Source organism: Heterodontus francisci, chromosome 6 (genome assembly GCF_036365525.1).
Source record: "Heterodontus francisci isolate sHetFra1 chromosome 6, sHetFra1.hap1, whole genome shotgun sequence".
NCBI classification, from domain to species: domain Eukaryota; kingdom Metazoa; phylum Chordata; class Chondrichthyes; order Heterodontiformes; family Heterodontidae; genus Heterodontus; species Heterodontus francisci.
This window is the reverse complement of record NC_090376.1, coordinates 18,074,749-18,218,927: the sequence shown is the minus strand read 5'-3', so window position 1 is coordinate 18,218,927 and position 144,179 is coordinate 18,074,749. Positions and strand designations below refer to the sequence as shown.

Here is a 144,179-nt window from a genome sequence, read left to right as displayed (position 1 = left end):
TTAATGACCTTGATTAGATCACCCTTGAACTAGAAATTGCAAGCCAAGTTTATGCAATCTGACTTCATAACTGAAACCTTTCAGCCCTGGTCCTATTCTGGTGAATCTGTGCTGTATCCACTCCAAGGCTAATATATCTTTACTGAGTTTTGGTACACAAAGCTGAACATAGTACTCCAAATGGGATCTAACTACAGGCCTGTACACCTGAAGCACTACTTACTCCTTTTTGAATTCCAACTCTTTGAGATAAAGAACAGAAACACTTGCCTCAACACACCTGTGTTAGGGCTTTTTTTTAAAGCGCAAGCCATCTTTTCTCACCAGTTCTTTATCATCCTGTCCTAAGGGGGTTAATTTCATATTGATATCTGTTTCCACAGGTGCCTGGCCTTCTCTGCCACCTTATCTAAATGGTCATTATTTACAGGGAGTTGTTCAACCAGGAGGGGAAAGGAAATTACAACTGAGTTTGATTATGCCCCCATTCAAGATTCACACATGCATGTCTCACAGAGGCCCTGGATACCACTCAGGAGCTGATCCCAGCCGAAGAGCAAGTAAGTGCATGGGAACACCATCACCACCAAGTTTCCTCCCACCAGCGTTCCACCCCACCCCCCACCCCACACCACAAGCCACACACCATCCTGATTTGTCCCATCCTAACTAAAGGGCACTGTTGGCAAGTGTAGCTGATAGCTCATCACATATCAGGCACCAAACGTGATTGAGATTTTAATTTGGCTTTGGAGCAGTAGGGAAAACGAATGGTTGATATTGAAAGTAAGCTTGATAGACATGGTTAATCACACCATAACATGCAAATTGTCTACCTAATTTCAAGACTAATGTTGCTTAAAATGATTTAAATTTGTTTTTCAATATGAAAGCTTCGCTTGTCACTTCCTTGTACCTAACTGTTCATTTCGGAAACACATCGAAGAAAACCTCAAAGTGATGAGTCCCAGAAAGGGCAGAGAACCCAAGAATGGGTATCAATCAGTTAATACTGGCACTCCATCGATCAGTTAATACTGGAACTCTAAATCCTCAGTCTTAGTCAGTTAATACTGGCACTCTAAATCCACTATCTTAGTCAGTTAATACTGGCACTCTAAATTCACAATCTTAGTCAGTTAATCTTCTTCTTTGGCCTCCTTGTCTCGGGAGACAATGGATACGCGCCTGGAGGTGGTCAGTGGTTTGTGGAGCAGCGCCTGGAGTGGCTATAAAGGCCAATACTAGAGTGACAGACTCTTCCACAGGTGCTGCAGAAAAAATGGGTTGTTGGGCTTGTTACACAGTTGGCTCTCCCCTTGCGCTTCTGTCTTTTTTCCTGCCAACTGCTAAATCTCTTCGACTCGCCACACTTTAGCCCTGCCTTTATGGCTGCCCGCCAGCTCTGGCAATCGCTGGCAACTGACTCCCACGACTTGTGATCAATGTTGCAGGACTTCATGTCGCGTTTGCAGACGTCTTTAAAGCGGAGACATGGACGGCCGGTAGGTCTGATACCAGTGGCGAGCTCGCTGTACAATGTGTCTTTGGGGATCCTGCCATCTTCCATGTGGCTCACGTGGCCAAGCCATCTCAAGCGCCGCTGACTCAGTAGTGTGTATAAGCTGGGGATGTTGGCCGCCTCGAGGACTACTGTGTTGGAGTTACGGTCCTGCCACCTGATGCCAAGGATTCTCCGGAGGCAGCGAAGATGGAATGAATTGAGACGTTGCTCTTGGCTGACATACGTTGTCCAGGCCTCGCTGCCGTAGAGCAAGGTACTGAGGACACAGGCTTGATACACTCGGACTTTTGTGTTCCGTGTCAGTGCGCCATTTTCCCACACTCTCTTGGCCAGTCTGGACATAGCAGTGGACGCCTTTCCCATGCGCTTGTTGATTTCTGCATCTAGAGACAGGTTACTGGTGATAGTTGAGCCTAGGTAGGTGAACTCTTGAACCACTTCCAGAGCGTGGTCGCCGATATTGATGGATGGAGCATTTCTGATGTCCTGTCCTATGATGTTCGTTTTCTTGAGGCTGATTGTTACGCCAAATTCGTTGCAGGCAGCCGCAAACCTGTCGATGAGACTCTGTGGACACTTTTCAGTGTGAGATGTTAATGCAGCATCGTCAGCAAAGAGGTGTTCCCTGATGAGGACTTTCCGTACTTTGGTCTTCGCTCTTTCCCGGACAAGGTTAAACAACCTGCCACCTGATCTTGTGTGGAGGAAAATTCCTTCTTCTGAAGACTTGAACGCGTGTGAGAGCAGCAGGGAGAAGAAAATCCCAAACAGTGCAGGTGCATATTGACATCTGTTTCCACAGGTGCCTGGCCTTCTCTGCCACCTTATCTAAATGGTCATTATTTACAGGGAGTTGTTCAACCAGGAGGGGAAAGGAAATTACAACTGAGTTTGATTATGCCCCCATTCAAGATTCACACATGCATGTCTCACAGAGGCCCTGGATACCACTCAGGAGCTGATCCCAGCCGAAGAGCAAGTAAGTGCATGGGAACACCATCACCACCAAGTTTCCTCCCACCAGCGTTCCACCCCACCCCCCACCCCTCACCACAAGCCACACACCATCCTGATTTGTCCCATCCTAACTAAAGGGCACTGTTGGCAAGTGTAGCTGATAGCTCATCACATATCAGGCACCAAACGTGATTGAGATTTTAATTTGGCTTTGGAGCAGTAGGGAAAACGAATGGTTGATATTGAAAGTAAGCTTGATAGACATGGTTAATCACACCATAACATGCAAATTGTCTACCTAATTTCAAGACTAATGTTGCGTAAAATGATTTAAATTTGTTTGTCAATATGAAAGCTTCGCTTGTCACTTCCTTGTACCTAACTGTTCATTTCGGAAACACATCGAAGAAAACCTCAAAGTGATGAGTCCCAGAAAGGGCAGAGAACCCAAGAATGGGTATCAATCAGTTAATACTGGCACTCCATCGATCAGTTAATACTGGAACTCTAAATCCTCAGTCTTAGTCAGTTAATACTGGCACTCTATCGATTAGTTAATACTGGAACTCTAAATCCTCAGTCTTAGTCAGTTAATACTGGCACTCTATCGATTAGTTAATACTGGAACTCTAAATCCACAATCTTAGTCAGTTAATACTGGCACTCTAAATCCACAATCTTAGTCAGTTAATCTTCTTCTTCTTCTTTGGCCTCCTTGTCTCGGGAGACAATGTGTAAGCGCCTGGAGGTGGTCAGTGGTTTGTGGAGCAGCGCCTGGAGTGGCTATAAAGGCCAATACTAGAGTGACAGACTCTTCCACAGATGCTGCAGAAAAAATGGGTTGTTGGGCTTGTTACACAGTTGGCTCTCCCCTTGCGCTTCTGTCTTTTTTCCTGCCAACTGATAAATCTCTTCGACTCGCCACACTTTAGCCCTGCCTTTATGGCTGCCCGCCAGCTCTGGCGATCGCTGGCAACTGACTCCCATGACTTGTGATCAATGTTACAGGACTTCATGTCGCGTTTGCAGACGTCTTTAAAGCGGAGACATGGACGGCCGGTAGGTCTGATACCAGTGGCGAGCTCGCTGTACAATGTGTCCTTGGGGATCCTGCCATCTTCCATGTGGCTCACATGGCCAAGACATCTCAAGCGCCGCTGACTCAGTAGTGTGTATAAGCTGGGGATGTTGGCCGCCTCGAGGACTACTGTGTTGGAGATACGGTCCTGCCACCTGATGCCAAGGATTCTCCGGAGGCAGCGAAGATGGAATGAATTGAGACGTTGCTCTTGGCTGACATACGTTGTCCAGGCCTCGCTGCCGTAGAGCAAGGTACTGAGGACACAGGCTTGATACACTCGGACTTTTGTGTTCCGTGTCAGTGCGCCATTTTCCCACACTCTCTTGGCCAGTCTGGACATAGCAGTGGAAGCCTTTCCCATGTGCTTGTTGATTTCTGCATCTAGAGACAGGTTACTGGTGATAGTTGAGCCTAGGTAGGTGAACTCTTGAACCACTTCCAGAGCGTGGTCGCCGATATTGATGGATGGAGCATTTCTGACGTCCTGTCCTATGATGTTCGTTTTCTTGAGGCTGATGGTTAGGCCAAATTCGTTGCAGGCAGCCGCAAACCTGTCGATGAGACTCTGTAGACACTTTTCAGTGTGAGATGTTAATGCAGCATCGTCAGCAAAGAGGTGCTCCCTGATGAGGACTTTCCGTACTTTGGTCTTCGCTCTTACCCGGGCAAGGTTAAACAACCTGCCACCTGATCTTGTGTGGAGGAAAATTCCTTCTTCTGAAGACTTGAACGCGTGTGAGAGCAGCAGGGAGAAGAAAATCCCAAACAGTGCAGGTGCGAGAACACAGCCCTGTTTCACACCACTCAGGATAGGAAAGGGGTCTGATGAGGCGCCGCTATGCTGAATTGTGCCTTTCATATTGTCATGGAATGAGGTGATGATACTTAGTAGCTTTGGTGGACATCCGATCCTTTCTAGTAGTCTGAAGAGACCACGTCTGCTGACGAGGTCAAAGGCTTTGGTGAGATCAATGAAAGCAACGTAGAGGGGCATGTGTTGTTCGCGGCATTTCTCCTGGTAGCTGATGAAGGGAGAACAGCATGTCAATGGTGGATCTCTCTGCTCGAAAGCCACACTGTGCCTCAGGGTAGACACGCTCGGCCAGCTTCTGGAGCCTGTTTAAAGTGACTCGAGCGAAGACTTTCCCCACTATGCTGAGCAGGGAGATTCCACGGTACTTGTTGCAGTCACTGTGGTCACCTTTGTTTTTAGAGAGGGTGATGATATTGGCATCGCGCATGTCCTGTGGTACTGCTCCCTTGTCCCAGCACAGGCAAAGCAGCTCGTAGAGTGCTGAGTGTATGGCAGGCTTAGCACTCTTAATTATTTCAGGGGTAATGCTGTCCTTCCCAGGGGCTTTTCCGCTGGCTAGAGAATCAATGGCATCACTGAGTTCCGAATTTGTTGGCTGTACGTCCAGCTCATCCATGACTGGCAGAGACTGGGCTGCATTGAGGGCGGTCTCCCTGGAGTACAGTTCTAGGTAGTGCTCAATCCAGTGGTCCATTTGCTTGTGTTGGTCAGTGATTGTGTCCCCTGATTTAGATTTGAGGGGGGTGATCTTCTTGATGGTTGGCCCAAGAGCTCTCTTCATGCCATCATACATTCCTCTGATGTTTCCAGTGTTTGAGGCCAGCTGAATATGACGGTATAGGTGTTGCCAGTAGTCATTTGTGCAGCGCCTTGCTGTTCTTTGTGCAGCGCTTCTGGCTGTTTTGAGTGCTACGGATGTTAACTCGCTGGGGGCTATTTTGTAGTTCAACAGTGCAATGCACTTAGCAGCTATGACAGGTTCCAGCTCTTCAAAATGAGACTGAAACCAGTCTGCATTCCGCTTCACACGTTTGCCATAGGTGGTCATGGTTGACTCATAGATGGCTTCTCTGATGTGGGCCCACTCGATCTCTGCATCCCCTGTGGGAGTGTTTTGAAGGGCTTTTTCAAGTGAATTTAGAAATTTATGTAACAGCTGTGGATAAGAAATTCTGCTCGTGTTGATGCACGGGTGGCCCTTCTGCTTGGAGTGATGCAGCTTCTTTGGTTTGAGGCTAAGCTTGCTGCACACCAGAGAGTGGTTGGTGTCGCAGTCCGCACTGTGGAAGCTGCGTGTGATTTGAACACTGTTTAAGGAGGCTCGCCTTGTGACGATGAGGTCCAGCTGGTGCCAACGACGTGATCTTGGGTGCCTCCAAGAAACTTGGTGACAGGGTTTAGTGTGAAAGAACGAGTTGGTGATGCAGAGGTTATGATAAGTACACACCTCAAGCAGTCTCTGTCCATTTTCATTCATCCTTCCAATGCCATAGCGCCCAAGGCAGGAGGGCCATGAGTCATGGTCGGCTCCAACCCTGGTATTAAAGTCCCCTAGCAGGAACAGATGTTCCGTATTGGGGATGCTACAAATGATATTATGGAGTTCTTCGTAAAACTGGACTTTATCTTCAGGTGAGGAGCAGAGTGTTGGAGCATAGATGCTGAGTAGGTGTACTGGACCAGAGGTGGTGAGCAGTCAGATGGAAAGTATGCATTCTGAGTCATTTGAAGGTGGCTCTATCATGCTGAGCAAAGAGTTTCTGATGGCGAAGCCCACTCCACGCTGTCTTGGTTCTTCAGGATCCCTACCCTGCCAGAAGAAGGTGTAGTCTTGCTCTGTTAGAGATCCGCCCGCAGGGAGGCGTGTCTCCTGATGTGCTGCAATGTCCACCTTGAGTCTACTGAGCTCGTTGTTAATGATGGCGGTCTTTGGAGAATCGTTGATTTGTGTAAGGTCTTCCGACAGGCCAGGACACATAGTTCTGACGTTCCAGCTTGCAAAATGAAGGGCTGGTACCTTCTTCCCTTTTTTTGTGTTGTCTGGTGCGGTGTTACAGTCCACTTTTCGGGCAATGACCCTGAGCTCCAAGCACCCATTGAAGCAGGTGGACTGTGGCGGGACAGAACCTTATTGATCGGGGGCGGCCCGGTTTGAGGCGGGCGGTAGCTGTCCAGTGAGGTGCGATGACCTCCCCCACCGACAAAGGCAACCCATGGCGCCCAATCTCTACGCCAATTGAGCTGGACTTATAACCTGCAACTGCTGCCTTCCGTGTTGTTTCGGTCGCTGTGAGGCGACTATGGAGTGACCTCTCCATGGCGCATGCCTGGGCGAATGTATGGAGGTTGTGGGTTGCCCAAGCATCAAAACCCCCCTCTTGGCCTTTCTGGTGGGGTCCAAAGGAGTGCAGAGCACGACGTTTGGCACCGGTATGGCTGCAGGAACTGCCGGAAACATGCCAAAGGTGACACATGACCGCCTACAGGGTTCCGCTCCGGATTTTCTGTTAGGGTTTACTCCCCTTAGCCTTGGACTCTCCTGAGACGCCCACCAGGCAGTGGGGTTGTTAGGGCCCCTGCTCAGGGATAGTTGGATGCCGGTGGGAGGAGGGGGTGCGAGGGGGAGGGGTGGAGGGAAGGGGTGCGAGGGGGAGCTGGGAAGGGGGCTGTAGAGGGGTGGGGTGGTGCAGGGGAAGAGGGTGCAGGGGGAAGATGGTGCGAGGGGGGAGCTGGGAAGGGGTTGCGCGGGGGAAGGGGTGGGGGAAGAGGGTGCGGGGGGATGAGCTGGGAGAGGGGAGCTGGGAAGGGGAAGTGGGGGGTGGAAAGGGGAAGCGGGGGGAGGGAAGGGGAAGCGGGTGGGGAAGGGGAAGCGCGGGGGAGGGAAGGGGGTTCAGGTAATAAAACATTTCATCAGTTCCCACCATCGACGCCAGGAAAGCTCATCCGCGTCCTCCAGGAGTTGGGCAACAGCCTCGGGAGCCAGTACCAGCAGGAATTCAACGACATTGCGCTGCAGATGCGCTACGAGCCGCACATCTCCCGCGGGCGCTTTGAAGTTGTGGCCGAGGAGCCGTTCCGCGATGGAGTCAACTGGGGCCGGTTTGTGGCTTTTTTCGTGTTCGGGATTTTTCTCAATGCTTCCCCTCTGTACTAGGTCTTATTACCCTAGAGTTCCGCTGCTCCTTCCTCTCTGCACTGGACTTACCGCACGCCATGGCCGTGGACACTCTGGACGATGTAGACAACAGGATAGAAGATCAGAGTGTCACCAGCTGTACTTTGCAATTTTGTCCGGTGGAGAAGTGTAGCCTTGGCGTCCAGAAAACTGGATGTCAATTTGAGCACAATTCAGTGCACAATGAAGAAAGCAAAGAGCAAGTATGGCTGGGAGAGGGCAGTGGGCCCAGGTAACATTAACCTTGCTGTAAACTTGTAGTTAGGGCTAAAATGTAGTGATTAAAGAGCCAGAGGAATTTAAACTGTTTAAGAGGGTAGATTGGGGGAGAAAGCACTAAGAATGGGAGCAGATGGCCATGGATAGAGTTGCACAGCAAGGGAGCTTCCTAGGAAGCCATCTTCCAGGAGCCATCACTCTAAATCCACAATCTTAGTCAGATAATACTGGCACTCTTAATTCCCAGTCTCAATCAGTTAATCCTTCTTTGGCCTCCTTGTCTCGAGAGACAATGGGTAAGCGACTGGAGGTGGTCAGTGGTGTGTGGAGCAGTGCCTGGAGTGGCTATAAAGGCCAATTCTAGAGTGACAGGCTCTTCCACAGGTGCTGCAGAAAAATTTGTTTGTCGGGGCTGTTACACAGTTGGCTCTCCCCTTGCGCCTCTGTCTTTTTTCCTGCCAACTGCTAAGTCTCTTCGACTCGCCACACTTTAGCCCGTCTTTATGGCTGCCCGCCAGCTCTGGCGAACGCTGGCAACTGACTCCCACGACTTGTGATCAATGTCACAAGACGTCATATCGCGTTTGCAGACATCTTTAAAGCGGAGACATGGACGGCCGGTGGGTCTGATACCAGTGGCGAGCTCGCTGTACAATGTGTCTTTGGGGATCCTGCCATCTTCCATGCGGCTCACATGGCCAAGCTATCTCAAGCGCCGCTGACTCAGTAGTGTGTATAAGCTGGGGATGTTGGCCGCCTCGAGGACTTCTGTGTTGGAGATACGGTCCTGCCACCTGATGCCAAGTATTCTCCGGAGGCAGCGAAGAGGGAATGAATTGAGACGTTGCTCTTGGCTGACATACGTTGTCCAGGCCTCGCTGCCATATAGCAAGGTACTGAGGACACAGGCTTGATACACTCGGACTTTTGTGTTCCGTGTCAGTGCGCCATTTTCCCACACTCTCTTGGCCAGTCTGGACATAGCAGTGGAAGCCTTACCCATGCGCTTGTTGATTTCTGCATCTAGAGACAGGTTACTGGTGATAGTTGAGCCTAGGTAGGTGAACTCTTGAACCACTTCCAGAGCGTGGTCGCCAATATTGATGGATGGAGCATTTCTGACGTCCTGCCCCATGATGTTCGTTTTCTTGAGGCTGATGGTTCGGCCAAATTCGTTGCAGGCAGCCGCAAACCTGTCGATGAGACTCTGCAGGCATTCTTCAGTGTGAGATGTTAAAGCAGCGTCGTCAGCAAAGAGGAGTTCCCTGATGAGGACTTTCCGTACTTTGGTCTTCGCTCTTAGACGGGCAAGGTTGAACAACCTGCCCCCTGATCTTGTGTGGAGGAAAATTCCTTCTTCAGAGGACTTGAACGCATGTGAAAGCAGCAGGGAGAAGAAAATCCCAAAATATGTGGGTGTGAGAACACAGCCCTGTTTCACGCCACTCAGGATAGGAAAGGGGTCTGATGAGGAGCCACCATGTTGAATTGTGCCTTTCATATTGTCATGGAATGAGGTGATGATACCTAGTAGCTTCGATGGACATCCAATCTTTTCTAGTAGTCTGAAGAGACCACGTCTGCTGACGAGGTCAAAGGCTTTGGTGAGATCAATGAAAGCAATGTAGAGGGGCATCTGTTGTTCACGGCATTTCTCCTGTATCTGACGAAGGGAGAACAGCATGTCGACGGTCGATCTCTCTGCACGAAAGCCACACTGTGCCTCAGGGTAGACGCGCTCGGCCAGCTTCTGGATCCTGTTTAGAGCGGCTCGAGCAAAGACTTTCCCCACTATGCTGAGCAGGGAGATTCCATGGTAGTTGTTGCAGTCACCGCGGTCACCTTTGTTTTTATAGAGGGTGATGATATTGGCATCGCGCATGTCCTGAGGTACTGCTCCCTCGTCCCAGCACAGGCGAAGCAGTTCATGTAATGCTGAGAGTATAGCAGGCTTGGCACTCTTGATTATTTCAGGGGTAATGCTGTCCTTCCCAGGGGCTTTTCCGCTGGCTAGAGAATCAATGGCATCACTGACTTCCAATTTTGTTGGCTGTACGTCCAGCTCATCCATGACTGGTAGAGGCTGGGCTGCGTTGAGGGCAGTCTCAGTGACAACATTCTCTCTGGAGTACAGTTCGAGGTAGTGCTCAACCCAGTGGTCCATTTGTTTGCATTGGTCAGTGATTATGTCCCCTGATTTAGATTTGTGGGGGGTGATCTTCTTGATGGTTGGCCCAAGGGCTCTCTTAATGCCATCATACATTCCTCTGATGTTTCCAGTGTCTGAGGCCAGCTGAATATGACTGCATAGATGTTGCCAGTAGTCGTTTGCGCAGCGCCTGGCTGTTCTTTGTGCAGAGCTTCTGGCTGCTTTAAGAGCTACGGATGTTAACTCGCTGGGGGCTTTCTTGTAGTTCAACAGTGCAATGCGCTTAGCGGCTCTGACAGGTTCCAGCTCTTCATTGTGAGATTGAAACCAGTCTGCATTTCTCTTCGCACTTTTGCCGTAGGTGGTTAAAGCTGACTCATAGATGGCGTCTCTGATGTGGGCCCACTTGGTCTCAGCATCTCCTGTGGGAGTGTTTTGAAGGGCTGTTACAAGTGAATTTAGAAATTTTTGTAACAGCTGTGGGTGAGAAGTTTTGCTTGTGTTGATGCGCGGGCGGCCCTTCTGCTTGGAATGATGAAACTTCTTTGGTCTGAGTCTAACCTTGCTGCACACCAGGGAGTGGTCGGTGTCGCAGTCCACACTGTGTGTGATTTGAACACTGTTTAAGGCGGCTCGCCTTGTGACAATGAGGTCCAGCTGGTGCCAACGACGCGATCATGGGTTTAGTGTGAAAGAACGAGTTGGTGATGCAGAGGTTATGATAGGTACACAACTCAAGCAGTCTCTGCCCGTTCTCATTCATCCTTCCAACACCACAGCGCCCAAGGCAGGAGGGCCATGAGTCATGGTCGGCCCCAATCCTGGCATTAAAGTCCCCCAGCAGGAATAGGTGTTCGGTGGTGGGGATGCTGCTAATGATGTGAGGGAGATCCTCGTAGAACTGATCTTTAGCTTCAGGTGGGGAGCAGAGTGTTGGAGCATAGATGCTGAGTAGGTGTACTGGACCAGAGGTGGTGAGCAGTCGGATGGACAGTATGCGTTCCGAGCCATTTGAGGGAGGCTCTATCATGCTGAGCAAGGAGTTTCTAATGGCGAAGCCCACTCCATGCTGTCTTGGTTCTTCAGGATCCCTACCCTGCCAGAAGAAGGTGTAGTCTTGCTCTGCTAGAGATCCACTCGCGGGGAGGCGTGTCTCCTGAAGTGCTGCAATGTCTACATTGAGTCTACTGAGCTCGTTGTTGATGATGGCGGTCTTCCGAGAATCGTTGATTTGTGTAAGGTCTTCCGACAGGCCAGGACACGTAGTTCTGACGTTCCAGCTTGCAAAGCGAAGGGCTGGTACCTTCTTTCCTTTTTTCGTGCTGTTTGGTGCGGTGTTTCAGTCCACCTTCTGGGCAATGACCCTGAGCTCCAAGCACCCATTGAAGCAGGTAGACTGTGGCGGGACAGAACCTTATTGACCGGGGGCTGCCCGGTTTGAGGCGGGCGGTAGCTGATCAGTGAGATGCGATGATCTCTCCCACCGACAAAGGCAACCCGTGGCGCCCAGTTTCTACGCCAATTTATCTGGACTTATAACCCGTAACTGCTGCCTTCCGTGTTGTTTCAGTCACTGCGAGGCAACTATGGAGTGACCTCTCCATGGCGCATGCCTGGGCGAATTTATGGAGGTTGAGAGTTGCCCAGTCGTCAAAACCCCCCTCTCGGCCTTTCTGGTGGGGTCCAAAGGAGTGCAGAGCACGACGTTTGGCACCAGTATGGCTGCAGGAACTGCCGGAAACATGCCAAAGGTGACACATGACCGCCTATGGGGTTCCGCTCCGGATTTTCTGTTAGGGTTTACTCCCTTAGCCTTGGTCTCTCCCGAGACGCCCACAAGGCAGTGGGGTTGTTAGGGCCCCTACACAGGGGTAGGATGATGCCGGTGGGAGGAGGGGATGCGAGGGGGAGGGGTGGAGGGAGGGGGGTGCGAGGGGGAGCTGGGAAGGGGGCTGTAAAGGGGTGGGGGGGATGCAGGGGAAGGGGGTGGAGGGAGGGGGGTGCGAGAGGGAGCTGGGAAGGGGGCTGTAAGGGGTGGGGAGGGGTGCAGGGGAAGGGGGTGCTGGGGGAAGATGGTGCGGGGGGGTGCTGGGACGGGGTTGTGAGAGGGTGCGCTGAGAGGGTGGAGCAGGGAAGGGGGGGTGGAAATGGGGGAAGGGGAATGGGAAGGGGGGGCGGAAAGAGGGGAAGGGGAAGGTGGGGGGGGGAAGCAGGTGCAGGTAATAAGCCATTTCCTCAGCCTCTGGAAAGACTCTGAGGCAAAAATGTTCGAGGAGTGGCCACCTTAACGGCCACATTTCCTACTGCAGCCAGTCACATCATTCACAGACTAAATCCATGGTGAATTTAGTACAGCTCTGGTGCAAAATCCAGAAAGTTGTGTTTTATATTCCTTTAAATGTTCTTGATGTGGTTTAAATAAAGGCATACCGCATTGCCGACAATGCGCTGCAGATGCTCTCCGAGCCATCTCCCGCGGGCGCTTTGAAGTTGCGGCCGAGGAGCCATTCATGGATTTTTTGGGTGTTCGGAGCACCTTTTCTCAAGGCTTGCCTAGAGTCCCGCTGCTCCTTCTTCACCTCAATGGACTTACCGCACGCCGTGGCTGCAGACACTCTGGGCGGTGAAGACAGCAGGATCGGAGATTGAAGTATCGACAGCTGAGCTCTTCAGTTTTGTCCAGATCAATTTCGTTGAGAAAACAAAGAGCAGGTGTGGCTGGGGGAGGGCAGTGGGCCCAGGTAACATACACTAAACTAACTGTTAGCTTTTAGTTAGGGCTAAAATGAACTGATTTAAAGAGCCAGGGGAGTTTAAACAGTTTAAGAGGGTAGATTGGGGGGAGAAAGCACTAAGAATGGGAGCAGACGGCCATGGATAGAGTTGAACAGCAAGGGAGCTTCCTCGGGAGCTTACAGCCCAGGAGCCATCTCAGTTAATACTGGCACTCTAAATCCCCACTCCGAATCAGTTAATAGTAGTACTCTAGATACCCATAATGGTCAGCTAATACTGGCACTCTATATATCCACAATGGTCAGTTATTACTTATAGTAGAATGTGGGAGAATGAGTTCGAATAGTCCAGGCTACAGGTAATGAAAGCATGACTGAGAGCTTCAGCAGCGGATGAGTTAAGACAGGGGTGAAATCAGGCGATGTTATTGAAGTGGAAATAGGTGGTGATAGTGATGGCACGAATATAACGGTGGAAGCTCATTTTGTGGTCAACTGTCACAGAATCACAGAATTGTTACAGGCGGCCATTCAGTTGATCGTGTCTGCACTGGCACCATCCAGAGCTTAGGACCTGGACAGCTGAAGCCACGGCCACCGGTGCTGGATTGATTAATATCAAGGATGCACAATAGGCCAGAGGGTTATAATAAAAGCAAAATACTGAGGATGCTGGAAATCTGAAATAAAAACAAGAAATGCTGGAAATACTCAGCAGGTCTGGCAGCAACTGTGGAGAGAGAAGCAGAGTTAACGTTTCGGGTCAGTGACTCTTCTTCGGAAATGCCAGGGGGTTGTAGAGCTGAAGGAGATTACAGAGATAGGGAGGGGCCAGACAATGGAGGGACCTGAAAACAAGGATGTGAATTTTAAAATCGAAGCTTTGCCAGGCCAGAAGCCAATGTAGATCAGCAGGCACAGGGGTGATGGGTAAACAGGACTTGGAGGATTTAAGAGGCAAAATAATGTGCTGGAAGATTCATGAGTTCATATTAAAGAATCCAGAGAAGCAGTAAGTTAACTTCACCTTTCTAATGAGGCAGTAGTCATGCTAAGACTCACAAGCAATTGATAAGCTACAACGACCAATATCTGCACAGAAAAACAAACGGAAAATAGAAGAGAACTGAAAGTGTTAAAAATGGATATGAAATCAGCATTTAATATGTAAATAGACTACTTTCTCAGAATTACTGAATTACAAGTGGTAATCTGGAAGAGATAATCTGACAAGAGGCAAAGGCTTTCAGTGCCAAATGCCACAGGAAATCAGAAGCACTAAATTTAACAAAGAAAATGCAGAACATATAAATGGGAGCATGTCCTCCTCTAGACACAAAAATCATAGAAAAATGCACGCAATTTTCCAGAAACACTCACAATTAACCAGCACACAAATTATTATCTGAACAAAACTCCTAACAGCTAGAAGACAATTTGAAGGTTATCAGGCCTGGAGATCAGGGGCAAACCCCCCCACTACCTGAAGTCATTGCTATTAATGTTGATGATAAGTTAAATAATTCCTGCAATAGTTCCTACATTACAACAACTTGAATTTACATAGCACCTTTAACATTACAAAATGTCCCAAGACGCCTCACAAGAGTATTATTAATCAAATTTTCGGACTGAGCCAAAGAACATATTAGGACAGATGACCAAAAGCTATGTCAATGGAGTAGATTTTAAGGAATGTGGTAACAGAGGAGTGAGAAGTAGAGAGCCGGAGAGGTTTAGGGAAGGAATTCCAGAGTGACCACACTATGATAGGAAAAAGGAAACAGTGGAAATTGGATTACGAGGCAATAGACCATTGAATGTGTCAGAGCTTTACAACCCTTCCGCCTTATGCACAATGTGGTTGGAGTCACTTGTTGGTTTAGCTTTTTGGTTAGCCACAAATCCTGTTGTATTCTTCTATATTTAAGCCAAGCATGTGGCTTTTCACCTCATGGATGCTTTCAATTCTGGTGTTTACAGCACTCGTATTGGACCCAAAAGGTGAAGATAACAGGTTTGTGGTCATTTTCCTAGAACCACAGAAATATTACGGCATAGGAGGAGGCCGTTCAGCCCATCATGTCTGCGCCGGCTGAAAAAACTAGACGCCCAATCTAATCCCACCTTCCAGCACCTGGTCGGTATCCTTGCAGGTTACAGCACTTCAGGTACAGGTCCAGGTACCTTTTAAGTGAGTTCCTCTGCGCTTTTTCATCCAAGTTCCTCTTCTTTTCTCCTTTCTTCTCCTGCACTGACTCTTGTAGCCTCTATTTACATGGGAAGTAAGTTGTCCCGCTGCCGGGACAGAAAGCGGGTCTGGACCCTGTGCGCGCAGGCAGCAGGACCGTGGTCAGCATTTTACCAGCTGTGGTCAATTCAGAGGCCAGGTCCAATTCAGCATGGCAGCCTGCCTCCCAGAGCTGCTATCCCAATTAGAGGGCCAGCAGCTTGGCAGCCTCGGTAGCCCCACCAATAGGGGTGGCTGCTGCTGAGGCTGCAGGAGGAAGAAGAGGTGCCCTTGAAGCCCAGGTGAGTTTCTTTTTAACTGTGCTGGGGCTAAGCAGGCAGATCTCAGCGATTGTGGGTGGGATAGACCTTCCAGCTGGGGTGCCACAGCTATGAGGGCAGTCACTGCCCCTGGAGGGCCCCTAAATGGGGCATGGAGCGGCCATAAAGGAGGGCTCCCCCTGGAACCTCCCAGGATTTACCTGTCAATCTCCCCGCACAGCATTGGGCAGGAGGTGGACTGATAGGCAGACTGGTTGCCTGCTCCACAGAGGCAGGAGACAGGAGGCGGTTCCCCACCACGTGAGGAGGCCGTCACCTTCAAGGAGGCAGCCTCCCTGTGGCAGCCTGTGAATGCCACCGGAACAGGAGACTCCATAACCCAAAGAAGAGGTCGTGTGCACAAAAGGCAGCCCCTGCGGCTCCAACTATCACCCCAGCACCCCCGGAGGAGTTTCACCTCTGTTTCGCAGGGCCTACTGCCCTCAGACTCCTAAATTTTAATTTTCAAATAGCTGTCCGAGGTTGACCCATTTTACGAACATACGAATTAGGATTAAGAGTAGGCCACTCGGCCCTTCGAGCCTGCTTCGCCATTCAATAAGTTCATGGCTGAACTGATTACTCCACATTTCCACCTACCCTCGATAACCTTCCATCCCCTTGCTTATCAAAAATCTATCTAACTCTGCCTTAAAAATATTCAAAGACTCTGCTTCCACTGCCTTTTGAGGAAGAGAATTCCAAAGATTCACGACCCTCTGAGAGAAAAAATGTCTCCTCATCTCAGTCTTAAATGAGCGGCCCCTTATTTTTAAGCAGTGACCCCTAATTCGGATTCTCCCACAAGGGGAAACATCCTTACCACATCTACCCTGTTAAGACCCCTCAGGATCTTTTATGTTTCAATCAAGTCGCCTTTTATTCTTCTAAGTTCCAGTGGATACAAGCCTAACCTGTCCAATCTTTCCTCGTAAGACATCCAGGTATTAGTCTAGTAAACCTTCTCTGTACTGCCTCCAATGCATTTGCATCCAGCGCCTGTTGAAGCAGCCACACACCGCGTATTCGGCAACATCTAGAATGCTTAGCAATGGACCTGGTTTAGAACCGCCCCTGAACTGCAGCACAGATGTGTGCTGCTGTGTTCCTTCATTACAGGAAATATCTTGCGTGCATCTTTTATGTCATGGTTGGTTACCTCTTGCATGTTGTTTATTACAGCATGCCTTTGAGGGTTTCCCCCGTAACTAAAATAGTTCCATTCACATTCTTAGGCAACTTTAACAAGAGGGCAGGGCAACATGTGTGCTATAAGGCCCGTATCAACAATAACAAGCAATTTTTTCTCTTTTATTCATTCAATATATGTGAGCGTGGTAGGCTAGGCCAGCATTTATTGTCCATCCCTAATTGCCTTTGAGAAGGTGCTGGTGAGCCGCGCTCTTGAACCGCTGCAGTCTACGTGGTGTCGGTAAACCAACAGTGCTATTAGGGAGGGAGTCCAGGATTTTGACCCAGTGACAGTGAGTTATGGTGATATATTTTCCAAGTCAGGATGGTGTGTGGCTTAGAGGGGAACTTGCAGGTGGTGATTTTCCCAAATGCCTGCTCCCCTTGCTCTTCTAGGTGGTAGAGGTTACAGGTTTGGAAGTTACTATCGAAGGATCTTTGGTGAGTTGCTGCAGTGCATCTTGTAGATGGTACACACTACTGTCACTGTGCATTTGTAGTGGAGTGAGTGAATGTTTAAGGTGGTGGTTGGGGTGCCGATCAAGTGGGCTGCTTTGTCCTGCATGTTATTGAGCAGCTTCTTGAGTGTTGTTGGAGCTGCACCCATCCAGACAAGTGGAGAGTATTCCATCACACTCCTGACTTGTGCCTTGTAGATGGTGGACAGTCTTTAGGGAGTCAGGAGGTGCAGAATTCCCAGCCTCTGAGCTGGCTCTTGTAGCCACATTATTTATGTGTCTTGTCCAGTTACGCTTCTGGTCAATGGTAACCCCCCCAAGGTGGTTAGACATGATGGTGGGGGTTGCTCAAAATGAGGTTTTGTTGCCTTGACCGAACTGGGGCCACCCTTCGATGCAGCTGGGCAAGAGTATCCTAGATAGTAATGGTGTGCTGCACCCTGCACAACTTGGCACTACAGAGAAAACTGGATCTGGTGCCAGAGGAAGGTGGAGAGCATCCAGCATCCTCAGGGGAGTGGGGGGATGAAGAAGAGATCTGCATGCCTGAGAACACTTTAACTGAGTACTGCACTTGCACCATTGCACTTATGCTATGATGACGCCCTAGTCTCCTCCCCCCAACTTAACCCCAGGCAACAACAAACCTTCTCACTACAGACAGGCATCTACCCATGAAATTCAGAGCCTTACATCCACATCAATGTATCTCCGGCCATTCACTGGCATTTACCTGGCCACACTCAATGTGATGTGGAGCAAAAAGGATGCCATGACAATTAGTAGGTTGCATAAACTCATGTCTTCGGTAAAAAAAAATACCAATGAGATGTCAAGAGGGATATTTTACCAGGCTGTTGGGGCCAGGTTTGGAGGAGGACTGGGGGAAGAACAAAATGAGAGAAAAATATGTCTGGCCAGTTTGCGGACATGTTCCTGCCTCCAGCCGCTTTTCCTATGGACGGACTGAGTCCAATGTCAGCAACCTGGCTGGCAGCGGGGTGGGTAGGGGACGGGCGTAACAGGGGGAAGCCAACCAGGGATAGGCACCAACATGTTGCACCACGAACATTTGACAAAATTATTGACTCAGCCACGGACATGGGGGCAGTTAAGTTGTATATAAAGTATATAACCAATCTAATGCCATCAAAACACAATCCGATTTAAAACACATTTCCCCCTATAAATGAAGTAGCTAAGCATACAACCATCATTGGAGAGCAACATAACTGTATTTGCTAGCTAGCAAGCAAAATAGTATGCAATGCCAATGCAAATTACTTTTGCTGACAGAATAGAGCTAGCTACATCATGTCACGGGGTGGTAGATGGACCTTATCGGATGATGTCTGTGGATTCACACTGTGTCAGCAGTGCAAATTCATCCAATAAACCATGAAACTCAAGGAGAGGATTGTTACTGCGGTCATTAAGGTGAGGCAGTAGCAAAATCAGCAATAGGAAGAAAGACCATTTCTCACACTGCTGCAGTCACTGTTGTTTGTGCAACTTCTCCACCTGCTTGTAATATGTGTCGGAAGACAGAGCAGCCAACAAAAGGGCAGTGATCTCCAAATCAAGAGAATTTTATAGGGTACCTCAAAAGAGTCATGCAAAACAGAAAAGCAGAGTGGGACAGGAAGGGACAGAGAGATTAACGGTAGGTAGCCAAAACTAGTTTGTTCATTTTGACAGACTGTTAAACCAGGTCCTGGATTCTAAAATACAGAAACAACAGAATCTCTCATGGACAAAATGTTATTTGCTTAGCAAAGCTAGTGGCAAAATTAGATAAACACAATTAGAAATAAAGAGTGCCCATCAGTTCCTCCGATAAAGCGATTCTCTTAAATTCACTTATGTCTATATCTCAGTCTATCACTGTCAATTCTGATTCAGCTCTGGCAAGATAATTATTAACAAAAAGCTTTTTTGCAAAAATGTGAGCAGTTGTTATTGCATTTATTATTCACTGACAAAATGTTTAGTCACTATCTCTAAGATTGTACTCCAGACTAACTAATTGATGTCCAAGCCAAATCTATTACCTATTAGCAAAGGTGCACTTTTAACATAATGTAATTATATGATACAGAAACTTTCAAATGACATTGGTCACTCAGGTTATCTGCCTTTAAACTGGATAGTAAATATGTACATTGCAATTACTGATCTTTGACATACTTGTAAAACTTGTCCCTTAATCTAATTCGCATTAAAAATAAATCAGTTAATGACAGTTTCTAACATGGTCATTGAGACATAATAAATTTTTACTATTTCTTCCCTGACAGTTGTTTTTGCTCACTCAGCCCCATTAAACCATATTGTTGTATTCATGAGGTGTATTCATGAGGAATTTACAGTGCTGACTTTTGGAGATTCCCCTCAATACAAGTTCTGGAACAATGCAGCAGAATTGTGACATTTATATAGAAGCAAAAGTCCAGCCACTTTCAACATGTCACTGAGCTTGTGTTCCAGATGAAAGTAATGTGTGCCAGAGCGCAGAAATCGAGACCTTCCCTCAGATACTTCTGCCATTTTAAAATGAGTTTACATAACACAACCCTTTAAACTTGTACTTTAAAATAACTTAGCTGCTAGGTTATTTTAAAACATAAGGTTAAAGTCTTGAAGCAGGGATGTTCAACCTTTTCACATGATGGGGGGGAGGGGGGCACATTACAATTTCTGTCTTCGAGGGCCAGTGAGACAATTATGGAAAGATAAAGACATTAAAAAATTATCTTTCCATTGATCAACACAGCAACAGATGTGCATTTTGTCAAGACGTTTTAAATGAGAAGACTAATTTATTGACTTACTTTCTCGTTACTATGTTGGACATGGATTTAGGGAGATACCTGGCAATTTTCTGCTTGCATAAGTAGTCAGTGTTTCCCTGCACACTTCTTGTAGCGATGTGAAGTATTCCATCTGTCAGCAGTGATCTTGATCGCTCTCTCTCCCTCCTCGTTTCTCTCTGTCTGTCTTGCTGTCTCTGTGTCTCCCTTTCTCTCCCCCTCCCTCTCTATGCCACCCTCTCTGTGTCCCCCCCACTCTGTGGGTCCCCCTCTCTCTGCCTCTTCTCTCTCTCCCTGACCCCCACTCTCTTTGTCACCCCTCTCTGTCTTTCTGTCCGCTCTCTCTCTGTCTCTTTGTTTCTCCCAACCACCACCCACCACCCCCCCACCACCCCTCCCCCCCCCCCCGCCGACATATACAATCTCTGACAGTTGCAGACAACAGGAACTCTCAGCACAGCAGCATCATGTTTGGTCCATTCTTTTTTAAAACACAGCCATCAGTTTCACAGCTGGCAGGTGATCTGAACGGGAACAGCGGTGAAAAGATTCGCGGTTTTCCGACGGGTTCTGATTTTTTTTTAAAAGTCCACCGTTAACCACGAGCCTATCCCAAGTTCAGAAGTGCTGTTTCCGCTGTAAGCACCTGTCAGCTGTGAAAGTGACGGCTGCGATTTTTTTTAAAGCCGGCCTGGGGAAAGAAGTCAATGGGAACTTTCTCATCCCTGAAATTAGCAGTCACGGACCTCAAAATCTTTTACAATGGACACTGATGTCCGTTTACGGATATGTTGCTGACCACTGAAGCCAATTAAGGTGGATAATTAGGCAGTTAACGGCAATCTTCCACCGACGTTGTAATTTTTCCAACGTCGCACAGCCTCACGCTGTGTCAGCACCTCAGCAACTCAGAGGACTCTGTACAGCGGGAGGTCAGAGAGGAGCGAGAGTTCAATCCTTTCTGACCTTTAAGGGCAAAAAATTTGCAAGGCTGATGTTTGCTGCTGGCAGAAGCTTGCCATTGCGTAAGGAGATCCTGGAGTCTGCTATCTCCAATAGTGATTCAGTGGCAGCCACTCCCATCATATTGAGTGCACCTCCATTGGCTCCTGCCCGCTCCTGCTGCATTCCCCTCAGCAACACTACGGTGAGGGCTGCCAGCTGGTCTTACTACAGGGCGTGCTGAATCGAACTCCCATCTCCTCAGGCTGCCCGCCTAATTGATCCGTGATCCCAGAAGCAGATTCTTAATTGATTGCCTTCCAGAAGATTGAACTGGAAGGCTGCCGCTTTTGTGAACGGGATCAGGGCCAAAAAATGGTCCCAACGGTCGAAAATCTTCTAACTCTGGAAAACTCTGCCCCAATAGTGTAATACGTGCCCAAGTGATTCCCTTCGTGTAAGTAAGACCTTGTCTGCGTCTCTTTTCTCCTTTCTTGTGGTGCTACCCCTGTGGATCCAGCAGAGCTGGAGGCAGGCTGCTCGTTCCCTTGCTCTGACACATGAGGTGCCCGTGGCTGAAGTCCTCTAGGTTTAGGAGCCCGTCCGGCCCTACCAAAGACAGCCCCACCTGCACCTGTGCAGGGGCAGTCTCGATCATGGGGGCAGGATGCAACATGTGCAGCTCTGTCAGAGGGGCCAACAGCAAGGGTCGTGAACTGTGGGAACCTTAGAAGAGCCTTGAATGCCATCATCCCTTTCTCCCTCTTCCCTCTCGGGGCCCACCTGCACTTCCCTGCTAATCAAGAGTGAGAGAACACTTGGCTGCAGTTGAGTGTGGCATTCAGATGTCTAGGTGACTCCTTGACCAATGTTTTGCAAAGTGGCAGCCATAGTGTGCAGCCCATTAGTTGTGGGCCAGCATCCACTCATTGGCCTACCATGTATGACTCTTCCTTGCTTACAATATTTATCCCATCCAATATTTCACACCCTTCCTCCTTGTCTGCAACATCATCCTCAGCCCCCTATTTTGGCATGGGTTCTACTATTAGCTTCAGCAGGAGACTGGGAGATTCCCAGCAGCATTTCATGGCTCAGATGTTTGATGAGGTGACACTATTTTATATGATGAAATGCAATTAGCCCCAATTAAGCAAATCAGGTTGGCATTTTTATTGCGCTTACCAATGCATCAAACATGAAACCAACAGACCAGCTCATGATGTTGACATTTAAAGCTGCTTCAAGTCTTCTGAAGGGTAATCCATGGAGGTGTGAGACCAACAGGAGCTGCTTTAATGTTATTCTTTTGACATCAGTTCCTCTTAGCGTGGATGTTCCACAGCAACTTTTTTTTCTTCATTCTTGGGATGCAGGCGACATTAGCAAGACTAGAATTTATTGCCCATCCCTAGTGTCCTCCAGAAAGTGGTAAGCCATCTTCTTGAACTCCTACAGTCCATGTGGTATAGGTGTCCCACAATGCTGCTAGGTGGGCAGCTCCAGGACCTTGATGCAGCGATGAAGAAACAATGATATGTGTCCGGGTCAGGATGGTGTGTAACTTGAAAAAGAACATGGAGGTGATAGTAACTCCCATGCATCTGCTGCCCTCATCCTTCCAGGCCATGGAGATTGTGGATTTAGAAGATGCTCTTGAAGAAACCTTGGTGAGTTGCTACAGAGCATCTTGTAGATAGTTCACACTGTAGCCAGGGATGACAGGGGTCGATATTTAGTGCAGTGGAGAAAGTGCTGATCAAGTTTGTCTTAGATGGGGTCGAGCTTCTTGAGTGTTACTGTAGCTCACCCATCCAGGCAAGCATAGAGTATTCCATTAGACTCCTAGATTGTATCTTGTTGGGGTGGAGAGCGTTTGGGAAATTAGGTAGTGAACCATGCCCCACAGAATACACAGCCTTTGACCACCTCTCTCGTGGCATTTACGTGGCTGTTCTAGTTCAACTTCTGGTCAGTTCTGGGGCCCCAAGGTTTTGGGACCATAGTTAATCACCATTTACACAACTGATTCAGACTCAGGAATTGGAAGTACCATGTCAACATTGGAAGATGACACCAAATTGGGTACAGTTAATAGTGTGAAAGAAAGCAACAAAATACAAGAAACTTGCAGAATGGACGTCTAAATGGCAAATTAATTTCAATGCAGAAAATTGTGAGGTAGTGCATTTAAGTTGGATGAATAAGGAGGCCACATATCCTTGGATAATAAGAGTCTGGGTAGAGGCACAAAGGGATCAGTACAGATTCACAAATCATGAAAAGTAGCAACACAGGTTAACAAAACCAAACAAAGTGCAGACAAAGCACTGGTGTTCATTTCTAGAGGAATCGAATTCAGAAACAGAGAAGTTCTGTTAAACTGCTATAGAAATTCAGTGATGCTAATGTCATTTAATATAAAATGGGGACATTTAAGCTGTCTTTTGTTTCAAGTGGTCATTGCCTGGCACTTTGTATGATGCAAATGTTACTTGCCATTTTTCAGCCCAAGCCTGAATGTGGGACAGGTCTAGTGTAAGCAGACTGTTTCATTAACTGTGGAATTGTGAATGGAGCTGAGCGTTGCACAGTCATCAAATAGTCCCACTTCTGACTTTGTTGTGGTAGGAAGGTCATTGATGAAGATAGTTAGGCTGAGAACGTTGCCCCGAGAACGTTGCTCCGTGTTCCAGCGCTGAGGTATTTAGATCCCAATAACCACAACCTTTTTCCTTTGTGCTAAGTATGACTCCAGTGTTTTCCCTCTGATCCTCATTGAATTCAGTTTACAAGGGTTTCTTGGTCAAAGGCTGACTTTGGTAAGCTCCGACTATTGTCTCCTGGTGCATATCTTTTGTCTAATTGTTGCTGCCATTTCTCTCCGTCTTCAGTTTCAGGACAGCTTTAAGAGATAAGTGCAGTCCTTCAAGATCTGCTGCTTTCAGTATTCTGCCTCCAGCTCTTCAGTGCTCCCGTTGAGTTATGTGCTGGTAGTGCTGCACTAATATTTAAAAGAGCTGTGTCTGCTACAATCTAGGCAGCTCAAGTAGAGCCATGGTCCAGTCACCAAGGTCCTGGAATTGCATTCTTATTTGAATGTATAAAACTGATATAAATCGTTATTGACTAAATCGTTAACCCATGGGTAGATAACACCAGTAATATCCTGCAGCCAATTCCAGCAGAGGCTGAGGTAACAAATCACATGCCTCAGCTAAACTAATATAACAAGATTCATAACATAGGACTCTTGCTTTCCACCTACCATATAGCCAGTGAGCTGCCTGTTACTGTGTATAATACAATGAAGGTTGTAGGAAAACAAAAATATCATGAGACATTAACATTAGTAGCATGATGCAATTGCATTTTTGTTCAGTAGCCGAAACAGTGAGATACAGAGACAATGTGATGAAAGATGGCTTATGTGACAATAGTGAAGTTGTGCAATATCTCATTGCCAATGAAGCTGAGAAAATTTCTTGGTGAAACTGTCGCAATAACCAACAAGATCTGTGGTCACTTTTTTCCCAAAATATAGCCATGCAACAGAAAACTCAGAAAATATACTTAGAGAAGTTATACTTCTCGCATTGAAACAAATGCACTTCAGACCACCAGTACCGCTGTGCTCCACAACATCTCCCTGCTGCTCTTCCTCGTAGTCTTACTGGCCTTATTTACTAGTTCCCCGTCATTTATTTCACTTGCTGTCCTACTGCTCTGGTTCCCACCCCCCTGCCACACTAGTTTAAACCCTCCCGAGTGACGCTAGCAAACCTCGCAGCCAGAATATTTGTGCCCCTCCAGTTTAGGTGCAACCCGTCCTTCTTGTACAGGTCCCATCTGTCCCTGAAGAGATCCCAATGGTCCAGATATCTGAAACCCTGCCTTCTACACCAGCTGTTCAGCCACGTGTTTATCTGCACTATCTTCCTATTTCTAGCCTCACTGGCACGTGGCACAGGGAGTAATCCCGAGATTACAACCCTGGAGGTCCTGTCTTTTAACTTTCTACCTAACTCCCTAAACTCCCCCTGCAGGTCCTCATCACTCTTCCTGCCTATGCCATTAGTACCGATGTGTACCACATCGTCTGGCTGTTCACCCTCCCCGTTCAGAATGCCCCCTGTCCGTTCAGAGGCATCCTTGACCCTGGCACCAGGGAGGCAACATACCATCCTGGAGTCTCTTTCACGTCCACAGAAGCACCTATCTGTGCCCCTGACTATAGAGTCCCCTATAACTATTGCTCTTCTGCGCTTTGTCCCTCCCTGCTGAACAACAGTGCCAGCCATGGTGCCACTGCTCTGGCTGCTGCTGTTTTCCCCTGATAGGCCATCCTCCCCAACAGTATCCAAAACGGTATACTTGTTAGAGAGGGGGATAGCCACAGGAGATTCCTGCACTGACTGCCTGCCCCTTCTAGCGGTCACCCATCTATCTGCCTGCACCTTGGGTGCAACCACTTCTCTAAAACTCCTGTCTATGACGCTCTCTGCCACCTGCATGCTCCTAAGTGCATTCAGTTGCCGCTCCAACCGATCCATGCGGTCTGTGAGGAGCTGCAACTGGGTACACTTCCTGCAGATGTAGTCGCCCGGAACGCTGGAGCATCACGTACCTCCCACATCTCACAGGTGAAGCACTTCACCCCTCTAACTGATATTTGGGCGGCACAGTGGCGCAGTGGTTAGCACCGCAGCCTCACAGCTCCAGTGACCTGGGTTCAATTCTGGGTACTGCCTGTGCGGAGTTTGCAAGTTCTCCCTGTGATTGCATAGGTTTTCGCCGGGTGCTCCGGTTTCCTCGCACACCCAAAGACTTGCAGGTTGATAGGTAAATTGGCCATGATAAATTGTCCCTAGTATAGGTTGGGGAATATATGGAAGGTGGGGGTGTGGTAGGAATATGGGATTAGTGTAGGATTAGTATAAATGGGTGGTTGATGGTCGGCACAGACTCAGTGGGCCGAAGGGCCTGTTTCAGTGCTGTATCTCTAAATAAATAGATAAAAGATGGAATGGATTTAAATTATGTTATTCATTTTAATATGATAGGATCCCAAAATTTACAAGTTGCATTTTTAGATGTACCAGCTGCTCACATACTCCTACCAGTATACTTTTAATATTTTATATTTTAACCCCTTTAATGCCCAAGTATTGTGCAAAATATACAAATTATAACCAACATATACAAATTAAACAATGGCTTAATCACATTACTTGCCATTAATGTGACGGATGAGGGTGTTTGTCCAAGCATAGGCGCCTAATGTTTGGAGTGATAGGTGATAGATTTTGAGTTGTAGGTTGCTCAGTAAATTGGACACTGAAACATAATGGCAAATATTTGTGCACTTCACAGTTGAATAAACAAAGCTTTTGTTAACCTTTGCATCTCTCCATAGCCCAACCCAGCCACCCCCGTCCAATCATTTTCAGTTACAGTTTTTCGAATTGTTGCCAATGGTCTGCCTATGTGAATACTGTCTCACATTCTGCTATCACTGCATGCCATGATGTGGGGATGATGGGGGGGAGGGGGAGATAAAGATGAAAGTGGCAGCCATAAACTCTGCTCCCTTAAAATGATAGAATTTACAGCACAGAAGCAGGCCATATGAAAAATCCAGATAATTTATCTTCTTCTTCTTTGGCCTCCTTATCTCGAGAGACAATGGGTAAGCGCCTGGAGGTGGTCAGTGGTGTGTGGAGCAGCGCCTGGAGTGGCTATGAAGGCCAATTCTAGAGTGACAGGCTCTTCCACAGGTGCTGCAGAAAAATTTGTTTGTCGGGGCTGTTACACAGTTGGCCTTGCGCCTCTGTCTTTTTTCCTGCCAACTACTAAGTCTCTTCGATTCGCCACACTTTAGCCCCGCCTTTATGGCTGCCCGCCAGTTCTGGCGAACGCTGGCAACTGACTCCCACGACTTGTGATCAATGTCACAGGACTTCATGTCGCGTTTGCAGACATCTTTAAAGCGGAGACATGGACGGCCGGTGGGTCTGATAACAAGAAAAGCAATGATCAAAATACTGAGCCCTGAGGGACCCCACGGTGTCCTTCTCTCCAGAAAGAAAAACATCCATTCACCACCACTTTCTGGCCTCCAATCCTTAGCCAACTTGATACCCGAGTTACCAGCGTCCACTTTATCCCAAGTGCTTCTATTTTCCGAGTAAGTCTGTTATGTGGTACATTATTAAATGCATTTTGAAAGTCCATATATGCATTACCTTTATCGATCCTCTGTGTTACTTCATCAAAGAACTTAATCAGGATAGTGACCATAATTACCTTTGTAAAATCCATGTTGACTGTCCCTCATTAACTCATGCTTCTCCATGCATTGATTTCAGTCCACTTCCCAGCCACTCACCCAGACTGAAACAAAATGTCTAAGTTCTTGGCTTTCTATTTGATACTGAGCTGAGTTTTAAACCCTATATCCTAACCATCACCAACACCACATATTTTCAACTGTGCAACATTGTCGTCCCTCTGCCACTGAAACCCTTTGTCATGTCTATACTCAATTGTTCCAATGTCTTCCCATCTTCCACAAACTCCCAATTGTTCCAGAAACAGCAACCTTTATCCTATTTTACACTAAGTCCCATGTATCCATTACTACGACCAAGGCAGGAGGAGTACACTGTTTATTCTAGCTCCACTTCTCCACAGGTTACAACATATATTTTAAATGTTCCCACTTACCGATACGGTCAATCATATACTCTATTTTTCCCAGAATAAAACACTATAACCAGGTTTCGGTAATGAACAACAAAATTGTCAGTTTATGATAAAACAAGTCTTAACCAGTAATGAAGTCACGCATAAACACACAAATTTAAAGTTTCCTTTATACCTTAGCACCTCACACACACATAAACCGGTTAACCGGAAAAATAAAAGGGATTTTTGTTTAGAGCTCTGTTACAGACAAAAAAAAGCACTTGGGCTGAATACTTGCTCATTTTTGAAGAAAACAGCAGATGAGATATGTTCTGTTCCAAAACTGGCATACAGTCTGGCCTCCGAGTACACATAGACAGGTCACTGGGATATTTTAGAACAGTTCTTTTTGGGCAGTGTTGAGAATTAATTTAGTAGGCCTTTCCTCAAAAACAGGAGACAAGATGATTTGACACAGTGGACTTCTCAGGGTCTTTCAGAGAGATGCTGGAAAGCTGAGCTTGGGCATTTTCCTCTCTCCTTGTAAGTTCTCTTCCTTTTTAGAGTCATAAATTCATAGAGTTAGATAGAACAGAAACAGGCCCTTCGGCCCATCGTGTCCATGCCGACCATCAAGCACCAATCTATTCTAATCCCATTTTCTAGCACTTGGTCCATAGCTTTGTATGGTATGGCATTTCAAGTGCTCATCTAAATACTTCTTAAATGTTGTGAGGGTTCCTGCCTCTACCACGCCTTCAGGCGGTGTGTTCCAGCTTCCAACCACCCTCTGGGTGAAAATATTTTTCCTCAAATCCCCTCTAAACCTCCTGCCCCTTACCTTAAATCTATGCCCCCTGGTTATTGACACCTCTGCTAAGGGAAAAAGTTTCTTCCTATCTACCCTATCTATGCCCTCATAATTTTGTATACCTCAATCAGGTCCCCCCTCAGCCTTCTCTACTCTCAGGAAAACACCCTAGCCTATCCAGTCTCTCTTCATAGCTGAAATGCTCCAGCCTCAGCAACATCCTGGTGTATCTCCTCTACACCCACTCCAGTGCAGTCACATCCTTCCTATAGTGTGGCGACCAGAACTGTACACAGTACTCCAGCTGTGGCCTAACGAGCGTTTTATACAGCTCCATCATAACCTCCTTGTTCTTATATTCTATGCCTCAGCTAATAAAGGCAAGTATCCCACATGCCTTCCTAACCACCTTATCTACCTGTGCTGCCTTCAGTGATCTATGGACAAGTATACCAAGGTCCCTCTAACTCCCTGTACTTCTTAAGGCCCTACCACCCATTGTATATTCCCTTGCCTTGTTAGTCCTCCCAAAATGCATCACCTCACACTTCTCAGGATTAAATTCCATTTGCCACTGCTCCGCCCATCTTACCAGCCCATCTATATCATCCTGTAATCTAAGGCTTTCCTCCACACTATTTACAACACCACCAATTTTCGTGTCATCCATGAACTTACTGATCATACCTCCTATATTCACGTCAAAATCATTAATGTGCACTACAAACAGCATGGGGTCCCAGTACCGATCCCTCTGGTACACCACTGGTCACAGGCTTCCATTTGCAAAAACAGCCCTTGACCATCACTCTCTGCCTCCTGCCACTAAGCCAATTTTGGATCCAATTTGCCAAATTTCCCTGGATCCCATGGGCTCTTACCTTCTTGACCAATCTCCCATGCGGGACCTTATCAAAAGCCTTACTGAAGTCCATGTATACTACATCAACTGCTTTACCCTCATCTACACATCTAGTCACCGCCTCGAAAAATTCAATTAAGTTTGTCAGACATGATCTCCTCCTGACAAAGCCAGGCTGACTATACTTGATTAATGCCTGCCTCTCCAAGTTGAGATTAATCCTGTCCCTCAGAATTTTTCCAATAGTTTCCCTACGTTTGATGTTAGAGTCACCGGCCCGTAATTATCTGGTTTATCCCTACTACCCTTCTTGAATAATGGTACCACATTCGCTGTCCTCCAGTCCCCTGGCACCTCTCCTTTCTTAAATCACTGCACACAATACTCCAGATGTGGTCTCACCAAAACCCTGTACAATTGTAGCAAGACTTTTTTATTCCTATACTCCAATCCCTTTGCAATAAAGGCCAGCATGCCATTTGCCTTCCTAATTGCATGCTAACTTTCTGCATTCCTTGTACAAGCACCCCCAAGTTTCTTTGGAGCATCAAGACTTACAAGTTTCACATCTTTTAATGGATTTGAAAATTTGTGTCAGAGCCCCTGCTATCTCCTCCCTTGCCTCACATAACAGCCTTGGATGCATTTTATCTGAGCCTAGGGATTCATCCACTTTTAAGCCTGCTAAAACCGCTAATACCCCTCCCTTTCAATGCTAATTTGTTCGAGTATAGCACAATCCCCCTCCCTGATCTCCACACCGACATCGTTCTTCTCCATAGTGAACACAGATGAATAGTAATCATTTAAAACCTCACCTACGTCCTCCGGCTCCACACACAGATTGCCACTTTGGTCCTTGATGGGCCCTACTCTTTCCCTGGTTATCCTCTTGCCCTTAATATACTTATAAAACGCCTTAGGATTTTCCTTTATCTTGTCTGCCAGTGTTTTTGCATGTCCCCTTATCGCTCTCCTAATTACTTTTTTAGGTACTCCCCTACACTTTCTATACTCCTCCAGGACCTCCACTGTTTTCAGCCCTCTGAATCTTTAAGCCTTTTGCATTAAATCTATCCCAATTAATATTGAGGAAGGTGAAATCCACTACAGGCTCTGCAGTCTTTTAAAGAGATGGAACAGTCTGGGCTGTCCTTCAGTTTTATTTCTTTAAAACTCCAATCCCTTTTAAACAGTTCATTCCTAATGCCAAACAATTCAAAACTGAAGCCAAAAACAGAAAGTCTACCTGTCACTCCTCTGCACACATCTTCCCCAATTACCAGGATTTCTGTTCTATTTTTAACTTGAATCATGTGACAACCAGTACATGTTGTTGTCGAACAAGTCCTTTCGGTTTTTTCTTGATGAGCCTCTTGAAAAAAAATCTGGTTCAACATTTCTTCAGTTTGACTAGGAATTCTCAGAAAAATATTTTTAACAAAAACAGAAGCACTTTCGTAACACCACCATTGACCTCCACTAGCCTCCTGCCCCACAGCATTCAAACATAAAACATAGGAACAGGATCTCTTCAATTCCCTGAATTCACATCCCCTTCCCTTTACAGCTTAGAAGCAGGTCATTCCTAAGCCCAGATCATTTATATATATCAAGAAGAGTAATGATCCAAATACTGAGCCCTGATGGCAACAAGATGGCAGATGGAATGCAATGTAGGAAAGTGTGAAGTTATTCACTTTGGTCATAAGAATAGAAAAGCAGAATACCCGTTAAAAGATGTGAAATTTGTAAGTCTTGATGCTCCAAAGAGACTTGGGTGTGCTTGTACAAGGAATGCAGCAAGTTAGCATGCAGGTACAGCAAGCAATTAGGAAGGCAAATGTCATGTTGCCCTTTATTGCAAAGGGATTAGAGTATAGGAATAAAAAAGTTGTGCGACAATTGTACAGGATTTTGGTGAGACCACATCTGGAGTACTGTGTGCAGTGATTTAAGAAAGGATATACTTTGCATTGGAGGTGGAACACAAATGTTCACTAGATTGGGCCCTGGGATAAGGGGGTTGTTCTGTGGTGAGAGGCTGAGTGAATTTGGCTTACATTCTCTGGAGTTTAGAAGAATGAGAAGCGATCTTCTTGAAACACATAAGATTCTGAAGGGGCTGGCTGGATAGTTGCTGAGAGATTGTTTCTGCTGGTCAGGGAATCTAAAACATGGGGGCAGGGTTGTGAATCTTTGGAATTCTCTACTGCAGAAAGTTGTAGATGCTTCATTGTTGAATATATTTAAGGCTGGGATAGAGAGATTTTTGGGCTCTCAGGGAATCAACGGACATAGAAAGTGGGAGGGAAAGTGAATTGAAGCCTAACATCAGCCATGATTGTATTGAATGGTGGAGCAGGCTCGATGGACCATATGGTCCACTCCTGCTCCTATTTCTTGTGTTCTTGTGTTCTTTGTCTCACCATTGGTGACTGTGTCTTCAGTTGGTTAGGCCTATGCTTGGAAATTCTCTTCATAAAACCTTCTTGCTTTTCTCCCCTTCTGCTCCTTCATTAAAACCCTTATTAAAACCTATCTCTGGCATAGCCTTTGGTCGACTTTCCTAATATCGCTTCATTGACTTGAAGCCCATCTTTTTTCTTTATCCCTCTGTGAAGTCCCTTGAGATGGTTTTCTTTGATAAAGATGTGATATATTCGTCATCACTCCTAACATTTAGTATTTGTCCTTTTATAAGATGACCAGAATTGCATGCAATACTCCAGGTGAGATTTGCCCAATGCCTTATATAGCCACAATGAGATCCATTACCTTATTTGCCTTTTAATCAATCAGTTCAGCAAATCGCTGGGTTGATGGTTTATCTGCTATAAATCTTTCGATCTCTTCCCTGATTATCACACAATACCACTGTTTAATACTTACATCTCTTTTGTTTCTTTGCTCCCATACTAAACATCTAACAAGCTGAGAAAGAAAAATGATTCTGCCTGTCCAATTTTTCCTGTGATTTAGCCCTTCAACTGTTCATTTTTCATTCCTTTGTCAGCAATTATAAGAACCTGCAATCAGAAACTGCTTCAAAAGACGCCCACCAAACCACCATTATATGGTCAGAGGAAGAAGCATACCTTAGCACCATTCAAGAGACCTGATCAAAAAGGGAATTCAAAGCCATAAAATGATACCACACTCTCAGTCACCTGCATTTGGTTACTGCAAAAATGGAAGCAATTTAGCGGTTCATTCAAGGTTAAGATGTACCCACTGTGAACCTTTTTTTAGCATTCACAGTGTTCAGAAGTTGGTCTAAGATTCCCAGATACCCTAAGGCAACAGAAGGAGTGGCCGGAAAATGCTGGCACTGAAATAATAAGGTTATTAATCAAACCAGGCATCAGTGGATTTACTTTCAACATATTAATATGTTTGAACTGGTTTTAGTTGCAGATGAACAGCAACATTGGGCAAACAGCTGCAGTTTGGTGGCGGGGGGTGGGGGGGGGGGTTGCTGGTGGGGGGCAGGCGTGCTTGCAGGGCAGAGGTTCCCTTCTTTGTGGTGGAATTCCAGTGGGTGGGACTTCTACCCAGTTCTCCATATCTACCAGAATGCTGAACCATTTCCCAAGGTCAAGGATGTGTACGATGCAGTGGGATTCTCACTGTTGTAAGATTGCCTTTAAGAGTGATGCCTCTTTGAGATCTTAGTATGCTAATGAGCTAAGTACCAGGATATAGTCATGTGACTACAAGCCTTAGTCACTCTGTAACTGTAGCACCCAGAGTAATGTCAGTAAATAGTTTGCTCTGTACTGTACATAATAGTTTAGCTGTGATAAACCTGTTAGAGATCTTCAACCAACTGGACTCCACGTACTTCATTTATGTTGCATCAGACAACATAAAGATATGGTGGCAACTGTGGTGAAAAGACAAAGTCTAAGTTGAAGACCACGGGTCAAACAGCTTTGAAAATGACCTTTTCTACAGTCAAAAGACAGAAAGTTCCACAGAAATACTGGCCCAAACAGTAGAAATTAAAAAAAGGAACTTACCTCCAGCTGTAGAAGACAGAGCATAGAATGACAGGCTGCAAGTAAATTGGGTGAATTATTGTATTGATGGTTGTGGGATCTCTGTTTAAAAAAAACAAGCCTTGAAGTCCTTAAAAAGTTGATTTGTTTTCAAAGGCTCTATAAAAAATTGGGGAAGACCTAACTCCTCTCCGAGGCTGATCGAGGAGGCATCCAATTGCGAAAAGTGAGGGAAAACCCCAATCGTTACAGAGTCTCTATTCACCAAAGATTTTTTAAAAACTTATTAAACCACTTAAGTGTGAAGAAGCGTTTCCATTCATGTAGCCACAGCTATAAAAGTACCATTAAACCACTCGAGTGTGAAGGACATTGTTACAACCAGGTGACAAAGGTGTCTAGGGTTCCCTCTCAGCCTTCACCTGGTCTTACTGTAACAGTGCTTGATTTTAAACGTACCATGATTTGAGCTCCCCCTTGTTCACCGTTTCCCAATTATCAGGCAAAGAAATGAGCACAAACAGGCTTTCTTAGGTTTAAAGAAGAAAGGTGAAATTTTATTAAACTTTAACTACAAACTCTAATTCGGTTAACGCCTATAGATACATGCTGTGCCCCACGCTAGCATGCATATGCGATATGCGTATCCAAATAGAGACAGAAAAGAGCAGAAGAAAAGATAAAGTGGAACTGTTTGAGGCAATCTCTGAAGAGGGTTTTTTTGTTACTATGCTACGAGCTCACTGTCGAGTCCTTTTGTAGGATGGGGCCCTGTATTCTTCTTAAACCTTGTTCACTGTCGGAGACTCTTCTCTCTTGGGGTTCATGTATCTTCAGTGGGTTTCAGTTCCGTGAGAAAGAGATGGAAGCAGTCAGGAGAGACTGCGGCGAGCCAGCCAGGAGAGGTCTTTGCAGTCCAGAGGCAGACAGCTTTCTGAGTCCAAATTCTCTGTGGCGAGTTCAAAAAAACCTGCAACAGCCAGTTAGTCATGTGACCAGCTGGCCTAACCAGTCCTGGTACTTCTAGATTGTCTTGTCCTAGCAGACCATGAAATGTCTCCTCTACACACAATAACTGGTGATCAAAGGTCCATTGTGGGTTAAATTGGAGCAGGGAGTAGCCCCTTTGTCCTTTCAAGTACTGTCTGTCAATATGCAAAAATGTCTTTCCAGCCAGCCTGGCAGCCCTTGTTATAGGCCTTCACTTTTTCCCAGCAACAATTTGAAATTTAATGTTTATGTGGCAAAATTAATGTGCCTCATTATTGGCAGGTGGGGGGCCTGCATGACAACATAAACAAACTCGATTAAAAAATCAATTGAACGACCTAATGAACAGCCGTATAAATAGTTCAGATTAAGTGCTGCAAAAGAAACCCTAGCCAAAAGAAAATTGAACTGTCTGTTGAACAGCTGTGTAAACAGACAGGCTTAAGTGCCACAAGCAAGATAAACACAGAGCACTATCAAACATCTGATCCTATCAATCCAAGCAGCTAGTCTAAATAACAGAGAGCTTCTTAAAGGGGAAACAGTGCAGAGTCATAGCACAATTCTTAAAGCAAGTTTTAAGTAAAAGAAGAGCAGAAAGATTAATACCAAATTTCCCAGCATGAACTGGAAGGCTATGGATATCCTATCTGAGTTTTCAAATAAGGAATACAGTTATGCTTCACAGAAAAACAAGCTGTAAAAATACTGATAGAAGTTGGAAATGAGTGATTACACAGAATCAATATCACAGGCTTATCTGACAAGGACCAGAAAGATCCCACAAAGATATGGAAAGTGCTGGAAGATCAGCTGTGATTAAGAGTGAATTTTAGAATTCACCATCTGGAATTGATTTCCTACAGGCAACAGCCACAGGAATCAATTGACCAGTTCATCAGTACATGCCATAGTAAGGGCAACAAATGCAATTTTTCAGAAACTAAGCTGTCAGAGTGACTAATGTAGCTGGTGATTGCCTCGACACCCATTGAAGCGTTTTAGAAAGACCTCTTAGGAAAAAGGTCACAGCATTGCCGCACTGTTGGAAGATGGCAGGAAATATGAATCCATTTTAGCTGGACAACAGCACCTGCAAGCACAAAGTGCAGCAACAGTACTGGCATGATAGCATGATCGAAAAGAACAAGCAAGCTGTGTAGTAAGTGTGGTTGGTCCCACTCATCCACGACATTGACCTTCACTTCAAGATCTGTGCAAGTTATGTGGTGCAAAAGGACACTAGGCCTGCCTATGCAAGAAATGTGGCTCCAAAGACCCTGCCAGAAGTCACAGTCGGACACAGACAGATGATAGATGCAGAAACAGGGCAGCAGCAGCAGCAAGGAAGGCACCAAAGACCCGCATACATGCAAGCCGATATAAAATCCACAGTGAAACGGACCTGAGGCAAGATTCAGAGAGAAGCAATTCTCAGTCAGAAGATGAGAAGGCATTCCACATTGTGAACCTGACACATCATGTTGATGAAGTCAAACAACTGGAAGCTTTTGCAACTATTAACATCATGTGCCCAAAGAAAGCTGGCAAACATACACTCAGGGTTAAGATTGACACCAGAGCTAGTGCAAATATCCTATCCGAATCCTGAAGGATATGTACCGGAGTCGTTGGAAATGAATGATACAACTGATAACTGCAAAGTTAACTGCATACAATGGGTCACTGATCCCTTGCACATTAACAATGCAATGCAGCTATGTTAGGTTAGCATGGAAACCACAAATACTTTACCTGGTAGACACGAGCAGACCAGCAGTGGCAGGACTACCAGTGGCAGGACTACCGTAACATCATCACTATCCACGAGGTCCACCAAGGTACCCATTACAGCAGAAGGGACCAAAGGCCACAGTCCTTCCAGAACCTCAGTAGTTTTGGTTTGGAAAGTATCAGCCTCATCTCAGAGACGCCACACCAAGAGAATGAAGATCCAAATTCAGATAATGAAAGTTATTTATCAACAGGTAGTGTTTCCTCACACTCTAGCAACTCAGAAGAAGAGATTAATATTGTTACTACTGAGAAGCAAAGGCTGGCAATGGGGAGCATTGCCAAGTGGATATCTCCAAGGACCGGAACTCGCTCACAGACTCTGGCCAGCATCGAACGGTGCAGTCTGGAAATCTAGCAATGCCACAACCATGCCGTGCCTTCACTTCTGCTCTCTGGAGAACCAGCAGCACCACAATGAGCCAAAATGGACAGATACCTCCATGATGCCAAGTCCTCCTCCCCTAATAAGTGCTCGACCTTGAGGATGAGGAGAGGCGAAGGACACACAAAGTCCTGACGAGGCAGAGGAAGGATGAGTTGAAGCATTGTCTGTTTGCTCTTCCAGATGAGGTGCTGGAACTTTCTAAGAATGACAAGGCCTCAAAATTTGTCATCTTGAGAAAGGCAACCGAGAATATTAGCAACTGAATGCAGAGAAGGAGAAACTCCAGAAAAAAACAGCAACAGATGAGATGCAAATTCTCTGAGCAAGAGTTGCCAAACCACCGAAACAATATATGGACTTTTAAGCATCTATACTTGTAAATTTCACAATCCTTGTCCCCAAAATTGTAAATTTTGAGTATTGCTGAAAACAGAGACATTTGTCAAAGCTTTTCGCCATGCACTCATCAGGACCATTCACAAGAATGCCAATGTAAGGGAAAACAACAAATTTATCATGTATGAGAAGAGAGTGGTGATTGGTTGGCATGTGGACTCTGATTGGTAGAAGCATTGCCATGTTATCTAATTTGATATGTTTTACTTGTAGCATACGAGACTTATCTTTGGAAAGAAAGGTGCTGTTGTATGATTGCCTTTAATAGTGATGTCACTTTAAGATCTTAGTATGCTAATGAGATAAATACCAGGATGTAGTCATGTGACTACAAGCCTTAGTCATTCTGCAACTGTAACACCCAGAGTAAGATTCTGTAAATAGTTTGCTCTGTACTATACATAATAGTTTGGCTGTAATAAACCTGTTAGAGGTCTTCAACCAACTGGACTCCATGCATCTCATTTATGTTACATCAGATAACATAAAGAACTCATTACACTCACTGTCAAGAGGGACCCCACCAGTGCAACTGAAGAAACTCTGACTCTATTGCGGCATCAGAAGAAATAATGAGGTACTCTAAAGGATCAGAGATCAGAAGTAAGTCTTCAGTGTATAAGTGCTTGGCTCCACTTGAAGAGAGATGAGGTGGCTACAAGATCCCATCTCTTCACTGGGGAAGCTCGAGCCCTTTACTTCCCTGGGCCTTCTGCCATCTTCTACATGGTGGACCAAGGAAGCAACAGTAGATGGAATGAAAATCAAAGAAGTCTGTCAGAGACCCGACCCCATGACCATCATCTTCAATAGACAGGTAAGAAAAGAGTTGCTGGCAGCGGTCCTGGCAGTAGGGAAATCCTGCCTGGTATGTGAGATGTCAATAGGCATCAGCACCTGATTTGCCCATCACTCTCTACTGCAGCTCCAGTCAATTTTGGGCATGGTTGCTGAGGAGAACTCCCCCTAACCTCTCAAAGGAAGCACCTATTGCATTGCATTTACAGCAGACTACATAACAACATTTACTCACAAAACACTGACCATTCTTCAAGACTAACCCATTGGCTGTAAATTATTTCCCATGAGGACATGAAAGGCACCATAAAATGCAAGTATTTGTCTTTCTTCGTGCTGTTTCATCACTTCGATGTTTTACAACATTTTCTAAAAGGATTTTGAGGGGCAATAACTTGCGTTTATGTAGGGGCTTTCAGGACCTCAGGGGGGTCCCAAAGCTTTTTTTTAAATTTCCAAAATATACTTTATTCATAAAAATCTGTAAAAATTACATTACCAGTTTCAAACAACACCAAGTCAAAAAATACAAACAGTGCAAAGGAGGTCCGTTTGCTTCATTACAATCATGAGTTGCCTCACAACCCTTCCATTTCACATTTGTCATGCCAATTACATTTTTACATTTTACAGCAAATGAAAATTTTCCCGATACAGTTCGAGGGGTTTCTCATGGATCCAGCCCCTCCGTTCAGCTTGGTGGGGGGACCTTACGCTGTGGTTTTTCCCCATTGAGCCTTTGCTGCAGCTGCCCCAAGCTTCAGTGCGTCCCTCAGTACGTAGTCCTGGACCTTGGAATGTGCCAGTCTGCAACATTCGGTCGTGCACAACTCTTTGCGCTGGAAGACCAGCAGGTTTCGGGCAGACCAAAGGGCGTCTTTCACCAAATTGATAGTCCTCCAGCAGCAGTTAATGTTTGTCTCGGTGTGTGTCCCTGGGAACAGCCCGTAGAGCACAGACTCCTGTGTTACAGAGTTGCTTGGGATGAACCTTGACAAAAACCACTGCATCTCTTTCCACACCTGCTTTGCAAAGACACATTCCAGGAGGAGGTGGGCAACCGTCTCTTCCCCACCACAGCCACCGCGGGGGCATTGCGCGGAGGGGGCGAGACTTTGGGTGTGCAGGAAGGATCTGACGGGGAGGGCTCTTCTCACCACCAGCCAAGCTACATCTTGGTGCTTGTTTGAAAGTTCTGGTGATGAGGCATTCCGCCAAATGACTTTGGCGGTCTGCTCGGGGAACCATCTGACAGGATCCACCGTCTCCTTTTCCCGTAGGGCCTTGAGGACATTCCGTGCAGACCACTGCCTGATGGATTGGTGGTCAAAGGAGTTTTCCTGCAGAAACTGCTCCACGAAGGATAGGTGGTACGGCACGGTCCAACTGCACGGAGCGTTCCGCGGCAATGTGACCAGGCCCATCCTTCGCAACACCGGGGACAGATAGAACCTCAGCACGTAGTGACACTTGGAGTTTGCGTACTGGAGGTCTACACACAGCTTGATGCAGCCGCACACGAAGGTGGTCATCAGGGTTAGGGCCACGTTGGGTACATTTTTCCCGCCCTTATCCAGAGGTTTGAACACCATGTCCCTCCGGACCCGGTCCATTTTAGATCCCCAGATGAAGCGGAAAATGGCTCGGGTGACCGCCACAGCGCAGGAGTGAGGTATGGACCAGACCTGCGCCACATACAGCAACAACGTGAGCGCTTCGCACCTGATGACCAGGTGCTTACCCACAATGGAGAGAGAACGGTGCTCCCACATGCTCAGTTTATGATGAACCCTGGCTACTCGCTCCTTCAAGGTTTTGGCGCATGGCCCAGCCCTTCCGAACCATATCCCCAGCAACTGAAGGTAGTCTGACCTGACGGTGAAGGGGACAATGGATCAGTCAGCCCAGTTCCCAAAGCCCATGGCCTCACTCTTGCCGCAGTTAACTTTGGCTCCCGACGCCAGTTTGAACCGGTCGCAGATGCTCATCAGTTTGCAAACGGACAGCTGATCCGAGCAGAAGACGGCAACGTCATCCATGTACAAGGAGGCTTTTACCTGAGTGATTCCACTGCCTGGGATTGTCACCCCTCTTATGCCCGCATTCTTCCTAATGGACTCAGCAAAAGGTTCGATACAGCAAACAAACAAGACAGGGGAGAGAGGACAGCCCTGTCTGACTCCAGATTGGATCGGGAAACTTTCTGATTCCCACCCATTGATTGAGACTGTGCTATTGATGTTTGTGTAGAGCAGTTTGATCCAATTGCAGATTCCATTATCAAACCCCATTTTGGAAAGCACATCCATCATGTAGGTGTGCGATATCCTGTCAAAAGCCTTCTCCCGGTCCAAGCTGATGAGGCAGGTGTCCACTCTCCTGTCCCGTACATAGGAGATCGTATCCCTGAGTAGCGCGAGACTATCAGAGATCTTCCTGCCGGGTACAGTACAGGTCTGGTCAGGGTGAATCACCAACTCCAGAGCAGACTTGACCTTGGCGATGACTTTGGACAGAATCTTGTAGTCAACATTAAGCAGTGAGATGGGCCGCCAATTTCTGATTTCCGCCCTCTTCCCCTTCCGCTTGTATATGAGGGTGATGATGCCTTTCCTCATGGATTCTGACATGCTGTCAGTCCCACAGAGCTGAATACAACTCAACCGGTAAGCTGTCGCTTCCGGGAGTTTTACTCGTCTCGAATGACTCGACGGCCTTTGTCAGCTCGTCCAGAGTTAGCGGCTTGTCTAGTCTCTCCCTCGTGCTGTCATCTAAGACCTCTGTGATAGATGACAGGAAGGACTGGGAGGCTCTGCTGTCTGTGGGCTTCGCGTCATACAGCCCAGCATAAAAGGATTTGCTGATCCTTAGTATGTCGAACTGCGAAGACGTCACTGAGCCATCCTCTTCCTTCAGGCTGCTGATAACAGAGCTCTCTCTCTGTACCTTTTGGAAGAAGTAATGCGAGCACGTCTCATCCTGCTCGATGGAGCGGACTCTGGACTGGAATATGATCTTGGAGGCCTCCGTGGCAAAGAGCGAGGCCTGCTGGCTCTTCACCTCTTAGAGGTCCTCCTTGATCTCGACCCCCATGGACTGCAACCGGAGCAGATTTTGCATACATTTCTGGAGTAGGAACATTTCCCTCTTCTCTCTCGCCCTCTGAACACCTTTGTGGATGAAGAACCTCTTGATGTTATCCTTGATCGCTTCTCACCAGTGAACTGGAGACTCAAAGAGGGGTTTCACAGTCCTCCAACCTTTGTCATCCCTTTTGAGTTCCTCAACGCTCTCTGGGGTCAGCAGTGTAGCATTGAGCTTCCACGTCCCTCTGCCAACCTGCTGGTCGTCCTGTAAGTGACAGTCGGCCAGTAAGAGGCAGTGGTCAGAGAAGAACACCGGCTTGACGTCGATGGATCCGACCGTGACAGCACGGGACACAAACAGCAAGTCAATCCTGGAACGGGCAGACCCGTCCGATCTTGACCATGTGTATCTGCGCTGCGCTCCATCTGCAGGTTTGCTGAAGACGTCGTGCAGTTTGGCATCTTTAACTGTTTCTATCACTTGTAACAGCCCTTCAAAACACTCCCACAGGGGATGCTGAGACCAAGTGGGCCCACATCAGAGACGCCATCTATGAGTCAGCTTTGACCACCTACGGCAAAAGTGCGAAGAGAAATGCAGACTGGTTTCAATCTCATAATGAAGAGCTGGAACCTGTCATAGCCGCTAAGCGCATTGCACTTTTGAACTACAAGAAAGCCCCCAGCGATTTAACATCCGCAGCACTTAAAGCAGCCAGAAGTACTGCACAAAGAACAGCTAGGCGTTGCGCAAACGACTACTGGCAACACCTATGCAGTCATATTCAGCTGGCCTCAGACACCGGAAACATCAGAGGAATGTATGATGGCATGAAGAGAGCTCTTAGGCCAACCATCAAGAAGATCACCCCCCTCAAATCTAAATCGGGGGACATAATCACTGACCAACGCAAACAGATGGACCGCTGGGTTGAGCACTACCTAGAACTGTACTCCAGGGAGAATGCTGTCACTGAGACTGCCCTCAATGCAGACCAGCCTCTACCAGTCATGGATGAGCTGGACATACAGCCAACCAAATCGGAACTCAGTGATGCCATTGATTCCCTAGCCAGCGGAAAAGCCCCTGGGAAGGACAGCATTACCCCTGAAATAATCAAGAGTGCCAAGCCTGCTATACTCTCAGCACTACATGAACTGCTATGCCTGTGCTGGGACGAGGGAGCAGTACCCCAGGACATGCGCGATGCCAACATCATCACCCTCTATAAAAACAAAGGTGACCGCGGTGACTGCAACAACTACCGTGGAATCTCCCTGTTCAGCATAGTGGGGAAAGTCTTTGCTCGAGTCGCTCTGAACAGGCTCCAGAAGCTGGCTGAGCGCGTCTACCCTGAGGCACAGTGTGGCTTTCGTGCAGAGAGATCGACTATTGACATGCTGTTCTCCCTTCGTCAGATACAGGAGAAATGCCGTGAACAACAGATGCCCCTCTACATTGCTTTCATTGATCTCACCAAAGCCTTTGACCTCGTCAGCAGACGTGGTCTCTTCAGACTACTAGAAAAGATCGGATGTCCACCAAAGCTACTAAGTATCATCACCTCATTCCATGACAATATGAAAGGCACAATTCAACATGGTGGCTCCTCATCAGAGCCCTTTCCTATCCTGAGTGGTGTGAAACAGGGCTGTGTTCTCGCACCCACACTTTTTGGGATTTTCTTCTCCCTGCTGCTTTCACATGCGTTCAAATCCTCTGAAGAAGGAATTTTCCTCCACACAAGATCAGGGGGCAAGTTGTTCAACCTTGCCCGTCTAAGAGCGAAGTCCAAAGTACGGAAAGTCCTCATCAGAGAACTCCTCTTTGCTGACGATGCTGCTTTAACATCTCACACTGAAGAATGCCTGCAGAGTCTCATCGACAGGTTTGCGTCTGCCTGCAATGAATTTGGCCTAACCATCAGCCTCAAGAAAACGAACATCATGGGGCAGGATGTCAGAAATGCTCCATCCATCAATATTGGCGACCACGCTCTGGAAGTGGTTCAAGAGTTCACCTACCTAGGCTCAACTATCACCAGTAACCTGTCTCTAGATGCAGAAATCAACAAGCGCATGGGTAAGGCTTCCACTGCTATGTCCAGACTGGCCAAGAGAGTGTGGGAAAATGGCGCACTGACACGGAACACAAAAGTCCGAGTGTATCAGGCCTGTGTCCTCAGTACCTTGCTCTACGGCAGCGAGGCCTGGACAACGTATGCCAGCCAAGAGCGACGTCTCAATTCATTCCATCTTCGCTGCCTTCGGAGAATACTTGGCATCAGGTGGCAGGACTATATCTCCAACACAGAAGTCCTTGAAGCGGCCAACACCCCCAGCTTATACACACTACTGAGTCAGCGGCGCTTGAGATGGCTTGGCCATGTGAGCCGCATGGAAGATGGCAGGATCCCCAAAGACACATTGTACAGCGAGCTCGCCACTGGTATCAGACCCACCGGCCGTCCATGTCTCCGTTATAAAGACGTCTGCAAACGCGACATGAAATCGTGTGACATTGATCACAAGTCGTGGGAGTCAGTTGCCAGCATTCGCCAGAGCTGGCGGGCAGCCATAAAGACAGGGCTAAATTGTGGCGAGTCGAAGAGACTTAGTAGTTGGCAGGAAAAAAGACAGAGGCGCAAGGGGAGAGCCAACTGTGCAACAGCCCCAACAAACAAATTTCTCTGCAGCACCTGTGGAAGAGCCTGTCACTCCAGAATTGGCCTTTATAGCCACTCCAGGCGCTGCTTCACAAACCACTGACCACCTCCAGGCGCGTATCCATTGTCTCTCGAGATAAGGAGGCCCAAAAGAAAGATTAGGAATCTGGACGTAGCGTCCGATTTGCTGTCATCTCTGCCGGATCGTCCAGCCGCATCGATGATGCAGTTGAAGTCACCGCCTAGGATATGGGAGCTGCTGGAAGACGCTCAGCCGCTCGCTGCGTTGTACCGGGGCGTACACGTTGATCAACCGGAGCGGAGCGTTGTTGTACATCACGTCTGCTACGAGGAAGCGACCGCCCACCACCTCCTTAACTTCGGAGATGGTGAAGTTACCTCCCCGCAGCAGAATACCCAGGCCGGAGGAACGGCAATCATTACCCCCTGACTAGATCGATGGCCCGTGGGACCACCATTGCGACCACTGCCTGTAGGTGCTGAGGTGTGGTATTCTACACTCCTGCAGAAACAGTAGGTCAGCTTTGACCTTGGCAAGGTAATCCAAGGTTGAAACACATCGCGTAGTGGATTTATTGCTATGCACATTAATGGAAGCAATTCTTATACCCATTTTTTAAAAGTTAGTTGTTGCTTCCCATACCATTTGTCCTTGCTTGTCCCAGTCCTTCGGGATGTTCCTGCATACCCATCGTGTACGCAAGCTGTTTCATGTTGGTTGATCTCAGAACCCCTCCTGGTTTTTCATGCAGGGTTTGTTCCGCTGGGGTGACATGGGGAGAGGGGGGGGGTCTTGGAGGCAACAAGGATTGGGTTTTCCTCTGCTGTTCCCCTCTGTTCCTCCTCGAAAACATCACTGCTCCAGGCTTCCCGGAGCTGAGGTGCAACAGACGTGTCTTTGCTCTCGGTGTCCCGGAGCTGGGATGCGTTGGCCACGTCATTACGTGTGGCGCTTTGGGGTTGGGGCACGCCGGGCCCATCACAGCTTTCCGTGCCCGGGGGCTGGGGGGCTTTATCTTCCATCTCCTTGGAGTTCTGCCGCCTCTTTTGAAGGGGCCGTCGTTCCAGCATTTCCCCGTCCAGTGAAGAGGAGCTGTTGTAGTCAGTCTCAGAAGGTAGCTTCCTCTGCAGACTCGGAGGGCGGAGTTCCAGAGCAGTAAGTATAAAAAACTTACCTCGGGGATTCGCAGCCGACATTCTCGGAGAAGACTCAGAGGGCGGAGTTCCAGAGCGGTAAGTATAAAAAACTTACCTCGGGGATTCGCGGCCTACATTCTCGGAGAAGACTTGGAGGGCGGAGTTCCAGAGCGGTAAGTATAAAAATATTACCTCGGGGATTCTCGGAGCAAACATGGAGAGCGGAGTTCCAGACCGTTAAGTATAAAAAACTTACCTCGGGGATTCGCGGCCTACATTCTCGGAGAAGACTCAGAGGGCGGAGTTCCAGAGCGGTCAGTTACCCCGGGTAGGGAAAAAAACTGAAAAAGTGACGTCACAGGAAAGCTGTGACCTGATTGTCTGGTCGGGAATCTGTACTGAATTTGAAAATAAAACATTGATAAAAATTGATTAAAACCCTTAATTAACTAATTAATAAGTAGAGTAACTAAACCAGAGGGAGGAGATTACTGTATTTAGTTAGCATTTAATATTTATAGTAGGAATATAGCGCGAGGGACCATATAGTTAATTATAACAATTTAGTAAGGATTTAATAAGTATTTATTTATTTTAGATTAATTAACTAATTAGTGCTGGAAATGACAGTTAGAGAGGTGAAGTACTTCACCTGTGAGATGTGGGAAGTCCGTGCCGCTTCCAGCATTCCGGACGACTACATCTGCAGGAAGTGTACCCAGTTGCAGCTCCTCACAGACCGCATGGATCGGTTGGAGCGGCAACTGGATGCACTTAGGAGCATGCAGGTGGCAGAAAGTGTCATAGACAGGAGTTTTAGAGAAGTGGTTACACCCAAGGTGCAGGCAGATAGATGGGTGACCACTAGTAGGGGCAGGCAGTCAGTGCAGCAATCCCCTGTGGCTAGGAAGTTAGGTAGTAAGTTAAAAAACAGGACCTCCAGGGGTGTAATCTCTGGATTACTCCCTGTGCCACGTGCCAGTGAGGCTGGAAATAGGAAGATAGTGCAGCTAAACACGTGGCTGAACAGCTGGTGTAGAAGGGAGGGTTTCAGATATCTGAACCATTGGGATCTCTTCAGGGACAGATGGGACCTGTACAAGAAGGACGGGTTGCATCTAAACAGGAGGGGCACAAATATCCTGGCTGCGAGGTTTGCTAGCGTCACTCGGGAGGGTTTAAACTAGTGTGGTAGGGGGGTGGGAACCAGAGCAGTAGGACAGCAAGTGAAATAAATGAAGAGGAACTAGTAAATAAGGCCAGGAAGACTAAGAGGAAGAGCAGGCAGGGAGATGTTGCTGAGCACAGCGGGACTGGTGGTCTGAAGTGCATTTGTTTCAATGCGAGAAGTATAACAGGTAAGGCAGATGAACTTAGAGCTTGGATTAGTACTTGGAACTGTGATGTTGTTGCTATTACAGAGACTTGGTTGAGGGAAGGACAGGATTGGCAGCTAAATGTTCCAGGCTTCAGAAGCTTCAGGCGGGATAGAGGGGGATGTAAAAGGGGTGGGGGTGTTGCATTACTGGTTAAGGAGAATATCACAGCTGTACTGCGGGAGGACACCTCGGAGGGGTCATGCAGAGAGGCAATATGGGTGGAGCTCAGGAATAGGAAGGGTGCAGTCACAATGTTGGGGGTTTTCTATAGGCCTCCCAACAGCCAGCGGGAGGTAGAGGAGCAGATATGTAGACAGATTTTGGAAAGATGTAAAGGTAACAGGGTTGTAGTGGTGGGTGATTTTAACTTCCCCTATATTGACTGGTACTCACTTAGTGTTAGGGGCTTGGATGGGGCAGAATTTGTAAGGAGCATCCAGGAGGGCTTCTTGAAACAATACGTAGATAGTCCAACTAGGGATGGGGCCATTCTGGACATGGTATTGGGGAATGAGCCCGGCCAGGTCCAGAATGTATCTCCCACCCGCCCTCCTCCTCTAACCAAAAAAAAGGACTCGGTGGTGTGTAGATAAGGTAAGGCTTTTTTTTTAATCGTGTGATTGGTAAAAAACTTTTCGTTCCTTTTTCATTTAACTAAGTTTAAGCTTAAGATTAAAAATGGCAGGAGATCTCAGACCCGTGTTATGCTCCTCTTGCTCAATGTGGGAGCTCAGGGACACGGCTGATGTCCCTGACTCCTTCACGTGCAGGAAGTGTGTCCAGCTGCAGCTCTTGTTCGACCGCATGACGGCTCTGGAGCTGCGGATGGACTCACTTTGGAGCGATGCTGAGGAGGTCGTGGATAGCACGTTTAGTGAATTGGTCACACTGCAGATTAGGATTGCTGAGGGAGAAAGGGAATGGGTGACCAAAAGGCAGAGAAAGAGCAGGAAGGCAGCGCAGGTGTCCCCTGCGGTCATGTCCCTCCACAACAGGTATACCGTTTTAGGTACTGTTGAGGGAGATGGCTCACCAGGGGAAGGCAGCAGTAGCCAGGTTCATGGCACCGTGGCTGGCTCTGTTGTTCAGAAGGGCGGGAAAAAGAGTGGAAGGGCTATAGTCATAGGGGATTCGATTGTAAGGGGAGTAGATAGGCAGTTCTGTGGTCGAAAACGAGACTCCTGAATGGTATACAAAAACAAGAAATGCTGGATTCACTCAGCAGGTCTGGCAGCATCTGCAGAAAGAGAAGCAGAGTTAACGTTTCGGGTCAGTGACCCTTCTTCGGAACTGACAAATATTAGAAAAGTCACAGATTATAAACAAGTGAGGTGGGGGTTGGGCAAGAGATAACAAAGGAGAAGGTGCAGATTGGACCAGGCCACATAGCTGACCAAAAGGTCACAGAGCAAAGACAAACAATATGTTAATGGTGTTTTGAAAGACAAAGCATTAGTACAGATTAGGTGTGAATATACTGAATATAGAACATCAGCAAGTGCAAACCTGAAGAAAAACAACCTGAAAAAAACAGTGGGTAAGCAAACTGAACAAACTAAGATGAAATGAAATAAATGCAAAAAATGTAAAAAGGAATGCAAAAAAAAGGAAGAAAAAATAACTAAAAATTTTTTCTTCCTTTTTTTTGCATTCCTTTTTACATTTTTTGCATTTATTTCATTTCATCTTAGTTTGTTCAGTTTGCTTACCCACTGTTTTTTTCAGGTTGTTTTTCTTCAGGTTTGCACTTGCTGATGTTCTATATTCAGTATATTCACACCTAATCTGTACTAATGCTTTGTCTTTCAAAACACCATTAACATATTGTTTGTCTTTGCTCTGTGACCTTTTGGTCAGCTATGTGGCCTGGTCCAATCTGCACCTTCTCCTTTGTTATCTCTTGCCCAACCCCCACCTCACTTGTTTATAATCTGTGACTTTTCTAATATTTGTCAGTTCCGAAGAAGGGTCACTGACCCGAAACGTTAACTCTGCTTCTCTTTCTGCAGATGCTGCCAGACCTGCTGAGTGAATCCAGCATTTCTTGTTTTTGTTTCATATTTCCAGCATCCGCAGTATTTTGCTCCTGAATGGTATGTTGCCTCCCAGGTGCACGGGTCAGGGATGTCTCAGATCGGCTGCAGAACATTCTGAAGGGGGAGGGTGAACAGCCAGTTGTCGTTGTGCACATAGGCACCAATGATATAGGTAAAAAACGGGATGACGTCCTACAAGCAGAATTTAGGGAGTTAGGAGCCAAGTTAAAAAGTAGGACCTCAGAGGTAGTAATCTCAGGATTGCTACCAGTGCCACGTGATAGTCAGAGTAGAAATGAAAGAATAGTCAGGATGAATGCGTGGCTTGAGAGATGGTGCAGGAGGGAGGGGTTCAGATTTTTGGGACATTGGGACCGGTTCTGGGGGAGGTGGGACTATTACAAATTGGACGGTCTACACCTGGGCCGGACTGGAACCAATGTCCTTGGGGGTGCTTTTGCTAACGCTGTTGGGGAGGGTTTAAACTAATGTGGCAGGGGGATGGGAACCAAATGAGGTCAGTGGAGAGTAAGGAGGTAGTAACTAAAGCCTGTAAGGAACTAGATAATGAAGTCAGCGTGACTAAGGGAAAGAGTAGGCAGGGAGCAGATGATGAAAGCAAAGGGACTGGTGGTCTGAGGTGTATTTGTTTTAATGCAAGAAGTGTAGTAGGTAAGGCAGATGAACTTTGGGCTTGGATTAGTACCTGGGAGTATGATGTTATTGCTATTACTGAGACTTGGTTAAGGGAAGGGCATGATTGGCAACTAAATACCCCAGGATACCGATGCTTCAGGCGGGATAGAGAGGGAGGTAAAAGGGGTGGAGGAGTTGCATTACTGGTCAAAGAGGATATCACAGCTGTGCTGAAGGAAGGCACTATGGAGGACTCGAGCTGTGAGGCAATATGGGCAGAACTCAGAAATAGGAAGGGTGCGGTAACAATGTTGGGGCTGTACTACAGGCCTCCCAACAGCGAGCGTGAGATAGAGGTACAAATATGTAAACAGATTATGGAAAGCTGTAGGAGCAACAGGGTGGTGGTGATAGGAGATTTTAATTTTCCCAACATTGACTGGGATTCACTAAATGTTAGAGGTCTAGATGGAGCAGAATTTGTAAGGAGCATCCAGGAGGGTTTTCTAGAGCAGTATGTAAATAGTCCAACTCGGGAAGGGGCCATACTGGACCTGGTGTTGGGAAATGAGCCGGGCCAGGTGGTTGACGTTTCAGTAGGGGACTACTTTGGGAATAGTGATCACAATTCCGTAAGTTTTAGAATACTCATGGACAAAGACGAGAGTGGTCCAAAAGGAAGAGTGCTAAATTGGGGGAAGGCCAACTATACCAAAATTCGGCAGGAGCTGGGGAATGTAGATTGGGAGCAGCTGTTTGAAGGGAAATCCACTTTTGATATGTGGGAGGCTTTTAAAGAGAGGTTGATTGGCGTGCAGGAGAGACATGTTCCTGTGAAAATGAGGGGTAGAAATGGCAAGATTAGGGAACCATGGATGACAGGTGAAATTGTGAGACTAGCTAAGAGGAAAAAGGAAGCACACATAAGGTCTAGGCGGCTGAAGAAAGACGAAGCTTTGAAAGAATATCGGGATTGTAGGCGCAATCTGAAACGAGGAATTAAGAGGGCTAAAAGGGGTCATGAAATATCTTTAGCAAACAGGGTTAAGGAAAATCCCAAAGCCTTTTATTCATATATAAGGAGCAAGAGGGTAACTAGAGAAAGGATTGGCCTACTCAAGGACAAAGGAGGAAAGTTATGCGTGGAGTCAGAGAAAATGGGTGAGATTCTAAACGAGTACTTTGCATCGGTATTCACCGAGGAGAGGGACATGACAGATGTTGAGGTTAGGGACAGATGTTTGATTACTCTAGGTCAAGTCGGCAGAAGGAGGGAGGAACTGTTGGGTATTCTAAAAGGCATTAAGGTGGAAAAGTCCCCAGGTCCGGATGGGATCTATCCCAGGTTACTGTGGGAAGCGAGAGAGGAAATAGTTGGGGCCTTAACAGATATCTTTGCAACATCCTTAAACACGGATGAGGTCCCGGAGGACTGGAGAATTGCTAATGTTGTCCCCTTGCTTAAGAAGGGTAGCAGGGAAAATCCAGGTAATTATAGACCGGTGAGCCTGACGTCAGTGGTAGGGAAGCTGCTGGAGACGATACTGAGGGATAGGATCTATTCCCATCTGGGAGAAAATGGGCTTATCAGTGATAGGCAACATGGTTTTGTGCAGGGAAGGTCATGTCTCACCAACTTAATAGAATTCTTTGAGTAAGTGACAAAGTTGATTGATGAGGGAAGGGCTGTAGATGTCATATACATGGACTTCAGTAAGGCATTTGATAAGGTTCCCCATGGTCGGCTGATGGAGAAAGTGAAGTCGCATGGGGTCCAAGGTGTACTAGCTAGATGGATAAAGAACTGGATGGGCAACAGGAGACAGAGAGTAGCAGTGGAAGGGAGTTTCTCAAAATGGAGACGTGTGACCAGTGGTGTTCCACAGGGATCCGTGCTGGGACCACTGTTGCTTGTGATATACATAAATGATTTGGAGGAAAGTATAGGTGGTCTGATTAGCAAGTTTGCAGACGACACTAAGATTGGTGGAGTAGCAGATAGTGAAGGGGACTGTCAGAGAATACAGCAGAATATAGATAGACTGGAGAGTTGGGCAGAGAAATGGCAGATGGAGTTCAATCAGGGCAAATGCGAGGTGATGCATTTTGGAAGATCCAATTCAAGAGTGAACTATACAGTAAATGGAAAAGTCCTGGGGAAAATTGATGCACAGAGAGATTTGGGTGTTCAGGTCCATTGTTCCCTGAAGGTGGCAACGCAGGTCAATAGAGTGGTCAAGAAGGCATACGGCATGCTTTCCTTCATCGGACGGGGTATTGAGTACAAGAGTAGGCAGGTCATGTTACAGTTGTATAGGACTTTGGTTCGGCCACATTTGGAATACTGCGTGCAGTTCTGGTCGCCACATTATCAAAAGGATGTGGATGCTTTGGAGAGGGTGCAGAGGAGGTTCACCAGGATGTTGCCTGGTATGGAGGGCGCTAGCTATGAAGAGAGGTTGAGTAGATTAGGATTATTTTCATTAGAAAGACGGAGGTTGAGGGGGGACCTGATTGAGGTGTACAAAATCATGAGAGGTATAGACAGGGTGGATAGCAAGAAGCTTTTTCCCAGAGTGGGGGATTCATTTACAAGGGGACACGAGTTCAAAGTGAAAGGGGAAAAGTTTAGGGGGGATATGCGTGGAAAGTTGTTTACGCAGAGGGTGGTGGGTGCATGGAACGCATTACCAGCGGAGGTGGTAGACGCAGGCACAATAGCCTCTTTTAAGATGTATCTAGACAGATACATGAATGGGCAGGAAGTAAAGAGATACAGACCCTTAGAAAATAGGCGACAGGTTTAGATAGAGGATTTGGAGCGGCGTAGGCTTGGAGGGCCGAAGGGCCTGTCCTGTGCTGTAATTTTCTTTGTTCTTTGTTCTTTGTTCAGGTGGTCGAAGTTTCAGTAGGGGAGCATTTTGGGAACAGTGACCATAATTCCATAAGTTTTAAGTTACTTGTGGATAAGGATAAGAGTAGTCCTCGGGTGAAGGTGCTAAATTAGGGTAAGGCTAATTATAACAATATTAAGCAGGCACTGAAGAATTTAGATTGGGGGCGGCTGTTTGAGGGTAAATCAACATCTGACAAGTGGGAGTCTTTCAAACGTCAGTTGATTAGCATCCAGGACCAGCATGTTCCTGTGAGGATGAAGGATAGGTTTGGCAAATTTCGGGAACCTTGGATAACGAGGGATATTGTGAGCCTCGTCAAAAAGAATAAGGAAGCACTCGTGAGGGCTGGAAGGCTAGGAACAGACGAATCCCTTGAGGAATATAAAGACAGCAGGAAAAAAAAACAAAGAAAGGAAGGAACTTAAGCAAGGAGTCAGGAGAGCTGAAAGGAGTTCTGAGAAGTCATTGGCAAACAGGATTAAGGAAAATCCCAAGGCTTTTTATACATATATAAAGAGCAAGAGGGTAACCAGGGAAAGGGTTGGCCCACTCAAGAACAGAGAAGGGAATCTACATGTGGAGCCAGGGGAAATGGGCGAGGTACTAAATGAGTACTTTGCATCAGTATTCACCAAAGAGAAGGACTTGGTGGATGATGAGCCTAGGGAAGGGAGTGTAGATAGTCTCAGTCATCTCATTATCGAAAAGGAGGAGGTGTTGGGTGTCTTGCAAAGCATTAAGGTAGATAAGTCCCCAGGGCCTGATGGGATCTACCCCAGAATACTGAGGGAGGCAAGGGAAGAAATTGCTGGGGCCTTGACAGAAATCTTTGCATCCTCATTGGCTACAGGTGAGGTCCCAGAGGGCTGGAGAATAGCCAATGTTGTTCCTTTATTTAAGAAGGGTAGCAAGGATAATCCAGGAAATTATAGGCTGGTGAGCCTTACTTCAGTGGTAGGGAAATTATTAGAGAGGATTCTTCGGGACAGGATTTACTCCCATTTGGAAACAAATAAACTTATTCGTGAGAGGCAGCATGGTTTTGTGAAGGGGAGGTCCTGTCTCACTAATTTGATTGAGTTTTTTGAGGAAGTGACAAAGATGATTGATGAAGGAAGAGCAATGGATGTTATCTATATGGACTTCAGTAAAGCCTTTGACAAGGTCCCTCATGGCAGACTGATACAAAAGATGAAGTCACATGGGATCAGAGGGGAGCTGGCAAGATGGATACAGAACTGGCTTGGTCATAGAAGACAGAGGGTAGCAGTGGAAGGGTGCTTTTCTGAATGGAGGGATGTGACTAGTGGTGTTCCGCAGGGATCAGTGCTGGAACCTTTGCTGTTTGTTGTATATATAAATGATTTGGAGTAAAATGTAGCTGGTCTGATTAGTAAGTTTGCGGACGACACAAAGGTTGGTGGAGTTGCGGACAGTGATGAGGATTGTCAGAGGATACAGCAGGATATAGATCGGTTGGAGACTTGGGCGGAGAAATGGCAGATGGAGTTTAATTCGGACAAATGTGAGGTAATGCATTTTGGAAGGTCTAATGCAGGTGGGAAGTATACAGTAAATGGCAGAACCCTTAGGAGTATTGACAGACAGAGAGATCTGGGCGTACAGGTCCACAGGTCACTGAAAGTGGCAACGCAGGTGGATAAGGTCGGCAAGAATGGCATGCTTGCCTTCATCGGTCGGGGCATAGAGTATAAAAATAGTCAAGTCATGCTGCAGCTGTACAGAACTTTAGTTAGGCCACACTTAGAATATTGCGTGCAATTCTGGTCGCCACACTATCAGAAGGACGTGGAGGCTTTGGAGAGGGTACAGAAGAGGTTTACCAGGATGTTGCCTGGTCTGGAGGGCATTAGCTATGAGGAGAGGTTGGAAAAACTCGGATTGTTTTCACTGGAACGACGGAGGTGGAGGGGCGACATGATAGAGGTTTACAAAGTTATAAGCGGCATGGACAGAGTGGATAGTCAGAAGCTTTTTCCCAGGGTGTAAGAGTCAGTTACTCGGGGACATAGGTTTAAGGTGAGAGGGGCAAAGTTTAGAGGGGATGTGCGAGGCAAGTTCTTTACACAGAGGGTGGTGACTGCATGGAACTTGTTGCCAGGGGAGGTGGTGGAAGCAGGTACCATAGAGACGTTTAAGAGGCATCTTGACAAATACATGAATAGGATAGGAATAGAGGAATACGGACCCCGGATGTGCAGAAGGTTTTAGTTTAGGCAGGCATCAAGATTGGCGCAGGCTTGGAGGGCTGAATGGCCTGTTCCTGCGCTGTACTGTTCTTTGTTCTTTGTTGTTCTTTGTTCTTGCCATTGATTTGGGTGATGGCCTGTTCCGCTTTTGGAGGTTTTTTCTTTGTGGTTTTCCTTTGTACCACTTGCCACTGACCTGTTTGTCCATCTGCTGCCTCCTCCTCCATTGATTCTGTCTGTGGAGGAGGGGTTTCCGGGTGCAGGGTCGGTGCTGGGTCGCTGGTTTCAGCTGCCTCCCCTTTCTTCTCCTTCTCAGGTTGAAGTTCCTCACTGCGAATGTTGCTTATCTCCTTTCGAACACCGGACGCCTTCGTCGAACCTTCTCCTGGCCTTTCCTTGGACCTTGCCGCCTGAGCATAACTGAGGCAGCGTTTGGGGCAGGTTTTGTAGAGGTGGCCTGCTGCACCGCACAAGTTGCAACACTTAGTCTGCTTACAGTCCTTGGTCTGATGGCCTTCCTCCTTGCAGTTCTTGCAAACAACCGTGCTGCAGTTTGATGCCACGTGACCAGATTTGCCACAGGTGCGGCAAACTCTGGGCTGCCCAGCGTAGACCAAGAACCCTTGACTACCCCTGATAGCGAAGCTGGAGGGAGGGTGGATGATGGCTCCACTGGCATTGACCTTCAAGGTCACCTTGACCTGCCGCTTTCTGGTCCAAATCCCAAAGGGGTCCTTGACATCAGTGCTGCTGCCGGCCACCTCGACGTACCTGGCGAGAAAGATGAGTACATCCACCACCGGAACATGGGGGTTGTAGAGGTGAATTGTCATCACTCGGTCATGTTATGATGGAAGCGTGAAGAGCGTCTCCGCTGTGAGCATCGACAGTGGCGCCCGGTCCCCTTTCTCCTTGAACGCCTTCAGGAACTTGATGCATCCCGCCACGTTCCGGAACGTCACGTCGTAGTATCCACTGCTGGGGAAATCCTGCAGGCAGAAGACGTCCGTAGCTTGAAATCCACAGCAATCAAAGAGGATTTTCTTGATGAAGAAGGTGCGATCGACTGGTGCATCTCCTTCCTTGTCCTTCACAACCACCCGAACGGTGTTCCGCACTCCCTAGCCTGAAGCTCGAAGATTGGTTATAGCCATTTTACTCAAAGCCTACCCAGGATCAAAAAGCAATGATCATGGTCTCTTCTCTGCCAAGTAAGCACTGATAAGAACAGATACCACACTTGATCTTAGCCAAAAGGCCGAGAAGCGGGGTCCCAAAGCACTTCAGTGATGTGATGTCATGTATAAACAAAACAAACAACAAAGCCAGATAGACCATCTGATACTATCAGCAACATGCACATCACTGCCAAACCGACCTCAATGTCGTCATCAGCAGGAAAAAGTCTGCTTCATGTGGAAAGCTGCAAAACTGCTACATGCCAGATAAAACAGCAGATTTATCAATGCTGCATCAGGTCATAAATGCGAGCATGTTTGTCATCTTTCAGCAGTAAACAGATACTTGTTATTCACAGACAGTGAAGAAAGTAGACATTGGCGGGGATACTTAATGGTTTGTATCGCATTCATCACCCAATATACGCCCTGTTTAATATTCAATACCATCGGCTTCAATAGAATGAATATCCGAGATGTTATATAGCGGGCAGCAAATGCAATTCTGACTGTTCTGCATCTCTGCCCATGTTCAGTTTCATTCTCAGTATGCTTTAACGAGTAAGGAACTTAAGTGTAAAAGGCAAGTTGTTTTTAAGAAGATCTCAGACTACTTTTGGGAACAGGAAAAGACAATTAGGCCAACATTTACAGCCAGACTACATAACAACATTTACCCACAAAACACTTGTAGATCAGCCGTACCGCCTTTACACCATGTTGCTCAATACCTCCTCTCTCTGGAAACATGTCTAATTTTCTTTAGAACCTCTTAAAGGCATTTCCGCACAAATTCCACCCCTTTCTTCCTCCTAACTTTCTCATTTTTAACTTACATCTTTCGACATTACAGTTCTGATATGTCATCACTGTATTGAAGATAACCAAATTTGTCTGCACATTGCCCGATTCTATGCAATATTTTTACATCTGTATCGAGGGAATGCCAACTTGAAGTGTGAGAAATATGATGCAAAAACAACATTGCCTTTGTGACATGCCCAGTGGATCTACCACTCCAGCAGTCTGCATTGAGGGTCTTTTTTCATGTGAAACTGCTCACTAGCAACTTCTTTGTGTAAATCTACTTTGTGAGCTGTCACTTCCTTGCAGCATAGGAACTATGTTTCTAGGGAGTTACCATTCTGGAGGTTACCATTGACCAGAAAATTAACTGCACATAAATACTGTGGCTACAGGTCAGAGGCTGGGAAGTCTGCGGCGAGTAACTCACCCCCTGACTCGCCAAAGCCTGTCCACCATCTACAAGGCACAAGTCAGGAGTGTGATGGAATACTCTCCACTTGCTTGGATGAGTGCAGTTCCAAAAATACTCAAGAAGCTAGACACCATCCAGGTCAAAGCAGCACTTTTGATTGACACCCGATCCACCACCTTAAACATTCACTCCCTCCACCACCAATGCATAGTGGCAGCAGTGTGTAACATCTACAAAATACACTGCAGCAACTCATCAAGGCTCCTTCAATAGCACCTTCCAAACCCGTGATCTCTACCACCCAGAAGGACAAGGGCAGCAGATGCATGGGAACACCACCGCCTGCAAGTTCCCCTCCAAGCCACACACCATCCTGACTTGGAACTATATCGCCGTTCCTTCACTGTCTCTGGGTTAAAATCCTGGAATTCCCTTCCTAACAGTACTGTGGGTGTACCTACCCCACATGGACTGCAGTGGTTCAAGAAGGTAGCTCACCACCACCTTCTCAAGGGTAATTAGGGATGGGCAATAAATGCTGGCCTTGCCAGCGAGACCCACATCTCCTGAACGAATAAAGAAAATCAAAAACAGTTCTTCAAAATTACATTGGATGACTGATATGAGGAAATGAGTTTTATACCCGAGGCACAGACTTTGGCCAGAACATCAACATGGAAGACAATAGTAAGTTGCAATTGACACTAAGGGCTAAATTTTATCAGCCCCTCGCAGGTTCTGGAGGTGGCACCAGATGCAGGTCCCGTCACTACACGTCACAACGTGTGCGGCTGACTGACTGCAATCACATGGCGGCTGGCCCACTTGAATGCAAGAGGTGCAGGGCCGTCCCATTGGAGGATGGGGGCAGGTGATGAGGTACCAATGGCGTGGTAGACTGAGAGAAACGCAGGTGCAGGCGCCATATTTAAAGCCCTGCCAGCGCCGCTTGGACTATTAATTCATGTGGTGACTTTGCTGCTGCTTTGCCTTTGTGTTGCTATGCTGCTGCCTGGAGACCCTGTGCTGTTGACACCCCCTGCCTGGAGACTCTGTGCTGCTGACCGCCCCCCCCTCCACTGCCTGGAGATTTTGTGCTGTTGAACCCCTCTGCCTGGAGATCCTGTGCTGCTGACCCCCCCTGGCTGGAGACCCTGTGCTGCTGACACCTCCCCCCCCACCCAACCGCTAGCTGGAGACACTGTGCTGCTGACCCCCACTGGCTGGAGACCCTGTGCTGCTGACTGTAGTCCCTATGCTGCTGTACTGCTGACTCCCTGGCTAAATACCCTGTGTTGCTGTGATCTGACCAAGGCCTCATAACTCCAGGAGCTGACTGGGAGCCAAGAGGTACCATTTCAGGTGGAAGGCACCAGGTGGCCTACAGCTTATCGATGCCGCCCTGTGGATTCTCCTCCAGACTGTGTGGGAATGGTGGGAGCTCCTCTTCCAAAGAGATAGCAGGAGGAGATCCTCCCGCTTGACCAAGCAAGCCTGGTCAGAGATCACAGATGAGGTCAGCAGCTGTGGAGTCCCCCTCTGAAACTGGGTCTAGAGCCACAAAAGTCAATGACCTCCTTCCCTCCGCCCAGGTGAGTCCTCCATACACATCCCATCTTTGGGTGTTGCATGTGGCCACACAGGAGGGAGCGCGACATGGTCAGGGAGTGACTTCAAAGGGTGTGGCAAGGGGCTAAGGCAACAGCAGATCAAATCATATGCATGACTGCATTTCCAAGACAGCTGGCTTCTGTCCTAGCTTGACCTCCTTGAGAGCAGTCATGAGGAGGAAGCAATTGGGAGCTGCCATCAGGAGTAAAAATGCTGCCACCATAACAAGTGTCCCTCTGCTATCTGTGAGACGACTAACAGTCATAGAGTCATAGAGTTATACAGCACAGAAACAGACCCTTCGGCCCATTGTGTCTGTGCCGGCCTTCAAGCACCTAACTACTCTAATCCCATTTTCCAGCACTTGGCCCGTAGCCTTGTATGCAAGGCATTTCAAGTGCTCATCTAAATACTTCTTAAATGTTGTGAGGGTTCCTGCCTCTACTACCTCTTCAGGCTTGTGCCTACCATTGCAGAAGAAAGCCTCCCAGAGAGCCAGTGCAGTTTCAGAGCAAACAAAGGCACAACAGACATGGTATTTGCACTTAGACAATAAGAAAAGTGTCATGAAGGTCCCTCTTTCTGCTCACAGGAGTTTTCTTCAGGTCCTCATCCTTCTTGGTCAGCAAGGAGGTTCAAGTGAGTCTTGAAAGGGAGGAGCAGAGGCTGACCTCCGCATCTGAGGGGCTCCCCTCAGGGCACTCTGAGTGGGGACACCTGCTCCTCACTCCTCTGCCAGTGAGCCCAGCTCTAGTAGCTGTGATGACTGAGGAGGGTCCTGCATCAATATCTTCTTCTCTTCCTCTCTCATTGCTTCCCTTTCCAGGTCCATTGGCTGTGGAATGTGTTTGAGCTTGCTGAAGGGTGAGAGTTCGCTGACAGCTATGGAGACAGAGCCATCCCAGATTCCACTGCAGTGGTGAAATTCCTCTATTAAAAATGCAGGATCTGTATATGTAGTGTCAGCTATGGTTCAGTGGGAAGCACTTCACTGCTATGTCAGAAAGTTTTGGATTCAACTCCCATTGCAGAGAATAAGCACAAAATCTAAGCTGATGTTCCAGTGCAGTATTGAGGGAGTGCTGCAGTGTTGGAGGTGTCGTCCTTTGGGTAAACCATATCCTTGGTTAAAGCAAGCGCCTGTCTACCTTCTGGAGTAAACATAAAAGAAAATTGAAAAAAACACCAGGTGGGGTGAGGTTCTCCCCAGTGTCCTGGCCAATATTTATCCCTCAACCAACATAATTAAGAACAGATTATCTGGTCACTATCTCATTACTGTTTGCGGGATCTTGCTGTAGACAAATTGGCTGCTGAATTTCCAGAATTACAACAGTGGGTTCACTTCATTGTAAGCACTTTGGGATATTCTGAGGTTGTGAATGATGCTATATAAATGGAAAACGACTTTCACAGCTTTCACAGGGGGCTTTTTCTATGGATGCTGGGATAGCATTGCTTCTACGGAAAAGCTCATGGGGTAGACTTTCAACATGTTGCCCAATAGTAAACCTGGCATTGCAGATATTGACAGAAATGAAAGTCGGTTGGGTGTGGGGGGAGAGGAGTAGAGGGTTTAGGTAATGGTGGCCAGTCACAATGCCATTTTATAGCCCTTGATGCTCAGTTGAAAATCTAGCCCCTTGTTTTCTCTTGCTCACCAGCAAAATGTTTCAAGAAAACTGCTGGCAATTACTAAGCCATTCCACACGCATTAGATCATATCCCTGAGGTGAGACTGCAGGCCAATTGTGGGCAACTTTGGTTTATGGGTTTGCTGTTACGTGTATGGAGCTGTCTGACTTACGTAAGGGAGACATAAAGTGATACACAGATGTGTACCATTGATGCAACTGCTGGATTGAGAATAATTTATCCTGCCATCATCAACACAGGTTCTCCAATTGTTTAATTGTCATCATAAACATGCAACTTGCTCAATTTATAAATTGCAGAGCCTATCCAGTCTCTCTTCATAGCTGAAATGCTCCAGCCCAGGCAACATCCTGATGAATCTCCCCTGCACCCTCTCCAGTGCAATCACATCCTTCCTATAGTGTGGCGACCAGAACGGTACACAGTACTCCAGCTGTGGCCTAACTAGTGTTTTATACAGCTCCATCATAACCTCCCTGCTCTTATATTCTGTGCCTCGGCTAATAAAGGCAAGTATCCCATATGCCTTCCTGGCCACCTTATCTACCTGTGCTGCTGCCTTCAGTGATCTAAGGACAAGCACACCAAGGTCCCTCTGACCCTCTGTACATCCTATGGTCTAACCGTCCATTGTATATTCCCTTGCCTTTTTCGTGCTCTCAAAATGCATCACCTCACACTTCTAAACTCTCTGCCCTATTCCCCTCCATTTCTTACCCAAACAAGCTCCAAATAATAAGTGTCACTATATTTGGAGTGTGCCGAGCTCCTGCAGGGAATCCTCCAGGCGGATAGCACACTGAGGTGACCATTTTGTGTGCTGAGACTGAAGGTGGGTATTTCTTTGGTCAGAGCATTTGCTGCTATTTTTAACTCACCTCTGCTCGACATACTGCTTTACACATTAAACATGGATTTCTCAATCTGTTCCTGAGCATGGGAAGAGTGGGCGCCTAAGGCACCTACTGACCCCTCAGAATGGCTCAGAGCCATTGTGTTGCTGAGGACCTGCTAGTACTGATACATGCAGTTTTTAATAAATAGGAGCAGCTGGCATTGACCATAGAGGCCACCAGTGCCTTATCTCTCTCTCTTTTGTCCTTCCAGGAGAAACGAGCACGTAACGACCAAGTCAGGGCCCAGACTGGAGGACAGGTTCCCTACCTTCATCTGATCACAGCCATAGAAGAGGGAACTTTAGACATCATCAAGGTCGTGGACTACATGGAAGTTGGGCAAGCTGAAAGGAGAATCCATGGTGGATATGCCCTTGCTGTAGAGGGTGTTGCTCCTCGTCGCCACTAGACTCAAAATCTGAGAATCGTGCCAGCTGCTGCCTTCTTTTTGCTCAGGTGGTCCCTCAATTGTTTTTGACAGCCTTGTCCCCTCCTCTCATGCGCCCAAGATGCCAGGAGGGTGACGACCCCCCGCACTGCCCGAGTGCTTGCTGTGCTAACCTGATAGCAGCTGTGTGCCATTGGCTGAGTCCCCCACTGCGCCATTCCCTCTTTCGTGGGGCCCAGCTAATTCCCTGGGGCGGCCATTACTGACTTCCTATTGTGTGCCCGCCTCCATTTAGCCGGTCTGCTCCAGACAGCAGGTGCAGCCCGTGCACCCCGGTGAAAATCAGAAAATGCCCCTTAATGAGCTCTCATTCAGCTCTTTAAAATATTAATTGGCTTTTTTAATGGCATGCCAGCTAGCCAGTACTTTTGTCACCCACCTGCCTCTGTTCCTGCTCTATGAAAGAGTCAAGCCATTAACGGTTTCTTGCTCTCCACAGGTGTTGGATGGCCTGCTGAGTATTTGCAGCATTGTCTGTTTCTTTTTCAGTGTTGCAGCATCCACAGTATTTTGCTTTTGTATTTTCATTTGCTTTGTTTGAATTGTGAGATTAATTGAGGTAATGGTGTTTCTATTTGAACATAATTGTGAAATTACTATTTGAAAAATATCATTTGAAATAGTTTCATTTGGTCTGAAAATCTCACTGCCAAACAAGCACCCTCCCTGCCCCCCTCCACCAACTGTTGTCTTTCCATAGGGCTCATTTTATGTCTTTTATCCTTTTGAGGGAGGAAAGAAAATGGCCACCAATGTCCTCCAGGCTGCTCCTACTCCACCAGGTTCACTTCTTTCCCGTGTGTAAATGAGGTTTCTGCCGCATTTCCAATTAAGTTACGGCAGCAGCTCCAAGGAAAATTCCTGGCAAATGTTGCAGGCCTGCAAGTGCCATGAGTGACTTGACCCAGATGCGGTCAAGCATTTCATGACTCTTTAAAAGAAGACGAGCAGAAACCCTTGTGATAGAGCAGGTGTGTGGTTTTGAGTAAAGAAAGTGCATGGGTATTTGAAGAGGTAGCACTCAGCAGAAACAAGTTTTTCTGACAGACACTGAGAAAGAGTGTGATAGGCAAGGAGTTGAGTGAAGCTGTATGACTAGTAGAGGATGTATACTATTACCAGAACCTCGACTTACCTTAGCCACTCTAGTGAGGTTATTAAACCCTTTTCTGAGTCATGTGGCAGCTCTTGGTTTATTGGAGCCTGTTCTAAATAGTCTGCCAACTCCCTCCAGACAAGACTGTACCAGTCTCCTATGGAACTTGCTGTCATGAGAGCCCTCAGACTCCCCAGGCTCTCAGTTCCGCCAGAAATGTCTCCAAGCACTCATTGGTAAATGTAGAGGCCCTACCAGTTGTTGATTGCTCCATGGCTGCTGCTTCTTCTGCCTTGTGGCTGAGAAGTGAAATTTCCCTTTGATTGGCTTCAGCCTTTTAAAGACTGCACCAGCACCGTGGGTTGAATTTGATGCAGGCGGCAGGGGTGGGTTCCCGATGCTGGGCCAGAAAGTCAAGGGCATTTACCCCCCGGCTGCTTTTTACACGGGTCAGGCAACTAATTAGTTGCCGTCGGGACTGCTGTCCTTTTAAAGGATGACCACCCACGCACCACACCCCACCCCTCAGACATTGCCAGCCAATCAGAGGACTGGCAGTTAGTAGCACCACCAGAGCAGTGGCCACATCTGGGACTGCACCTGGAAGAAGATGAGGCCATGGAAGGACGCTGCCCTCCCAACCAGGTAAGTGGGGTCTGGGAGCACTGATGAGAGGTTGCGGTGGTGAGGGCAGGAGGGAGTTGCCACAGGGGTGGTTCCCATTACTGCTAGGAGGACCCTGCTTGGGCCAAAGAGTAGGCCTGAATTGGAGGCCCCACCCCAAGCCTGGAGGGAGGTGGCCAGGGTTCACTCCATGCAGTGGAGGGCCCTCCCACCACTGGTAAAATAGAAGTGAAAATAGGCCTTAATGGGCCACTTCCTGGCCCTTTGGCCTCTGGACTCAAGGATCATCCGCCACCTTCCCCACAGCTGACAACATAGCATGGTGGCGGGAAGGCAACAGGCACTCCACCCCCCACTTTCCCTCAGCATTTTACATGCCCCCATGCCTCCCAGCACGTCCTCAGAGGGCTGTTAAAATACAGCCATGTATTTCCTTCTCACCCAGCTGTGATAAGTCGAAAAAAGCCGACTTTCCCATGACCAAAATGCGTTGAATAGCTAGTGCAGGTTCTGGGGAAAACTTGTGGCAAGCTAGTGGGGGTTTCATGATGGTCAGTGTTAGGACCGGCCTAGCATAAACGGGAAGAGAATTTAGGCCTTCATATTTTCAGCTGAAGAGGAAGAAGAGAAGTTCAGACTAACACCAATAACTGTGGGATAATTCCCCCACTGTATAAACCCATACATATCTTCTTATCAGCTTGTGTACATGTACACAGTTGGAGCTGAAAGCAGGATGAGCAGCGTTAGTGATGAAGGAAATAGCTTCCATTTATTTATCTACCATTTCATATGGATTCAGCAATTTGCAGAATACCCAGTGGTGACACCCTCAAGCATGATGAATTGTCCTCCATCCACACATGGGAAGCTCTGGTTTCCTTCAAAACACAGAACACCACTGTATGGAAGAAGTACTGCGAAATATGAAAACTATCTCCTATGGGCAAACTGTAATTTAAAAAAAAAAATCAGGGCACACGAGTACCTATACAGCCTTTCCATGCAAATCAAAACTTGGGATCACTTATCATGCTATTCATCATGCAATTAAAATAAACCACATCTTGACAATAATTTTATCACATGACTACATGCTCAAAGTGTGAAACTAAAGACACACATGGATCGCTTTAGGTTTTGGAAAAAAACGATTCTTCAATGCGCTGTGACATTCTCACTAATGAAAAGAAATCTTTAAAACAATGTACAGTCTCAGTTCTTTGTACTTTTCTCCACCTGCAAGCTGTGAGGCTGGGTTCAAAAAACACTTCAAATAAAAATGGCAATAGATGCCTGAGATAGGCTGGAACGGATAACTGTTTAGTTTAAAAATGACCGTTGCTGGTCTGCTTCACACATGCTAACGCATTTCCACATCTGCTATTAAACCTATAAACAGAAGCAGCCATGTTCGCTCATAATGTGAAAAAGCTACAAAAGGAATTTCAAGAATTGCTTCTGTAGTACAAGTGTAAAAATCACTGATTGCGTTATTAGTAGGCAAACACTTAAAAGTTTCTGTTTGACATTACTTTATCCTCTATTTCAGCAGCTGCATTAGCCAATTAAAATTAATATCTCCATTAAAATAGCAGACAAGCATGTTTAGCAGTCCACTGTTAATATCAACAACAGCTTATTCTTAAACAGAACAGCCTGATGGCAACTAACAGTTCCGGCATATCTCAGACATCCACTGTCATTTTTGACAAGTAAACATTTCTCCATAAAAAAAATTAGTTATCATTTATTAATAAGATACAAACTGAAGAGTATAGCTGAAACAAAAATCTCAATATCACAGTCCTAATGTGCAATGCCATGAAATGATCTCACACTCACAAATGCATGAGAAATTTTCTCTGTATACTCTTTCTGTATATTTCTTTTTGCTTTGTATACTCAAAATCATTTTACTCAGGGCCTTTACAACAGGAAGGGAAAGGAGATTTTTTTTTTTAATCCACTGCAGCTGGATTTGATCAGAATCCCCAAACATTAAAGAATGTTTTGTTAACCCATTGTATTTCTCAGTGCCAGTTGTGACTGTTAAAGAATATCCAGCATCGGCATGAGGGGCCGAATGGCCTCCTTCTGTGCTGCATCATTCTATGACTGTTGACCGAATTGGAAATGTAGCGAATGTGCGACTGAGCACTGACACTGGTTGTACCTTATAGGAACATAGCAACAGGAGGAGGCCATTCAGCCTTTCGAATCTGATCCACCATTCAATAAGATCATGACTGATCTGTGACCTAACTCCACATACCTGTCTTTGCTCAATATCCCCTAATATATTTGGGAAACAAAAATCTATCAATCTCAGATTTAAAATTGTGAATTGGTCGGGCATCAACTGCCATTTGTGGAAGAGAGTTCCAAACTTCTACCACCCTTTGCATGTAGAAGCATTTCCTAATTTCACTCTTGAAAGACCTGCTCTAATTTTTAAGTACTCATATTTTTCATTATTCCTTGACACGGTTTAAAAGCAATACAAGTTCTGTATATTGAACTGAGGTATATATAGTTATTTAGCTATATGCATGGAATCATAGAATTTTACTGCAGGGAAGGAGGCCATTTGGCCCATCGTGCCTGTGCCGGTGGACAAGCAGCCATCCAGCCTAATCCCACTTTCCGTCTCTTGGTCTGTAGCCTTGCAGGTTACGACACTTCAAGTGTATATTCAAGTACTTTTTAAATGCTATGAGGGTTTCTGCCTCTACCACCCTTTCAGGCAGTGAGTTCCAGATCCCCACCACCCTCTGGGCGAAAAGATTTTCCTTCAAATCTCTTCTAAACCTCCTACCTCTTACCCTAAATCTGGGTCCCCTAGTTATGGACCCCTCAACCAAGGGGAATAGGGCCTCCCTATCGACTCTATATAGACTCTTCAGAATCTTATACACCTCAATTAGGTCTCCCGTCAGCCTCCTCTATTCCAAAGAAAACAACCCCAGCCAATCCAATCTTTCCTCATAAATAAAATTCTCTAGTCCAGGCAACATCCTCATAAATCTCCTTAGTATCCTCTCCAGTGCAGTCACATTTCCGATTGTGTGGTGACCAGACCTGCATGCAGTACTCCGCTGTGGCCTAACTAGTGTTTTATACAGTTCTAGCATAACCTTCCAGCTCTTATATTCTATGGCTCGGCTAATAAAGGCAAGTATCCCGTATGCCTTTTGCCCACCTTATCTACCTGTCCAGCCACCTTCAGGGATCTGTGATCATGCACTCCAAGGTCCCTCTGTTTCTCAGTATCCTACCATTTATTGTGTATTTCCTTGCCTTGTTAGCCTTCCCCAAATGCACTACCTCACACTTCTCCAGATTGCCTTGACCAGTCCATTGATAACTTCCTGAAGCTTTCTTCTTCATTTTTCATTGTTGTTTATCTGTCATACCACAGCGAGTAAGATTTGTCAGACATACTTCCACTGCTTCTAACTTTTTAGTTTATTGCGGCCTTTAGAATAGCTTTTTAGACTATGTCCCCTGGTCCTAGATTCCCCAACCAGTGGAGATAGGGGATATAGAGGGAAACTATCACTTTTCCTTAATATCTTGAAAACATCAATCAAATCACCCTTAATCTTCTAAATTCCAGGGAATACAACCCTAGTTTGTGTAATTCCTTCTCATAATTTAACCATTGGAGTCCAGGTATCATTCCAGCAAATCTACATTGCACTCCCTTGGAGGCCAATATATTGTGCTTCCATCTTTTGTTAAATTTTGATAATTTGTATTTGAAAACTGAAAAGGAGTCCATGGATGCTTTTTTTCTTTTACAAGGGTCACTGAGAGGTCTGGATTGTAAACAGTTACTGGAAGGCACCTGTCTCCAAATAATTACCTAGCAGGGGTTGTTTTTGACTTGGGGAGAAGTGACAGGTCAAGGTTAATAGGGGTCAGGAGGCTTGACTCTTGTGACATTGTGTTTGGTTTCACTTTGGACAGTGAGTTGGGATATGGACAATTGTTTGAAAAGACAGTTGGGGAAAAGTTTCCAAGGGAGCCAAAACACCCAGCTCAATCTGTTCCAGCTCTTTGAAAAAGCTTGCCTGTAAGAAACTGCCTGAAACCTCTGTGTCTGCATTTTCCCTGGAAAGCCTGTCAAAACTGATCTTCAATGTTGGCTGTCAAGAACTGTTCTAGGAAGATCCCAGTGACAGCCGTCTATACATATTTGGGATGCCAAACCAGAAAAGGACTTCTGACATCTTTTCACATCTTCTCTTCCTTTTTACTCAAGATTTAGCGAGTATTTTTGGCCAACATATTTTTGTGGGTTTTTTTGTACTAGAGCTCTAAAGAGTAAATCTTATTTTTTCGGTTAACGTGTATATGTGTGTTTGTGAAGGGATAAGGTAAAAAGGGAACTTTATATTTCAATCTGTGTATTTATGTTTTGCTTCATTATTGGTTAAGACTTGTTTCATAATAAATGGATAATTTTGTTGATTAAAGAAACCTGGTTGGTGTGTTTTATTCTGGGATAAAAAGAGTCTGATTGACTATATCAGTAAGTGGGAAGAAATGTGAATATATGTTATGACCTGTGGAGAAGTGAAACTAGAATAAGCAGTGCACTCCTCCTGCCTTGGTCGTAACAATATCGTTCCTGAAGATTGGTGCCAGAATGGAACACAGTACTCCAGGTGTGGTCTAACTAGAATTTTATATAGCTGTAGTATGACTTCTAACCCTTTGTATTCTAATCCTCTAGACATAAAGGTCAGCAGTCCATTAGCCTTTCTGATTATTTCTTGTACCTGTCCATGACATTTAAATGATCTAGCTACTTGGACCCCGAAGCTTTTTACCATTTGGAGAGTATTCTGATCTATCCTTTTTAGATCAGAAGTGGATGACCTCACTCTTGTGTATATTGAAACCCAGTTGTCAGTTTTGCCCGTTCATTCAATCTATTACTATTTTCCATCTACACTGCTTATAATGCTCCCTATCTTTGCATCATTGGCAAACTTGGATATGTGCACCTCTATCCTGTCATCTAAGTCTTTAATAAATACAGTAAACAGTTGAGACCCCAACATCCCTGTGGGAATGCCACTAATCACATCCTACCAATTAGGATACCTGCCCATTACAGCTACTCTCTGTCGAATGTCGCTTAGCCAATCTCCTAACCAGGTCAATAATTTGCCCTCAGTTTTATGAGCTTCAAGTTTAGCAAACAGTCTTTAATGAGGGATTTTGTCAAACGGCTTCTGGAAGTCTACATAAATAACATCCCGTCTACTACTTTAGTGACCCCCTCAAAAAAATCCTTACACATCTATACAGGCTCTCTCTGATCAGCTGAAAATGTTCAATGTGTTCAGTCACTCCACCCTTAATTATAGAACTTAGTAATTTCCTGAGAACAGATATTAGGCTAACTGGCCTATAATTCCCTAGTTTTCCTTTCTCACCTATCTTAAATAGTGGAGTGACATGTGCATTTCCAATTTAAAGTATTGGTTCCTGAATCGAGAGAACTTTTGAAGATCCTAGTTAGGGCTTCTGCAAAGTTCTCATCTACTTCCTTTAAAACCCTGGGATTGCAACCGTCTGGTCCTGGGGCTTTGACAGTCTATGATGTTTTTCAGATTTTCTGCAATATGACAGCTCAAAACATTATACGAATTGTCAATAAAAGAAAATTTATAAACTATTATAATTATTTTTTCACATTATTCAGATTTTTCATAATTTCTTTACCTATTTACACAGTTTGAAACAATACAAAGCATATCAAACTAAAGTATACATAATTATTTATCAATATCCATAGTTATTTACCTAGTGCTCCAGTAGTGAGCAAGATCTGTCAGAGAGAGCGCAGAGTTCAGCAAATATAAAAATTATAACTGAACAAGTGAAACTAAATTCTGTTTTATGCAGACCTGTTGCTTGAAATAGCTTCATATTTAAGGCGGGGAGGCGACAATAAAACAGAAAATGCTGTAAATTTTCAGCATGTCTGGCAGCATCTGTGGAGAGAGAAACAGTTCATGTTTCTCGTGGGTAACCTTTCATCAGAACTGGCCATTGAGCCAGAAGGAAACCTTGACTGACAATGACTAGCCATTTAATAAATAAGACACAAAGAGAAATTAAACATTCTGAACATTGGTTTGTACACACAGGATTATAACAATCTTCCGGATGCGAAGGTTTGTTGTGATGAAAGTAATACATTTCTTAGTTCATGCTTCAATGTTGTGACTTTCTTCAACGACAACTGGGTGACATTCGTCAGTTTTTGAGATTGGTATGTAATAGCCAATCCAATTCTGTTGAGGGAGGAAAAACTCACTTTAATATTAATGCTTTTAGTTTGCTTTAGTTATCATAGAATCATAGAATTATTCAAGAAGGGATGAACCAGGTAATTACAGGTCAATGAGTCTAACATCAAATATAGGGAACCTATTGGAAAAAATTCTGAGGGACAGGATTAATCTCCACTTGGAGAGGCAGGGATTAATAAAGGATAGTCAGCATAACTTTGTTGGGGGGGAGATCATGTTTAAAAAACTTGATTGAATTTTTCAAGGAGGTGACTAGATGTGTAGATGAGGGTAAAGCAGTTGATGTAGTCTACATGGACTTCAGCAAGGCTTTTGATAAGGTCCCGCATAGGAGACTGGTTAAGAAGGTAAGAGCCAATGGGATAAAAACAAGAAATGCTGGAAATACTCAGCAGGTCTGGCAGAATCTGTGGAGAGAGAAGCAGAGTTAACGTTTCAGACCCCTCTTCAGAATTTATTTACTCTATCAAAACCCTTCATGATTTTGAACACCTATTAAATCTCCTATTAGCCTTCTCTGCTCTAAGGAGAACAACCCCAGCTTCTCCGGTCTCCCCACATAACCGAAGTCCCTCATCCCTGGCACCATTCAAGCAGATCTCATCAGCATCTTCTCTGAGGTCTTGGCAATTTTCCTGAAGTGTGGTGCCCAGAATTGAACACATTACTCCAGCTGAGGCCGAACCAGTGTTTTAGTTATATAGATTATTTTCGTCATAAATATTCTTCAATTACTTTTCCCAATACCTCCTTCTTACCAAATTGTGCTTGGCTGGGGTACAACTCCACAAGTTGCCAGATGTGCGTTAGAGGGACAATGTTCCAAGGTGCTTCCCAGAGTGTAACCAGACAAAAATTGTCACTGAACCAAAGAAAGAGATATTACGAGTGTGAATAAAAGATTTGCCAATGAGGTGGATTTTAAGAAGCATCTTAAAGGAGGAAAGGCCCAATGCTTAGGGCCTTAACGGCTGAAAGAATCGATGCCTTTTATTAAGGAGGGGAGTGATAATGGTCGATTTGAATGGGAGGGAGATAGTACCTGAGGAGAGAGAACAGTTTACAACATTAGCTATAATGGGAGCCAGGGGAAAAAACTGAGTTGGAATAGAGTCAAGAGAGAGGGAGGTGGGTCTCATGAGTTCGGAGAAGGCACTAGGGGCAGATAGGACAGAAACTAGTGTAAGTAGGCTCAGTGCCAGAACTATTGATCAAAGGTGATCAACCTGAAATGTGAATTCTTTTCTCTCCCCATCTGCTGTTTCCAGCATTTTCTGTTTTTATTTATAATAGTTTTTTCCAGCCACTTCAATCAGCTCCTATTTTCCATCATGTCCTTTTGGTATTCAGTAGCTAATAAGTAGTAGCTTGGCTTGAAATTGGTAGCTTGCATCCAATTTTGATGCGTGCGTCTTTCTATCTTAGTTGATCGGAAGCCACTTCTCTAGCTCTCCCTTGAAATGTGGCTTGAGTGAAATCCGCACTTTATCTCTCATCTCATCCAGAGTGGTTTAACTACTCAATCCTTATCAATGCACCCTATATGCTGATCAATGGGATGTAGATTGGGCAGGGTCTATAACTAGCCAGTGATCCACTACACCACTTATAAAACAAAGACAAACATTTACCCACTGACTCCGCTTCCTCAATTGTGTTACTTCTGTTTTGTTGAATATGAAGAAGAAACTGTTTGAACCCTGAAGCCGTCTGCCATTTGAATCATCAGACAGGCTCAGATTTCATTCCCAGATGAAGCACTGAGAGTGAGAAAGAACGAATGTTTATATAGTACCTTCCATATTCAAGCGAGAACACTCAAAATTGAACATTATTATTTGTAAAAATGAGCCACTGGCTTTTGAGAATGGACATTGCATGCCTGAAGAGGAATTATTTATAAAATTAAGTTTTTCCATTCTATGCAAAACACAAAATGTAGCATTAGGCACAAATAATGAGGTGATTAAAAGAACAAAGAACAAAGAACAGTACAGCACAGGAACAGGCCATTCGGCCCTCCAAGCCTGCGCCAATCTTGATGCCTGCCTAAACTAAAACCTTCTGCACTTCTGGGGACCGTATCCCTCTATTCCCATCTTTTTCATGTATTTGTCAAGATGCCTCTTAAACATCGTTATCGTACCTGCTTCCACTACCTCCCCCAGCAGCAAGTTCCAGGCACTCACCATCCTCTGTGTAAAGAACTTGCCTCGCACATCCCCTCTAAACTTTGCCCCTCTCACCTTAAACCTATGTCCCCTAGTAACTGACTCTTCCACCCTGGGAAAAAGCTTCTGACTATCCACTCTGTCCATGCCGCTCATAACTTTGTAAACCTCTATCATGTCACCCCTCCACCTCTGTCGTTCCAGTGAAAACAATCCGAGTTTATCCAACCTCTCCTCATAGCTAATGCCCTCCAGACCAGGCAACATCCTGGTAAACCTCTTCTGCACCCTCTCCAAAGCCTCCACGTCCTTCTGGTAGAATTGCACGCAATATTCTAAGTGTGGCCTAACTAAAGTTCTGTACAGCTGCAGCATGACTTGCCAATTTTTATACTCTATGCCCCGACCGATGAAGGCAAGCATGCCGTATGCCTTCTTGACTACCTTATCCACCTGCGTTGCCACTTTCAGTGACCTGTGGACCTGTATGTCCAGATCTCTCTGCCTGTCAATACGCCTAAGGGTTCTGCCATTTACTGTATACTTCCCACCTGCATTAGATCTTCCAAAATGCATTACCTCACATTTGTCCGGATTAAACTCCATCTGTCATTTCTCCGCCCAAGTCTCCAAACGATCTATATCCTGCTGTATCCTGACAATCCTCATCATTATCCGCAACTCCACCAACCTTTGTGTCGCCCGCAAACTTACTAATAAGACCAGCTACATTTTCCTCCAAATCATTTATATAAACGACAAAGAGCAAAGGTCCCAGCACTGATCCCTGCAGAACCTCACTAGTCACATCCCTCCATTCAGAAAAGCACCCTTCCACTGCTACCCTCTGTCTTCTATGACAGAGCCAGTTCTGTATCCATCTTGCCAGCTCACCTCTGATCCCGTGTGACTTCACCTTTTGTACCAGTCTGCCATGAGGGACCTTGTCAAAGGCTTTACTGAAGTCCATATAGATAACATCCACTGTCCTTCCTTCATCAATCATCTTTGTCACTTCCTCAAAAAACTCAATCAAATTAGTGAGACACGACCTCCCCTTCACAAAACCATGCTGCCTCTCGCTAATAAGTTTGTTTGTTTCCAAATGGGAGTAAATCCTGTCCCGAAGAATCCTCTCTTATAATTTCCCTACCACTGATGTAAGGCTCACCGGCCTATAATTTCCTGGATTATCCTTGCTACCCTTCTTAAACAAAGGAACAACATTGGCTATTCTCCAGTCCTCTGGGACCTCACCTGTAGCCAATATGGATGCAAAGATTTCTGTCAAGGCCCCAGCAATTTCTTCCCTTGCCTCCCTCAGTATTCTGGGGTAGATCCCATCAGGCCCTGGGGACTTATCTACCTTAATGCTTTGCAAGACACCCTCCTTTTCGATAATGAGATGACTGAGACTATCTACACTCCCTTCCCTAGGCTCATCATCCACCAAGTCCTTCTCTTTGGTGAATACTGATGCAAAGTACTCATTTAGTACCTCGCCCATTTCCTCTGGCTCCACACTTAGATTTCCTTCTCTGTCCTTGAGCGGGCCAACCCTTTCCCTAGTTACCCTCTTGCTGTTTATATATGTATAAAAAGCCTTGGGATTATCCTTAATCCTGTTTGCCAATGACTTTTCATGACCCCTTTTAGCCCTCCTGACTCCTTGCTTAAGTTCCTTTCTACTGTCTTTATATTCCTCAAGGGATTCGTCTGTTCCTAGCCTTCCAGCCCTTACGAGTGCTTCCTTATTCTTTTTGACCTGGCTCACAATATCCCGCGTTATCCAAGCTTCCCGAAACTTGCCAAACTGATTCTTCTTTCTCACAGGAATATGCTGGTCCTGGATTCTAATCAACTGACATTTGAAAGACTCCCGCATGTCAGATGTTGATTTACCCTCAAACAGCCGCCCCCAATCTAAATTCTTCAGTCCCTGCCTAATATTGTTATAATTAGCCTTCCCCCAATTTAGCACCTTCACCTGAGGACTACTCTTATCCTTATCCACAAGTACCTTAAAACTTATGGAATTCTGGTCACTGTTCCCGAAATGCTCCCCTACTGAAACTTCGACCACCTGGCCAGGCTCATTCCCCAATACCAGGTCCAGTACGGCCCCATCCCTAGTTGGACTATCTACATATTGTTTCAAGAAACCCTCCTGGATGCTCCTTACAAATTCTGCCCCATCTATGCCCCTAGTACTAAGTGAGTCCCAATCAATATTGGGGAAGTTAAAATCACCCACCACTACAACCCTGTTACCTTTACATCTTTCCAAAATCTGTCAACATACCTGCTCCTCTACCTCCCGCTGCATTTGAATTTCTGACCATGAAGCATTTGGCATTTCATTAGTGCCTGCCTACCTGAAAATCACCATTGTATTCCTCAAACAATGCTTTGAACTTCTTTTGAGGATCGGGGATTGGTTTGAATATAATATCCAACACTTTGTACCTAAGCAATGTTAAGCACATTAATTAAATTCACATTAGCTTTACATTATTTTGCATATACATATAGAAGAGAGTTTGGGGTAGATCATGACTGTGCAATAGCGGAAAACTTGTGATATCAGGTCAGCAGCTTGTTTCATATCTCTCCCCATTACTATTTCCACTAACGTCAATGGGAGAGCTGTAAAATAGGCTGCCAACTCACTCATTCTACACTATCCCATAAAGTCCCATAAGTAGAAGTTAAGGTACTATAATTTATACACTACTCCATGGGATGAGACTTTGCATCAGCTTCACCATTGTGATTTCAATAGTATTTTATTCAACAAGGGCAACATTTTCCGAGTGAGGGGCTTAGCTCCGGCTTTTATTCAGTGACATTATAATTTGTCTCAGTGACCCTGGGTTAGGAAGTGAAATACCAGCCAGGATTGTCACACATGACAGCCATGCAATGATCCCTCCTGCAACTGCAGATGGGAAGATGTTGACTGTGGTCAAGTGTGATACCTCACAATGAAGTGGATTGATGAAACTCACTGCCTGATTCATGGTCCCTTGGTCTAGGCACCAGAGGAGGACTGGCACCAGGAAGGAGTCAGCACACTCAGAAGAGGAGCTGAGGGGTGAAAATTGGCAAAGGAAAAGAAATCTACTGGAATTAGACATATAGGAACAGGAGTAGGCCATTCCACCCCTTGAGCCTGTTCCACCATACGATGAGATCGTGGGTGAGCTGTATCTTAACTCCATCCAACCACCTTGGCTCCATATCCTTTTATCTGCTTGGTTAACAAATTGAGCTCTGATTTAAAATTATTCATTGAACTAGCATCGACTGCTTTCTGTGGGAGAGAGTTCCACACTTCTACCCCAATTTGAGTGAAGAAGTATCTCCTAAATTCTCTCTTGAATGGCTCTGATTTTAAGGTTATCTCCCCTTGTCCTAGACTCCTCCACCAGTAGAAAAAGATTTTCTCTATTTGCCCTATCAATTCATTTAAAAATGTTAAAAACCTCAATCACATTACCTCATAACCACCTATATTCCAGAATATGGCTGCAAGTGGAAGATGCACAAGAGATGGAACTGAGAAGATGCTGAATTTTTCACCAAGGTAATGAGGTCGAGAGATAACAGATTTTGGAAGGTTGAATACTAATTGGCATGACAGTTGAAGAATTTTGAATAGAACAGAATACTGATAGCAGCAACTAACTAAAAACCAAAACTCTGACTGATTTTGATCATCTTAAGAAGTAAGTCGTAAGATGAGAGAGAGCGAGAGACAAAAAGAGAGAGAACAAAAATAAAGAGAAAGAAAGAGAAAAAAGAGAAACAGAGAAACAGAAAGGATTGCATTTATATGGCACCTTCCATGACCTCCAAATAACCCCCATTCACTTTACAGTCAATGAAATACTTAAAGTATAGTCATGTTTGATACTTTTTGGAGATTTCAATATCTCAGAACCAGTAGAGCTGTAAAGTTTGTTGTAAATCTAGATTAATATTCTTTGAGTTTTGTTTGGTTACCCTCGGGAGATGGTGAACTACATGCCAAAGCTTTATCTTTGTAGTTGCCTTCTACAAGAAAATGAATGGATTAGATAAGTACGTGATGCAGCACATTGTACATAACCAGGGGTAGGATTGGGCTTGATGGAACAAATTGTTCCTGTCGTATCACATTTAGTGTTCTTATCTCCCGACACAGCGATGCAGCTGAAAATTGCCTGGAAGTTGCTCTGTGAAGCCAGTTGATTTTGAAACAAAGGGTGAGGATTTGAAAAAAACAAATTGAGAAGGATTGGAAACTGGAGAGAAACACAAAGTAATAAAATCAGGTTTCCTGATGGCTCAGTGGGTAAATCACAAGGCAGCGTGGTACTCCATCACACAGAGCAGGAAAGCACCAGTTTGATCAATTATGCTCATTGTGAGTTCACTGGCCTCAGTGATAACTGTGGTAGTGGAATTGCTAAAATTGTATTCAGGTTCCTCAAATTAATGAGGGGGTCAGAAAAAAACCAGCCAGTGTTCTTGTTCCTAACTGTTAGTACAGACCTCTGCTGGAAAGTGTATGAATATGGATATCAAAATAAGGACAGGTTCTCCTCCTTTTAAATAACATGCTAATGCTCACAATTGAAGCAATATCGGCCTTGAGATTCCATGACAAATTCTCAGGTCTCCTGACAGTGTTGCCAACTGAAGTCGGACATATTCCTGGAGGCAGCATCACATGACCTGCTGCCTCCAACTGCTCCGCCCCTATACCCCGGCCATTAGTTGCCCGACATGTCCTTACTTGTGGCGTACCATCTTCCCACACTATTCAGAATGTGAAGAGACTCTATTACACAATTGCCTGATTCTTAACCGTCAGCCACACAGCCTTTTTTTGCCCAATGTCCAATATTTTTATAACTAGTTAACTAAAGTATTTTATTTTCTCCTGGATTCCTCGCAGCAGCACCCTGCAGATTTGTCTTTAATTCTCTGGTGATTCCAAAGCAATCCTGGAGTATTAGGAAACCTATTTCCTGCTGTAATTTTGAAAGGAGATTGGTGAGCGTTCCCCACCCGCCCCCCCCCCCCCCCCCCACCCCAGAGGAATGGCACGAACTGCCAGTTAAGCTGTTTCTCTGAGGGTTCTGCCGGTCTCGCACCAAAGTTGCGACAGGAAACTGGGAAAAATCCTGTTGAATTTCAGGACTCTTGACTTTAGCAAGGCACTACAGGGCTGCCGAAACCCTATAGAGCTGACCCCAATGCCAGTCAGTGCCATCAGGATAGGAGTGGGGAGAAACCTGGAACAATTTACAACTCAAAAAACTTTGGATGTAGAATTACCTTCTGAATAAAAACAGTAGAAGCATCCCTGCAATAATTGCAATCATGGCCAATGTAAACAGGACCCGAGTTACTTTAAATGTCTGGTTAGGTTCTGTAATTAAAACAAGGCAGTTATTACAGGTTGCAAATGATATTCATCATTTAAAAAGGTTGGAAAGTTGCTTGGAAAGAAATTGCAATGCAATGCGATATATAGTAACATTGATTAGTACAAACACATTCAAAGAAATAGTCTCAGAAATTGGATCATGCTCAGCCTGTTTTACAGGCACAAAACAGGTGATGAAGGGTCCAGTATGGCAGGTAGACAGCACCCAGTAATTCAGCATCAGAAATGCCAAATTGGATAGGGTGCCTTTGTAGGCTGTGTGCCTGAAACCGATATCAGACCCATTGCTACATCTGTCCAAACCTTTGAAACATTAGACTGTGAATAACTCACGCATTGTCATGCTTGCTGCAGTAGGTTTCCTCAGCTGCTCAGTAGTCCTTGAAGGGACCATTGGAGGCTACCACCTGTTGCCTTACCTTATTGTGGAGTCAGGAGGAGTGGGAGTGCACATTACAATTGTGGATCACTTTCCAGCCACTGCTTGTTCCCCCTCTCCTGGTGTCCCCCACCCCTTGATCTTTGGCCTTCCCTGAGGTCCTCAGCCAGCATTCAAGCTGATCGATCAAGCCATCACCCACTGGGTTACTTATGGGGCTGCCAACGGCAATGGTTGCTCGGCTCTATTATATTAATAAGTCCAGTGAGCCAATTTGATCTGTACCTCCCACCAGCCTTGTTAGGCATGTGCAGTGTGCGCTGCAGCAGGATCACACCCTCATTTCTAGGCCCTAGACTCATTAAAATAGTAGGTTAATACTCAAAACAAAAGAAAGAAAGACTTGCACTTATATTGCACCTTTCACGACCTCAGGATGTCCCAAAGCACTTTACAGCAAATAAAGTACTTCTGAAGTAAATTCACTGTTGTAGGAAATGCGGCAGCAAATGTCACAAAGTAATGTTCCACCATTAGTAATGTGATAATGACCAGATAATCTGTTTTAGTGATGCTGATTAAAGGATAAATATTTGCTAGGATGCCAGGGATATTTCCCCTGCTCTTCTTTGAAATAGTGCCTTGGGAACTTTTACGTCCACCTGACAGAGCAGACGGGGCATTAGTCTAACATCTCATCCAAAAGATGGGACTTCTGGAAGTGCAGCATTCCCTCAATACTGTACTTGAGAGTCAGCCTAGATTTTTGTGCTCAAGTGTCTTGAGTGGGACTTGAACACACAACTTTCTGGCTCAAGTGAAGTGATTTATGACTTTAACCCCTTGTAGGGACTAAACCAAATCAGGAGCACATCCTCACAAATCTCCTTTAATCAAGTTCAAACCAGACGAATTCTCAGACACTTAGTTGGGTCCAAAGAATTGCACTAGCTTTCCCTCGAAGAAAGAAAACCAACAGAGAATTTTACCATCTTTCGGACAGCCTATTTTTAATATTTTTATGGCTAAGCCATAAATATCCCAGATATTATAAGGGTCTGGGAAACTCTCTTCAATACGTATCTCTCCACTTAAAGAGACACAAGAGAGAGGGTTCTTGAAGTTGTATACAGAATATTACATTAGACGATTTATTAACTTTTATGTATTAAAGAATTTAACATGCAATAAACTTTTTAAGTGGAGAAGTAATCACAATATCAAATATTACTGAGAGATGTAACACATATTATTGTCTCTAACATAGAATCCAAAAGTTTAACTTTACAAATGTTACAGCAAAATTATCTTACAATATCCAAAATATCCATCAAAATTTAAAGTAAACTTATACTTTAAATCCTCGAATAAGGCATGGGATAAGAAGTGTTGTTGAGGATTCAACGCCCCTAAATATTTGCTTCAGAACCTTGTATTTTATACTATTTCTAAGGTGTCATATGACTTTTGCATTAGATGTGACCTTCCTGGGTTCCTTTTAAAATCCAAATCTTTAATTTAATGTTTTACTGGAATTTGAAGTTGTGAGCTTTTATCTGGTCTAAATGTTTACAATTGTGTTTACTTGACCTCTCTTGTTCCTGTGAGTACATTCCATTTATTGTTAATTGTCCTTTCCATGGTACCCACAGCAATTTCCAGAGCCGACCTGTCTGAACATAAGCCAATCAAGTTTATTGCTACCTTTTACTGAGGTCATACCGGATATTTCAACGTGTGTGTTTATCTGCCAAGTCCCTGGCAACAGCAATTCTGTTCTAACGGAGACCTTGAAATGTTTAACTCTACCATCTTCAAGGGGAACTTCAGTGAGCTCTGAAACCTAACCAATTATTCAATTTTTAACTCTAAAGGCATAATTCTACTTAATGAAACCTATTATACCTATATTCCACCGCAAAAGGTGCAAGTGATGCTGCCTGACCTGCTGAGTGTTCCCAGCGCTTTCAGCTGTTGGTTCAGATTTCCAGCTGTATTTTGTTTTAGTTTGAGTATGTAAACAGACATACTTGACTGATGAAACAAAGAATTTGCACCTCTTTATAAAGGAACTTTGTCAATCGGATTATTAAAAAAGAACAATGTTTTCAAAAAAGTAAATATAACCTGACACATAGCCATAGCTAATTATTTATTCACCCATTTCACATTATGGGTTAGCATTTAAAATTTAGCATACATTTGTCACCCAAATTTATTAGCTCCCCATTTTTTTGAAAGCAAAATATATCCATGTCCTTTTAGGGGCACACTTCTCAGATGAACCAAGGTTATCAGTTTGTTTCCAAGCACATTTAGGGGAATAAGCAGGATTAGTGGGACTAATCAGATAACTCTTTCAAAGAGCCAGCACAGACACAATGGGCCAAATGGCCTCCCACTGTACTGTATAGTTCTGTGATTTACTCTTCACAAATGAATCATTAACCTCTTCAACACAGCAAGTACCTCTGAAGAGAACTCAGCTGTTTTGTATGTGCAAGAGAATGAAAATGACAAGGCAGAGGAAAAGAGGCATCACATAGATCTTGCATAGAATGATAAGGCTCCTGTCTGTTTCCTGCAAGAATGTTGGCTGGCTGGATACAGACCTGCTGACATATCACCTTAGGCAGGCTTCCGGAGTTGGAGGGATGGAAGGAAAATCAATGTTACGTTTGTTTATTATCATTTTCATCTCACTAAAGCCCCATTCAAAATGAGTCAGTAGAGAAACAAAAGGAAATTCAGCCCACAATCTCACCGGCATTAAACATCTTCAATCTATGCAATGAAGCAGAAACTATGAGGAACACTCAATGGACATAGCAATTGACAGATTCAAGGAAAGCAAAACACAGGAGCCTTACCAATAAAGACCTCATTGCTCCAGTTACTCCAGAACTTAGTCTCTTTGCAATACATTAATTTGACCCTTACTTTCACTGAGTAATGTTTCGTTGGGTTGATGGTTAAAAGAACATATTCTGTTGCATCACCGGCAGTTAAAAGCTAAAAAAAAAGAATAATTAGTGATACAGAATTTTTGTATTAAAATGCACTATTAAAGAACCAGAAGGGAAATGAGAAGTATTTTCTTTTTTACACAGCGAGTTATGATGACCTGGCAATGCACTGTCTGAAAGAAGTGGTGGAAGCAAATTCAATTGTAACTTTCAAAAGAAAATTAGGTGCATACTTGAAAAAGAAAAACTTTACAGGACTATGGGGAAAGAGCAGGGGAATGGGACTAGTTCATTAGCTCTTTTAAAGAGCTGAAACAGGCACGATTGCTGTATGATTCTATAATGGATTGTATGTTGCATTGTGCCTTCCCTGTCTTGTTCTTGGAAAAGTGATTAATTGGCTTTGAAATCCTGTAGGGGTTCTATCAGTCTCCTGCCAGAACTCCAGTGGGTGGAAGAAGGAATTAGCAAGGGAAATGGCATGAACAACTGAAAACAACCATTTCTCTGGGGGAATTTTCACCAGAGTTATGACAAGGAGAGCCCATATAGAATTTGAAAACTACCGAGTAGAGAGTTATCCTCAGTTTTTTCCCTAATCACATCCTTTAATCTTTTTACCTCTCTCATGACTTTTTTTTAAAATTTGAACTATAACTTACTGAATGCTCCTTACAGCAGTTAGAAAATTGTGGTTTACTTCAAACAGTAATACCAAACTGGAACTTGCACCATTTTATTTTCAAATGGTACAAGTTTCAGTTATAGCCCTTACCAATGATACCCGAACTGAGAGGGTACAAATATCAGGACAGGTTCAATAGGCAAGAGTTCTTTTTTTCTAGAAAGTAGGAAGACTCAGAGGTGACCTAGTAGAGGTCTTTAAAATTCAGATGGGGTTCACAAGGATAGACATAAGAAGATATTTTCACTTGTGGGGGAGGCCAAATGTACAGGTCACTAATTAATCCAATAAGCAAGTCAAGTAACACTTCTTTACCCAGAAAGTAATGAGAATACAGAACTCGTTACCACATGTAGTGATTAAGGTGAACAGCATTGATGCATTTAAGGTGAAACTAGATAAGTACACATGGGAGAAAGGAATAGACGGATATGCTAATAAGGTGAGATGAAGTAGGGTCGGAGAAGGCTCATATGGGGCATAAACACTGGTGGGGACCAATAGAACTAAATGGCCTATTCCTGTGCTGTAAAATATATGCAGTTCTACGTTATGATTTTCCGTGGAAGATTTCTCTTCGGCAACACAGATTGGAGAAACAAGTGCAGAGGACAATGCACCTGATCTACTAGGATCAATGGCCAGAATAGTGATAGCAGCGCAAAGCAGCCAAGGATCTCTGCTCCTAATTATCCGATATGTACTCCACTTGAGTGCGATTCACTGCCAAGTGCAGTCTCCCCTTTTTCATACTTTTAATCATACAAATTATTCGCCCAATCTAATCTTTGGCACTTGTGAAATCCACTCTACTTTTATACAATAAGGGTATTAGACATGTAATCACTACATAAATAGACTGTAAAATTAATGGTGGGTTTAAAAATATGTCAATTGTTAGCAACTCACAAGAGAGTGAAAAAAGAAATACATATACTTTACCTCAGTACTATTCTCAGCCAAATCTGTGACTTTCAGTTGATATTCGAAGCACTCACTATTAATATCATAACCTGGAGGCTTGTCCCATCTCATAGTCAGATTTGGTAAAATCTCAACATTTAGTGGTGGGTTGTATATCTCTGAAAGTCAAGGATACAAAATCATTCACAATCAATTTAACATTTAATGCAATGAGCAACACAACAATCCAAAAGATATAAACACTGCATTAGGAAAGGGGCTATTTCATACCATAAAGCTGTGGGTCAAACTCTGTATAATATGCCCGAATCACTGTAGAATTGCTTGATCCAACGATACATATTAGAACATTGTCCTCGACGTCACCTGTGACTTGATCAATATGGCAGCCCTGTCTCCCTTGCACATCCATAAAATATTGAGTACATTGTATGGTGTTCTCAGTCCGTCTTAAAGTGAAAATATTTGTAATTAATATAAAGAATTTATCAGCAAATTTGGAGGTGTTTTAACTTATATGTACCCACATTTACCTGTAATACATTATATATTGTGCGTCACTTGGTGCTTTGCTACCAATACTCCATGTACAATTCATGGATGAATGATTATACACAACACATGAAAAGTTGGAAGCCAATGTTTCTCGATCACCTGTATAAATAAAATAAACAGAAGATTAATTAAAAGTATTGAAATAGTAATAGTTCATTAAAAATATTTTAGTCCACATGATTTAAAAAAGTTATAGCATAAATTTTTTTTCCCTGGTAAAATTAAATATAATACCTGTAATATCTTTATAGACTGAAAAGTGTTGTTCCAAACTTTTAGTTAGTTCAGAAAAATTAATATGAATTTCCTCAGATCCTTGCTTTCACTATGTATGTTTTTTTTTAATATTGATTTTCGGGACATGGGCAAGGTCAACATTTATTGCCAACCCTAACTGCCTTTGAGAAGGTGGTGGTGAGCCTTCTTAAACTGCTACAGTTTGTGTGGTGAAGGCACTCCCATACTGCTGCTAGGTAGTTCCAAAATTTTGACTCAGCGACGATGAAGGAAAGGGAGTTTATGTCCAATTCACAGTTGTGTAACTTGGAGGGGAACTTGCAGACGATCGTGTTCACATGGGCATGCTGCCCCTGTCCTTCTAGATGGTGGAGGCTGTGGATTTGTCAGGTGCTGTCTAAGAAGTCTTGGCAAGTTGCTGCAGTGCATCTTGTAGATGGCACACACTATAGCCACAGTACGCCGACGGTGGAAGAGATGAATATTTATGTTGTTGAATGGGCTGCCGATCAAGTGGACAGCTTTGGCCTGGATGGTGATGAGCTTCTTTAGCATTGATTATATGTAACTACATAATAACAGAATGAGAACAAGACACTGTGCCTTCTTCCATAATCTCAGTCCCACGCATTTCATCCCCATAAATACTTTCTAATCTACCAAGATAATGAAGCAATTCTCCAGCAGACGTAACCACTGTCACACCTTCATTATTCAATCCTTTCCTGTTACCTCCACAGACACATTTCTTTTACTCTCTTCCCCAGCCACCAGCCCCAGGTATTTAACTTCAGAATTATAGTGCTCAAGCTGAAATCAAAACTAATCAGTCCCAGGGTTTGGTGTAATTCCTGGCAGTCAGAGAATTCAACATAATGATCTATATTAATGACCTAGACTTGGGTGTACAAGGCTCAATTTCAAAATTTGCAGATGACACAAAACTTGGGTGTATTGTGAACTGTAAGGAGGATAGTGATAAACTTCAAGAGGACATAGACAGGCTGGTGGAATGGGTGGACACCTGGCAGATGAAATTTAATTCAGAGCAGTATGAAGTGGTAGAAGGAAGAAGGGCAGGCAATATAAAATAAAGGGTACAATTCTAAAGGGGGTGCAGGAACTAAGAGACCTTGGATGTATATGCGCACAAATTGTTGAAGATGGCAGAGCAGGTTGAGAAAGTGTTAAAAAAGGCATGTGGGTTCCTAGGCTTTATAAATAGAGGCATAGCATACAACATAAGGAGGTTATGATAAACTTGTATAAAACACAGGTTCAGTTTCAACTGAAGTATTGTGCCCAAATCAGTTTTGGAAGGTGTGAAAGCATTGGAGAGGGTGCAGAAAAGGTTTATGCAAATGATTCTAGGGATGAGGGACTTCAATTACTTGGATAGATTGGAAAAGGTTGAGAGCAGATTTGCTAGGCATGTTCAAGATCATGAGGGATTGAGACAGAGTAGATAGGGAGAAACTGTTTCCATTGGTGGAAAGACTGAGAACTGGAGGACACTGACTTAAGGAGACTGGCAAAGGAGCAACAGCGACATAAGGAAAAAAAAATTCCGCAGTGAGTTGTTATGATCTGGAATGCACTGCTTAAGAGTGTGGCGGAGGCAGATTCAATCATGGCTTTCAAAAGGGAATTGGATAAGTACCTGAAGGGAAAATAATTGTAGGGCTACAGGGAAAGGGTGGGGAGTGGGACTAGTAGAGTTGTTCTTGCAGGGAACTGGTACATACATCACTCTCCTACTTACACTCCCTACCCTATTATATGCGTCTTTTTCAAGCTACTATCTGATTCTCCTTTTCCAAAAAGTTATGGACTGCACTCCAATAACAGTGTATGGCAGAAACCTGCAGATTTTAACACCATCTGCTAATCACACTACTAACTTGTAAGGAAAAATATCAGACCCATTCCGACTGGGTTCTTGCTCCTCACTATGAAAGATTCAGTCCATAATGCATCATTTCAGTCACAAAGTCTTTCTGGGATGAAGTCAGACTGTGCAATATTAGCATACGAATACTTAATAGCCCGGATTTTGCATTAATAATGATGGTGAGGCTACCAGGGCTCATTGTCATTATGTAGAAAATCAGACAGCAACTTCCAGACTCTGCACTTGCACAATTAAACACGGAAATCCAGACATGGCCCAAGTTATCCTGCACCTCCCAAGGCTGTTCTATAATAGCACCTTGCCGATAGACTGGGAATTGAAGTACATGAGAAGGATTGAAGTTGAGGTACTTACCCACTAATTTCCCACTAAACTGCTCCGCCATGATCTTATCAAATGGAGGAGCAGGCTCGAAGGGCCAAAGAGCCTACTCCTGCTCCTAAGGCTGTCATTTTACGTCAAGGCAGAGGCCCACCCACCGGCTTAAAAGTCAGGGGAGATCCCGCCTCCACCAGGCCTGGGAGCCACGCAGAGATTTTTACGTGGCCCCTCAGGCCCTTAATTGGCCTCGGGCGGAACTTCCACCCCTCTGAGGCAGGAAGTCCCGCCTCCAGGAGCTGTCAGCCAATCAGCGGGCTGGCAGCACCTCAGTCCCAGCAGTGGCCACTGGGAACAGTGGGCACTGCTGGGACTGCACAGCTTCAGGAGGATTGTGGACGCCGGCGTCAATAAAAGCAAATGAGGTTTGGGGTCTTGCCAGGGACAATTGGTTGGGCCCCGATGACGGGGAGTTGTCAATCAGGAGGCTGGTCGGAGAAGCACGAGCGGGGATGGCAGGAGCTGCTGGGAGGGCCTTCGTGGAGCACAGGGTGCCCAATTAGAAGCACCCGATCCCTCCGGCCCGTAAGGAGGCCGCCGGGTATTGCTGTGTGGCCTCCACAGCTGACTAAGTGCCTGCCCGCTGCTGGTAATATACCATCCATGGCGGGAGAAGGCCCTTAAGTGGCAATTAATTGACCACTTAAGGACTTCAATTGGCTTGGGGCAGGCAGGTTGTTTGTCACCTCTCTTGCCACTTGTAAAATTGCAGTGGGGGTAGGAAGGCAATGGGAACAGAAGCCCCCACCTCCTACACAATTTTACACCCTCCCCCCCACCCCCCACCTCCAACCCATGCCCACGGGAGATGTAAAATTCTGGCCTAAGTCCTATGTTCCTATAAACATACTAGAAAATGGTAGGGCTGGTGTATTCACGAGTAAGTGAATTTTTAATGGAACGATAAGTGATAATTACTGCCAAATAACCTCTCTGGCCTTCAAAACTTAATTTTACAAGTATGGAGCCTCATTCATTCAGAATTTTATTCGTGTAGGAGATTTTTATAAATAATTTTTTAAACTTTTTTGTCGGCCTCATCTCTCTCTTTGAATCCCATCTCTTTCCCAATCTTTATTTCACTTTCTATATATTATTTCAATCTTAATTTATATTGCCTGCATTATACTTCCTGGTTTAGACTTTGCTTGTCTCATTGAGGATTCTTCAATCTGATTGGTTGAAGAGCCCCACTCACAGATGCCACAGATGCCCTATAGAGGACTCTGCACTGGATCAGATACCAGATTAGAGCATGTCATCAGTGAAGGGACGGTGCTCACCCTTCACCAATGACCACAAAATCTGGCATCACGTTCCTTTGAAATTTCTGTGCGCTATTTCAGAGGCATTTACCTTAAACAGGCTTAAATCTTTCATTAAAAATAGGACAATGGAATATCATTTTGAATGCATCAAATGTCCGTACTAAATTTGCACAGCTTGTCATCACCCTATTTGTGTTTTATTCTAGTAGATTCCTAAATTTGGGCAGCACAGCGGCTCAGTGGTTAGCACTGCAGCCTCACAGCTCCAGTGACCCAGGTTCAGTTCTGGGTACTGCCTGTGCGGAGTTTGCAAGTTCTCCCTTTGTCTGCGTGGGTTTCTGCCGGGTGCTCCGGTTTCCTCCCACAGCCAAAGACTTGCAGGTTGATAGGTAAATTAGCTGTTGTAAATTGCCCCTAGTGTAGGTAGGTGGTCGGAGAATGGTGGGGATGTGGTAGAGAATATGGGGTTAATGTAGGATTAGTATAAATGGGTGGTTGTTGGTCAGCACAGACTCAGTGGGCTGAGTCTTTCAGTGCTGTATCTCTAAAATAAAATAATAAAAAAAATAAACATCAAGAGGTTGCAGTAAGGAGCTCTGCGTGGATTAGTTATTCTGTCTGTAAATTGCAGTTCCAATATATAAAGCATGAAACAACAACAATGTGCATTAATTAGCACTTCCCAAGGCACTTCATAGGACTGTTACTGGACATAACTTGACACCAAGCCAAAGAAGAAGATGTTGCCACATGTGACCAAAAGCTTGATAGGTTTGAAGAAGCATTATGTAGGAGGAGAGAGAGAGAGGCAGAGAGGGTTAGGAAGGAAATTCTAGAGCTTAGGACCTCGGTGGCTAAAAGCACAGTCTCCCATAATATGGGAATAATGTCTGAAAAAAACAGATAACATGATCAGAATGCACTTTCCTTTGAAGTGACACTAAAGACTAAGTAGTGACCACATCAAGCAACTCCTGTTCCTATGTGATCCTTATTTAAATATTTTAATAAGTCCCCTGCCTATTTTGATACCCGCCTATTTCAACACTTGCATCATGTTGGATTCGCCTCTGGTGGGCAATTGGCAGGCAATTGTTTTTTTTTTGCAATTTTCAACTGCCAGCTGCCCTGTTTCCCAGCGTAATGGGCGACAATTGAAAAGTTCCCTGATCTCCCCCCATCACCATGCTGTGTGCTCTGAATTTCAACAAAGGCTACACTATCCTGTGTGTGTTTTTCTTTCATTCTGTACAAAAACACCTATGCATAATTGTAAGCACATTAACTTCAATATAAAGCAGCAGTTGACACAAGTGGACTATTTGCCCTGAAACCAATCTGAGTGAGGACGAACATTACAAATCCACGTTTTTGGTGAGCAGCCTCGCATACTGAAAACATACATACAGAATTGGCTGCAAGAGACCAATATCAATTTTAATGGATCGACATCCATAGCGGACAAGTCCAACACACTTCTGGCAGGTGATCTAGCACAGGGCTTCGACGATAAAATAAAGCCTTTTGACATCAGTGTTAAGCTTGATATTCAGTCAGCATGTCTTGGGAAACTAGAAACAGTGCTTACGGAAGAAATGCTTGTTTTTCAGTCTTCTAAAATTAAACTTTCGGAACTGTAGGTTATTTTCAGCCAAGTACTATCAGAAGGCTCTTAGGCCTGGAGGCTGCTAGAACAAGAAAAGTCTGCGAGCAACTTCTGATAAAATTAAATAATAGTTTGGAGTTTTGTGTCGCAGCTTCAGACATGATGGAAATTCACTGAAAGATGGACAGTTGAGGAGGGCTATTGGACAATTATCGATAGGTCAATAGGCTTTAGCCATGTTACATCCTGTCCATCATTGAAACAAGGGGTATAAAAAGGTTGAACACATTACTGAAAGAGACCTGCCCCGCAGTTGAGGGTAGGAGAAAACCCAACTGAGCACCGGTAGGAGGTATCCGATCAAGTATCGGAAGCCCAACCGAGCGTCTGAAGTAGAGTCTGGAATCAATGGGAATCGACACCTCAGCTGATTGTACGACCAGTTGGTAACATATTTGAGCATTCTAATGCTAGAGATTGGTGAAGCATTTAATTGCTGGGAGTAAAGAAACAAAGCGCTGTTGTTTTTTTATTAGTTTCTTTCCTCTTCTCAACCTGTTAAATCTGTAATAATTTTCCGTAACAATTTTAGTTTTCCTGTAATCAATTCAAACCTGTGCCCATTTAAAAACTGTAATCATGGGTACAAATAATCTAACCCCATTAGACATAACAACCCTTTAAGTGACTTATAAATTTGTTCTCTTGTAATTTGCGGGTCAAAACAAATTAAAAGTTTAGGTTGTTGTTATCAATCCTTACGGGTTCAACAAAATATCAGCAGGAGGAACTGAAATCCCCCTTCTGATAGTCCAATCCTCCAACATGACGGAACAATCGTGATAGTGTTACCACTGACCGTTCCAGTCAAAGCCCCCAATCAAAATATATGATTCTGATTGTGGTGGGAGAAACGTACTGTTAATTCAATCCCATCTCTCCACAGATCGCCTAACATATCATTTAAACTTTCCAAATTAAAGAAAGACCCAGCCAAATTGTACCATCTATTAACACCCCCCCCACACCCCCCCCCCCCCCCCAAATGAGGCTAACCAAACCAGGTGTCTTTAAATCAACTGTTTAATTAGAAAAACTAAATTCTTAAACACTGCGAAGATATAAAAAACATTTCAAATAGAAAAATTCACAGTCCTTGCAGATTTATGCTCCTGCCGGATGGTGAACAGTCCAAGGTTGCTTGAAGTCCTCATAGCCATCCGATGGGGGACAAAAAGGTTCTTCAACAGTAGAACAGTCCATAGTCTAATTCAGAAGTTGGATTTGATGCTTTCCTTCTCCAGCATCCAGCAATGAATTTCAACAATTAACAACTTGCAAACACTTTTTAATGAATCAATTTGGCTTTAGAATTTTTGAGGGATAAAGGATTGCCACAGTCTAACTTCCATTCCTTCAGTTTAAATGATCAGAGATCTCTGTTTTGGCTTGACGTTTTAGAATTTTGAGAGAGAATAATAAATAAACAGACTAAATTCTCTTCCTTCAGTTTAAATGGTCTGAGAGCACTTCTTTCAGGTTCTGTTTCTCTGAGTTAGAACAGTCTGTTTCCACTATAAGCCAGTTCAAAATTAAATTGTAACAATGTATGTCTCAATCTCTGGTCCTGAATGGCTGTATCCCAGGTAACAAGAATGCACTGTTTGACTCACAGTCTCTGAATGGCTGTATCCTGGGGCAACAAGAATGCATTCTTTGACTCAGTTTTTTAGAGCTTGCTGCCTTAAAGCAGTACTGCTCCCTTTCCAGCCTTAAAGGCACACCATTTTCTTCCCAAAAAAAGAACTACAGGATCATAACAAAGCACAACAGTAAAATCTAGTTAAAGATGGCACCAGTTCTCACATTTACAGTGAAGCCATTTTAGAATTAAGAAACATATCACACTAGTAACTTGCACGCTATGTAACTGAGTGCCCTCCATTAAAGATATATAGAATGTACAGCACAGAAACAGGCCATTCAGCCCAACTCGTCCATGCTTGTGTTGTTGCTCCACATGAGCCTCTTCCCATCAAAGACAGAAGATGTCTTCTATCTATCCTATAAGTATCTATATACATATATACACATATATTATATAAGATATATAACTGTATCGCAATCACTCACACATTAATTATATTCATATATACAGCTGCCATACCTGGTGGTGGTTGGATATCCTTTTCAGTCCAATTGCTTTCTTTTATCAGATGTTTGCGTTTATCCAGTAGCAAATTTTTAACTCGTACGGAAACACCCCTGTGTAATTCAAACGTTTTTACATGTTCTGGGTCCAGAAGCCTGGCATCCTGTGATACAAGTTAAAACAATTAGTGTGACTATTGTCGTTTAACAACATCCATTCAGTACCATTTTTATAGTGCTGTTTATGTGCTTTGACATTTTGCTAAATAATAACACTACTATGTGTGCTAGCTGTGGCTCAGGTGGTTGTACTCTTGCCACTGAGTCATAAGGTTATGGGTTCCAGTCCCACTCCAGAACTTGAGCATAAAAATCAAGGCTGACATTTTTGTTCAGCATTGATGGAATGCTGTACTGTTGGAGGTGCTGTATTTTGGATGAAATGTTAAACTGAGGCCCTGTCAGCCCTCTCAGGTGGACATACAAGGTCCCATGGCAATATCTTGAAGAAGAGCAGTGGAGTCATGCCCAATTTTCTTTTTCACCAAATGAAAGTTTCAAATAAACTAAAACATATTGGAATTAGGTTTGAACATAATAGAGAGACAAGAACTAAATCTTACTTTTTCCCAAATGTTAGAATCAAAGTACTTATAATGAAATAAATATTTAACCACGCCAAGCTTCTTTATGTCTTTACTGAGGCTGTCATTCCAAGAAAATGTCAGTTCTCCAAGGTGTGTATGTACAATCATGATATCGGTCGGTGGATTAAGATCAACTGTTTAAAAATGAATAAACAAAAAATAAATGAGCAATACAAAAAGCTACAAATGTGTAAGTATAATTCATATTCTGGCTATTGTTCAACATTAGCAGACACTGATAGACAATGTATGTACTTCTAGATATTTTGCTTTTACATCACACAACTCTTAGTAACATAGCAAAGCAGGAAAAGTCCACCTAAGCTACCCTTCAAAACCTTTCCTCGGGCTCCTTACTCGGATTCTGCAAATAATAGCCCTGTGTCCCCTTTACTGAAAAGGACCCACTGGTTATTTGATCTGCAATTCCATCACCTGTTAAATAAAACAAAGTTGTCTAAATTTCTCATTTTCCTGCAACACCATTCCAAAAATCAGCTTTCCCAGATTCAAATTCTGCCATTGAAGATTCATAATGCCCTCTTATATTCCGACAACTCGGCAAGAGCCAAGTTGCAGAATTGACAGCCTTTCTTCATAACACAGACCTATAAGTTTAGGAATCGTGTCAATCCACTAGACTCCTTCCAGTAATTATGCTTCTTTCCTGTAAAATAGAAAACAGAACTAACAGCATATTTCCGATGCTGTCTCATTAAAGCTAGACACAATTTCAAAATCGCTTCTTTTGTCTTGTGTGATACATCCCTAGTTACACAACCAAGTCTTTCCTACCTGTGAACACCGAACCAACAGTTTTAATGATTGGTCTACCAAAACTCCCAGATCTATTTCCTGCTTTGTTACCTCAAGCACATTAGCACATACCACGCATTCCACATTCTTGCTTCTTCCACCAAATCTTATCACTTTACACTTAGTGGTGTTGAGTTCCACTTACCACTTGATTAGCTATTGACCTAGGTTGTTCAGGTCCCCTTAGGTTATAGACTACTGCAACCAATTTGGCCTTACCTGTAAACGTAAGCACCTTGGTCAATATTCTGTCCTCTCAGCCTTTATAAAAATGAGAAATATTAGGGGCTTCAACACTAATCCCTGTGGGTCTCCACTCTGACACCTCCCCATACACCACGAACCTTTGCTGTGTAGTGTTCAGTCATGCATCAGTCCAGATAAATATCTTGTCATCTATCCACTGTGTTTCAGTCATATGAGATACTGTTAAATGCCTTGCTACAATCCTGGTAAATAATATTAACTGCCTCATCCTTCGTCTTCGGGTATGTGACCTCATCAAGTTCCTGAAAGTGAGTCAAACATGACATACCACTCATGGTGTCGCTTTCTAATCAGACACTGTACTTCTAATGATCCCTAATAGTATCCTTCATCAGAGTCTCAACTGCTTTCTGCAAAATTGCGATAAGGCTCGCAGATCTGTCATTTGAGGAATCATTCCTTACCTCTTTTTATAAAGATGGGGTCACACATATACTAATCTAATTAATGTTACTTGATTCCAATAAGCTCTGAAGAAAGAACTTGCATTAATATAACATTTTTCATATCCACAAGACATCTTAAAGCACTTCACAGTCAATAAAGTAATTTTTGAAATGTCAACTTTGTAAGGTAGACAAATGTGGAAGCCAACTTGCTCACAACAGTAAGGAGATAAATGATCAGCTAATCTGTTTTTTGGTGACATTGGTTGAGGGGTCTGGACACTGAGAGTATTTCCCATCTCCAACAGTGCCTTGGAACTTTTTACATTTACCTGAGGGGGCTGAGAGAGCTACCTGAGAAATGATGTGGCCAAAAATGCTACTCTCCCTTGGTACTATACAGAAGTGTCAACCTAGCTTATATACTCAAGGAACTGGAGTGGGGCTTTAATCTATAGCCTTCTGACATAGTGGCACTGAGCCAAGGCTGACAGCAATGGGTGCCAGTGAGGGGATTTGAAAAATCTCCTCAGCCATCTCCTCCAACATCCTTAGACGGAGGTTGTCAGGGCACAGACAAAGTGATTTACCTTAAGCTTCCTAAAACTTTCTACTATGTCTTCTGGTGTGATACTGAAGCTTTCCAGTCTGCACTCTTCCATATACTCTTCTCTCAACCTAGACATCTCTCAACCTTTCTCAATAGCTAACTGTTATAACACAATGGTTTTGTAATTCCACCACTTCCCTCTCCTCAGACACCACTTCCCCACTGCCACTGATAAATGGTCCAACATCCCTATGCTCCTGAAATACATAAAGAATGCTTTATTAACATTCTTTAAAGTCTCTGCTATATTCGTTTTATGTGCCTCTTGTGTATCTTTTCAGTTTCATGGGTATTGCTTTGCTTGATTTTTAGTTCTCTCTACCCATGTTCCTTCCCTGCACTTGCTAAGTTTTGTACGTCTTTTGTTCTTCCTTACAGCTGCCATGACTTCCCTCTTCATCCATGTCTGTTTTGACCTCGACTTGTTTCTGGGATAAACTGCTTCTGTAAAGTAAGGAATATCTCCTTAAACCTCACTTATTTGCCCTCCACATTTTTTCCTTTAAACAATCCTTTCCATTTTATTTCTTTCCTGCAGCATGTTAATCCTTCAAAGCCGACACTCCTGAATCACAGTTTCTTAATATGTGTTCATTATTTATTCTGTCCGTATTTCAAGCTTAAAATTGTAGGAGTCCAAATGTTCCCTTATTTCATGTATGCTGACAGTACCGAATTCTAACTCACCTCCACTTCTCTTGTAGGAACTAAGGGGTTAACAACTGCCATGTTTAATCTTTCTGACAAATCTATGCAAATTAGGGCCTGATACAAACTCACATGAGATGCTATATTTTAAAGTAGAATGATTTTAAGTGATGTTGCAGTTATGCTCAGGAACATTTATACTTTGAATATGTATCAATGTCTTAGATTAGAACTAAGTTATGAACTTTGTGTTTAGAATCACGTTAAATGTGAAATGTATATTTGCATACTGTAGTGGGGAGATGGTGGGAGACGGTGTTTACTGTCACAACAATAGTAGAAATAGTTTTGCTATGAGATTGGATGTCTTTATTACTGCCCATTCTGCATTTCAATTAAGGCAATAAGGGATAGACTTGTCGGCCCCATGAGGATGGTAATGCAAATAAAGATATTCAAAGACCATTCAAGACTGTAATGTTGATGGGGACAGCAAACATTTCCCATTGTGTGACAGTGACTTGGGCCATCAAGCTGTTGCAGAGACCATGTAGATAGGGTAGGGTCATATCTGCTGTAATCTATTATAAACTAATCAAGAAGAGACAATGTATAGAAGGTGAGGTCATACCTGCCCAATCAAAAGGGTTCAGGTGGAATGTAACCTAATATGCAAGTAAAGGAACCATAAGGGAGGGGGCCATAAATGACAGGTGCTCGGACATCTCGGGGCACACAAATTCAGGAAGAAATCAATCCACAGACAACAGAACACTTCAAGAAAGAAGATGGTGCCACAGCAGCTCGGAAAGCAAGGACCAAGAACACCCCACACTCTGCTGTATAACTACTGCCCATGGTTAAGTGTTGTTTGTATCTTTTTGTTGTACTTAGTAAACTATTTTGATTAAGAAACCAGAGCTTGTACCTTGTGGGTCAAAAGCTAGTCAATATCCCACCTAAACAAACAAAAATCTTACACTCTTGACCCCTCCACACCTTGTCTGACATTCAGTACTGGATTAACAGCAATTTCCTCGAACTGAATACTGCAAAGACATAAGCCATCATCTTCGGCCCCATCACAAACCCAGACTGTTTGCAACCTTGGTGTTATATTTGACGCTGAGATGAATTTGCAGCCACATATCCACACCATCACTGTCTGTTTGCATCTCTGCAACATCACTTGACTCGGCCCTTTCCTCAGTTTATCTACTACTGAAACCCTCATCCATCCCTTTGTTACCTCCAGATTTGACTATGCCAATCCAACCCTGGAAGATCTCCCTAATTCTACCCTCCACAAACTTGAGCTCGTTCAAAACTCTGCTGCCCATGTCCTAACTCGCACAGAGTACCACTCACACAGGGGGAATTATATGCTCTCCCCCACGGCAGATTTGGAGGTGGGAAGAGTTTAAAATCGGGTGAGCTGGTGGCCGGCGGGGGGTGGGGGGGTGGTTGGTTTCCTGCCACCATCCCCCTGCCACCACAATTTAGTCTGGGGTGGGAAGGCCTGTGAACGACCTTCCTGCCTCGCCATCAATTGAGACCCCTAACTGGGCAATTAATCCCCAATTAAGGGCCTCATCCTGCCACCACCACAATAAGCCATGTGGCGGGTGGCCCTGCCACCGCACGAAAAGCACGGTACAAAAATCTATGTGGGTTGCTTCCCGGCTCCGGGAGCAGCAGAGTCCCTTGTTTATAAGGCACTTAGTGCCTGAATGAGGGACCCGGCATTGGGAGGATGGGGGGAACCGCTGAGAGCCACCCTCCTGCCCTTGCTAGCAACTCCCCTACACTCCTTCCTCGAGACCCACACCCTGCGAGACCCCTTCAACCCTGACCTACCTGTAGCTTGTGTCCAGCACCATTCCTGGACCTCCAGTAGCTGCTCCACTGTGGCGCTGTTCTGTGGATGAGCTGCCAGCTTCTGCTTGGCCAGGAGCTCTCCAAAGGCGGCACTTCTGATGACGGGGTCCTTAATTCTGTGGAAGGCCCACCGCTGTCCACTTAAGTGCCTGATTGACACTAGATTTGGCAGGTCTTCCGGAGGAGAGGCGACACAGGGGTCTCAGCATCACTTTTTCCAGGCATCGAGACCCCTATCGCCAGCATAAAATCCCGGTCACCCATCTCTCCTATGCTCGCTGACCTACATTGGCTCCCAGTAAAGCAACATCTCAATTTTAAAATTTGCATCCTTGTTTTCAAATCCCTCCATGGCCTCACCTCTCTCTAGCTCTGTGGTCTCCTCCAGCCATACAGCTCCCTCAAGACCTCTGCACTCCATAAATATGGCCTCTTAAGCATCCACACTTTTTATCATTGTACCATTGGCGGTTGTGCCTTCAGCTGCCAAGGTCTTAAGCCCTGAATTGTCTCTCTAAATTGTCTCTGTCTTTCTACTTCTCTTTCCTCCTTTAAGACGCTCCTTAAAACCAACCTCTTTGATCAAGCTTTTGGTCATCTGGTCTAATAGCTCCTTATGTGGCTCGGTGTTAAATTTTGTTTGATAATACTTGCAATGCACGTTGGGACATTTTATTATATTAAAGGCGCTATAGCAATACAAGTTGTTGATGTTGAATCTGGCTCTTATCCCTTCCTTACTAGATAGTAGCCTATCTAACAGGCACACACGAGCAACTTGAATGTAGATATGTTTGTAAGAATGTGGATCATAAGTGCAAAGTAAACAAGTGTTTAAAGGAGAGATAGGTACTGTCTTGGGAAGTAAGGGTATTACGGAATATGGAAGTGGGTTTAAAAGATGGGGCTGCTATTGTTAAAAGGAAATAAAAACAAACTCTGTAGCTATTGAAAGTTCAATACTTACAAAGATTTGCTGGGAGCTCCGGGCTGCCATCACTTAATGCAATTTGTAAAACAAAGGAGACGACAAGGCAAGGCACCAGCAGGAGCATAATGGAGATCTTCAGCAGAAATACTGTCTACTCTGAAATAAGGTCAGATAATAAAACACCCTGAAAAAAAAAAGGAAAAGAATATCATATTATAAAAGTGGAAGAAAACAGTTTCAAAATAATTGATTTTTACTGCTTTTTGTTAAACATTAACTACGTTAGCAGGTACAGTAAACTCTCATTTGAAAAGCAGCACCTCCGACAGTGCAGCCTCACTATTGCACTGGAGTCTTCTTCTTTGGCCTCCTTGTCTCGAGAGACAATGGGTAAGCGCCTGGAGGTGGTCAGTGGTTTGTGCAGCAGCGCCTGGAGTGGCTATAAAGGCCAATTCTGGAGTGACAGACTCTTCCATAGGTGCTGCAGATAAAATTGGTTGTCGGGGCTGTTACACAGTTGGCTCTCTCCTGGCGCTTCTGTCTTTTTTCCTGCCAACTGCTAAGTTTCTTCGACTCGCCACGCTTTAGCCCCGCCTGCTCTGGTGATCGCTGGCAACTGACTCCCACGACTTGTGATCAATGTCACAGGACTTCATGTCACGTTTGCAGACGTCTTTAAAGCGGAGCCATGGGCGGCCGGTGGGTCTGATACCAGCGACGAGCTCGCAGTACAATGTGTCCTTGGGGATCCTGCCATCTTCCATGCGGCTCACATGGCCAAGCCATCTCAGGCCCCGTTGGCTCAGTACGGTGTATCTGCTGGGGATGTTGGCCGCCTCGAGGACTACTGTGTTGGTAGTACGGTCCTGCCACCTGATGCCAAGGATTCTCCGGAGGCAATGAAGATGGAATGAATTGAGACGTCGCTCTTGGCTGACGTACGTTGTCCAGGCCTCACTGCCGTAGAGCAAGGTACTGAGGACACAGGCTTGATACAGTTGGACTTTTGTGTTCTGTGTCAGTGCGCCATTTTCCCACACTCTCTTGGCCAGTCTGGACATAGCAGAGGAAACCTTTCCCAGGCGTTTGTTTAATTCTGCATCAAGAGACAGGTTACTGGTGATAGTTGAGCCTAGGTAGGTGAACTCGTGAACCACTTCGAGAATGTGGTCGCCAATATTGATAGATGGGGCATTTCTGACGTCCTGTCCCATGATGTTAATTTTCTTGAGGCTGATGGTTAGGCCAAATTCATTGCAGGCAGCCGCAAACCTGTCGAAGAGTCTCTGCAGACACTCTTCTGTGTGGGATGTTCATGCAGCATCGTCAGCAAAGAGGGGTTCCCTGATGAGGACTTTCCGTACTTTGGTCTTCGCTTTTAGATGGGCAAGGTTGAACAACCTGCCACCTGATTTTGTGTGGAGGAAAATTCCTTCTTCTGAGGACTTAAATGCATGTGAGAGCAGCAAGGAGAAGAAGATCCCAAACAGTGTAGGTGCAAGAACACAGCCCTTTTTCATGCCGCTCTGGATTGGAAAGGCGTCTGATGAGGCGTCGCTATGCTGAATTGTGCCTTTCATACAGGGTTGGGGCCGACCATGACTCATGGCCCACCTGCCTTGGGCGCTATGGCTTTGGAAGGATGAATGAGAATGGACAGAGACTGCTTCAGTTGTGTACCTATCATAACCTCTGCATCACCAACTCATTCTTTCACACCAAACCCTGTCACCAGGTTTCTTGGAGGCACCCAAGATCGCGTCGTTGGAACAAGCTGGACCTCATCGTCACAAGGCGAGCCTCTTTAAACAATGTTCAAATGACACGCAGCTTCCACAGTGCGGACTGCGACACCGACCACTCCCTGGTGTGCAGCAAGGTTAGCCTCAAACCAACGAAGCTGCATCACTCCAAGCAGGAGGGCCGCCCGCGCGTCAACACTAGCAGAATTTCTCATCCACAGCTGTCACGCAAGTTTCTAAATTCACTTGAAAAAGCCCTCCAAAACACTCCCACAGGAGATGCAGAGACCAAGTGGGCCCACATTAGAGATGCCATCTATGACTCAGCAATGACCACCTATGGAAATTGTGTGAAGCGGAATACAGACTGGTTTCAACCTCACATTGAAGAGCTGGAACCTGTCATAGCCGCTAAGCGCATTGCACTGCTGGACTACAAGAAAGCCCCTAGCGAGTTAACATCCGTAGCACTTAAAGCAGCCAGAAGTGCTGCACAAAGAACAGCCAGGCGCTGTGCAAATGACTACTGGCAACGCCTATGCAGTCATATTCAGCTGGCCTCTGACACAGGAAATATCAGAGGGATGTATGATGGCATTAAGAGAGCTTTTGGGCCAACCGTCAAGAAGATTGCCCCCCTCAAATCTAAATCAGGGGACACAATCACTGACCAACGCAAGCAAATGGACCGCTGGGTGGAGCACTACCTAGAACTGCACTCCAGGGAAAATGTTGTCACTGAGACTGCCCTCAATGCAACCCTGTCTCTGCCAGTCATGGATGAGCTGGACGTACAGCCAACAAAATCGGAACTCAGTGATGCCATTGATTCTCTAGCCAGCGGAAAAGCCCCTGGGAAGGACAGCATTACCCCTGAAATCATCAAGAGTGCCAAGCCTGTTATACTTTCAGCTCTGCACGAAGTCTGTGCTGGGATGAGGGAGCAGTACCACAAGACATGCGCGATGCCAATGTCATCACCCTCTATAAGAACAAAGGTGACCGCGGTGACTGCAACAACTACCGTGGAATCTCCCTGCTCAGCATAGTGGGGAAAGTCTTTGCTCGAGTCGCTTTAAACAGGCTCCAGAAGCTGGCTGAGTGGGTCTATCCTGAGGCACAGTGTGGCTTTCGAGCAGAGAGATCCACCATTGACATGCTGTTCTCCCTTCACCAGCTACAGGAGAAATGCCGTGAACAACAGATGCCCCTCTATGTTGCTTTCATTGATCTCACTGGAGTGCCAGCCTAGATTTTGTGCACATGTCTCTGACTCAGAGATGAGAATACCACTCACTGAACCACAGCTAACCAAGTGACTTATCACATAAGAGATAAAGAGGAAGCATTGAACAGAAATAAATGTGGAAACTGCCGGACTAACTTTACACAGTGGTCACAAAAACCATTGTGTGACAGTGTTCTGCAGGGCAAAAATTTGAATCTGTTGTTATTAGCACCATTTTCTTTGGAGCTGGGGATTGTCTCCAACTTGGAAGAAACTAATGATGGGACCTTCAAACTCCAATGGCTCTTACCTAAGTATTTTAAGTTGATGCATGACATATGAAACAGGCCAGACCAATCTGAGCAGTTACATACCCAAGCCATTCATAAGTGCATCACAGAATACATACCATGGTGATAAAACTGACTCTTTGCAGTGAGATAAGATTGTTTCTCTCTTGCAGCTAAAAGGGATTCTTTACATGTTTTAAAGACCAAAGGCAAAAGGAGTTCAGAGCAGTGTTACTTCCAGCAAAGGCCAGCAAGTGACCCAAAACTTCTCCAAGTGTAGTTTTAGCTTGATAATGTACTGCCAGTGCAATATGAATAGTCTCCCTTGATAATGTACTGTCGCTGGTATATGAATAGCGTTCCTTAATAATGCAATGACAGTGCTTGTAAAAGCTACTCCCATTTCCCAATGCTACCCAACAATCTGTGTAAAGTTAAATCTGCCCTCTTGACTATATCCAGGAATACTGCGTGCAGTTTTGGTCTCCTTGATATACTTGCACTGGAGGTGACGCAGTGAAGATTTACTAAATTGGTCCCTGGGATGAAGAGGTTGTCCTATGATGAGAGGCTGAGTAAATTGGGCCTATATTCTCTGTAGTTTAGAAGGATAAGAGGTAATCTAATTGAGACGTACAAGATTCTGAAAGGGCCTGATAGGGTAGAAGCTGAGAGATTGTTTCTGCTGGTCAGGGAATCCAGAACACGAGGGCACAGTCTCAGGATAAGAGGCTGATCATTCAGGACTGAGATGAGGAGAAATTACTTCACTCAAAAGATTGCAAATCTTTGGAATTCTCTACCCCAGAGGATTGTGGATACTTCATCTTTGAATACATTTAAGGCTGGGATAGATAAATTTTTGGTCTCGCAGGGGACCAGGGGATATGGGAGTAGGCAGGAAAGTGGAACTGATGCCCAAGATCAGCCATGACCATATTGAATGGCGGAGCAGGCTCGATGGGCCACATGGTCTACTTCTGCTCCTATTTCTTGTGTTCTTCCTAATGCTCTTCATATGCCAGCTTGGTTCAGTGCAGGCATTAGCATCTCAGAGTTAGAAGGCTGTAGATTTAAGCCCGACTTCAGGACTCCACTATCTTGGGGTCGGTTTTAATCCTGGGTCAACCTGAAATGTTTTCACAGATGCAAACTGATTTGTCTTTTTTTCCCATCACTTTCTGCTTTTGTTTCAGATTCTCAATCACTGCAGTATTTTATTTTTTGGTTACCTATAGGATGACTAGGTACTCCTGAGGGAACTGTAAAACCACAATGCATGGTGGTGTTGGATCCTCAAATAATGATACTTAGCAAGACTGAGACTGAACTTTGCTTCACAGACTTTATTCAGCCATCTTTACTCTCAGATGCAGCCCTTCAAAATAAATTATCTAACCACTTGACCGTCCAGAGAAGATGACTTCCTAACTACAAGATGCATTGTAGCAAAGCTCCAAGGCTCCTTTGACAGCACCTTCCAAGCCCCCGGCCTCTACCACCTAGAAGGACAAGGGCAGCAGAGGCATGGGAACACCATCACCTGCAAGTTCCGGTCCAAGCCACACACCATCCTGACTTGGAATTATATCACCGTTCCTTCACTGTCGCTCGGTCAGAATCCTGGAACTCCCTTCCTAACAGCACTGTTGGTATACCTACTCCACATGGACTGCAGCAGTTCAAGAAGGCAACTCACCACCACCTTCTCAAGGGCAATTAGGGATGGGCAATAAATGCTGGCCTGGCCAGCGACACCCATATCCCAGGAACGAATTAAAAAAACACTGGTGCAGCAAGTACCGTATTGTATCTAATATGCGGCACAGTGGCGCAGTGGTTAGCACCACAGCCTCACAGCTCCAGCGACCCGGGTTCAATTCTGGGTACTGCCTGTGTGGAGTTTGCAAGTTCTCCCTGTGTCTGCGTGGGTTTCCTCCGGGTGCTCCGGTTTCCTCCCACATGCCAAAGACTTGCAGGTTGATAGGTAAATTGGCCATTATAAATTGCCCCTAGTATAGGTAGGAATATGGTAGGGAAATATAGGGATAGGTGGGGATGTGGTAGGAATATGGAATTAGTGTAGGATTAGTATAAATGGGTGGTTGATGGTCGGCACAGACTCGGTGGGCCGAAGGGCCTGTTTCAGTGCTGTATCTCTAAATAAATAAAAATTAAAAAAAATGCAAGTCCACATAACACTCAGTTATCATTGTGACAGGTGGATGCTCAACTTTGGGTCAGAAATCAGCAAAACAAATTGCACAATGACAGAGAACCACAAATTTAAATGTAGTACAGTCAGAGTTTCACACTGACTGTAAGAACAACCATACAAGAAATCTGACAGCCCCTCAGAGCGACCTATGACCAGCATTATTTCCAAATGTTTACTTGACATTTTTTCTGCTTTCATCTGCCTTATTCTCCCCTCTTCTCTCATTCTCTCGTCACAATCTACCTTAGTACCTCTGCCATGCCTTCTCTTTGCTTCCCATTCCTCTCCATCTCTCATTCCCTAGTTTACTTCTTTAACACCATCTCTCCCCTCTAATTCCATCTCCTTATTTTCTTTTTACACTCATTTGCTCTCTTTTTTTCATCTCGTTTTCATTCCTGCTCTCCAAATATCAGCCTTGGCTCAGCTGGAGTGCTCTTACCGCTGAGTCTGATGGCCATTGGTTCAAAGCCCTGCTCGAGAGGCTTCAGCCTATAATCTGCACTGACACTACAGTACTAACATAATCTTACACTGTTGGAGGTGCTGTCTTTTGGATTAAAGCAAGGCTCAAAAATTACTGTTTCAGAAATGCATTATCACCTTCAAATATATTTTTCCCACAAGAAGGGACTTAAGTTTTCAAAAGATAAGCCCAAATTTGCAATTCCAATTATCAGTTCTGCTGCAGAGGAGTGAATTGTTCTTCACTGTATAATTAGTTCAAAGCATTAGGGTTATTTGAGTCAGAATGGAAGACTGAAGGAGATTAGAGCCCATGGAGGCATTTGTACAGGAGGTGGGGAATTGCAAAGCCTTGCACTACAGGATGGAGAGTTAGTTAGGGTGGGCATGCAAGGCGTAAAATGAACAGGACTTTACCAGCTATGTATTGCAAGGCTATTGGGTCCCCATTATGTTAGCAGTTAAAGAACATTCAATTTAGATTACTTGAAATAGATCACTTCTACTTGATATTATTCACAACCTACACAAGACTTTGCATGAAAATGTTTGCTAGCTTGAGCTATTCTCGTGTGGTTGGCACATATACCAGTGAAGTAAGAGGCAAACATGCTCCATGGCAATAACTCATCTTTTAGATGTAACTTTTTGTCCTGTTCTGAAGCTCAACAGATGAAAATACTTTTCCGCTCATGGGTGTGAATGAGGTGAGATAATTTTTAAAAAACAGGGATAGAGAAATTCTAATTATTTCTGTGCTACACCACTGTATTCCAAATGAGGTCATCTACATGTCTGCAAAGAAAGGGGAACTATCTTGCGCTGGAGGATGAGAAGATAGTCGATGTGGGCAAGCAGGAGATGATGGATGAGTGAGCTGTAGTTGAATTATTTTTTGTATCTTTCAGCCAGTGGACCGATATATACCCTAACAATTCATTCACAGATCGAGTCCCATGTGCTAAATGATCCATAGTGACATCAGCAGGAAGACATCAATTAAGTGAACATAGCATCCGGCAGGCTCATTGAAACCTCACAACATCAGGGGGAATTCCTTAAGTGAAATCATGAGACTTCTCAAGCAGTTGTCCCATCTAGCAGTCTGTGACAGACAAATAATGAACATTTGTCTGTCCTACAGGAAACGATGGCGCAGAATTTGCAAACAGGGCAGGCCACAGGAGGGACAGCTAGAGAAGGAGGCAAGGCAAGTTGTGAGAAGTGCAGCCAATGCGGTTGGGGGTTTAGAGGTGTGGGAGTGCTTGCACCCACAACTGATTTGACATATGTACTTCAAGGTGACCCTTAAATGACCTTAATTAAAAGAAATAATGAATAGCAGGAAGCTCACTGCATTTTGTCTGCAAAGAATCCAGAAACAAGAAAGATGTTGCATTGAGAGAAAAGGAACCAATGTCAGAGCCTTCACTAGGAGAAAAATGGCTAACTCCACCATGAATCACACCTTTATGACATCCCTGCTGGAAAGTAGGCTCTGTTCCACAGGAGGTGCGTGATACCAAAATCATCATACCATACAAAAACAAAGGCAACAGAGGACACTGCAACAACTACAGAGGCATCTCACTCCTTATCATCACAAGGAAGGCTTTTGCTAGGCTCATACTTAAACGACTCCATTTACTTGCAGACCGAGTGTACCCGGAAGCACTGTGCGGTTTCTGTGCCAGCAGATCAACCGCGGACATGGTCTTCTCCATACACCAGCTACAAGTGTAGGGAACAGAGTTATACCCCTTTACCTTACTTTTGTAGATCTCACTAAGGCATTCGACACCGTCAGCAGAGTAGGGCTCCCCAAAATTTGGGGGGAAATTGGCTATGCACTGAAGCTCCTCAGTCTCAGCCACTCTTTCCATGACAATATTCACTGCACTGTACAGTTTGATGGCTCCACTTCCAACAGTTTCGGAGTGAAGAATGGAGTTAAACAGGGTTGTGTCCTAGTCCCCACTCTGTTTGACATCTTCTTCTCCATACTCCTAACCTTCGCCTTCCCTGCAGATATGGAAGGAGTCTACTCACACACTAGGTCAGATGGCAAGCTTTACAATCTAGTAAGGCTGAAAGTGAAGACAAAAACACATCACTTCCTGATCAGAGAATTTCTCTACGCTGAAGATGCTGCACTAGTCACTCACGGAAACTCAATTACAAAGACTCATGGACTGTCACTCCCGTACTTGTAATTTGTTCTCCTTGACTATAAGGGTCAAGAAAACCATGGTCATGCGACAAGCTGTTGCATCTCCACTCCTGATAACGCTAAATAACACCTCACTGGAAGTGGTTAGCAAATTCTGCTACCTTGGGTCCAGTGTGACTGACAATCTGTCCCTTGATGCAGAGCACACATCGGGAAAGCATTAACCACCTTGGGCTGACTTGTGAAATGCGCATGGGATAACACAAAGCTGACCCTTAGGACGAAGCTGATGGCTTATAAGGCCTGTCTTCTCAGTAGCTTGCTGTATGGCTGTGAAACAGGGGTGACTTACAGCTACCAGGAAAAGAAGCTCAATAATTTCCATCTTCACATCTGCAGCACATTATGGGTATATCCTGGCAGGACAAAATCACAAATGTGGCACTCTCAAAGGCAGAGCTCCCAAGTATGTTGGCACTAATCAAACAGAGGTGACGCCGATGGATCCAAGATGGAATACAGTCGCATACCCGAGGAGCTTCTGTCTGGTGAGGTAGCCGGAGCCAGGTGACCAGTGGAGGGGTGCCCAAATCTGCGCTACAAGGATGCTTGCAAGCATGACATGACGGCCCTACCTAAATGTCGACTATTGCACTTGGGAGCCACTAGCTGGCAAAAGAGGGAAATGGCGTCACATCCTGTGGACTGGTGTGCACTGTCACGATAACCAGTTGCTACAGCAGCTAGACTACAGGTGCCAACATCAAAAACAACAACTCGCAGGGTCATTTGGCAGCTTCACATTAGAGCATGGCTACCCGACCTGAACTCGATGGGACCTGATGACATGTGTCGGGTTTGGGTCAGGTCGGGTCACACTTCCGGGTCTGGCGGTCGGGTCGGGCCGAGTTGGACACGCTCTATCATCACTTCCGGTAAGTGGCTCCAATGTTAATGTACTTTTTGGATGAGAAAGGTTGTTCAGTTACAGTTTTTTTAAGCTTGTGCAGATAAGCAACAAAATGAAAAACGGAAGCTAGGTTAACTGATGGTCGTCAGGTCAGGTCGGGTCGGGCGCGGGAAAAAATGAAAGGACTCGGGCTGGGTCGGGCTCGGATCAGATGTGGTTCTGTCGGACTCGGGTCGAGTTTTATTTGCAGACTCGAGCTGGCCTTTACTTCACATGCAGCCCTTGTGGCAGAATCTGCCTCTCAAGGATTGGCCTTCACAGCCATCAGCAACGATGTACCAAGAGAAGACACCCCACCTAGATGCATTGTTTGCTGCATATCCATCATCTTTTGTAGATGGAAGGATGCCAATATACGGCGCAGGCTTGGAGGGCCGAATGGCCTGTTCCTGTGCTGTACTGTTCTTTGTTCTTCATACCATCATGAATCCCATCACTTCTACTGACCAGCCCAGTTAGCTAGCAGTAATAGATAGTCCAAACAAAGAATTGACATTCTAGGTAAATGGATGTTTTTTTAATTGCGGAGAAGTATGCAGTGGGGTCTCCCAGAAGTCAATATTCGGACCATTGCTTTTCTTGGTATATAAAAATGACCTGGACTAAAGTTTAGAGAGTACAATTTAGACATTTGTGGCTAATACTAAACTTGGCAAAATAGTAAATATATAGCAAGCAGAATAATAATAGACTTCAGGAGGATATAGACCCGCCTGGTGAAATGGGCAGGTGCAATGCAGATAAATCTGAACTGATATACTTTGGGAGGAACAATGTAGAGAGGCAGTATAATCTAAGTGGGAGGGAGTCAAAGAACAAAGGGACCTAGGGTGCATATTCATAAATCCTTTAAAATGGCAGGGCAAGTAGAAGAGGCAGTTAAGAAAGTATATGGGATACATGGCTTTGTAAATATGGGTATTGAATAAAAAAACAAAGAAGTTATGCTAAAACTTTATAAATCACTGGTTAGGCCTCAGTTGGATTATCGTATACAATTCCATGCACCACACTTTAGGAAGGATGTCAAGGCCTTGGAGAGAGTGCAGAGGACGTTTACCAGGCTAACAGCAGAGATGAGGGACTTCAGTTATGTGCAGAGACTGGAGAAGCTGGGACTGCTCTCCTTTAGAGCAGAGTAGGTTAACTGGAGACCTAATGGAGGTATTCAAAATTTTAAAGGGTTTTTGACAGAGCAAATAGGGAGGAACTGTTTCCTCTTGCAAATGGTCAGTGTCCAGAGGTCATAGGTTTAAAATAATTGGCAAAGGAATGAGAGGGGAAATGAGGCAATTTTTTTTCACACAAATGATTATGATGATCAGGAATGCACTACCTGTAAAGACAGTGGACTCAGATTCCATAGGAACTTTCAAAAGGCAAGTGTACATGCACTTGAAGAGAACTAATTTGCTGGGTTATATGGAAAAAGGGGGGTATGGCACTAATATAGACAGCGCTTTGAAACAGCTAACTAACATCAGTTTGTTTTCTTTTATTGACGTTCAATACACAAATTTGAATCTGTCACTTATTGCATAGTTATTAGGAAAAAAAAGTGTGACAGGCAGAGACTGTATTCTGGGGGCACTGTGCTGTTTTAATTATTTTATGATTCAGTTTATCGAATATGATCTGGAATGCATTGTCTAAAGGGTGATGAAGGCAGATTCAATCGTGGCTTTCAAAAAGGAATTGGGTAAGTACTTAAAGAGAAAAAAGTAAGGACTTGCAAGGCTACGGGGAGAGGGACTAGCTGGATTGCTCTTGCAGAGAGCCAGCATGGCTCAATGGGCTGAATGGCCTCCTTCTGTGGTGTAAACATTCTATGAATCTCTGATGAAAGACCAATCTTCCATGGTACTCTTCAAAGCAAGCCAGAGGATGCACTGTTTTATAAGAATGCTTGCATTAGACCATGTGAAATACACATTATTTTGTTAAGTATATATTGGGTGAGTTCATTCAAGGTTAACTACTGATCAGGTTGGACAATAGAACCATAGCCTGTTGTTCATTGGGAATCTGTAGATACTGTGGGTCTGGTGTGTCCTGTCCCCAAAGAGTTTGTCTATATATTGCAAATGACTGCCTTTGTCCCTTTATACATTTGAAAACTGAACACAATAAGTTTGCATTGGACAATTTTAATATCCAAACTGTGTTGGACAACTGAGATGTGACGTACAATTTCATGCATATGCAAAATCTTTGCAATATTACACATCAATGCGACAGTCTCATTGCAACAGAGTGAAGACTGCACATGGAAGTTGGGCTGAAATAACATTGATCATTATGTTGCCATCAGTTCAAAACAATACACTTACAGGAACGATGCAATTCACAGCATACAGACATTGACAGTACGCCACATAATGGCAACATCTAGAAATTTAAACTGTCCCAACATTACAGGAGATAATGATGAATGCGAAAAGTTGAGTAAAAGTGCATTCAATCAAAACCGACTCCACTGAGTGAGCAGCTCAGCTTGAATAACCAAACAGGTATGTCCTGTACACAAAAAGCAGGACAAGTCCAACCCGGCCAATTACCGCCCCATCAGTCTACTCTCAATCATCAGTAAAGTGATGGAAGATGTCATCAACAGTGCCATCAAGCGGCACTTGCTTAGCAATAACCTGCTCAGTGACGCTCAGTTTGGGATCCGCCAGGGCCACTCAGCTCCTGACCTCATTACAGCCTTGGTTCAAACATGGACAAAAGAGCTGAACTCAAGAGATGAGGTGAGAATGACTGCCCTTGACATCAAGGCAGCATTTGACCGAGTATGGCATCAAGGAGCCCTAGCAAAACTGAGGTCAATGGGAATCGGGGGGAAAACCCTACGCTGGCTGGAGTCATACCTTGCACAAAGGAAGATGGTTGTGGTTGTTGGAGGTCAATCATCTGAGCTCCAGGACATTACTGCAGGAGTTCCTCAGGGTAGTGTCCTAGGCGCAACCATCTTCAGCTGCTTCATCAATGACCTTCCTTCAACCATAAGGTCAGAAGTGGGGATGTTCGTTGATGATTGCACAATGTTCAGCACCATTCGTGAATCCTCAGATACTGAAGCAGTCCATGTAGAAATGCAGCAAGACCTGGACAATATCCAGGCTTGGGCTGATAAGTGGCAAGTAACATTCGTGCCACACAAGTGCCAGGCAATGACCATCTCCAACAAGAGAGAATCTAACCATCTCCCCTTGACATTCAACAGCATTACCATTGCAGACTCGGAGGGTGGAGTTCCAGACCGGTAAGTATAAAAAAAACTTACCTCGGGGATTCTCGGAGCAGACTCGGAGGGCGGAGTTCCAGACTGGTAAGTATAAAAAAAAACTGACCTCGGGGATTCTCGGAGCAGACTCGGAGGGCGGAATTCCAGAGCGGTCAGTATAAAAAACCTACCTCGGGGATTCTCGGAGCAGACTCTGAGGGCGGAGTTCCAGAGCGGTCAGTATAAAAAACTTACCTCGGGGATTCTCGGAGCAGACTCTGAGGGCGGAGTTCCAGAGCGGTAAGTATAAAAAACTTACCTCGGGGATTCTCGGAGCAGACTCGGAGGGCGGAGTTCCAGACCGGTAAGTATAAAAAAAAAACTTACCTCGGGGATTCGCGGAGCAGTCTCGGAGGGCGGAGTTCCAGACCGGTAAGTATAAAAAAAAACTTACCTCGGAGAGTCTCGGAGGGCGGAGTTCCAGAGCGGTAAGTATAAAAAAAAACTTACCTCGGAGAGTCTCGGAGGGCGGAGTTCCAGAGCGGTAAGTATAAAAAACTTACCTCGGGGATTCTCGGAGCAGACTCTGAGGGCGGAGTTCCAGAGCGGTCAGTATAAAAAAAAAACTTACCTCGGGGATTCTCGGAGCAGACTCGGAGGGCGGAGTTCCAGACCGGTAAGTATAAAAAAAAACTTACCTCGGAGAGTCTCGGAGGGCGGAGTTCCAGAGCGGTAAGTATAAAAAACTTACCTCGGGGATTCTCGGAGCAGACTCTGAGGGCGGAGTTCCAGAGCGGTAAGTATAAAAAACGTACCGCGGGGATTCTCGGAGCAGACTCAGAGGGTGGAGTTCCAGAGCGGTAAGTATAAAAAACTTACCTTGGGGATTCTCGGAGCAGACTCGGAGGGCGGAGTTCCAGACCGGTAAGTATAAAAAAAACTTACCTTGGAGATTCTCGGAGGGCGGAATTCCAGAGCGGTAAGTATAAAAAACTTACCTCGGGGATTCTCGGAGCAGACTCGGAGGGCGGAGTTCCAGAGCGGTAAGTATAAAAAACTTACCTCGGGGATTCTCGGAGGGCGGAGTTCCAGAGCGGTAAGTTACCTCGGGTGGGGAAAAAAAAATGAAAAAGTGACCTGATTGGCTGGTAGGGAATCTGTACCGAATTTGAAAATAAAACTGATAAAAATTGATTAAAACCCTTAATTAACTAATTAATAAGTAGAGTAACTAAACCAGAGGGAGGAGATGACTGTATTTAGTTAGCATTTAGTATTTATAGTAGAAATTTAGCACTAGGGACCATATAGTTAAGTGTATCATAATTTAGTAAGGATTTAATAAGTATTTATTTATTTTATATTAATTAACTAATTAGTGCTAGAAATGACAGTTAAAGGGGTGAAGTGCTTCACCTGTGAGATGTGGGAGGTCCGTGACGCTTCCAGCGTTCCGGGCGACTACATCTGCAGGAAGTGTACCCAGTTGCAGCTCCTCACAGACCGCATGGATCAGTTTGAGCGGCAACTGGATGCACTTAGGAGCATGCAGGTGGCAGAAAGCGTCATAGACAGGAGTTTTAGAGAAGTGGTTACACCCAAGGTGCAAGCAGATAGATGGGTGACCGCTAGAAGGGGCAGGCAGTCAGTGCAGGAATCCCCTGTGGCTATCCCCCTCTCTAACAAGTATACCGTTTTGGATACTGTTGGGGGGATGGCCTATCAGGGGAAAACAACAGCAGCAGCCAGAGCAGTGGCACCACGGCTGGCACTGTTGTTCAGCAGGGAGGGACAAAGCGCAGAAGAGCAATAGTTATAGGGGACTCTATAGTCAGGGGCACAGATAGGCGCTTCTGTGGACGTAAAAGAGACTCCAGGATGGTACGTTGCCTCCCTGGTGCCAGGGTCAAGGATGTCTCTGAACGGACAGAGGGCATTCTGAAGGGGGAGGGTGAACAGCCAGAGGTTGTGGTACACATCGGTACCAATGATATAGGCAGGAAGAGTGATGAGGTCCTGCAGGGGCAGTTTAGGGAGTTAGGTAGTAAGTTAAAAAACAGGACCTCTAGGGTTGTAATCTCGGGATTACTCCCTGTGCCACGTGCCAGTGAGGCTAGAAATAGGAAGATAGTGCAGCTAAACACGTGGCTGAGCAGCTGGTGTAGAAGGGAGGGTTTCAGATATCTGAACCATTGGGATCTCTTCAGGGACAGATGGGACCTGTACAAGAAGAATGGGTTGGATCTAAACTGGAAGGGCACAAATATCCTGGCTGCAAGGTTTGCTAGCGTCACTCGGGAGGGTTTAAACTGGTGTGGCAGGGGGGTGGGAACCAAAGCAGTAGGACAGCTAGTGAAATAAATGAGGAGGACATAGTAAATAAGGCCAGTAGGACTAAGAGGAAGAGCAGGCAGGGAGATGTTGCTGAGCACAGCGGGACTGGTGTTCTGAAGTGCATTTATTTCAATGCGAGAAGTATAACAGGTAAGGCAGATGAACTTAGAGCTTGGATTAGTACTTGGAAATATGGTGTTGTTGCTATTACAGAGACTTGGTTGAGGGAAGGGCAGGATTGGCAGTTAAATGTTCCAGGCTTCAGAAGCTTCAGGCGGGATAGAGGGGGATGTAAAAGGGGTGGGGGAGTTGCATTACTGGTTAAGGAGAATATCACAACTGTACTGTGGAAGGACACCTCAGAGGGTTCATGCAGCGAGGCAATATGGATGGAGCTCAGGAATAGGAAGGGTGCAGTCACGATGTTGGGGGTTTACTACAGGCCTCCCAACAGCCAGCGGGAGATAGAGGAGCAGATATGTAGACAGATTTTGGAAAGATGTAAAGGTAACAGGGTTGTGGTGGTGGGTGATTTTAACTTCCCCAATATTGACTGGGACTCACTTAGTGCTAGGGGCTTGGATGGGGCAGAATTTGTGAGGAGCATCCAGGAGGGCTTCTTGAAACAGTATGTAGATAGTCCAACTAGGGATGGGGCCATTCTGGACCTGGTATTGCGGTATGAGCCCATTTGCCCATTTCAGGAGCATTTCAGGAGCAGTGACCATAATTCCATAAATTTTAAGGTACTTGTGGATAAGGATAAGAGTAGTCCTCGGGTGAAGGTGCTAAATTGGGGGAAGGCTAATTCTAACAATATTAGGCAGCAACTGAAGAATTTAAATTGGGGGCGGCTGTTTGAGGGTAAATCGACATCTGACATGTGGGAGTCTTTCAAATGTCAGCTGATTAGAATCCAGGACCAGCATGTTCCTGTGAGGAAGAAAGACAAGTTTGGTAAGTTTCGGGAAGCTTGGATAACACGGGATATTGTGAGCCTAGTCAAAAAGAAAAAGGAAGCATTTGTAAGGGCTGGAAGGCTAGGAACAGATGAAGCACTTGAGGAATATAAAGACAGTAGGAAGGAACTTAAGCAAGGAATTAGGAGGGCTAAAAGGGGTCATGAAAAGTCATTGACAAACAGGATTAAGGAAAATCCCAAGGCTTTTTATACCTATATAAAGAGCAAGAGGGTAACCAGGGAAAGGGTTGGCCTACTCAAGGACAGAGATGGGAATCTATGCGTGGAGCCAGAGGAAATGGGCGAGGTGCTAAATGAGTACTTTGCATCAGTATTCACCAAAGAGAAGGACTTGGTGGATGATGAGCCTAGGGAAGGGAGTGCAGATAGTCTCAGTCATCTCATTATCAAAAAGGAGGTGTTGGGTGTCTTGCAAAGCATTAAGGTAGATAAGTCCCCAGGGCCTAATGGGATCTACCCTAGAATACTGAGGGAGGCAAGGGAAGAAATTGCTGGGGCCTTGACAGAAATCTTTGCCTCCTCATTGGCGACAGGTGAGGTCCCAGAGGACTGGAGAATAGCCAATGTTGTGCCTTTGTTTAAGAAGGGTGGCAAGGATAATCCAGGAAATTATAGGCCGGTGAGCCTTACGTCAGTGGTAGGGAAACTATTAGAGAGGATTATTCAGGACGGGATTTACTCCCATTTGGAAACAAACAAACTTATTAGCGAGAGACAGCATGGTTTTGTGAAGGGAAGGTCGTGTCTTACTAATTTGATTTGAGTTTTTTGAGGAAGTGACGAAGATGATTGATGAAGGAAGGGCAGTGGATGTTATCTATATGGACTTTAGTAAAGCCTTTGACAAGGTCCCGCATGGCAGACTGGTACAAAAGGTGAAGTCACACGGGATCAGAGGTGAGCTGGCAAGATGGATACAGAACTGGGTCGGTCATAGAAGACAGAGGGTAGCAGTGGATGGGTGTTTTTCTGAATGGAGGGATGTGACTAGTGGTGTTCCACAGGGATCAGTGCTGGGACCTTTGCTCTTTGTCGTTTATATAAATGATTTGGAGGAAAATGTAGCTGGTCTGATTAGTAAGTTTGCGGACGACACAAAGGTTGGTGGAGTTGCGGATAGTGTTGAGGATTGTCAGAGGATACAGCAGGATATAGATCGGTTGGAGACTTGGGCGGAGAAATGGCAGATGGAGTCTAATCCGGACAAATGTGAGGTAATGCATTTTGGAAGGTCTAATGCAGGTGGGAGGTATACAGTAAATGGCAGAACCCTTAGGAGTATTGACAGGCAGAGAGATCTGGGCGTACAGGTCACAGGTCACTGAAAGTGGCAACGCAGGTGGATAAGGTAGTCAAGAAGGCATACGGCATGCTTGCCTTCATTGGTCGGGGCATAGAGTATAAAAATTGGCAAGTCATGTTGCAGCTGTATAGAACCTTAGTTAGGCCACACTTAGAATATTGCGTGCAATTCTGGTCACCACACTACCAGAAGGATGTGGAAGCTTTGGAGAGGGTACAGAGGAGGTTTACCAGGATGTTGCCTGGTCTGGAGGGCATTAGCCATGAGGAGAGGTTGGAAAAACTCGGATTGTTTTCACTGGAAGACGGAGGTGGAGGGGCGACGTGATAGAGGTTTCCAAAGTGATGAGCGGCATGGACAGAGTGGATAGTCAGAAGCTTTTTCCCAGGGTGTAAGAGTCAGTTACTAGGGGACATAGGTTTAAGGTGCGAGGGGCAAAGTTTAGAGGGGATGTGTGAGGCAAGTTTTTTACACAGAGGGTGGTGAGTGCCTGGAACTTGCTGCCAGGGGAGGTGGTGGAAGCAGATATGATAGCGACGTTTAAGAGACATCTTGACAAATATATGAATAGGAAGGGAATAGAGGGATATGGGCCCCGGAAGTGCAGAAGGTGTTAGTTTAGGCAGGCATCAAGATCGGCGCGGGCTTGGAGGGCCGAATGGCCTGTTCCTGTGCTGTACTGTTGTTTGTTCTTTGTTCTTTGTTCTTTGAATCCCCCACTATCAACATCCTCAGGGCTACCATTGACCAGAAACTGAACTGCAGTAGCCATATAAATACCGTGGCTACAAGAGCAGGTCAGAGGTTAGGAATCCTGAGGTGAGTAACTCACCTCCTGACTCCCCAAAGCCTGTACACCATTTACAAGGCACAAGTCAGGAGTGTGATGGAATACTCTCCACTTGCCTGGATGGGTGCAGCTCCAACATCACTCAAGAAGCTCGACACCATCCAGGACAAAGCAGCCCGCTTGATTGGCACCCCATCGACAAACATTCACTCCCTCCACCACCGATGCACAGTGGCAGCAGTGTGTACCATCTACAAGATGCACTGCAGCAATGCACCAAGGCTCCTTAGACAGCACCTTCCAAACCCACGACCTCTACCAACTAGAAGGACAAGGGCAGCAAATACATGGGAACACCACCACCTGCAAGTTCCCCTCCAAGTCACACACCATCCTGACTTGGAACTATATCGCCGTTCCTTCACTGTCGCTGGGTCAAAATCCTGGAACTCCCTTCCTAACAGCACTGTGGGTATACCTACCCCACATGGACTGCAGCGGTTCAAGAAGGCAGCTCACCACCACCTTCTCAAGGCAATTAGGGATGGGCAATAAATGCTGGCCTGGCCAGCGACGCCCACATCCCTTGAATGAATTTTTAAAAAGCACCTTACGCCTAGTATTTGGAAGGCCAAGTTTAGAACCTACAAGTTGGGGGCAATTTTGACTGTGTGCAATGATGTAAGACGGACAATAAAAAATTGGCATCTCTCAATATTTTTATTTCTAACTGTGGAAATGAAAATTGTGAGAAACGTAAAACAAGTTGCCAATTTTCCATCACACAAAATCAAAATAATCCTTTTTGCCTTTGGTGTTGGGTAAGTGGCAACAGATTGGCCATACCAGCATACAAGTTTTCGTTGTTGCACAAGGAAACAGTCAGGGAGGGAGAATTTCACCTCGCCACCTAGGCAATGGCTCTGTTGATTGGCTACCTATTATAGATACCACCCGAAATTTGTTCTGTTAAAGAAAGTCTTGCATTTATATAGTGCCTTTCACGACATCCCAAGGTACTTTACTGCCAATGAAATATTTTTGAAGTGTAGTCAATGTGGCAGCCAATTTTCACACAACAAGCTCCCACGAACATATGTGAAGCAATGACTAATCTGTTTTAATAGGGTTGAGGGATAAAGATTTGCAAGGACACCAGGGAGAAAACCCCTGTTCTTCTTCTAATAGTACCATGGGATCATTTACATCCACCTGAGAGGACAGACAAGGCCTCAGTTTAGTGTCTCACCTGAAAACAGCACCTCCAACAGTTTAGCGCACTCTCAGTACTGCACTGGAGTGTCAGCCTAGAGTCTCTGGAGTGGAAGTTGAACCTATGACCTTGTAACTCAGAGGGGGGAGGGTTGGCGAGACAACTACCCGCTAATACTTAATCCATTCCAGCTTTTACCAGCTGGCTTTAACACTTGGGCGGCACAGTGGCGCAGTGGTTAGCACCGCAGCCTCACAGCTCCAGTGACCCGGGTTCAATTCTGGGTATTGCCTGTGTGGAGTTTGCAAGTTCTCCCTGTGTCTGTGTGGGTTTCCTCCGGGTGTTCCGGTTTCCTTCCACATACCAAAGACTTGCAGGTTGATAGGTAAATTGGCCATTATAAATTGCCCCTAGTATAGGTAGGTGGTAGGGAAATATAGGGACAGGTGGGGATGTGGTAGGAGTATGGAATTAGTGTAGGATTAGTATAAATGGGTGGTTGCTGGTTGGCACATACTTGGTGGGCTGAAGGGCCTGTTTCAGTGCTGTATCTCTAAATAAAATTTTTAAAAATACATTACCAGTTTCAAACAGCACCAAGTCAAAAAATACAAACTGAGCAAAGGTGATCAGTTTCCTTCAATACAATCATGAGTTGCCTCACAACCCTTCCATTTCATTTGTCATGCCAATTACATTTTTACATTTTACAGCAAACAAAAATTTTCCCAATACAGCTCGACGGTTTCCCATGAATCCAGCCCCTCAGTTCAGCTTGGTGGGGGGACCTTACACAGTGGTCTTTCCCCATTGAGCCTTTGCTGCGGCTGCCCCAAGCTTTAGTGCGTCCCTCAGCACGTAGTCTTGGACCTTGGACGTTGTTGCCAGTCTGCAACATTCGGTTGCGGACAACTCTTTGCACTGGAAGACCAGCAAGTTTCGGGCAGACCAAAGGGCGTCTTTCACCGAATTAATAGTCCTCCAGCAGCAGTTGATGTTTGTCTCGGTGTGCGTCCCTGGGAACAGCCTGTAGAGTACAGACTCCTGTGTTACAGAGCTGCTTGGGATGAACCTCAACAAAAAACACTGCATCTCTTTCCACACCTGCTTTGCAAAGACACATTCCAGAAGGAGGTGGGCAACCGTCTCTTCCCCACCAGAAGTTAGATTAACCACAAGTGATCTTCATGGCAATGATGTCAAGTGCAAATGATGCTATCAAATGCTTCGATCGAATTTGCATCACCGCACCTCACATTTGCAATGAATCAAATGGACTTCCAGACAACACTTTTTTCCTAGAGGTCAATGCACTTTAAAAAGATCAAGTACAGTTACAAAGAATGGTTAGCATTAAACATTGCTAGCTTGGTGCTATTCCTTCAATTTATTGTTTTGCACATTTTTGTTTCAGCAAACATCATCAGGGATACTTTCTTTGACAAGTTATTAAGCTGTCTCAGCATTGGGGGGCTGAACTAATCAAAAAGTTCAACCCATTCATGCATCACCTTTGTGCTCACTGACTTACATTGACTCCCAGTCCAGCAATGCCTCGGTTTTAAAATTTTCATCTCTCAATGTAACCTCCTCCAGCCCTACAACCATCTGAGAGCTCTGCACTCCTCCAATTCTGGCCCCTAGCCCAATCCCTAATTTCATCATTCCACCTTTGGTAGCTGTGCCTTCAGTTGTTGAGACGCTAAGCTCTGGAATCCCCTAGCTAAACCTTTCTGCCTCTCTCTCCTCCTTTGAGATGTTCCTTAAAAGGTACAAGCCTTTGGTCACCTGTCCTAATATCTCCTGACATGGCTCAGTGTCAAATTGTGTTTGAGAATACTACTATGAAGCACTTTGGGATGTTTTACAATGTTAAATGTTAATACAAGTTGTTGTAAAAAGTAGGAATGACTGTTAATAAATGAACACTTCATGCTTTTGCACAACGATCCTATGTTCAATATTATAAAGGTGTTAATCTGTCTCTGTAAAAATGGACAGCAAAATGTCACAAAAATGTATCCATCCATGAATATTGCCAGCAGTAATTTCTATGTGACTAATCAATGTTGTTTCGGTTAATAACTATCACCAGTGATGATAGTCAGGTCACTTTTCTATCAATCTCCATACCATTCAACAATATTATTACTGCTTCATAAAATATTGATGAGACTGAGATAACAAAAGGATGTTGACACCATCATCACCATCTGATTATGAATCTGCCTTTTTAACCGCAATATGATAATATCAGACTTTGACTGTGCTTTTGAACACGTTCATGGTAAAGAGTAGACATGGCGTCAGGAGTGAAGAATTCCCATGTTAGTAACTTGCCACATTTGCCTGCATTCACTGGATGCTTATATAGACAGCAGCACAGCCCTGCCTGACTTCTGCCTTCCTTAAAATGCAATGGTTGACTTCCTTCCTCTTTGTTACTGCAGAGGCGGTGACTTCTACTCGGCAGCATTTGACACTTCAAAAACTTTAGCTAAAGCACACCCTGTACAGAAACATTTCAAAACCCGCAGCGAAAAATTATACAAATTGTCCTGATCTTTTGAACTTTTTGTTTACCTTGAACAAGAATAAAAATCACACAGCACTGCCATTTGTAAATCGAGTATTTGTTGTCTATGTGCAAACAGACTGATTCGAAACCAACATGTCTTAAATACAAATCTAAAAGACTTACTGACAGGGATTGTGTTTCAAGAAAATTTGCTCATTATTTGTGCTCCAAAAATCTTTATAATTAAGCCAGATATATTGGGCACGAAATACAGAGCTGTAGCGCTGCTGGAGATGGCGCTACAGAAGCTAAAGGCCCTTCTGCTTATGTGCACTGTGCCTCCAGCTGCTTCTGGCACAGATCACGCTGCACCCCATGTTGAGAAAGGTGCTTGTGCAGGCTTCCCCTGCATGCAGCAGAAGCATGCGAGCTGGTGCTGTCACTTTGTCACTCAGCCCTACTGGCTGATTTGACACTCTATTTGCAAACTTTGGACCAAGCGGATCCATTCAACATATTTGCTTGCCACTCACCGAAGTGTTCAGCTGCAAGAGGGACCCAGCATTAGTGTTACTTAAAGGGCCAGGCACCCAACTTGCAAGGGAGGTAATTTTGAAGAACTTCCGCTATCGCAATGCCTCTGAAAGTAATCTGGAATGTTTTTGGAGGTGTTGTGGTGAGTTCCTCATCTCAGTACTGCTTATATGGCCTTGCCATGGCAAACATGGCTGCTGTGTTTGCCTATGCAACACCAATGGCTACACTTCAAAAGTAATTCATTGGTTCTGAAATGCTTAGGGGTGAATATAAATGCAAGTTTGCTCTTTCTAGTTCTGGGTAGGATATGGGAAACAAATTCGCTGAAGTTACTAAAGAGAAAAAAAGAATGACTTGCATTCATGATAACGCCTTTCATGATCTCAGGACATCCCAAAGCATCTTAGACAATGAACTACTTTTGAAGTTATCATGCAGGCCCCCACCTGCCAAGGATGAGGCTTATTAATTTCGCCACATGGACATTAAATTTCAAATTGTTGCTAGGAAGAAGAGAAGGCCTGTTCCAAGGACTGCCAGATCTTTTGGAAAAAAGACATTTGCATATTAACAGACAGTACTTGGGGAACAAAGGAGTTATCCCCTCCTCCAACACAATCCACAAACAGATGTGGTCAAACCAGTCAGTCACATGAATAACCTGCTGGGCAGTCTGGGTTTTTTTCTGAATTGTACAGTTTTGAACTGAGAGCCTGCAAAAAGCAGAATACTCCTGGACTGAAGCAGACCTCCTCTCCTGCCTGTCTGTTCCCATCTCTTTCTCACGGAACTCCAAAACCCACTGAAGACATATGAACCCCAAGAGAGAAAAGTTTACTACAGTGAACAAGGTTTAAGAAGAATACTGGACCCCAATGAAAAGCAAGATCTACCTACAATCAAGGACTCTACAGCGAGCTCGAAGCACAGTAACAAAAAACTCTCTTCAGAGATTGCCTCAAACTTCTCCACTTTATTTTTCTTCTGCTCTTTTCTGTCCCTATCTGCATGTGTGTATCACGTATGCATGCTAGCGTGCACACGTCGTGTATCCGTAGGTGTTAACTGAATTAGAGTTTAAGTTTAAGTTTAATAAATTTCAATCTTTCTTCTTTAAATTAGAGTTTAAGTTTAAGTTTAATAAATTTCAATCTTTCTTCTTTAAACCTAAGAAAATCTATGTGTGTGCTGGTTTCTTTGCCTTATAATTGGAAAGACGTGAACAAGGATTCACCAAGGGGGAGCTAAAAACAGTGTGTTTAAGAATAAAATCCTGTTACAGTAAGACCAGGTGAAGGCTGAGAGGGACCCCTAGACACCTTTCTCACCGGGTTGTAACAAAGTGTGGTCACTATTTTAATGTAGGAAACCCAGCGACCAATTTGTATACAGCACGCTCCCACAAACAGCAATGAGATACATGACCAGATAATTTATTTTTTGTGATGTTAATTGAGGGATAAATATTGACCTCGGGGAGAACTCCCTTGCTCTTCTTCATAAAAGTGCCATGGAATTTTTTACATTCACCTGACAGGGCAGACGGGGCCTCAGTTGAACATCTCATCCGAGAGACAGCACCTCTGACAGGATGATGCTGATCCAACACCACACTGGAGTGTCAGCCTAGATTTTGTACTTAAGTCCCTGGAGTAGGAGGTGAACGCAAGAGTGAGACTCATTGAGTCAGGGCTATCACCTAAAGAGGAGATTAGATGCTGTGAGGGAGTCAGGGTGGGTTTCTATAAGGTTTAGGTTTCCTCACTTATTGATGTACCTTTGTGACCCAAGAGTTGATGCTATCCACTCCTACAATTTTCAGACTATGAGAAACAAAGGCTGGAATTATACATTGGGTGGGAGGCCCCACCCACTGACCAAGAAGTCAGGGGCAAGCCCACCTCCGCTGTTCGTGGGACGGGGGGGCACACTGGGATTTTTCGCTCCCCGGGCCCTCAACTGGCCTTGGGCAGGCCTTCCACCTCCTTGAGGCAGCAAGTCCTGCCTCATGGAGGTGCTGGCCAATCAGCGGGCCGGCAGCTCGCAGTGGCCACTGCTGGGACTGCACCCAGTAACAGCATCAAGAGGGATGACGGCCCCGGAAAGAAGGTACTTTTTTGGGGCCTCGCCTCACCCGATCAGGAGGGCTGCCTCCCCACCAACCCCAGCCTGCAAGAAGGCCGCCAGCTTCAACCTGGCAGCATTCTTGGGGGCCTTTGCTGCCTGGCCACCGCTGGTAAAATACCAGCAGCGGTGGGAGGAGGCCCTTAAGTTGCAGTTAGTTGGCCGCTTAAGGGCCTTGATTGGCCTGGGGTGGGCAGGCCATTTCTCTCTGCCGCCACCGCTCATAAAATTGCAACTGGGGTGGGAAGGAGTCAGGAATGGCACCCCATGCCTCCCACTCAATTTTACGGACCCTCCCCCACCCCACCTTGCCATCAGCCCACTCCTGTGGGGGGCTGTAAAAGTCCGGCCAATATATTTGCAGAGGAGTGTAGGAAGTAATAGAGCTGAACTCAAAGCACATATTTAACATGTAACTCCTAAAGATGTGATAGAACGCCAAATATTACTCACTATGCTATGCATTTATTGTTCATGCCACAACCAAGGGTGACTGCACAAACCATGAACAACAAAGCAACAAATAAGTTATAATTAGCTGCACAAGTGAGAAAATTAATCATTCTTATTGTATTCTAATGAAAAACCACAGACTTGCTCCCCTAATGTGTTAGTTAGCTGAAGTCATGAGTATTTGAGTCAGATAAAGGAAGGCAGACCCAGTTTCAAGTGAAGGACCATGCTGAGCTAGCTCATCTAAGTCATAGCTGCAGTTGACCTCAGCATCAGTTCATTGGGGAAGGGGGCAGAGTGGGTGAAGTCAAGTGTGGCATCCATTTTATAGCTATTAACAACTACAACTTTCATATCATATCGCGACTTTAATGCAGTAAAAGATCCCAAGACACTTCACAGGAGCATTATCAAACAAAATTTGACACTGAGATTCATAAGGAGATATCAGGGCAGATGACCAAAATCGCGTTCAAAGAGGTAGGTTTTAAGGAATGCCTTAAAGAAGAAAAGAGAGGCAGAGAAATTTAGGGAGGCTATTCCAGAGCTTAGAGCCTCAGCAGCTGAATGTATGACTGCCAATCATGGTTCAATTTAAACTGGAAATGTACAAGAGGTCAGAATTGCAAGAGCGCAGAAAACTTGGAGAGTTGTGGGGTTGAAGGAGGTTACCTTGATAGGGAGGAGAGAGGCTATGGAGGAATTTGTAAACAAGGATGGGAATTTTAAAACTGAGGTTATGCTTAACCGGGAGCCAATATAGGTCAGTGAGCAGAGGGGTGATGGGTGACTGGGACGTGGTGAGAGTAAGGACACAGGCAGCAGAGTTTGGGATGAGTTTAAATTTATGGAGGGCGGAAGATGGGAGACGAGCCAGGAAAGTGTTGGAATAGAAGCAAAATACTGCGGATGCTGGAAATCTGAAACAAAAACAAGAAATGCTGGAATCACTCAGCAGGTCTGGCAGCATCTGTGGAAAGAGAAGCAGAGTTAACGTTTCGGAAGAAGGGTCACTGACCCGAAGTGTTGGAATAGTCAAGTTTAGAGATAAGGAAGGCATGGATGATGTCCTTTAGGGAAGGAAATCTGCTGTCCTTCCCTGGTCTGGCCTACATGTGACTCCAGACCCACAGCAATGTGGTTGATTCTTAAATGCCCTCTGAACAGGACATTTTAAAAGTCAAAACGCAATCCATCAGAGTCAGCATGGTTTTATGAAGGGGAAATCATGTTTGACTAATTTGCTAGAGTTCTTCGAAGCTGTAACAAGCAAAGTGGATAACGGGAATTCTGTAGATGTAGTTTATCTGGACTTCCAGAAGGCATTTGATAAGGTGCCACACAAAAGGTTAATGCACAAGGTAAGATCACATGGAGTTAGGAGCAATTTATTAGCTTGGATAGAGGGTTGGCTAACCAACAGAAAACAGAGAGTCGGGATAAATGAGTCATTTTCTGGCTGGCAAGATGTAACTGGTGGGGTGCCACAGGGTTCGGTCCTCGGGCCCCAACTATTTATAATCTATGTTAATGACTTGGATGCAGGGATAGAAGGTACTATAGCCAAATTTGCAGATGACACAAAAATAGGTGGGATAGTAAGTTGCAATAAAGAAATTTACAAATGGATATGGATAGGTTAGGTGAATGGGCCAAAATTTAGCAGATGGAGTTTAACGTGGATAAGTGCGAGGTTATCCATTTTGGTCGGAAGAATGGAAAGGCAAATTATTATCTAAATGGAGAGAAACTTCAGAGTGCTTCGGTGCAGAGGGATCTGGGTGTCCTCGTGCATGAATCGCTGAAAACTAGTATGCAGGTGCAGCAGGTAATAAGGAAGGCAAATGGAATTTTGGCATTTATTGCTAAAGGAATAGAGTATAAAAGTAGTGAAGTGTTGCTGCAGCTGTACAAGGCTTTAGTGAGACCGCATTTGGAGTCCTGCGTACAGTTTTGGTCCTCTTACTTGAGGAGGGATGTAGTTGCATTGGAGGCAGTTGAGAGGAGGTTCACTAAATTGATCCCAAGATGAGGGGTTTGTCTTATGATGAGAGATTGAGCAGTTTAGGCTTTTACTCTCTAGAGTTTAGAAGAATGAGAGGAGATCTAATTGAGGTATATAAGATTTTTATTTTATTATTTCATTTAGAGATACAGCACTGAAACAGGCCCTTTGGCCCAGCGAGTCTGTGCCCACCAATGACCACCCATTTATACTAATCCTACATTAATCCCATATTTCCTACTACATCCCCACCATTCCCCCTACCGACACTAGGGGCAATTTACAATGGCCAATTTACCTATCAACCTGCAAGTCTTTGGCTGTGGGAGGAAACCGGAGCACCCGGTGGAAACCCATGCGGTCACAGGGAGAACTTGCAAACTCCGCACAGGCAGTACCCAGAACTGAACGCGGGTCGCTGGAGCTGTGAGGCTGCGGTGCTAACCACTGTGCCACTGTGCCGCCCGGGATCAAGATGATTAAGGGGATTGACAAAGTAGACGTAGAGAGGATGTTTCCTCTTGTGGGGCAATCTAGAATGAGAGGTCATAGTTTTAGGATAAGGGGTAGCAGACTTAAAACAGAGATGAGCAGAAATTACTTCTCTCAAATGGTCGTGAATCTGTGGAATTCACTACCCCAGAGTACAGTGGATGCCGGGACTTTGAGTAAATTTAAGGAGGAGATAGACAGGTTTTTAATTGGCAATGGGTTGAAGGGTTATGGAGAACGGGCAGGAAAGTGGAGTTGAGGCCAAGGTGAGATCAGCCATGATCATATTGAATGGCGGAGCAGGCCCGAGAGGCTGAATTGCCTACTCCTGCTCCTAGTTCTTATGTTCGTAAATGGCCTAGCAAGCCACTCAGTTGTATCTAAGCACTTCAAATTTAATACGGAATGAAACCAGACAGACCACCCAGCATTGACCGAGGCACCGGAAACGACAACAGCAAACCCAGCCCTGTTGACCCTGCAAAGTCCTCCTTATTAACATCTGGGGGGTTGGTCATACTATGTGAACGACGCCCCCACCTGGAAGGCACTGGCCAGGGACGTGAAAGGCGGCCCGAGTGCCCATGAACGGTCGTTGAGACTCAGGGCCTCAATCCAGCCTCAGTCGTCCTTCCGCCGTCACTGCTGGGAGCCGGGAAAGAAGCTCCACCATCAGCTGGATGGCGACCACGAGCGCAGTGTCAGCCTGGAGGACGCTGATATTGAGGAGGCCATGCAGGCTGTGGGCTGGCCCGTTTGCCAGGGTCGCGACCCTCGCCGGACGCCTCCCCACTTCCCCCCTACACCACCTTCCCCCCAGCACTCCCTCCTACCTTCAAATGGCTCGGAACGCATACTGTCCATCTGACTGCTCACCGCCTCTGGTCCAGTACACCTACTCAGCATCTATGCTCCAACACTCTGCTCCTCACCTGAAGTTAAAAGACCAGTCCTTCGAGGAACTCCATAATATCATTAGTAGCATTCCCAATACCGAACACCTGTTCCTGCTGGGGGACTTTAATGCCAGGGTTGGGGCCGACCATGACTCATGGCCCTCCTGCCTTGGGCGCTATGGCATTTGAAGGATGAATGAGAATGGACAGAGACTGCTGGAATTGTGTACCTATCACAACCTCTGCATCACCAACTCGTTCTTTCATACTAAGCCTGTCAACAGATTTCATGGAGGCATCTGAGATCACGTCGTTGACACCAGCTGGACCTCATCGTCACAAGGCGAGCCTCTTTAAACAGCATTCAAATCACACGCAGCACCAGACATACCTCAATATGAGGTGTCAGCCTGGTGAAGCTACAACCCAGGACTACTTGTGTGGCAAACAGCGGAAGCAGCATGCGATAGAGCTAAGCAATCCCATAACCAATGGATCCAACCTAAGCTCTGCAGTCCTGCTACATCCAGTCGTGAATGGTGGTGGACAATTAAACAACTAACTGAAGGAAGTGGCTCCGCAAATATCCCCATCCTCAATGATGGGGGAGCCCAGCACAGCAGTGCAAAAGATAAGGCTGAAGCACTTGTAACAATCTTCAGCCAGAAGTGCCGAGTGGATGATCCATCTTGGCCTCCTCCTGAAGTCTCCAGCATCACAGATGCCAGACTTCAGCCAATTCGATTCACTCTGCATGATATCTAGAAATGACTGAAGGCACTGGATACTGCAAAGGCTATGGGCCCTGACAATATTCCGGCAATAGTACTGAAGACCTGTGCTCCAGAACTTGCTGTGTCCCTAGCCAAACTGTTCCAGTACAGTTGCAACACTGGCATCCATCCGGCAATGTGGGAAATTGCCCAGGTATGCCCTGTCCATGAAAAGCAGGACAAGTCCAACCCAGCAAATCACCACCCCGTCAGTCTACTCTCAATCATCAGTAAAGTGATGGAAGGTATCGTCGAGCAGCATTTGCTTAGCAATAACCTGCTCAGTGATGCTCAGTTTGGGTTCCACTAGGGCCACTCAGCTCCAGACCTCATTACAGCCTTGGCTCAAACATGGACAAAAGAGCTGAACTCAAGAGGTGAGGTGAGAGTGACTGCCCTTGACATCAAGGCAGCATTTGATCGAGTATGGCATCAAGGAGCCCTAGCAAAACTGGAGTCAATGGGAATCAGGGGGAAAACTCTCCGCTGGTTGGAGTCATACCTAATGCAAAGGAAGATGGTTGTGGTTGTTAGAGGTCAATCATCTGAGCTCCACACATCACTGCAGGAGTTCCTCAGGGTAGTGTCTTGGGCCCAACCATCTTCAGCTGCTTCATCAATGACCTTCCTTCAATCGTAAGGGCAGAAGTGGGAATGTTTGCTGATGATTGCATAATGTTCAGCACCATTCGCGACTCCTCAGATACTGAAGCAGTCCGTGTAGAAATGCAGCAAGACCTGGACAATATGCAGGTTTGAGCTGATAAGTGGCAAGTAACATTCATGCCACACAAGTGCCAGGCAATGACCATCTCAAACAAGAGAGAATCTAACCAATCTCCCCTTGACATTCAATGACATCAGGAACGTTGAATCCCCCACTATCAACATCCTGGGGGTTACCATTGACCAGAAACTGAACTGGAGTAGCCATATAAATACTGTCGCTACAAGAGCAGGTCAGAAGCTAAGAATCCTGTGGCAAGTAACTCACCTCCTGTCTCCCCAAAGCCTGTCCACCATCTACAAGGCACAAGTCAGGAGTGTAATAAAATGCTCTCCACTTGCCTGGATGGGTGTAGCTCCAACATCACTCAAGAAGCTCAACACCATCCAGGACAAAACAGCCCACTTGAATGGCACACCATCCACAAACAGTCACTCCCTCCACCACCAGTGCACAGTGGCAGCAGTGTGTACCATCTACAAGATGCACTGCAGCAATGCATCAAGGCTCCTTAGACAGCACCTTCCAAACCCGCGACCTCTACCACCTAGAAGAACAAGAGCAGCAAATACATGGGAACACCACCACCTGCAAGTTCCCCTCCAAGTCACAAACCAACCTGACTTGGAACTATATCGCTGTGCCTTCACTGTCGCTGGGTCAAAATCCTGGAACTCCCTTCCTAACAGCACTGTGGATGTACCCACTCCACATAGACTGCAGCGGTTCAAGATGGCAGCTCACCACCACCTTCTCAAGAGCAATTAGGGATGGGCAATAAATGCTGGCCTGGCCAGCCACGCCCACATCCCAAGAACAAATACAAAAAATGAGCTGAGGCAGAGGCGGAGTCAGGCGATGTTACAGAGGTGGAAATAGGTGGTCTTACTGATGGCGTGAATATGTAATCGGAAGATCAACATGGAGTCAAATATGACATTAAGGTGGCAAACAGTCTGATTCAGCCTCAGACAGTAACCAGGGAGAGGGAATGCAGTTTGTAGTGGGGGCCAAAGACAATGGTTCAAATCTTTCCAATATATAGTTGGAACAAATTCCTGCCAATCCAGTCCTGGATCTCAGTTAAGTAGTCTGACAATTTGGCAGGGCACCAACCTGATTGTAGGCAGTCAAACATGGATTTGGGAGGCAAAAGCACATTCAAAGGCTTTGGAGAGGAAAGTGAGGTTGGAGATGGGACAGTCGTTTGCAATGACAGAGGTGTCATTTGAGGATAGGGTGATGATGGCAGATTTGACGCGAAGGGAGACAGTACCTGAGGAATGCGAACCATTAACAATATCGGCTAACATGGGGGCTAGGAAGGGAAGTAGGAATATTAACTGTTTATCGTCAAGGGAACAGGAGGTGGGTCTAACGGACAAGATGAGCTCAGGGAGGGTTTGAGGGGAGATAGGAGAGAAACTAGAGAAAGATGCGAGTTCAGGGATAGAATATTAGAGGACGTTTGGCCCAGTGGACTAGTGGACTAGGGAAAGGAAGAGAAGTGACAGACGCAGCTGAATGGATAGTCTCACTCTTAGTGACAAAGAAGATCAGGAACGCCTTGCACTTGTCATTGGAGGTGGGGGTTAGGGAGTCAGAGGGGAGGGTTTTAAGAAGATGGGCTGGCAGTGGAGAAAAGAAGCTAGGGGTTACTTTTGCAGTCCAGGTTGATTCTGGAGCTAGACAGTCGGGATTTTGTAAGTGCAGTTGTAAGTGAATTGGGAGCGATTTTTTTCCAAGGGTGAATACAGAAGGAATTAAGGTTGGAAAGGGGAAGGGGAATGTGGGTGGAGAGTTATACAAGGAAATGATCGGAAATGGCCTTGTCTGTGATTTGGGGTCTACAGACTTTATGGCATGTAAGGCATTTGTTGTCATGTGGGATATCTGGTCATGTATTATTAGTTTGGGTCATGGCTTATTCTTTCCGCCGCTCTCGCTTTCCCTCTTCATTTTGGCATCATTGAGTCTCAAAATGCTGGGATCCTTCCCACAGACTCTGCCTCCATCTGGTTCAGTCCAGGTTGATGGCCTCCCGGGAGTTGATGTCAATGTTGCATTTCTTCATCTTGGCTTTTCGCATATCCTTGAAGCGCTTCTTCTGTCCTCCTCTGGTGTGTCTGCCCTGAGTGAGCTGGGAGAAGAAGACCTACTTTGGGAGCCTGGTATCTGACATCTGAACTATATGACCAACCGAATGAAGCTGATGGCGGATAATCAGAGCCTTGATGCTTGTGGTGCCTGCTTGTGAGAGCACACTGATATTGGTGCGTCTGTTCTCCCATTTGATATGTAGGATCTTCCACAGGCGGCATTGATCATATGACTGCAGTGCTTTGAGGTGCCGCCTGTACACTGAGATGGCAAGGCCAAGTGAGTGGTTGTGAATATGGGTTAGGGATTTTATGTGAAGGATGAGATTAAGGGAGGATTAGAGGGCAGTGAACGCAGAGGGCACTGTCCAATGCTGGAGACTGTGGATTTTACGCTGGCGACAGGGGTCTTGACGTCTGGAAAATCAATTCCGAGATCCCGCATTGCCTCTTCTCTGGATGGCCCACTAAATTTACTGCCAATTAGGCACTTAAGTGGACAGCGGCTGGCCTTCCACAGGATTAAGGATCCGCCTTGGAGAGCTGCCAGTCAATCAGAGGCTGGCAGCTCTTACACTGAGCAACGCCACCACAAGGGCAGTGGCTGCTGCCAGAGGAACATCTAGCGGAGGCCCAGGAGCGGTGCTGGACCCAACCACATGTAGGTCATGGTGGGACGGATCTCGCAGGTTAGGGGTCGCAGTGGAGGCGCGTGTAGGCGGTTCGCTAGCAAGGACAGGGGGTTGGTTATCTGCAGGCCACCCCGCACCTCCCAATGCCGGGTCCCTTATTTAATGAGGGACCCCACCCCAGGAGACGTGAAGCAGCCCATAGTTTTTCATGTCGTGCTTCCCATGCAGTGACAGGGCCACCCACTGCATGGCTAATTGCGGTGGCAGCAGGATGAGGCCCTTAGTTGGGCATTAATGGGCCTCAATTGGCAGTGGGGCAGGAAGGCCTGTCAACGAACGGCCTTCCCGCTTGGACTAAATTTTGGTAGAGGTGGGATGGTGGTGGGAAAATCCCCCACCCACCACCATCCCACGCAATTTTATGCTCTCCCCACCTCCAAACCCACCATGGGGGAGAGCATAAAATTCCCCCCATATATGGACAGATATCAAGCAAGATCAAGATGAGGCTCATCATGGATGCCTTCTTAACATAAACAGCTTGCCAACATTCACTTCTCCAGATCATTTTGCTGAGGTACCCAAGGACAGGTGAGGTCTTTGCAGCCTTACTCTAGGAGCTTGAATATTCATAAGAGTAGAGGAGAAAAATGAAGGTAAAACAAGATCTTGAAATATTCCTCTTGCCTTGCATTTTAGATTCAGAAAGTTCCAAATACCAGTAACCGATGTTTGGCCAAATGATAGATCTAACTCAATGGTTTGATTGGTGAGCATCTCCAACTAGCATTAGAGCTGAAGTCTATAAGAAGCACTTGATAGGGAGGGAAATTAAATTTAAAAAAATAAAATGCTAATTTACCCTTTGCCCTCCTTGGTTTCAAAGCACAAAACAAGGATAATTCAAAGAAGGAAAAAAAATGAATGCTGAAATTTTAAAAAATTGCTGGAAGTGCAGAACAGGTCAGTCAACAGGGAACTAACTAACATTCCAGAAATGAGTTCTGACAAGGGGGTCATGCCCAAAAAAAAGTGCTCTTACACAATTCCTGAACTTCAACGAAAAACATCTAGAACTTAAAATAGCCCTCTGCAAGGGGGATAACAACGTCAAAGCTAATGCCTTTGGCCTAATTTACTATGAGGTGCAGCTTCTTTTCAGGCCAACACTTGCTCAAGATTGACTGTTGTAAAAGGAACACTTCAATACTGGGTTTTAAGGAACTGTAACCTAAAAGACAAAAACAGAACTGCGAGCAATGCAATCTGAACTCAATCAGCTGAATGTGCAGTATTTTCACTCATTGAGACTAATCACTCAAGACTCGGGGAACAGGATATGATTTTATTTCCTTTATATTGCCACTGTACTTTTGTGCCAAACAACTGTGATTTCAGAAAGAAATATTCCCCGCTGCCCTCCAAAATTTTATTTATTAGCATGGACTATTCATCACTGCCCTCAACCCCCTCCTGCACCACCCCTCCCCTCCCACACCATGCCCCCTTACTAACCCACTCCAAGTCCCAGAATTGCTTCAGCCAGGGTTCCTGAGTGCTATCTAGCGATTTCTGTTGGAAGGTGTAGGCGTACAAACAGAATCGGTCTTGGCTGTGATAGCTTTCACAATCATTGTCTGTGTTAACACATGAAGAATGACCAGTTGACTGAGCTCATGATGGATGTGGAAGGATAACCTAATAAGAGTCAATACTTTCAGGACAAGAGAGGAGAAATTATCAAAAGAAGCCCAAAAGAATTGAAAGAAAAGTAAAAAGTAAAATACTTGAACAAATTTGCATTTTCAGTTTCTGCAGTGTCACAAACTGACTGGATGGGAAAAAAAAATGGAAGTGATTCAAATGATTTCTGTCTCTTTCAGGAGTTAAATGCAGCTTGAAAATTCCCCCAACTCCACGATACAAGAATATTCAGCTCAAACACACAGCTATCCTTGCTCTACCACGAATTTGAAATATCTTCAAAACTTCCAGTTACAGCATCAGTTCATTGGGTTTTTTTTGAAGGCTTCAGATTAGATACCACATTTTTTTTGAAGAAAGTTACACTTTTAGAAAAAATTTACACATTGACAGAGGGTCAACAATAGTGCCCCCTAGATGTTTTAGCTTGCAAATAAGTCAAAAATTAGTTGCTTTAAAATCAAACACTAAGTGAACATAAGAACATAAGAAATAGGAGCGGGGGTAGACCATGCAGCCCATCGAGCCTGCTCCGCTATTCAATACTGGAATTCCAAAAATTCACAACCCTTTGAGTGAAGAAATTTCTCCTCATCTCAGTCATAAATGATCAGCCCCTTATCCTGAGACAGTGTCCACGTGTTCTAGATTCCCCAGTGTCTGCTCTGTCAAGCCCCTTCAGAATCTTGCATGTTTCAATGAAATCACCTCTCATTCTTTTAAACTCCACAGAATATAGACCCAATTTACTCAACCTCTCATCACAGAACAACCCTCTCATCCCAAGGACCAATTTAGCGAACCTTTGTTGTACCCCTCCAATGCAAGTATATCCTTCCTCAAATATGGAGAACCATAAATGCGTCCTAAGACCGCAGATCAAAACCCCACGTCCTCCCAACAACAAAATGTAATTGTAGGTTAAAGATGTACCCTGTTTTGTAAATACTGAGGGGGAGGAAGGGCGTGGAGGGATAGGAAATGAAGGAACATGTCTCCCTCACCAATTGCTCCAAAGCTTTTCTTTGACTATGTTGCCCCCTTTCCAAACTCTTTATCAATGACTATGTTTCTGCCCAGTTTTACAGAATGCTAAGTCTGACCATCTTAAAACAGGAACCACCTTCACAAAAGAAGATTTTCTTATACATTTACAAAGTAACACCACAATGATATAAATGATTCCTGGTTCACTTTCTAGAGACTGCTAAATGCTCACTAGACGGCTTAGTTTACCAATGCAACATCCTGAGCGGGATTTTAGTAGTGTGTCGCAAATCGCGGAGGCGCGCTTTGAGGTCAGCAGTGTGCATGCGTGGTATTTCATGCGGGGCCTCATTTAAATGGAGGGGGCATAGCGGCCGCCCCCGATGACATAGAGGGGGAGGCCACTCCGCCCAGGCACTGGTACCATTTTTAAAGGGCTTCAGGCCCTTCACTTTTTTAAAAGTGCCCACCCCCGCACCCACACTGAGTTCTCATTTAATAAATGAACATATCCTGGCAAAAAAAGACTTTTGAATATGCTGAACTTTGACCCCTCCACCTTCAGAACCTTTGACCCTCATCCCCTTCCCACCATCCCCACAGCCAATCGGAGTGGTTTTCCCCACTCCCACCCCACTCCCGACCTGAAAATTTCACTCCTCTCCTCTCTCCACCAGTGTCACGCCTCGGAACTCCGAACAGAATTCTGAAGGCGTAGGAGTTCAGGCCGGTGGCCGGAATATTGGCGTGGGACGGCTGCCGGGACAAGATAGGTTAATTTGAATGATTTTTATATTAAAATGAAGGGAGCCTTCTCAGTGTCAGGAGTCGTGGCAGGCCTCTCCCGGCAGAACTTTCCGGGCCCCCCATCATGACCCCCAATGTCGCAGGGCTAGTAAAATTCAGCCCCCAGTGTGGAATTGCGTCTCACAGACTAAAAAGGTCCTACATTCAGTCCCTGGTCCATACTAAATTTGGAAAGGCCAGTTTAATGCTTCTCTGCACTATCTGCCGCTGCCTCAGCCTATCTGCTGCTGAACTGTTCATCTGTACATCTGCCACCTTCAGACTTGACTGCCTGCCGTCCTCCCATTTTCCACCCATCAGGAACGTTGGTTCATACAAAACTCTGCTGCCCAAATCCTACTCTGCACTACGTCCTGCTCACCTTTCATCAGAACTCAAGGTCATGAACCTGAACCTTTAACTCTGCTTTTCTTTCCACAGGTGCTGCCTGGCCTGTTCAGTATTTCCAGTATTTTTCTGTTTTTTTTTCATATTTCCAATATCTGCAGTATTTTGCTTTTGAGGCAGTATAGTCTGTTGGTTATTGATGAGAAAACATAAGAAATGGAACCTTACAGGAGGTATGGGGTTTAGGAGGGGCGGTGTCCGTTAGATAACACCCCAGCAATGCATTCAGGAGACAAAATACCTATGTGATAGAAATTCGACATGAGAAATTGGGTGTCAGCCCAATATTTTCAAGACAAATATTTACCCCTTTAAACGAAGCCAGCTCACCTCTCTAGATTCTAGACAGGTACAACTTGGTCAGATAATAATCTCCTTATCACTCATTCTACGACAGCCAGCTAAAAAAGCCTAACACTGTCGCTTTTCATTTTAAGAGAACGCTGAGAGAAACTGAAAGAAAATCTTTGAAAGAGTTGAATTTGATTTGCCACAAAAATTTAAATTAATCTAAAATTAAGCCAAAACAGTAAATGAATTCCAGATGTTGATTCCTAAAAGTTTGTTCTGAGGGTGGTTTTGCCCTTGCCAGTTGACAGATCCAAAGAACTCACGGTTAGAATGAGAGAGCCGAAGTGTTTGTGCCAGGAGAGAAGCGAACCGTCCCTTTCCTTTCTGAGGCCCGCTCCAGGAACGAGGTGGAAGATTCCTTGTCAGAAGGACAGCAAGCAGCACATCCTCCAAGTTTTTTCTTCTCCCTGTACAGTGCAGTGTGACAGCAGCTATTTAAGAGGGAAGTCCCTCTCTGCTGCCGTTGCTGTTCTAATGAACACAACTTCCTGTTCATAAGATCATAAGATCTTAAGAACTAGGAGCAGGAGTAGGCCGTCCAGCCCCTCGAGCCTGCTCCGCCATTCAATAAGATCATGGCTGATCTTTTCGTGGACTCAGATCCACTTACCCGCGCTCTCACCGTATCCCTTAATTCCTTTATTGTTCAAAAAGATATCTACCTTAGCTTTAAAAACGTTTACTGAAGAAGCGTCAACTACTTCACTGGGCAAGGAATTCCATAGATTAACAACCCTCTGGGTGAAGAAGTTCCTTCTTAATTCAGTCCTAAATCTGCTCCCTCTAATCTTGAGGCTATGCCCTCTTGTCCTAGCTTCACCTGCCAGTGGAAACATCCTCTCTACTTGTATCTTATCTATTCCCTTCATAATTTTATATGTTTCTATAAGATCCCCCCTCATTCTTCTGAATTCCAATGAATATAATCCCAATCCACTCAGTCTCTCCTCATAAGCCAACCCCCTCAACTCCGGAATCAACCTAGTGAACCTCATCTGCACCCTCTCCAGTGCCAGTACATCCTTTCTCAAGTAAGGAGACCAAAACTGTACACAGTACTCCAGGTGCAGCCTCACCAGTACCTTATACAGCTGCAACATAACCTCTCTGCTTTTGGACTCAATCCCTTTAGCAATGAAGGAAAAAATTCCATTTGCCTTCCTAATTACTTGCTGTACCTGCAGACCAACCTTCTGCGGTTCATTCACAAGGACACCCAGGTCCCTCTGCATAGCAGCATGCTGCAACTTTTTACCATTCAAGTAATAATCCTTTTTACTGTTACTCCTACCGAAATGAATGACTTCACATTTATTAACATTGCATTCCATCTGACAGACCTTTGCCCACTCACTCAATGTATCTATGTTCCTCTGCAAAGTTTCACAGTCATCTGCCACTCATCTTAGTGTCATCTGCAAACTTTGACACCCTACACGTGGTCCCCAACTCCAAATCATCTATATAAATTGTAAATAATTGTGGTCCCAACACCGATCCCTGAGGCACACCACTAGTGACTGATTGCCAACCAGAATAGCACTAATTTATCCCCACTCTCTGCTTCCTGTTAGTCAACCAATCCTCTATCCATGCTAATACTTTACCCCTAACGCCATGCATCCTTATCTTATGCAGCAGCCTCTTGTGCGGCACCTTGTCGAAGGCCTTTTGGAAATCTAGGTACACCACATCTGCTGGGTCCCCATTGTCCACCTTGCTCGTAATGTCATCATAGAATTCCAAAAGATTTGTCAAGCATGACCTGCCCTTCATGAACCTATGCTGCGTCTGCCCAACGGGACAATTTCTATCGAGATGCCCTGCTATTTCTTCCTTGATAATAGACTCAAGCATCTTCCCCACTACAGAGGTTAAGCTAACCAGTCTATAATTCCCCATCTTTTGTCTACCTCACTTTTTAAACAGTGGCGTCACATCTGCTGTTTCCCAATCTGCTGGGACTACCCCAGAGTCCAGCGAATTTTGGAAAATTACCGCCAGTGCACCTGCTATTTCTCCCACCATCTCTTTTAGTACCCTGGGATGCATTCCATCAGGGCCAGGAGACTTATCAATCCTTAGCTCCATTAACTTGCCCAACACTACCTCTTCCGTAATAATGATTGTTTCCAGGTCCTTACCTACGTTCGTCTCTTTGTCAATTACTGGCATGTTATTAATGTCCTCCACTGTGAAGACCGATACAAAATACCTGTTCAATGCCTCGACCATTTCATCATATCCCATAACTAAATTCCACTTCTCATCCTCTAAAGGACCGATGTTTACTTTAGCCACTCTTTTTCGTTTTATATATTTATAGAAACTTTTGCTATCAGTCTTTATATTCTGTGCTAGTTTTTTCTCATGTTCTATCTTACTTTTCTTTATAGCTCTTTTTGTGGCTTTCTGTTGACCTTTAAAGTTTTCCCAATCTTCTAGTTTCATGCTGTTTTTGGCCACTTTGTATGCCTTCTCTTTCAATTTGATAGCCTCCCTTATTTCCTTCGACACCCATGGCAGATTACCCCTTTTCTTCCAGTCCTTCCTTTTCACTGGAATATACTTTTGCTGAGCACTTTGAAAAATTGCTTTGAAAGTCCTCCACTGCTCGTCAACTGTCCCACCATAAAATCTTTGTTTCCAGTCTACTTTAGCCAAGTCCTCCCTCATTCTATTGTAGTCCTCTTTGTTCAAGCGCAGGACCCTGGTATTGGATTTTATCTTCACACTCTCCATCTATATTTTAAATTCAACCATACTGTGATCACTCCTTCCAAGAGGATCCCTAACTATGAGTTAATTAATTATTCCTGTCTCATTACACAGGACTAGATCTAGGATAGCTTGCTCCCTCGTCGGTTCCATTACATACTGTTCAAGAAAACTATCACGGATACACTCAACGAACTCCTCCTCAAGGCTACCCTGACTGAGCTGGTTCGACCAATCTACATGTAGATTAAAATCCCCCATGATAATTGCCGTACCATTTTTACAGGCATTAGTTATTTCTTTGTTTATTGCCCGCCTCAATGTGATGTTATTATTTGGTGGCCTATAGACTACGCCTATCAAAGAACAAAGAACAACAAAGAACAAAGATAATTACAGCATAGGAACAGGCCCTTCGGCCCTCCAAGCCTGCGCCGATCCAGATCCTCTCTCTAAACATGTCGCCTATTTTCTAAGGTTCTGTATCTCTTTTCTTCCTGCCCATTCATGTATCTGTCTAGATACATCTTAAAAGACTCCATCGTGCCCGCGTCTACCACCTCCGCTGGCAACGCGTTCCAGGTGCCCACCACCCTCTGCGTAAAGAACTTTCCACGCATATCCCCCCTAAACATTTCCCCTTTCACTTTGAACTCGTGTCCTCTAGTAATTGAAACCCCCACTCTGGGAAAAAGCTTCTTGCTGTCCACCCTGTCTATACCTCTCATGATTTTGTACACCTCAATCAGGTCCCCCCTCAACCTCCGTCTTTCTAATGAAAATAATCCTAATCTACTCAACCTCTCTTCATAGCTAGCGCCCTCCATACCAGGCAACATCCTGGTGAACCTCCTCTGCACCCTCTCCAAAGCATCCACATCCTTTTGATAATGTGGCGACCAGAACTGTACGCAGTATTCCAAATGTGGCCGAACCAAAGTCCTATACAACTGTAACATGACCTGCCAACTCTTGTACTCAATGCCCCGTCCGATGAAGGAAAGCATGCCGTATGCCTTCTTGACCACTCTATTTACCTGCGTTGCCACCTTCAGGGAACAGTGGACCTGAACACCCAAATCTCTCTGGACATCAATTTTCCCCAGGACTTTTCCATTTACTGTATAGTTCACTCTTGACTTTTTCTTCTTAGAGTTTCTAATTTCCACCCAAATGGATTCAACCTCATTCTCCATAGAACCTATATCATCTCTCAGCACCGCCCTGATGTCGTCCTTGAATATCAGAGCTACACCACCTCCCTTACCTTCCTGTCTGTCCTTCCGAATAGTCTGGTACCCCTGAATATTTAACTCCCAGTCGTGACCAACCTGTAACCATGTCTCCGTAAAGGCTACCAAATCATATTCATTCGCGATGATTTGTGCCGTTAACTCATCAACCTTGTTACGAATGCTACGAGCATTCAGGTAAAGTGCCTTTATGCTAGCTTTCTTACCCTCATGATTTCCAACATCTCTAATAATAACTCCTGAGTTATCCTTCCTTTCTGCTTCTTTCATAGTCTGCCTTGAACTTAAACCCTCCTGCACACATGTTAACCTGCTGCTTACCTTTTTATTTACCATCATACTCCCTGTCGTTTTCCCTTTCCCTTCCCCCCGAGTCACTAGTTTAAAGTCCTAGAGACCACCCTATTTATCCGTTTCGCTAGAACACTGGTTCCAGATCGGTTCAGGTGGAGACCGTCCCATCGGTACAGATCCCCCCGGTTCCAAAACTGATGCCAATGCCCCATGAAATGGAACCCCTCTTTCCCACTCCACTCCCTTAGCCATGTGTTTACTTCCCTAATATTCTTATCCCTAAGCCAATTTACACGTGGCTTGGGCAGTAATCCGGAGATTATGACCCTCGAGGACCTGTTCCTTAATTTCATTCCTAGTGCTTTATAATCCCCAAACAGGTCCTCCATCCTAGCCTTGCCTATGTTGTTAGTCCCAACGTGGACCACAACAACTGGATCCTCCCCCTCCCGCTCCAATATCCTTTCAAGCCGGTCAGAGATGTCTTGCACCCTGGCACCGGGCAGGCAACACACCATGCGGGACTCCCGATCCGGCTTGCAAAGGATACTATCTATCCCCCTAATTATAGAATCCCCTATAACTACCACTTGTCTTTTTGCTCCCCACTCTTGAATGGCCTTCTGCACCATGGTGCCATGGTGAGTTGGCTCATCCTCCCCGCAGCCCTTTTCCTTATCCACACAGGGAGCAAGTATCTCGTACCTGTTGGATAAGGTCAAAGGCTGAGGCTCCTCCACTCCTGAACTCAGGATCCCCCTACCTGCCTCAGTTGCAATCACACCCTGTTGTCCCTGATCACTAACTGAATTTGAATTACTTAATCTACCAGGTGTGACTGCCTCCTGAAACAATAAGCTCTGAAGCTAGGGTCTATCTACAGGCTGCGAAACATCATACAAACTGGTTATTGCCCAGACTTCATCTTATCAGTTTATAACTTTGAATACTGCAATAATACTATGAATTCTATGCTGAAGTAATTAAATGCAGCAGATGCATGGGAAAACCATTTTTCCAAGTTCCCCTCCAAGTCCCCTCCAACTTGGAACTATATTGCCATTCCTTCATTTTGGCCAGGTCAAAATCCTGGAAATCCATAACTAACAGCACTTTGGAAACACCTTTAGCACACAAAAATGCACCGGTTCGAGAAGACTGCCCACCACCGTCTTCTCAAGGGCAATTAGGCAATAAATGCTTGGCCTTGCCAGCGATGCCCACATCCCAAAAATGTGTAAAAAAATTGTAAATTTAATCTGTGCAGGGCTATAAATTCTGAGTCCCTCTCAGGACTCATTAATACTGTAACTATGTTGATGGTTTATCCCGAGCACTGTAAGTATTTTTTAAATTCATTCATGGGACGTGAGCATCGCTGACAAGACCAGCATTTGTTGTCCATCCTTAATTGCCCTTGAGAAGGTGGTGGTGCACAGCTTTCTTTAACAGCTGCAGTCCATGTGTTGTAGGTACACCCACAGTGCTGTTAGCAAGCGGGTTCCAGGATTTTGACCCAGTGACAGTGAAGGAACGGTGATATAGTTCCAAGTCAGGATGGTGTGTGGCTTGGAGGGGAACTTGCAGGTGGTGGTGTTCCCATGTATTTGCTGCCCTTGTCCTTCTAGGTGGTAGAGGTTTCAGTATTTTCGAAGGAGCCTTGGTGAATAGCTGCAGTTCATCTTATAAATGGTACCCACTGCTGCCACTGGCAAAGGGAGTGAATGTTGAAGTTGGGGAATCAGGTGCCAATCAAGTGGGCTGCTTTGTCTGGGACGGTATCAAAATTCTTGATGTTGTTGGAGGTGCATCCATCCAGGCAAGTGGAGAGTATTCCCTCACACTCCTGACTTGTGCCTTGTAGATAGTGGACAGGCTTTGGGGAGTCAGGAGATGAGTTACTTGCCACAGAATTCCCAGCCTCTGACCTGCTCGTGCAGCCATATTATTTATGTGGCTGGTCCAATTCAGTTTAAGTGAGCTGGTGCCATTCCTCAGAACCATCCTATTTATTGTACCTTATGGTAAATTTTGTGACAATCTTACTCTGCTGTTATTGCTCATAATAGCCTCTCACAATATTTCTTTAATCATCATAATACTTTTAATTGTCACTGGTGTTGCTTTAATTGCAAATAGAGGTAGAAAATGTAGAATAAAAACATCATGATATTCAGAAAATGATCAAAAGTCACTTGTGCTGTGAAACTGAACATCAGTCTTGTGGTTTATAATGTTCTTCTCTGAGCAAAGGAAATAGCAGTGTAAGGCCGACAAATTCAACCGAGAGCAAACCGCATGTCCTGCCCTAAATTCCACCCTTTCACAGTATGCAGGCTGCGAGTTTAAATATTTTATAAACTGCAAATAGTGGAACAAGAAAATGCCAGAAGTACATAGATCCACTTGAAAGAAAAATGTAAATAGAGTTTTCTCTTTGAGTGCAACCGGGAAATTAGGCGCAAATTACTCTTGGTATGATTACAGTTCAAGTTTCCACTAAAATTCATGAGCATAATCCTTAATGTAAAATCATCTGTAACCAGTGCAATCAGGAAGCATAATAAACTGTAACTGTTGTGGCTTGCAGATGGTGGACAGGCATTGGGGAGTCAGGAGGTGTTACTCGCCATAGAGTTCCCAGCCTCTGACTTGCCACAGCATTTATGTGACTGGTCCATTTCAGTTTCTGGTAACCCCCAGGCTGTTGATAGAGGGGGATTCAGCGATGGTAATGCTGTTGAATGTCAAGGATAGATGATTAGATTCTCTCTTGTTGTAAATGATCATTGCCTGGCACTTGTGTGTTGTGAATGTTACTTGCCACTTATCAGCCCAAGCCTGAATATTGTTTATGTCTTGCTGCACCTGACATGTTAGGCTGGATTTTGACAGGGTGGCAGTGGCCCAAACAATGGCCAGGAAAGCTGGGGGTTGGGGGCAAACCCACCTCGGCCGTTTAGGGGAGGACCGTCTGGATTTTCTCCAAACCTAACAGCTAATAAGCTGCCTTCAGGGCTCCCATCCATTTAAGGGATGGGCGCCCACCTCCAAGAGCTGCAGTGGCCACATCTGGGACTCCACCCAGTTGCGGGACTCATTGATGGATGCCGCCCTCGCAGCAAAGTAAGTGAGGTCAGAGTCGCCAGAGCCAGTCAGAGAGGTCCCGGTGAGGAGAGGAAGGAGGTGGTTGGTGAAGGCAGGGTTGTGTTGCTGTGGAAGTGGCATTGGGTGGGGGGCCCATCCATGGGCCACAGAGTGACCGAAGAGGAGGGTCCCCCCCCACCCTCAAAGCCCACAGGGAAGCCACCAAGGTTTACCAGTGAGTCACCCCACACACGAAGGGCTCACCTGCCACTGGTAAAATGCCAGAGGAAGTGGGAAGAGGCCCTAATTGGCCATTTAAGTGCACAATTAACCTCTGTGCGGGAGAGCCATCTCATTGTTCCCCACCACTGGCAAAATACCATGGCAGTGGGAAGGTGACGGGCATGCCACGCCCACCCTCCCTCGCCAATTTCTATCGCCTACCTCCTGCCTCCTAGCCCACTCTTGTAGGCCCCATAAAATTCAACCCATTAATTCTGCTTCTCTCCACAGATGCTGCCAGCAGTCTTGAGTATTTCCAATATTTTCTGTTTTTAATTAATTATTTCCAGCATCCGCAGTGCTTCACTTTTGCAGCAAGTAGAACTGTCAAGGTAAGAAAGTGCTGAGTCATCATTGCATTCATAATTCACTGACTGCTGACATCAAGTCAACATGAGTGAGTATTACATGTTATATGGCTGCCTGGTATTTAATACTATCACCAGAGTTGGGAGACCCCATCTCTCTATCCCCAGTGGCCAGACTTATCTCCAGCGCCTCCTCTGGATATGCACCTCAAGTGCCGTAATCTGCAGGGCTATGGACCAAATGCTGTAATGTGGGATTAGACTGGGTAGATGGTTTTTCGGCCGGCACAGACACGATGGGCCAAGTGGCCTCTTTCTGTGCTGTAAACTTTCTATGATTCTGCTGCTGTCAATATGGAGATGGCTGGAGGGACACCTCTGGTTCTCTCCCTGTCCCTGGTGTTCTGTGCTCTCTTCTCCTGCAAGGAGGGAAAGAAGAGATCAATACGTGAGAGAAATGTAATGTGTTGAGTGGATGGATGAACAACATCTGTGCAGGGTCACTGTGAGTGATGACTGAGGCCTCAAACGGGATGTCTATCAGCATTGAACAGGAACAAAAGTACATTCCTTTCAAAAACAAAAACTCATCCAGAAAGACTCATCCATGGCTCACTCAGGAAGTTAAGGAGATTATTAGACTAAAAGAAGAGGATTACAATGTTGCAAAAAATAGTAGCAAGTCTGAGGATTGGGAGTGTTTTAGATACCAGCAAAGGGCCACCAAAAAGTTAATAAAAAGGGGAAAAAATAAAATGAGAATAAACTAGCTAGCAATATACAAACAGATTGCAAGAGCTTTTATAAGTACATAAAAAGGAAGAGAGTAGCTAAAGTAGACGTTGATTTCTTAAAGGTAGAGACAGGTGAAATCATCTTGGGGAATGAGGAAATGGCAGGCATTGAACAAATATTTTGTGTCTGTCTTCACAGCAGAAGACATAAGTTTCATACCAGAAATGGGCAGTGACCTAAGGTCTAAAAAGTGTGAGGAAACTAAGAATATTGATATCAATCGAGAAAAAGTATTGGAGAAACTCAAGGGACTAAAATCTGACAAGTCCCTGGGACCAGATGGTCTACGTCCTAGGGTTCTGAAAGAGATAGCTGCAGAGATAATGCATGTTCTGGCTATGATTTTCCAGAATTCCTTATATCTAGGAATGGTCCCGTCAGATTGGAAGTTGGCAAATGTTACGCGCTTTACAAGAAAGGAGGTAGAGAGAAATCGGGCCAGTTAGCCTGATGTCAGTTGTTGGGAAGATGCTGGAAACTATCATTAAAGAAGTCATAACATTGCACTTGGAGAAGCATAGTATGATTAGAACAAGTCAGCATGGTTTTACTAAAGGGAGATCCTGCTTGACAAATTTATTAGAGTTTTTTGAGGATGTAACTAGTAGGGGAGATAAAGGGGAACTAGTAGATGTAGTATACCTGGATTTTCAAAAGGCGTTCGATAAGGTGCCACATAAAAGATTAATAGGCAAGATAAGGGCTCATGGTGTTGGGGTAATATATTAGCATGGATAGAGGACTAGTTAACAGACAGGAAGCAGAGAGTGGGCATAAATGGGGCATTTTCAAGTTGGCAGGCAGTTAATAGTGGGGTGCCGCAAGGATCAGTACTGGGGCCTGAGTTATTTACACTCTATATTAATGACTTGGATGAAAAGACAGAGAGTAATGTATCTAAGTTTGCTGGTGATACAAAGCTCGGTGGAAAGGTAAGCTGCGGGGAAGATGTAGAGAGGCTGCAAAGCGATATAGTTGGGTTAAGTGAGTGGGCAACATGATGGTAAATGGAGTATAATGTAGGGAAGTGTGAAGTTGTTCACTTTGGTCATAAAAATAGAAAAGCAGAATATTTTTTAACAGGTGTGAAACTGCCAAGTGTTGATGTTCAGAGAGACTTGGGGGTACTGGTACAAGGAACACACAAAGTTAACATACAAGTGCAGCAGGCTATTAGGAAGGCAAATTGCAAGTTGGTCTTTATTGCAAGGGGATTGGAGTACAGGACTAAAGCAGTCTTACTAAAATTGTACTTTGGCGAGACTGCACCTGGACTACTATGTGCAGTTTTGGTCTCCACATTTAAGAAAGGATATACTTGCACTGGAGGCAGTGCAGCAAAGATTTATTAAATTGGTGCCTGGGATGAGGGGGTTGTACCATAATGACAGGCTGAGTAAATTGGGACTATATTCTCTGGAGTTTAGAAGAATGAGAAGCGATCTGATTGACACATACAAGATTCTGAAAGGGCCTGATAAGGTAGAAGCTGAGAGATTGTTCCCACTGGTCATAGAATCTAGAACACGGGGGCACAGTCTCAGGATAAAGGGTCAATCCTTCAGTACTGAGATGAGGAGAAATTACTTCACTCAAAGGGTTGTGAATCTTTGGAATTCTCTACCCCAGAGGGTTGTGGATGCTCCATCATTGAATACATTTAAGGCTGGGATAGATAGATTTTTGGGCTCGCAGGAAATCAGGAAAGTGGAATTGAAGCCCAAGATCAGCCATGATCGTATTGAATGACAGAGCAGGCTCGATGGGCCATATGGTCTACATCTGCTCCTATTTCTTGTGTTCTTGACTTCACTTCCTACTCTCTGGTCAGATAAGACAGCTTTAAAAAAAAACGTACAAACATACAAATTGGGAGCAGGAGTAGGCCACTCGTCCCCTTGAGCCTGCTCTGCCATTCAACAAGATCATGGCTGATCTGATTGTAACCTCAACTCCACATTCCTGCCTACCCCCAATAACCTTTCACCACCCCCCCCCCCTTGCTTATCAAGAACCTAACTACCTCTGCCTTAAAAATATTCGAAGACTGCTTCCACTGCCTTTTGAGGAAGAGAGTTTCAAAGACTCACGACCGTCTAAGAAAAACAAATTCTCCTCATCTCTGTCTTAAAGGGACAACCCCTTATTTTTAAACAGTTCCCCTCGTTCTAGATTTTCCCACAAAAGGAAACATCCTTTCCACATTCACCGACATAATGTTATATGTTTCAATCAAGTTGCTTCTTCCTCTTTTAAACTCCAGCGGATACAAGCTTTTTCTCATAAGACAACCTGCCCATTCCAGGTATTAGTCTAGTAAACCTTCTCTGAACTGCTTCCAACATCCTTCCTTAAATAAGGAGACCAATACTGTACATAATAATCCAGATGGGAGACCAATACTGTACACAGTACTGCATCATGCTTCTGTATTTAACACTCAAGGTAGAGCTTGTTTCAATTCAATAACACACCTTGAAGTTATTTTGCAGTCACAGATCATTATCTCCAAACTCTGTAATGTGCTTCCTTCTGTAATGTGCTTCAAGCTATGTGTTACCCTGCCTATTACACCTTCTGGTGAATCATGCAATGGTGTTTCTCTGCTTTTATTGCACCATAATTGCCTCTCACAATAGTCAACAAGTGTTATTGCAGCATTGTTTCTCTGTTTCTCTTTTCATAGAAGCTGCCAGACCTGCTGAGTATTTCCAGCATTTTCTGTTTTTATTTTAGAAAGTGCATAATACAGTTTTATATAATTTTTCCAAGGTTCCACCCAAATTTTCTCAATATTCTCCCACCTTTCATCTGTCAGCCTCTGCAGCTTTGATGATTTCAACCTCTATCTCAGCTGTCCTTGCCCTCTTCTCTGAATTCACAGCCTCCTATCCTCCCATAATATATCCCTCCATGTAAACTCTCCGACCCATTTTTACATCAATCCCCTCAAACTTGTCATCTTCTGTGGCCTCCCTTACTATCCTTTATCAACCCCACTTCCTGCTGCGTCCGACTCTGGAGAAAATGTCCCTCAAAGTCATTTATAAGCACTTTCAAACTCCCAACTGCCTCTGACTTTCTATTTACCACAATGCTTCTGCAGATAGCAATCTACTCCACCACCCGGTCACCTCCACCTTTGATGCCTTTGTCCCCATTAAAACCATTAAATCTCTTCCATCCTAATTATTCCTCTGGTATGGCCACCATCTTCATTCACTCAGGTTCAAGGGGCATAGACTTGAGCATGTCTGGTGCACAGCAGGTTCAAATCATCCCTCAGCTCATCCTGTAGATCAAAGATCAGCCCTGGTTTCTTTTCTTTACTACCAGCCTTCTGCTTAAATTGCTTTTCTTCCTAGCTCCCCCCCCCCACCCCAACGTCAACCCTCACATCCAACAAGAAGTGCGAAGAGCTCATGGACTTTGTCACTAAAATTGAGACCACTCCTTGTTCCCTTATCTAACAAGCTGACCCTTCACAAGAACTGTAATGTCATAGCCTTGAATCCACATCTTTCTCTAGTGTTTCTCCTATCTCTTTTCATGTCTACTCCAAGCTCACTGGGTCCATGGGACCTAATCCTTTGGCCCCTTCCCATTAAACTGCTGACGACCGAACTTCCTATCATGATCCAGACGCTGGCTGACATTGTAAATGATTTCATGTCAAAACTGCTGTCATCACCCACTCCTCAAAAAA

At 45.1% G+C, this 144,179-nt stretch overlaps 1 protein-coding gene and 1 pseudogene across 4 annotated transcripts; both read right to left on the bottom strand.

The window, feature by feature from the left end:
• Window positions 1-54,540: 54,540 nt before the first annotated feature.
• LOC137371625 (U2 spliceosomal RNA) lies at window positions 54,541-54,671 on the bottom strand (annotated as a pseudogene).
• An 8,204-nt stretch (window positions 54,672-62,875) lies between these two features.
• LOC137371158 (interleukin-5 receptor subunit alpha-like) lies at window positions 62,876-132,205 on the bottom strand. 4 transcript variants are annotated; one of them, XR_010975189.1, is made up of 12 exons: window positions 132,000-132,205; window positions 95,350-95,497; window positions 89,754-89,911; window positions 89,147-89,294; window positions 81,557-81,677; window positions 81,294-81,472; window positions 81,042-81,181; window positions 79,319-79,460; window positions 75,958-76,051; window positions 73,008-73,098; window positions 70,093-70,221; window positions 68,355-68,443 (listed from the first exon to the last, which is right to left on the bottom strand). XR_010975189.1 is itself a non-coding variant. In XM_068033216.1 (11 exons), the coding sequence occupies exons 2-11, from the start codon at window positions 95,435-95,437 to the stop codon at window positions 68,357-68,359; spliced, it is 1,248 nt and encodes a 415-aa protein (XP_067889317.1). In that variant the 5' UTR covers window positions 95,438-95,497; window positions 132,000-132,205; the 3' UTR covers window positions 62,876-68,356. The 4 variants fall into 4 exon arrangements, 3 of the variants coding, with proteins under 3 accessions (XP_067889317.1, XP_067889319.1, XP_067889318.1); XM_068033216.1 differs by lacking the exon at window positions 70,093-70,221 and having other exon boundaries at window positions 62,876-68,443; XM_068033218.1 differs by lacking the exons at window positions 70,093-70,221; window positions 132,000-132,205 and adding an exon at window positions 90,739-90,812 and having other exon boundaries at window positions 62,876-68,443; window positions 95,350-95,428.
• Between the last annotated feature and the right edge of the window lie 11,974 nt (window positions 132,206-144,179).

Coding starts and splice junctions, on each gene's coding strand:
- LOC137371158 (XM_068033216.1), bottom strand. CDS start 95,437: ATGCTCCTGCTGGTGCCTTGCCTTGTCGTCTCCTTTGTTTTACAAATT. Junction 81,678..89,146: donor GGATATCCAACCACCACCAG/GTATGGCAGCTG, acceptor TTATTTATACAG/GTGATCGAGAAACATTGGCT. Junction 73,099..75,957: donor CTACTGTTTTTATTCAGAAG/GTAATTCTACAT, acceptor AACATTGCTTAG/GTACAAAGTGTTGGATATTA.